The following is a 144,179-nucleotide window of genomic DNA, read 5'->3' as shown; positions in this document are numbered from 1 at the left end:
CGCTGCTGCGCTGAAAAGCATCTGAACGCACAAGAATTCACCGAGGGCGGCTGAGTGAAGGTAAGCGCAAGCTTCGCGACACATTTTCGGTTTTTAAATGCAGCGGTTTTTCCGAATCCGTCGGGTTTTCGTTCGGCCACGCTCCACGATTTCCGTTGCGCGCATGACGGCGCCGATGCGCCACAATCGGATCGCGTGCGGCAAAATCCCGGGGCAATACAGGGAAAATCGTTGCAAATCGGAAATATTCAGGTAACGCGTCGGGAAAACGCGAATCGGGTCTTTAGTAAATGACCCCCATTGTCACATTTATATTGTCTATGGAACAATGGAACGAAGGAAACGAATAGGACATGCAACGGAGCTCAGATGACCTCGGAGAAAGAAAGGCCACCAGGACCAAATGGCTTCCAGGTGAAGAGGTGAGCACCGGCAATGTTCATGACCCGATGGGTAACACATGGGTGCAGCTGTAGTGGGTACTAAAATCACTCAGGGTCCCATGGGCTCCTCTGCCACATAAGATGGTAACACCACCACACATGGAGCATTGGTCCTGATGTAGAGTTGGATTTGGGGTCAAGAAGCTACTTTTTAGGAAACTTAAGACTTTAATGGATTATACTGTTGACCAAACAACTTCTCATCCATGGGAACCACAAAGGAGACTTCTATGGACTATCCGACCATTGGTGGTGGAAGAACCTGGAGGAGACACCAGCATCAGATATCTGGACTCATGGATGGACTCATGGATGGACTCATGGATGGACTCATGGATGGACTCATGGATGGACTCATGGATGGACTTCTGAGGAGTCTTGTTAGTGGAAGATCCGTCTTATCTCATGCAGGGACCCTGGACAGTTCTGTATTTTACCCTCTTGGATAGCCCATAATGGCGGCCATATTGGTTTTCCGTATCTTGCCTAGAAGTGACTTGAGATAAGAGAAAACTTCAATAACTTGGAAGGAGAAGACAACGCCAGGAATACAGATTTCTGATAAAAGACCAGTTCTGTTTATTTTCAAACAAAAATATCATCGTCTATTTACACGTTAACAAAAACTCCCAGAATCCTTTCTGCTGAAGAAAGTCAATGTTTATTGATCAGTTGGGGTGGGGGTCCTTAGTGCTGTAATGGTGGGCCAGGAGCGTCCATATAATCAGCAGCAGGTGCTCAGCGTCTTGAGGAATTTATCGTTGTTCTGATTTTCTCATCATCGCTGTAATGTAGATGCATCAACCTGGACAGAAGAGAAATGTCCTGTTACTCCAGTAATATCACATCTATCCACATCTACTCCACCATTACTGATGTACTGTGCCCACCTACCTATCTACTCTCCAGCACAGCGACTCCTCACATACTGTGCGCCCTCTGCTGGCTGCTCACAGGAGGAGCATCATACCTGCTGCCGTCTATGGGAACAGCACAGTACTACTACTCCTATCCTGTATATATGGACACAGCACAGTACTACTCCTATCCTGTATATATGGGCACTGTACTACTACTCCTATCCTGTATATATGGGCACAGCACAGTACTACTACTCCTATCCTGTATATATGGGCACAGCTCAGTACTACTACTCCTATCCTGTATATATGGCCACAGCACAGTACTACTACTCCTATCCTGTATATATGGCCACAGCACAGTACTACTACTCCTATCCTGTATATATGGCCACAGCACAGTACTACTACTCCTATCCTGTATATATGGGCACAGCACAGTACTACTACTCCTATCCTGTATATATGGGCAGTGCACAGTACTACTACCCCTATCCTGTATATATGGACAAAGCACAGTACTACTACTTCTATCCTGTATATATGGACATAGCACAGTACTACTACTCCTATCCTGTATATATGAGCACAGCACAGTACTACTACTTCTATCCTGTATATATGGACATAGCACAGTACTACTACCCCTATCCTGTATATATGGGCACAGCACAGTACTACTACTCCTATCCTGTATATATGGGCACAGCACAGTACTACTACTCCTATCCTGTATATATGGGCACAGCACAGTACTACTACTCCTATCCTGTATATATGGGCACAGCACAGTACTACTACCATTATCCTGTATATATGGACACAGCACAGTACTACTACTCCTATCCTGTATATATGGGCACAGCACAGTACTACTACTCCTACCCTGTATATATGGGCACACCACAGTACTACTACTCCTATCCTGTATATATGGGCACAGCTCAGAACTACTACCCCTATCCTGTATATATGGACACAGCACAGTACTACTACTCCTATCCTGTATATATGGGCACAGCACAGTACTACTACTACTCCTATCCTGTATATATGGGCACAGCACTACTACTCCTATCCTGTATATATGGGCACAGCACAGTACTACTACTCCTATCCTGTATATATGGGCACAGCACAGTACTACTACCCCTATCCTGTATATATGGGCACAGCACAGTACTACTACTCCTATCCTGTATATATGGGCACAGCACTACTACTCCTATCCTGTATATATGGGCACAGCACAGTACTACTACTCCTATCCTGTATATATGGGCACAGCACAGTACTATCCTGTATATATGGGCACAGCACAGTACTACTACCACTATCCTGTATATATGGACACAGCACAGTATTACTACTCCTATCCTGTATATATGGGCACAGCACAGTACTATCCTGTATATATGGGCACAGCACAGTACTACTACTCCTATCCTGTATATATGGGCACAGCACAGTACTACTACTCCTATCCTGTATATATGGGCACAGCACAGTACTACTACTCCTATCCTGTATATATGGGCACAGCACAGTACTATCCTGTATATATGGGCACAGCACAGTACTACTACTCCTATCCTGTATATATGGGCACAGCTCAGTACTACTACTACTCCTATCCTGTATATATGGGCACAGCTCAGTACTACTACTCCTATCCTGTATATATGGGCACAGCACAGTACTACTACCCCTATCCTGTATATATGGGCACAGCACAGTACTACTACTCCTATCCTGTATATATGGGCACAGCACAGTACTACTACTCCTATCCTGTATATATGGGCACAGCACAGTACTACTACCCCAATCCTGTATATATGGACACAGCACAGTACTACTACTCCTATCCTGTATATATGGGCACAGCACAGTACTACTACTCCTATCCTGTATATATGGGCACAGCACAGTACTACTACTCCTATCCTGTATATATGGGCACAGCACAGTACTACTACTCCTATCCTGTATATATGGGCACAGCACAGTACTACTACTCCTATCCTGTATATATGGGCACAGCACAGTACTACTACTCCTATCCTGTATATATGGACACAGCACAGTACTACTACTCCTATCCTGTATATATGGGCACAGCACAGTACTACTACTCCTATCCTGTATATATGGGCACAGCACAGTACTACTACTCCTATCCTGTATATATGGACACAGCACAGTACTACTACTCCTATCCTGTATATATGGACACAGCACAGTACTACTACTCCTATCCTGTATATATGGGCACAGCACAGTACTATTACTGCTATCCTGTATATATGGGCACAGTACAGTACTACCACTCCTATCCTGTATATATGGGCACAACACAGTACTACTACTCCTAACCTGTATATATGAGCACAGCACAGTACTGCTACTCCTATCCTGTATATATGGGCACAGCACAGTACTACTACTCCTATCCTGTATATATGAGCACAGCACAGTACTACTACTCCTATCCTGTATATATGGGCACAGCACAGTACTACTACTCCTATCCTGTATATATAGACACAGCACAGTACTACTACTCCTATCCTGTATATATGGGCACACCACAGTACTACTACTCCTATCCTGTATATATGGGCACAGCTCAGAACTACTACTCCTATCCTGTATATATGGACACAGCACAGTACTACTACTCCTATCCTGTATATATGGGCACAGCTCAGAACTACTACTCCTATCCTGTATATGTGTCCTCTTTAAATATTAAAATGGATCATGAAATAAGTAGGAATTAACATTTGGTCCAGAAAGTAGATTAATACATAACATTGTCGCCCATTTCCTAATGTTATCTAACATATAAGAGGTGACACAGTTTTTTTCCTTTAGTCTTGCCACTTTAGAAAATAGTCTAAATCTTTGCAGCAGCCGTAATGCGAGATGAGGTGGAGATTGTTTATCTGTTCTGCTGACATCTAGTGGCCAGTGTGGAAACTGCACCTTCCCAATGGATTTATATATATAAAGAGAACCTAGACTGTTGTTCATTGTTACTCACATATGGCCACCTTCTTCTCACAGATAGATGCAGTGTCCTTATCATCATAGACGCTGGAATCTTTATCCATGTCCTTATAATCCATGTCGTCCTTCTTGTTGCAGGTGCCGCAGATGACTCCAAACAAACCATTCAGGAGCTGAATGAAGCACAGGATGACCTCAAAGGAGGAGGAGCCCAACAGGATGGAGAACAGGATCAGGTTGAACTCCACCACATCTTCTGGCTCCACACAAATACTCCAAGTATCTTTATGGTAGATGTAGTTTTGATTGCTGCAGAGTAAGATAAAATTCATTTTAAATGAGAATATAACTACTATAATACTGCCCCCTATGTACAAGAATATAACTACTATAATACTGCCCCTATGTACAGGAATATAACTACTATAATACTGCTCCCTATGTACAAGAATATAACTACTATAATACTGCCACCTATGTACAAGAATATAACTACTATAATACTGCCCCCTATGTACAAGAATATAACTACTATAATACTGCCCCCTATGTACAAGAATATAACTACTATAATACTGCCCCCTATGTACAGGAATATAACTACTATAATACTGCCCCCTATGTACAAGAATATAACTACTATAATACTGCCCCCTATGTACAGGAATATAACTACTATAATACTGCCCCCTATGTACAAGAATATAACTACTATAATACTGCCCCTATGTACAGGAATATAACTACTATAATACTGCCACCTATGTACAAGAATATAACTACTATAATACTGCCCCCTATGTACAAGAATATAACTACTATAATACTGCCCCCTATGTACAAGAATATAACTACTATAATACTGCCCCCTATGTACAGGAATATAACTACTATAATACTGCCCCCTATGTACAAGAATATAACTACTATAATACTGCCCCTATGTACAAGAATATAACTACTATAATACTGCCCCCTATGTTCAATAATATAACTACTATAATACTGCCCCCTATGTACAAGAATATAACTACTATAATACTGCCCCCTATGTACAAGAATATAACTACTATAATACTGCCCCCTATGTACAGGAATATAACTACTATAATACTGCCCCCTATGTACAAGAATATAACCACTATAATACTGCCCCCTATGTACAAGAATATAACTACTATAATACTGCCCCTATGTACAAGAATATAACTACTATAATACTGCCCCCTATGTTCAATAATATAACTACTATAATACTGCCCCTATGTACAAGAATATAACTACTATAATACTGCCCCCTATGTTCAATAATATAACTACTATAATACTGCCCCCTATGTACAGGAATATAACTACTATAATACTGCCCCCTATGTACAAGAATATAACTACTATAATACTGCCCCCTATGTACAAGAATATAACTACTATAATACTGCTCCCTATGTACAGAAAAATAACTACTATAATACTGCCCCCTATGTACAGGAATATAACTACTATAATACTGCCCCCTATGTACAGGAATATAACTACTATAATACTGCCCCCTATGTACAAGAATATAACTACTATAATACTGCCCCCTATGTACAGGAATATAACTACTATAATACTGCCCACTATGTACAAGAATATATCTACTATAATACTGCCCCTATGTACAAGAATATAACTACTATAATACTGCCCCCTATGTACAAGAATATAACTACTATAATACTGCCCCCTATGTACAGGAATATAACTACTATAATACTGCTCCCTATGTACAAGAATATAACTACTATAATACTGCTCCCTATGTACAAGAATATAACTACTATAATACTGCCCCCTATGTACAGGAATATAACTACTATAATACTGCCCACTATGTACAAGAATATATCTACTATAATACTGCCCCTATGTACAAGAATATAACTACTATAATACTGCCCCCTATGTACAAGAATATAACTACTATAATACTGCCCCCTATGTACAAGAATATAACTACTATAATACTGCCCCCTATGTACAAGAATATAACTACTATAATACTGCCCCCTATGTACAAGAATATAACTACTATAATACTGCCCCCTATGTACAAGAATATAACTACTATAATACTGCCCCCTATGTACAGGAATATAACTACTATAATACTGCCCCCTATGTACAGGAATATAACTACTATAATACTGCCCCCTATGTACAAGAATATAACTACTATAATACTGCCCCCTATGTACAGGAATATAACTACTATAATACTGCCCCCTATGTACAAGAATATAACTACTATAATACTGCCCCCTATGTACAGGAATATAACTACTATAATACTGCCCCCTATGTACAAGAATATAACTACTATAATACTGCCCCCTATGTACAGGAATATAACTACTATAATACTGCCCCCTATGTACAAGAATATAACTACTATAATACTGCCCCCTATGTACAAGAATATAACTACTATAATACTGCCCCCTATGTACAGGAATATAACTACTATAATACTGCCCCCTATGTACAGGAATATAACTACTATAATACTGCCCCCTATGTACAGGGATATAACTACTATAATATTGCCTCCTAAGTACAAGAATATAACTACTATAATACTGCCCCCTATGTACAGGAATATAACTACTATAATACTGCCCCCTATGTACAAGAATATAACTACTATAATACTGCACCCTATGTACAGGAATATAACTACTATAATACTGCCCCCTATGTACAAGAATATAACTACTATAATACTGTCATCTATGTACAGGAATATAACTACTATAATACTGCCCCCTATGTACAGGAATATAACTACTATAATACTGCCCCCTATGTACAGGAATATAACTACTATAATACTGCCCCCTATGTACAAGAATATAACTACTATAATACTGCCCCCTATGTACAGGAATATAACTACTATAATACTGCCCCCTATGTACAGGAATATAACTACTATAATACTGCCCCCTATGTACAAGAATATAACTACTATAATACTGCCCCCTATGTACAGGAATATAACTACTATAATACTGCCCCCTAGGTCCTTACTTGTACTGTGGCAGTGGATCTTGGAGGGGGCGCCCCCATATTAGGGTGTCGTTCCCAGTAGTAGACAGGGTGGTGTTGGTATTGTAATAACCACAGACCGGTCCCCGGTGTATCGCTACGACGCTCATGCACAGGCAAAACAGTGATCCAGTGAGTCCAATGGCCGCGCATAGGATGGACAGGAACATCTGAGAATGGAAATATTGGGGTAATGAGAAAACCTCTTATGGGGGGGGGGGGGGGTCTTTGCATTTCATAAGTGAAGATTCTGTAAATGTTGTAGTAGAATTTATACTTATTATCAAACACTGTCAGTTAAAGGGAATGTCGAGAACTAGATAGGATCATCAATTAGAAACACGGGGGTCTATTTCCCCCACCCCATGGACAAGATGTTACCCCCAGATCAGGTATAAGAGGTGGGAAAGTGAAGGGGAACACAATATAAATATCTTCTCACCCCACATCTGTTCCCGCAGAATCCTTTCCTTCCAGTTGTGTGAATCTGAATCGCCGGAATGAGGACCTAAGGAGGAGTCAATTTAACAAAGTATTAGATCCAGTCAGAGGGCTCTGATTGGCTAGAAAAGTAGATATTTCCCCGATAGTGAGTACTAATGGTCCAAAAAGGTCTTGCTACAGGTCCTAAAAATATCAAAGTTTAGGAATTTCCTCTAAGGATCAACAAAATGTTTTTGTTTTCTTAAAATATTAAGTTTTTTTTAGTGCTCTTGTTAGCAAAATATCTGCCTTTATATATACCTTTACAGTAGCGGGAAAAAGAAGTTGTAATGGAGGTAAAATCTGCTTCCAATCGGTGACAGGTCATGAACCAGTTGTCCAAAAATCAAAGAAAATTCGAAATCTGTAACCAAATTCTAGAAGTCTCTGCAAGTCACTCATGAAAGATCCATTCATATGTTTATCTCCAGCTCCAGTGACTATGATGTCTATCAAAGCCACCAACACCAAAACAATCTATAGATTCTATAGATTATAGGACGTATGATAACGTTTTAACTAACTCAAAACGTCATCGATATATCAACATCTCCACCAGTAACCAACATCTATCTATAGAAGATAACTGAATTTATAGAATATTAACTTTCATGGACGACTCGTTAAGTCATCGACCAGTCCACCACCACCACCACCACCAGTGATCATCTTGTCTATTACGGTGATACCACAGTCATCAAAAAATTCTAGATTCCGAATATCATTTGTAGAAGGATATGACTTTTATCGATAACTTATAAAGCCATCAATACGTCCCTCACGACCACCAAGGATCATCATGACCACCACCATCAAAAACTCTTCTTTTGTAACCTGTCGATTGTAGAAGACTATAACCCTTAACTGCTACAACCGACTTCACGTCCATAAAAATCAAAACTATGTACCCAGTGGTCTTCAGAAGGCAAAAACTCTACACTTTTCTAGACGACTCATAAAGCCATCGACGTATAACACCAAAACTCGGAGACCATCATGCCCATCCAGTAGATACCACCACCAACAAAAACATCAAACATTCTCAGTATGTCACCATAAAATCATCGACATATCTACCACCACCATCAGTGACCATCACTGTCTATAATGGGACGCTACTTACATATATAAGTTGGTCATGAGTTAAAAAAATTTTAAAATCTAAAAAATTTGTATATAGAGTTTTATAGACAGTGATGGTCATTGATGGTGGTGGACATGTCCATAATTTTATGATGACATATTGAGAACGTTTGATATTTTTGATGTTGGTGGTATCTCTTTGATGGATACCAGGATGGTCACTGCTGGTGGTGTTGGAATATCATGTAACCTTACTTTATTGATATGCCGACGCCACTAGCTGTGACCATCATGTCCATCGATGAGATGCCTTCAACATCAAAAATATCTAACATTCTCGGTAGGCAACCGTAGGTTTATTGATATGTCCACCACCATTAGTGACCACCACTGTCTACTAGACTGTATAGACACATTTTTAACATCTAACTTATCTCGTAACTCATGACCAACTTTTAGATATTGGTAATATCTAGAGATGAGCGAACACTAAAATGCTCGGGTACTCGTTATTCGAGACGAACTTTTCCCGATGCTCGAGTGCTCGTCTCGAATAACGAGCCCCATTGAAGTCAATGGGAGACTCGAGCATTTTTCAAGGGGACCAAGGCTCTGCACAGGGAAGCTTGGCCAAACACCTGGGAACCTCAGAAAAGGATGGAAACACCACGGAAATGGACAGGAAACAGCAGGGGCAGCATGCATGGATGCCTCTGAGGCTGCATAATCGCACCATTATGCCAAAATTATGGGCAACAGCATGGCCATGACAGAGTGACAGAATGAAGCTAGATAGCATCTAAAACATCCAATAATTGACCCTGACACTATAGGGGACGGCATGCAGAGGCAGCGGCAGCAGGCTAGAGAGTGTCATGGCGACATACCCTAATTGGACTCAGGCTTCAAACCAATGGGTGTCAGAGAGGAACCAAAGGAGGTGAGCAAGAAGCGCTCAAATAATATCGGTACATGATAAAAGTTTGCCAGTATATTTTGTGGATTACACAGCAGGGTGGCGACAAAGTTAACATGGAAGCCATGAAAACAACCCAAAATTCTGCCTGACACAGCTCGTTTGATAAGGGGACCATGTATGCTTACAGTTCATGCCAGTCGCTGCACTGGCTGCCAGTCTCCTTTCGAATACAGTTTAAAATAATAATAACCCTCATCCATAAAGCTCTGTATAATGCTGCACCCCCCTACCTCTCCTCTCTTATCTCAGTCTATCGCCCAACCCGTGCTCTTAGATCTGCCAGTGATCTTAGATTAACCTCTACCCTAGTGCGGACCTCCCACTCGCGTCTCCAAGACTTCTCTAGAGCTGCACCAATTCTATGGAATGCTCTGCCCCGGACTATCAGACTAATACCTAACCTCCAAAGTTTCAAACGTGCTCTTAAAACCCATTTCTTTAGGCAAGCCTATAACACTCATTAACTGCATGAAGTTTTAACTCTTCTACTAACCCGTCCTGTGTCGTCCTCCCATCTGTTATCCAGCAACCAACAGGCACCAGACTTCTCTGCAGTCCCATTCACCCTGGACCTGGTATATAAGATGACGGCTGAGTGGTTCAAGCGACAGCAATTCCATTTATTATATTTTTTTCTATTCCCTAAGAAGAATGGCTTGACCATTAAATATTCTTTTACCTCGTGTTACCCCATCATCTTCATAAACCGTAAGCTCTGGCGAGCAGGGACCTCACTCCTGTTGTTCCATACAAATGTTGTGCTCTGTTACATTACATTTGTATTTGTTTCCTATGATTTGTAAAGCGCTACGGAATATGATGGCGCTATATAAATAAAGATTATTATTATTATTATTATGGAGGCAGTGAACTAGTAGTAGATTAAAGGTGCTGCAACTATGTTAGTTGGATCTTGGGATGGAGCTGGCGCTCTGCAGCCAGGCGAGCTTTCGCCAATCCAAGCCCCTGTCTCTAGGCTACTCCCCAAACAGCACTTCTAAGAACCTTTTGTATAAGATCAAGTGTAGTAGCGTTCTTATAAGTTTGGGATATGGCGGGTGAGGGGAATGTAAACAGATGCGCAAGAAGCGCTGAAATAATATCGGTTAATCATAAAAGTTTGCCAGTATATTTTGTGGATAACACAGCAGGGTGGCGACAAAGTTAACAACTTTGATGTGGAATCCATGAAAACAACCCAAATTTCTGCCTGACACACCTCGTTTGATAAAGGGACGATGTATGGAGGCAGCTATATGGACGACTTTTGGAGGTAGCAATGGAGACAACGTGTGGAGGCTGCTATGGAGACAATTTAATTTGGATAGTGCCTGTATGTGGCAGTCCCAAACATTTTTCAAACCAGAGGAGCAGGTAGGTGGCCCTCCAGTAAAATGGGATAGATTGAGTGCCTGTATGTGGCAGTCCCAAAAATGTTTCAAACCAGAGGAGCAGGTAGGTGGCCCTCCAGTAAAATGGAATAGATTGAGTGCCTGTATGTGGCAGTCCCAAAAATGTTTCAAACCAGAGGAGCGGGTAGGTGGCCCTGCAGTAAAATGGAATAGATTGAGTGCCTGTATGTGGCAGTCCCAAACATTTTTCAAACCAGAGGAGCAGGTAGGTGGCCCTCCAGTAAAATGGAATAGATTGAGTGCCTGTATGTGGCAGTCCCAAAAATTTTTTAAAACAGAGGACCGGGTAGGTGGCCCTCCAGAAAAATGGAATAGATTGAGTGCCTGTATGTGGCACTCACAAAAATTGTTTCAAACAGAGGACCGGGTAGGTGGCCCTCCAGAAAAATTAAATGCATGAAGTACTATAGCAAGAGCCAGTGGGCCCTGTCAAAAAATAGCCAGTTTCCTCTGCTTTACTGTACAAAGAGGAGGAGAAGGAGGAAAATGAGGAGGAGGAGGAGTGGATCAATTATTCAGGTTGAGCTTCCTTCACCTGGTGGAGATTGGAAATTCTGAGAAATCCAGGCTTTATTCATTTTAATAAGCGTCAGCCTGTCAGCGCTGTCAGTCGACAGGCGTGTACGCTTATCGGTGATGATGCCACCAGCTGCACTGAAAACCCGCTCGGACAAGACGCTAGCGGCAGGGCAGGCAAGAACCTCCAAGGCGTACAGCGCCAGTTCGTGCCACATGTCCGGCTTTGAAACCCAGTAGTTGTAGGGAGCTGTGTGATCATTTAGGACGATGGTATGGTCAGCTACGTACTCCCTCACCATCTTTCTGTAAAGATCAGCCCTACTCTGCCGAGACTGGGGACAGGTGACAGTGTCTTGCTGGGGTGACATAAAGCTGGCAAAAGCCTTGTAAAGCGTACCCTTGCCAGTGCTGGACAAGCTGCCTGCTCGCCTACTCTCCCTCGCTACTTGTCCCGCAGAACTACGCACTCTGCCGCTAGCGCTGTCAGAAGGGAAATACTGTTTCAGCTTGTGCACCAGGGCCTGCTGGTATTCATGCATTCTCACACTCCTTTCCTCTGCAGGGATGAGAGTGGGAAGATTTTGCTTGTACCGTGGGTCCAGGAGAGTGAACACCCAGTAATTGGTGCTGGAATAAATTCTTTGAACGCGAGGGTCACGGGATAGGCAGCCTAGCATGAAATCTGCCATATGCGCCAGAGTACCAACGCGTAAGAATTCACTCCCCTCACTGGCCTGACTGTCCATTTCCTCCTCCTCCAACTCCTCCAACTCCTCTTCTTCTGCCCATACACGCTGAACAGTGAAGGACTCAACAATGGTCCCCTCTTGTGTCTCGCCAACATTCTCCTCCTCATCCTCCTCCACCTCCACCTCCACCTCCTCCGATATGCGCTGAGAAACAGACCTGAGGGTGCTTTGGCTATCAACAAGGGAATCTTCTTCCCCCGTCTCTTGTGACGAGCGCAAAGCTTCCGACTTCATGCTGACCAGAGAGTTTTTCAACAGGCCAAGCAGCGGGATGGTGAGGCTGATGATGGCGGCATCGCCACTGACCATCTGTGTTGACTCCTCAAAGTTACTCAGCACCTGACAGATATCAGACATCCACGTCCACTCCTCATTGTAGACTTGAGGAAGCTGACTGACCTGACTACCAGTTCTGGTGGAAGTTGACATCTGGCAGTCTACAATCGCTCTGCGCTGCTGGTAAACTCTGGATAACATGGTCAGTGTTGAATTCCACCTCGTGGGCACGTCGCACAACAGTCGGTGAGCGGGCAGTTGGAGGCGGCGCTGCGCTGCCCTGAGAGTGGCAGCATCTGGGCTGGACTTCCTGAAATGCGCACAGATGCGGCGCACCTTCGTGAGCAAATCAGACAGATTGGGGTATGTCTTGAGGAAACGCTGAACTATCAGATTTAACACATGGGCCAGGCATGGCACATGTGTCAGTCTGCCGAGTTGCAGAGCCGCCACCAGGTTACGGCCGTTGTCACACACAACCATTCCCGGCTTGAGGTTCAGCGGTGCCAGCCACAGATCAGTCTGCGCCGTGATGCCCTGTAATAGCTCTTGGGCGGTGTGCCTTTTGTCGCCTAGGCTCAGCAGTTTGAGCACCGCCTGCTGTCGCTTAGCGACGGCACTGCTGCTGTGCCTAGAGCTACCGACTGATGGCGCCGTGCCCACGGATGGTAGTTCGGAGGAGGGGTGGGAGGAGGAGGAGGCATAGTAGGCCTGAAACACCTGGACCGAGGTAGGCCCCGCAATCCTCGGCGTCGGCAGTATATGAGCAGCCCCAGGGTCAGACTCGGTCCCAGCCTCCACCAAGTTAACCCAATGTGCCGTCAGCGATATATAGTGGCCCTGCCCGGCAGCACTCGTCCACGTGTCCGTGGTCAGGTGGACCTTGTCAGAAACGGCGTTGGTCAGGGCACGGATGATGTTGTCTGACACGTGCTGGTGCAGGGCTGGGACGGCACATCGGGAAAAGTAGTGGCGGCTGGGGACCGAATACCGAGGGGCGGCCGCCGCCATGAGGTTGCGAAAGGCCTCGGTCTCTACTAGCCTATAGGGCAGCATCTCCAGGCTAAGCAATCTGGAGATGTGCACATTAAGGGCTTGGGCGTGCGGGTGGGTTGCACTATATTTGCATTTCCGCTCCAGCGTCTGGGGTATGGAGAGCTGAACGCTGGTGGATGCTGTGGAGGATCGTGGAGGCGACGATGGGGTTTTTGTGGCAGGGTCCTGGGCAGGGGGCTGACTAGCAGCTGACACAGGGGAAGGAGCAGTGGTGTGCACGGCCGGAGGTGAACGGGCTTGTTGCCACTGAGTGGGGTGTTTAGCATTCATATGCCTGCGCATACTGGTGGTAGTTAAGCTAGTAGTGGTGGAACCCCTGCTGAGCCTGGTTTGGCAAATGTTGCACACCACAGTCCGTCGGTCATCCGGTGTTTCCTTAAAGAACCTCCAGACTTCTGAAGATCTAGCCCTCGCCGCAAGAGCCCTCGCCACGGGAGCTTCACTAGTTGACACATTTGGCGCTGATGCACCAGCTCTGGCCCTGCCTCTCCGTCTGGCCCCACCACTGCCTCTTCCAACCTGTTCTGGTCGAGGACTCTCCTCCGTCTCAGAAGCACTGTGTTCACCCGGCCTCTCAACCCAGCTTGGGTCTGTCACCTCATCATCCTCCGAGCCCTCAGTCTGCTCCCCCCTCGGACTTCCTGCCCTGACAACAACTTCACCACTGTCTGACAACCGTGTCTCCTCATCGTCGGACACCTCTTTACACACTTCCACTACGTCAAGAAGGTCATCATCACCCACAGACTGTGACTGGTGGAAAACCTGGGCATCGGAAAATTGCTCAGCAGCAACCGGACAAGTGGTTTGTGACTGTGGGAAGGGTCCAGAAAACAGTTCCTCAGAGTATGCCGGTTCAAATGCCAAATTTTCCTGGGAGGGGGCAGACTGGGGGGAAGGAGGCTGAAGTGCAGGAGCTGGAGGAGTGGCGATTTCGGTGACATGGGTGGACTGCGTGGAAGACTGACTGGTGGTGGACAAATTGCTCGAAGCATTGTCAGCAATCCACGACATCACCTGTTCGCACTGTTCTGGCCTCAACAGTGCTCTACCACGAGTCCCAGTAACTTCAGACATGAACCTAGGGAGTGTAGCTCTGCGGCGTTCCCCTGCTCCCTCATAAGCAGGTGGTGTCTCACCCCGCCCAGGACCACGGCCTCTGACCCCTGCAGTAGTTGGACGCCCACGTCCCCGCCCTCGTCCTCTACCCCTAGCCCTCGGGTTAAACATTTTTAAAATGAGAGTTATAACTTTTTTTTTTTTTTAACTTTTTTTGGGTTTTTTTTGTGTTTTTTGTTTTTTTTTTGTGTTTTTTGTTTTTTTTTGTGTTTTTTGTTTTTTTTTGAGTTTTTAAAACCAAACAATGCTATCCTATTGCTATGGCTATTTTCTAGCCAAGTATCAAAGCACACTACTATGCCAGATGAGATGACACTGAGTTAGTGCCTAATTGAAATCCAACCCCTACTAAATTTTCCCACTTCGGTCTTTGCTATGGATATGTGCGTCACTAAGCGCAGAACACAGCGGTCGCAAGTCTCACTACAAATTGCTCAGAATTGGCTAGTACATGCACTGCAGAAAGTACAGCCACCAGCAGATCAACCAGAAATCAAATATATAGAACGCTACTGTAGGCGTAAGTAAGCTCTTTGTATTCTCCTATGGCTATTTTCTAGCCAAGTATCAAAGCACACTACTATGCCAGATGAGATGACACTGAGTTAGTGCCTAATTGAAATCCAACCCCTACTAAATTTTCCCACTTCGGTCTTTGCTATGGATATGTGTGCCACTAAGAGCTAAACACAACGGTAGCAAGTCCCCCTGCTAATTCCTCACAAAATGGTAAAAGATGCAAATTAAAATAAAAAAAGTAGAACGTTATTGTAGCCCTAAGAAGGGCTGTTGGGTTCTTTGAGAATCACTCCTGCCTAACAGTAAGCTAATAGAACACCCTAACGCTTTCCCTGACCAGCAGCAGCTCTCTCCCTAGCGGCATCCAGACACAGAATGATCCGAGCAGCGGATCTCATGACCAACTTTTAGATGTTGGTAATATCCCATTACTGGATATCCTTGATGAATATGATGGTCACTGCTGGTGGTATTGGCACACAACTCTACACCGGAGGAACCTGTTCGCATATCAGTGACTTGTATACATATTGTAATCAAGTCACCTTACTCATACCTCAACTTATTGATAGGTCAACACCACCAACAGTGATCATCATCATGTCCATCAAGGAGATACCACGCACATCCAAAATGCTCATAAAATATAGGCATTCTCAGTAGATCACCATAAGTTTAACGACATGTCCACCACCATCACTGACCACCGCTGTCTATGAAATTGTGTATACAAACTTCTTAGTACTATCTTATAACTCATGATTGAGAGTTCTTGATAGTGTTCCATCAAAGATGGTGATGGTCACTGATGGTGGTGGTGAATAGATTAGATGTTAAAAATTTGTATATACATTTTCATAGACAATGGTGGTCAGTGATGGTGGTGGTCGTGGTGGATATGTTGATAATCTTATACACTTTACATACTGAGAAGATTTGATGTTTCTGTGGTTGGTGGTATCTCCTTAATGGACATGATGGTCACTGCTGGTGGCGTTGGTATATCAATGATATGAGTTATAAGGATGGTACATGTTTAAAATTTGTATATTTTTAAATCATTGAGATGCCAAGACCACTAGAAGGGACCAACGAGTCTATGCAGAAGATACCAGCACAGATATATTAACCTCAATATCAACAATTTTAAGAACTTCCTAAAAGGGTCAAAGAAATAAAAAACTTTTTTCCATCCTCTTGATAAAATTAGCATCTACTTAGGTTGGGTTTGTAGGGATGAAATTTTGAACTCAAGGGAAAAAAATTATAAAAAACTCACCAATATTCCACCTCCCACGATGCCTAAGAGAGTGGTCACTTCAGTGGTCAGCTTCTCCCCTGCCAGTTCTGCGTATTCCACGCTCCATCCCGGGAAATACAGGAAGGCGTTGGCCAACATACAGATGACGGAGAAGGGGTAGAGGGCGATGCCGATGAATTTGGAGCACTTGCCGGTGCACATGGTGGCAGAGCAATTCCACGGTGTAGAGCAGGTGTAGGACGTGGGAGCTTTTATGTATAGTCACAGCCTCGGAAATTGCAGTCACGAGTGGAGCCGGAGCCTTGACTGCAGTCAGTGAGGTTAGAGCATGGAGTTTGGACGCCATATCTCACTGATTACTGGGATGCAGACTGATCCGAGCGCTGATACCGAGTCACAAGATGCAGTTATGTCATGTCATAGTGATGGGAATGCAGGACATACAATGTATACAGTAAAGTTACTACTGACCTAATATACTAAGAAAATGCTATTCCACCTTCTGTGACACGGGATCTCTGTAATTTGTGGCTAATCCCAGGGGTCCTATTCAATGGATCCTGTTGGTTTTACCCCTAAACTCCTGTACGAGGAGCTTGACTCAGACGGAGACTCGCTGGTCAGTGAATCATTGCTAAATATAGTGGGGAAACCTTATAACAAAATTAAGTTGATGGATCTGAGTATCACAAAACAGGGAATCTGACTACAGGGAGGGTTTTTTTTAGTCCATAAGATAAGAAGACCCTCTACAACCTCCCCATATGGGATATGAGGCCGTCACTGTGCAGGGATCATTGCCGTCTGGGCTCCAGGATATCCATACGTACATAAAATGGATGTCCTGGAGCTGGAGAGGGTTCAAATTGTATCAAAAGACGAGGGGGCACTGTCTCCGTCTGGAGAAAACAAGGTTTAATCACCGGAGGCGACAGGGATTTTTTTACTATGAGAACTGTCAATTTGTGGAATAGCCGAGCTCAGGCGTTGGTCACAGCAGGGACAGCAGAGAGCTTCAAAAAGAGTCTAGATGCCTTTTTATACCTAAATTATATTGACGGTTATGTTATATAGAATAGTTTTCCCTAAATCTCTTCCATTCCTTTCCCTTCCTTGGCTGAACTTGATGGACATGTGTCTTTTTTCAGCCGTATAAACTAAGATACTATAAAGAAGAGAAGAGAATCATCCAGCACCATGTTAAACGTTTTCACAGTTTTTTTCACCGAACATGAAAAACTTCCATATAACATGGTAGCGCGTATAGCTGACGCGTTTCAAGCCTTCCAATGCCCTTAGTCGTAGCATAACTAGCAATACACAAACATTATATATATATGTAAACATCCAATAGAAACACAGCAAACAATCCACATGACGGATATTTCCCGATCACGCTACAGGCGTGCCTACTACATCATTCAAAGAGAATTACGAACCGCGGTCAGGTTCTAGCACTTGTGCACCTGATCCTTGTGTATAGATCACATAATATACCAGAAGAAACCACGCATCATCGGGAAAAGTTCGCCCAACATATAAACATTAAAAATTAACATGTGGCTGAATTGGTCGTCAAAGAATTTGTCATTGACCAAATATGTATTTTATTCCTACATTTGTTATAACCCCCTTTTAATTTAAACACATTTCTTACAATTTTATAACATTTCCTCGTAAAATTAACGTAGGTAAACATAAAAACACCTTAAAGGGAACCTGTCATCAGAATTTAGCCTAATAAACTGTTACCAGTATGTTGTCAAGCAGTTGAGCAGCTTCTAGATCATGTTTCTTTCCTGACCCAGGATGGTGACATCACCCAGAAAATCAAGTTTGAAGTTATATGTATAAAGTCAGGTAGGCGGAGAGTTTAACACTGAAGTCAAGCTCTCCCTGTCTCTGGACACCTCCTCCCATGTGATTGACATCATGCATCGGACTTGAGGAGATCTGATCAATGATGTCCCTGGATGATGTTGCAGGATTGTGGAGGGGGAACAGTGATAGGGGTGCTCTGAGGCAGGGAAAGCTTGACTTCAGTGTTAAACTCTCCGCCTCCTTGACTTCATAAAACCAATTTACATCCCAACTTCAAAGTTGATTTTCTGGATGATGACACCAGACTGGACCATGAGAGAAACATCCTCTAGAAGCTGCTCAGCTGTTTGACAACATACTGCTAGTGGTTTATTAGGACAATTTCTGATGACAGGTTCCCTTTATAGTGTTTTTACGTTTACCTATGTTATGTTTACGAGGCAATGGTATGAAATCGTAAGAAATGTGTTTAAATTGAAAGCGGATTATAACAAATGTAGGAATAAAATTCATTTTTGGTCAACTACAAATTCTTTGACGACCATTGCAACCACATGACATTTTTAATATTTATAGGTTTACATAAGATGTAAGAATTTTTCCCGATGATGTGCGGCTTCTTCTGGTAATATTCTGTGATCTATACACATGGATCGGGTGCACAAGTGCTAGTAACTGAACGTGGTTCGTAATTCTTTTTGAATGACGTAGTAGGTTCGCCTGTCATGTGATCAGGAAATATGTTTCTTGTTTGCTGTGTTGCTATTGGATGTTCCCGTGGTGTAACTTCACAGGCTCTTACACTATTCCTCCTCCCCGTGCTTCATGAGGACTGCACAGTGTAACAGCTTGTGAAGCTACTGCATGGTGTGGCTTTGGTAATACCCCCCAGAGCTCTTTAGGCTTATTAGCATAATTTTAAAAGTTGATTCAAGAACGAAGGAGACAATGGATAACACATATGAGGAGATTACCACAGTCACGGTTACTTAATGTATAAGTGATCTTATATTTTTATCTATGGCAAGGGGAGGGGGAGACAGTGTAACACACCTGTGAAGCTACAGCACAGAGGTGTTCTGGTAATGCCCCTTAAGCCCTTCCTGCTTATAAGAGACAATTTTTTGCCTATTCCAACAAGGGGGATGACTACAGATGTGTTAATGATCTCCAATGACAACATTTTCCCCCAAAATAAGAGATAATGAAGTCTGCATCTCATCCTGAGACATGATTGGATAGAGGCTAAGAAGTTTGCATACTGTTGAAGCCACTTTTTATGAAGTGCTTTTAGAAATGTAGATATGAAGCAATTTTGCAAGGATTTCATTCATTCAAAATATCACGTATCATGTATTTAAAGGAAATCTGTCACCAGGATGAAGGATTGTAAACCAAGCACTCTGATATACTGGTGTGCGCCCCCTCTGGCAGGATCTGCTCTTGTTTTACCTTCTTATTTCCTGGTTTTAAAGAAAAAGGGTTTTAAAAAATATGCAGATGAGCCTTAGGGGCTCTGGGCTCCATAGGTGTTAATGGAGCCTGGAACCCCTCATGCTCATTTGCATAATTTTAAAAGCCTTCTTTTGTAAAAACATAGACATTAGAAGCTAAGTGAAGAGCAGATCCTGCCAGAGGGGGCGCATGCCTGTATGTCAGTGTGCTTGGTTTACAATCCCTAATCCTGGGGGTAGATATTCTTTAAAGTTACTATGGAAAGTCGTGTGTTTCCGTAGTAACAGACTACAAGCATACACTGTGTAGTCACACTGTTCTCTTTTAGGCATTTCTTATATCGTAAGGATAGAATATCACTCATTTCTCTCTGTGTTGTCAATGTGCTTATAGGGGGTGTCCAACTGTACCCACAATCCTCAGAATATTACAGGTTCTTAAACTATTACTGCAATACACATTTAGTATAAGGGTATAACGTCAGCGGCATTACCTCAGGGTGCAGAAGGCTTTTCTGATATCAGTTGTCCTACGGGTCACACATGTGACATCCTGATAACGGGAAGGAAGCTGAATTCCATCACCTGATATACAATCAATAACTATCAGAGAGAGTCCTCCCTATAGAGCGCGAGTCATGTGGTGGCTTCTTCTTATCATTGTCTCGGGTCTAACGTCAGGGCTTCACGTGGGGCAAATACCCTTCATACTAACTACTCATGCCCTCTATCAATTATGTTTCATTGTTTTCCATTTGGGGGGACCATCACTAGGGACTTTGTCCGGAACCACAGGACTGTCAAGGATTTACGACACCATTGAGTCAACGAGGAAGAACCACCACTGAAGCGTTGTCAATCCCTGCTGTAGGACCTCAACCCAGATGCCCTCAAGAGGTATTATTCACCACAGTTCCAATAACACCATGTACAGGGTCTGTCAATACTGCACTGGTGACCAGTGATGGAGGTCAGTAGGAGATCAGCAGCAGAACATTTCACCAATAGGTCAAGAGCCAAAGATGGACACCAGGGGCAGGACATTCAGTGACGAACATTCAAGGATTGACACAAAATTACTGGGACACCAGGGTCATTATGGTTCAGCTGCTTGACCCATAACCAGAGCTGGACACCACATCGTTGGGACATCAAGGACAAGATATTTTATCGACAGACTTATGACCATGAATGGACATACATCACTAGACCGCCACTGGTCCAGTAACATCAAGGACAGGATGTTTCATTCATGTATTGGTCATCAGAGGTGGATAATTCATCAGTAGAAGATCATGGGCAGGACATTTTAATGTGGACCAATCACCATTGATGGATACTACATGACTGAGACACCTAGGATAGATCATTTCTGTTTATTGGACCCATAAAAAGGGCCGGACTTCATCACATATTAGGAATCAGACATCTTGCCTATCGCTGTTGGAAGGACAAACATTCTTAATGACTTTTGTCAACTGCAGTCAGGTTTACAGGTGTAAACATTTTTGTTGGCAGTGGGCGCTCTCTTCCAGGAGACACGAAGTCTCAGAGGTGTAGCCCAAAGCCGTTGAGCTTTAGTGTAAGAACTATATCTTGGTGGTTGGCTTGATTCCTGGTAATTGGTAATTTGGCCTATTAAATTTTATGAAGGTCACTGGACCTTCTTAAGAAGTTCTAGGTTAGAAATTAAGAGACCTTGAGGGAAGTGGTGACTGTCATCAAGGCCTTTTTGTTCTGAGCCAAGGCTATGTCAATGGGGACTAAGGGTCCGAATCGCGCACTTTCGTCGGGTTTCCCGACGATTTCAGATTTGCGCCGAATTGCCCCAGGATTTTGGTGCGCGCGATCGGATTTTGGTGCATCGGCGCCGGCTTTCACACAACAGAAATCGGGGGGTGTGGCCGACAGACAACCTGATGGATTCGGAAAAAATTCTTAAAAAAGAATTTGTGTCGCAAGATCAAGAACTCACATGCATCGGGAAGAAGCAGGTGAACTCCGGCGGACCTCAGCGCGGCAGCGACACCGGGTGGATACCAGGTATTATCGTCAGGCAGGATCTAAGGAGTCTATCCATGGCCTATCTAAGCGAGCACACAGGCGAGCAGCACTCCATGGCGTGGAATATTTATTCACAAGTGGAAAGCTAACTCAATGTAGCCATTCTCAGTGCTACAAGGCGGGTCTAAATCCCCCGCAGGATGTGACATCATCAGCAGTGAATAATCAGATGACAAGGTATTTATCATATTAACAAACAATATATGTGCAGGGAATACATTAAAATGTCTTAGTCATAACATATGCAAAACGACGATCTTAGTGAATATGTGGTCTACGTGAATCACGACAATCACCACACTGTGCCTATTGTTTGTAAACATATCCAAACGGTAACACTAAACGCAATTATACACGGGTCTACTTCCGTGGTGGCTAAGATTCAGCACGTAGTCCCATATAACCGACTTTACACTGGATGGCACCATGAGAGTATCTGGATTAACCCCTTAATGACTGCCCTATCGGCATATTACGGTGGTCATTAAGGGTACTTCTTCTGATGCAACGCCTTTCTAGAAGAAGATTTAGGGACATCGGGTCAATCTGGTGCCGGGGTCGGCTGTGATATCAAACATGTAAGTGTCCTCACTGTGGATCGAAAACCCCCCCCCCCGGTGTACTTACCGGGGGATCTGATCCCTCCTGCTGCAGCCTCGGGGTCTGATGAGTGCCCCGAGGCTGTCGGCTCCTCTTCCGCCTCTTGGCAGGTCCCGGCTGTATGTAACTGAGCATGCGCAGCATTACTTACACTGTACACTGCAATACAAGTGTATTGCAGTGTAAAGGCTTGAACAAGCGATCGGATGAATGTAGAAAATGTAAAAAAGTGAAAAAAAAAGAGAATGGGTCTCATTTACTTACCCGGTCCAGTCGCGATCCTGCGGCGCGTTGTCCAACATGGATTCAGGTTCTGCCGGGATTCACTAAGGTCGTGCGCCCGATATCCAGCAGGTGTTGCTGCTGTGCCGAGGTCCGCCGGAGTTCACCTTCTTCTTCCCGATGCATGCGAGTTCTTGATCTTGCGACACATTTTGTTTTTTAAATTCCGCGGTTTTTCCAAATCCGTCGGGTTGTCCAGAGGACACGCCCCCCGATTTCTGTTGCATGAAAGCCGGCGCAAGTGTGCCAAAATCCGATCTCGTGCGCCAAAATCCCGTCGGCATTCGGAGCAAAATGGAAAAATTTGGGAAACCCGACGAAAGTGCGGCCACGGAACCCTTAGTAAATGAGCCCCCATTAAGTCATTTTATAATATGATTAAATAAAAAAATAAAATAAAAGTCCCCAGTTACACATATAATGCAAATAAAGTATATAAAACACAAAAAAACACGTACATATCTGGTATCACCGCGTCCGAATGAATCTGTACAATAAATCTAAAGTAAAATTGAACCCGCTCGAGGAACGATGTTAAAAAAAAAAACACAAAAACTTCCCGTAATATACAATTTTTCATCAAACACCATCACAAAAAATGTTCTAAAAAGTGATCAAAAATGATACGACTGAAAACTCTTTACGCAAAAAGTAAGCCCTCAACCAGATCGGACAACAGAAGTTATGGCCCTGAAAAGTTGTCGATAGTAAAAACAATGCGATTTTCTCCAATATTGGTTTTGCTCAGTAAAATTGAGCAAAGATAAGAAAAACTATATAAATGAGGAATCACCGCAATCGTAGTGACCAGAGAATAAAGATAAAATATTATTTTTATGTTACGGTGAGCGGGGGAAAAAATGTGCTAAAAATCCAAAATAAAAATTGATGATATTGTTTGTGTCCCCCTTGAAATAGTTAATAAAATCTCATGAATAAGCTATAGACCCCCCAAAAATAATTATCTATACATTGTATCTCATCCCGTACATAATAAGCCTCATATGTTCGGATTGCCAAAAAAATTAAAATTTTATAGCTTGTACAATGTGACAATACAAATCCGCTGTGAATGGCGCTGCTTTGATCCTATGCCCGGCCGTGCGCCCATACAGCAGTTTACCACCACATATGGGGTATCGGTACTCAGGAGGAATTCGGCATTAAACGTTGCAGAGCGTTTCATCATTGAATTTATTATGAAAATGTCAGTTTTGGCCTAAATTAATGTATTTTCCCCAAAAAATTCAAAAGTTTCTAAATCGCCGGTCCATATTGTTTTAACCCATGTGAAACACTTAAAGGTGGTAGCGTAAGCTGATGATGTCACCCACACTTAAAGCAGACCTGTCATTTGGGGGGCGCACAGTGAAAGCCGAAAAATTCAAACGCCGACGATGCATTTTTTTTTTGCCATTTTCCCAGCATACGGAATTTTTTTCCCGCTTCCCGGTACAAAGCATGGAATATTAAATACCGTCACTATAAAGTGCAATTAGTTACGCAGAAAACAAGCCGTCACACAGCTCATTATGTGTAAAAATAAAAAAGTTATATCTTTTTGAAGGTGGGGGGGGGGGGGGGGGGTAAAAAATGGAAATGAAAAAACAAAAAAGGACCAAGTCGTTAAGGGGTTAAAAATGCATAAATAATATAAAAACAAATATTAATATACGGTGGCAATATAACGACTTCATACCGTCGTGCGGCACCTCAATAACACCAACATATTTTTGGTCAATTTCTAGAATAGATACAACATCACCCAGCAGGGGGCGACAGTGAGCGGCCGAGAAACACTCAGGACTCAGGATGGAAAATCACCTGGAGATGCAAATCCTTGGATGTGGGGGGGGGGGGGATGAGATAAGGAAAGGAGAAGCTCGTATAACTGATAGCAGATGGCGAGCGCTGAATATCACACCGGACGTCGGGGGGGCAGCTGCTATTTGTGACGGATCGGGGACTTTGAACCGTTTTGTGATGAAATCGAGAGGGAGACAACTCCCCGGGCACCATCATTTCTCTAACCTATGATACTGACCTTAAAAAACACGAAACGCGACACCAGGTCTTACTCTACCGCCAGCTAGGAGGGAAAAAATTCCAAAAGAAATTGCTAAAATTTTTCCCAAAAAAATTTTTGCAAAAATTTTCATTCCCCACCTTATGTGTACTGTGTTTAGTTTCTGATTGGGCTAAAAAAAATCCAAAAAAGAAAAAAAAATGTTGTTAAAAGTTATAACCTCTGGTGTCACTTTAGGAATTTTTTTCAATGTAGTTTTACAAGGGGGTGGGGTTTAGCAGGAACAAGGCTGGCCTTGAAATGTGCCACCATGTCCCCAAATGAACCTGTGAACTTTTAGACTCCTGATTACACTCAACTCAGTTAAAGGGAATCTCTTCTGTAGACCATCCCCTAGACTATAATCTGATCACACAATTTCCAACTACTTAGACCTCCAACAATCATCTGCAATCAGTGAGGAAACCTGGAAGTAAGTGCTCACCTTACCTACACTGCCCCCGCAGGGGAACTGAAGCATTACACTGAGCTAGATCACATCAATGGGATGTCTATGTAACACCTCCCGAACGAGAGAGATGATCTTTATGGCCTTTGTTCATTCTTGAGGAGGCCAAACTGAAAATCCCTTTAAGATCCTATGGCTAGGCAATGTAAATGAATCCTTATGGAAGCTTTCTTAAAGGGGAGTAAGAGGCAAAAACGTTGTCATGCTAGGGCAAGGATTAAGGGGTGTTAGTGTTCCTTGAATGCTTGTGTCATGTTTTCCCTCCCTAGGACCCTGTGAATCAAGAGTGTTCCTTAAAGGGGTTGTCCAAAATGTTTTATTGATGACCTCAATAACTGATAGGTGGGGGAGGGGTGACTCTCAATCCCGACACTGATCCGTTCTTTGGGTCTGGAGCTGACACCGCACAACTGATAGCTCCGTGCCCTGTGTAGTGGTCATGCACTATTACCCTGTAGAGCTGAATGACCACATGGTCATGTGACCGTAAAAATTCTGAAAATATCCGACACTTGAAACCTCATGTAGCAAATTGTCAACTTTAATCATAAACAAGACATAGAAAAATAAAACCGCTATATACATGTCACGTGATGAGGCAGTCGGGGTGGCGCCACCCTTCATACCGCCCTCTGCATTCAAGTCACTGCTTCCTCCTGTCTTCCGTGACCACAAGGGGTTAGTTATGTGCTCCATTGGGTGCCAGGTAGAAGCTAGTAAGGGGTCCAGCCTTCGGTGTTGGGGTGATGGGGGGGGGCAGTATTGAGTCAACCTAGAGAAGAAACGAGTGAATAATTAGCCGTATAATTAGGTAATAATAATAATAAACAACCTCGATTGGGATTTGAACCCATGACCTCATGACCTCGGTGTAATTAGGTGGCAGTGCCAAGCACTATAATGTTGAGTAAGCAGATTGCCTGTAAATCTAATCAGTAGGACTTTAAATACTATCAGATCTACACCGCTGGCACATGATTGGCCACGTCCCCACCCTGGACCTTACCATGAGATGATTGAATATCTTAATCTTTATTAACAACAAATTACAAATCTGAAACAAACTGGGAACACCCATAGTTGCAAAAGTACTAACACCCGGAGGTAAACTTTCCGCCTGAGTCCAGCCATGAACATGAATGTTTCTCCTACATTTTATATCGGACACAGTTTTTTTGTAAATAATTTCCAAATCAACAAGAATTTGCCCGTATACCCACCATTTATTCCTTGTCTTTTCGACAGGTTCCACAAAGGCATCCAAACAGGCCGTTGAGCATCTGGATGGTGCACAGGATGAGGGATATACCGGTGGAGGCAAGGACGATGGAGAAGAGGATGATGTTGAACTCCACCACATCTTGGGGATACTTACAAGTGCTCCACAAATCTTTATTGAACAGGTAGTTGTCCTCACTGCAGGAGACATATGGAAGTGGTAGTTAGTCATGTCCGGCAGGTATCGGACAGAGGTTATGCTGTGAGATGTGTAAGAGCCTAACCCAGGACTATTACATACTGACAAGTGTGTCACATGGTGTCAACTAATGGACACCAAAGAGAAGGCCTCAAACATTGGCCAAAGTAAGTGATGGACTAAGGTCTGAAATGGTCAACATGGACTGGGGTAAAGTCATGAAATTAAGTTTTTATGGGACTTCTACCCCCAGCCACCTAGGCAATAGACCATGGCCCCTACCAGATTTGTATTATCGTATATACTTGGGTATAAGCCGACCCAAGTATAAGCCGAGACCCCTAATTTTACCACATAAACCTGGGAAAACCCATTGACTGGAGTATAAGCCGAGGGTGGGAAATGCATTGGTCACAGCCTCCCCATTATATAGCCTGCCGGACCCTGCCCCATAGTATATAGCCAGCACCTGCCCCCCAGTATATAGCCTGCCAGACCATATCCCCCAGTATATAGGCAGCCCCCTGCCCCAGTATACAGGCAGCCCCCTGCCCCAGTATACAGGCAGCCCCCTGCCACAGTATATAGGCAGCCCCCTTCACCAGTATAAAGGCAGCCCCCTGCCACAGTATATAGGCAGCCCCCTTCCCCAGTATATAGCCAGCCCCCTGCCCCAGTATATAGCCATTCCCCTGCCCCAGTATATAGCCATTCCCCTGCCCCAGTATATAGCCATTCCCCTGCCCCAGTATATAGCCATTCCCCTGCCCCAGTATATAGGCAGCCCCCTGCCCCAGTATATAGGCAGCCCCCTGCCCCAGTATATAGGCAGCCCCCTGCCACAGTATATAGGCAGCCCCCTTCCCCAGTATATAGCCAGCCCCCTGCCCCAGTATATAGCCATTCCCCTGCCCCAGTATATAGCCAGCCCCCTGCCCCAGTATACAGCCAGCAGTGGAGGAAGCCAGAAAGGTGAGTTTTGATATATTTTTTTACTTGAGTATAAGCCAAGTTTGGGTTTTCAGCACAATTTTTTTGTGCTGAAAAACTAGGCTTATACTCGAGTATATAGGTATATAAAATAATCAAGATCCATATGTATTCATGTTAATTGAAGGCACACAAGAAAGTCTAAGAACTGTTATTCTTACTTGAAATTTTCCAGTTCTGAATTAAAAGGTCTCCCCCAGACGAGATCAGTCAAATTTTTTAGTGGACGATATTGGCACTGAGGTCCTTTCACCATTCCCACCACAGATAGCACAAAACCATAAAGAGATCCTACGACTCCGATAGCAGCGAAGATGATGGACAGGAACATCTGCAGGGAAAAAGGGGAGAGAATTTACCAAAATTTTTTGAGAACGATGTACAAACAGATGCGCGAGTACCATCTAACGAAAACCTCATTGAGGATGTTGGCTCAATGTTCCCTTAAACTTTTGTAGGATTCCACCTTCTACAATCCATAAATAAAGCGTAATCCACCCTTATTCCTTCAGATGGTATGCAACGGCAAGGGGTGTCTTGTCCAATCATGGCTGGTTGACTACGATGAAATAAGACTACGTCCACCTATGGGTGTTCTCCATTACGGAAAAGGAAGCTCCCGAATAATGGACACTAACAATTCTCCGATGACTCTTTTGACTATAATGGAGTCGTTAGTCTTCTATTGCGTTGTCGAGCTTTAGACCAAAAAGTTCTACAGGCAGAAGATGTGACAGAGAGTCCCTCAACTTAGTCTAAATTCTAAGACTGAGACATTGTTTTCCTTTGCTTAAGACAAGCCGAAATTGGACTCATTTAGGAAATCTTTTGAAGAACCTCAATATTCAAAAATTTCCCACCTCATGGAAAACATTTAGTGGTTGGTTGATGATGATGAATGACCATTTTTGGATTCTAGTTTAGATGTTCCTCAAGCAGTCACCTCCTCTGCCCTCCTTCCCCTCTGCCTTCAGGGGGCCAGACACGTACAGCATGCCCAAAGTATCAGTAGAATAGGGTCAATGTCTACTCACCCCACATCGGTTGTTGCAGCAGCCTTCTCGACCGGTGGCTTGGATATGAATCGCTGGAATGAGCACCTGGGACCAGAGAACAATGGTTTCAGTTTTGGATATAAATGGAGAACACTTTGGTTTCCAATACTATGTTCCCTCTTCCCCAAAGAGTAACCCAAAAATATAAGTTTGATGGTCTCACCAATATTCCTCCTCCGATAATTCCTCCGAGGTAGAGAACCTCTGGAGTCATCTGCTCTCCGGGCTTTGTCACTGGCTCAGTCTGCCATCCTGGAAAGAACAGGATCACATTGGCGATCACGGACACCACACACAACGGGTACAAGGAGATCCCGATAAATTTTGCACATTTCCCGGTACACATGGTGGCGAGAGATGGATGTTCTGCAGGCTGAGAGCAGGTGGTGGAGGCTGGGACTGTGGTGAAGATGGAGATCCAGGTCCTTTATATCTCCAGGCCCAGCCCCATTGATAACAGGTCACAAGACCGTGGAGTTTGAACTTCATGTGACACGGGGAGATAGAGGGACAGAGCTGTCATTATTTCCACTGAATAATCCTAGATTACCTCAGGACAGAACCAAGGGTCATGCAGATTTTTTGGGAATTTCAAGGATGGTCATTCAATGCCTAAAATGTAGTCTTCAAAACCTTCAAGAGCCGGATTTAGGGAACTATAGTGACAACCAAGGGGGGCACAATCAAAATTTCTCCACGTCTAAGCTGGAGCTACATGGGTAGATCCTAACAAAGAGACTGTTTATTGTGGATATTTAAGGAATCTACTTCTTTAACCCCTTCAACTGCAAGACATTTTTTTTTTTGCATTTCCGATTTTCACTCTGCTCATTCCACAACCCATAACTTTTAGATTTTTTTTTGGTTTATCTGCAAAACCATCTAATATTCTGGACAAAAAACTGGAAAAGTCCAACTGTGGTATTGGCAAAAATAAAATGAAAGTTGTGAAATATTCTGGGTTTTTATTTTTACGGCTTTTAATGTGCGGTCAAAGTTACAACTCCCCTAAAAGCTGGTGGGCCCCAGTGCAAAGTCTGTTCCAGGACCCCCGACTATAATATATGGTTTATAGTAACAGTCTTCTCATATGGGAAAGTGACACTTTATGGGCCCCCTTAGCCTCTTGGGCCCGGTTGCGACCGCACTCTCTTCACCCCCTTCAGTTATGCCCCGGCTCACCTTTATTGTTTGGATCAGTGTGATCACAGCGATACCACATTTATATAATTTAGTAATATCTTAATACCTGAAAAAAAAGTAAAAAAACTTGCATGAAAAATAAAATTCCTAGAGTCGCAATATTCCGACACCTATATCCTATTCATGCTGCAGTGTATGGAGCTGTGTACGGTGACATTGGCTGCGGGGTGGGATGATGTTTTCGTTGATACTATTTTGATAATCATACAACCTTTTGATCACTTTTTATGCACCTTTTTTTGGCGACACAATGGCTAAAAAGTGGCGATTCGGACATGTTTGGACTCCCAGCTGGCAAGTCGGCCAACCAAGCATCACCATCTCCAACATTCTCTTTCCACCAGCTGTGACTTGGTAAAATACAAACAGTAGAACAATATCATAAAAACACATCATAGGAACAAAACAAAAAAGAGGAGGGCAGGTTTGCTTGAGTGCCGAGCTGAAGAGAGCTAGGAAAACTGAAGCCCCGCCTTAAATCATGCCACAACCAGGAGCAGTAACGCAATGAGGTAATAACAGGGAGGGGCAGGTTAGAGCTTAAGTGCCTGCCCACTCCCCTTATTAAAATACCACACAGCCCCTTTCAAAATAACCCATTATTGACTAAACTGCAGCCACCAGTCCAGGTTTTTCCGGTAAAAGCGACTTTAGAATATTCCAACAATGGGATTGTGGGGGAGACATAGAACAGGTTCTTGTTTCTCCGATATGTTGCGGGGCTGACACCATATAGTCAGTTCCACAGCATATCAGGGAAACAAGACCAACATGCATAGTGATCAGTCCGTGGCACGGTACTTTTCACTGGTTTTTAAGGAAAAAAAAGTTTTCAAAATTATGCAAATGAACCGGAGGGGCTCCATAGATGTCAGTGGAGCCTGGAGCCCCTCAGTCTGATCTGCATAATTTTTAAAACCTTCTTTATTAAAAACTACTAGGGCATAAGAAGCTAAAAAAAAGCAGATCATCGCCAGTATGTCCGTGCTTGGTTAATTATCCTTCATCCTGGTGGTAGATGTCCTTTACACTTTGACAAGAGTTACACGAAATATCACACTTGGATTTAAGAAGGAGGTGGTGTAAATGAAGGGTTAACTGTACTGTAATAATTAAGTATAATGTCTCTCATTAGTGTTATCTGTATCAGTGTCGGGAGTTCACAATGACGACAACTGAAATGTTATTAATTTTTAACCACCATGGACGCTGGCGTGTCCGAGACTCCAGTTTTGTGGGTGACACAGTCAGTTGTCGTCATTGCTCAGTACACAATATCCCCACCGATCCCTACATTCATCACCGGGAACTGGGGGGCTTCCTTATCACTGGTCTGGTGTCACAGGGTTAGAGGCTAGCCCATTCCCATCTACTGGTCCTGTTCTCCAGCCTCTTGTTCACCGGCGGTATGGTGCTCCTGGTGTCTGGTGGTTTGGTGCTCCTGATGTCTGGTGGTTTGGTGCTCCTGGTGTCTGGTGGTTTGGTGCTCCTGGTGTCTGGTGGTTTGGTGCTCCTGATGTCTGGTGGTTTGGTGCTCCTGGTGTCTGGTGGTTTGGTGCTCCTGATGTCCGGTGGTTTGGTGCCCCTGGTGTCTGGTGGTTTGGTGCCCCTGGTGTCTGGTGGTTTGGAGCCCCTGGTATCTGGTACTTTGGTGCTCCTGGTGTCTGGTGGTTTGGTGCTCCTGGTGTCTGGTGTTTTGGAGTCCCTGGTGTCTGGTGGTTTGGAGCCCCTGGTGTCCGGTGGTTTGGTGCTCCTGGTGTCTGGTGATTTGGTGCTCCTGGTGCCTGGTGGTTTGGTGCCCCTGGTGTCTGGTGATTTGGAGCCCCTGGTGTCTGGTACTTAGGTGCTCCTGGTGTCTGGTGGTTTGGTGCTCCTGGTGTCTGGTGGTTTGGTGCTCCTGGTGTCTTGTGATTTGGAGCCCCTGGTGTCTGGTACTTAGGTGCTCCTGGTGTCTGGTGGTTTGGTGCTCCTGGTGTCTGGTACTTAGGTGCTCCTGGTGTCTGGTGGTTTGGTGCTCCTGGTGTCTGGTGGTTTGGTGTTCATGGTGTCCAGTGTTTGGTGCCCCTGGTGTCCGGTGGTTTGGTGCCCCTGGTGTCCGGTGGTTTGGTGCCCCTGGTGTCCGGTGTCCGGTGGTTTGGTGCCCCTGGTGTCCGGTGGTTTGGTGCCCCTGGTGTCTGGTGGTTTGGTGCTCCTGGTGTCCGGTGTCCGGTGGTTTGGTGCCCCTGGTGTCTGGTGGTTTGGTGCTCCTGGTGTCCAGTGTTTGGTGCTCCTGGTGTCTGGTGGTTTGGTGCTCCTGGTGTCTGGTGGTTTGGTGCTCCTGGTGTCCAGTGTTTGGTGCTCCTGGTGTCTGGTGGTTTGGTGCTCCTGGTGTCTGGTGGTTTGGTGTTCATGGTGTCCAGTGTTTGGTGCTCCTGGTGTCCAGTGGTTTAGTGCCCCAGCCCCTCCAGTACTACAGAACTCCCATGTCTGTAGGGTAGATCATCACTATAAAAATGGAGTAGGGGAACTAGAATACCCCCAATAGTGATGTCTGATTGATATGCGCCTTTCCTTCACTGGGGCTCACAATCTAATCAAGCTTCCACTATGTTTTGGAGTGTTTGAGGAAACCGGAGGACCCCACACAAACACGGAGAGAACATACAAACTCTTTGCAAATCTTGACACTGGGACTTGAACACAGGTCCCCAGTGCTGCAAGGCTATAGTGCTAACCACTGAGCCACCATGCTGCAAGGCTGTAATGCTAACCTCTGAGCCACCGTGCTGCCCATATTATGAGAAGCTGTCACTATTGCGTCACAGGGGATGATTTGAGAAAATGTTACTGCCGTGTCACAGGGGCAGGTATGAGATGCTGTGAGCAGGGAGCAGGCGGCCATGGCTCCTAATTTTATGAAAATGGTGCAAAACTTTAACTGAATATATATATGTGTAAGTTACTAAATATCATACCCCCCATATATATTAAGAAAAAATGAGTCAGGATTGGGATTAGATTGAGGATAAACCAGATGATGTCACTGAAGAAAGACGTCAGATCTTATGTCATGGTCCAAGTATTTATCACACCAGCGGGCGGAGAGATTGTCTACTATTCCTGAGGTCACATCTGATAATCCCAGTAATGAGATAAGAAGGATCTTCTATGCAACCTGCAACACGTCATCGGAGAAAAATGTGTTTCAGCTAAATGTGTATTATACAGTACAGGCGGTCCTAAGCCTCAGTCTAACACTGACCCCAAACTGAAAGCTCATTCTCAACCCTACACTGATTCTGTACCCAATCCTCAATCTAATCCTAATCCTGAATTTAATCCTTAACCCAATCATAGACCTAAATCTAAGCCTTAACTGAAACATTTCTCCAATCATAGACTAAATACTTATCACAAGCCTAACCCTAATCATAAACATAACCCTAATCATAAATATAACAGTAACCCTAAGCCTAACCCTAATCCTAATCATAAACATGACAGTAACCCTAAACCTAACCCTAATCATAGACATAACAGTAAGCCAAAGCCTAACCCTAATCATAGACATAACAGTAACCCAAAGCCTAACCCTAATCATAACCATAACCCTAACCCTAATCATAAATATAACAGTAACCCTAAGCCTAACCCTAATCCTAATCATAAACATGACAGTAACCCTAAACCTAACCCTAATCATAGACATAACAGTAACCGAAAGCCTAACCCTAATCATAGACATAACAGTAACCCAAAGCCTAACCCTAATCATAAACATAACCCTAACCCTAATCATAAATATAACAGTAACCCTAAGCCTAACCCTAAACCTAATCATAAACATAACAGTAACCCTAAACCTAACCCTAATCATAAACATAACAGTAACCCAAAGCCTAACCCTAATCATAAACATAACCCTAACCCTAATCATAAATATAACAGTAACCCTAAGCCTAACCCTAATCCTAATCATAAACATGACAGTAACCCTAAGCCTAACCCTAATCATAGACATAACAGTAACCCAAAGCCTAACCCTAATCATAGACATAACAGTAACCCAAAGCCTAACCTTAATCATAAACATAACCCTAATCATAAATATAACAGTAACCCTAAGCCTAACCCTAATCATAAACATAACAGTAACCCTAAACCTAACCCCAATCATAAACATAACAGTAACCCTAAGCCTAACCCTAATCATAAACATGACAGTAACCCTAAGCCTAACCCTAATCATTAACATGACAGTAACCCTAAACCTAACCCTAATCATAAACATAACAGTAACCCTAAACCTAACCCTAATCATAAACATAACAGTAACCCTAAACCTAACCCCAATCATAAACATAACAGTAACCCTAAACCTAACCCTAATCATAAACATAACAGTAACCCTAAACCTAACCCTAATCATAAACATAACAGTAACCCTAAACCTAACCCCAATCATAAACATAACAGTAACCCTAAACCTAACCCCAATCATAAACATAACAGTAACCCTAAACCTAACCCTAATCATAAACATAACAGTAACCCTAAACCTAACCCCAATCATAAACATAACAGTAACCCTAAGCCTAACCCTAATCATAAACATGACAGTAACCCTAAGCCTAACCCTAATCATTAACATGACAGTAACCCTAAACCTAACCCCAATCATAAACATGACAGTAACCCTAAACCTAACCCTAATCATAAACATAACAGTAACCCTAAACCTAACCCTAAACATAACAGTAACCCTAAACCTAACCCTAATCATAAACATATCAGTAACCCTAAACCTAACCCTAATCATAAACATAACAGTAACCCTAATCCTAACCCTAATCATAAACATAACAGTAACCCTAAGCCTAACCCTAATCATAAACATGACAGTAACCCTAAGCCTAACCCTAATCATAAACATGACAGTAACCCTAAGCCTAACCCTAATCATAAAGATAACAGTAACCCTAAGCCTAACCCTAATCATAAAGATAACAGTAACCCTAAGCCTAACCCTAATCATAAACATAACAGTAACCCTAAACCTAACCCTAATCATAAACATAACAGTAACCCTAAACCTAACCCTAATCATAAACATAACAGTAACCCTAAGCCTAACCCTAATCATAAACATGACAGTAACCCTAAGCCTAACCCTAATCATAAACATAACAGTAACCCTAAACCTAACCCTAATCATAAACATGACAGTAACCCTAAGCCTAACCCTAATCATAAACATGACGGTAACCCTAAGTCTAACCCTAATCATAAACATAACAGTAATCCTAAGCCTAACCCTAATCATAAACATGACAGTAACCCTAAGCCTAACCCTAATCATAAACATGACGGTAACCCTAAGTCTAACCCTAATCATAAACATAACAGTAATCCTAAGCCTAACCCTAATCATAAACATGACAGTAACCCTAAGACTAACCCTAATCATAAACATGACAGTAATCCTAAGCCTAACCCTAATCATAAACATAACAGTAACCCTAAACATAAACATAACAGTAATCCTAAGCCTAACCCTAATCATAGACATACCAGTAACCCTAAGCCTAACCCTAATCATAAACATGACAGTAACCCTAAACCTAACCCTAATCATAAACATAACAGTAACCCTAAACCTAACCCTAATCATAAACATAACAGTAACCCTAAGCCTAACCCTAATCATAAACATAACAGTAACCCTAAACCTAACCCTGATCATAAACATAACAGTAACCCTAAGCCTAACCCCAACCATAAACATAACAGTAACCCTAAACCTAACCCTAATCATAAACATGACAGTAACCCTAAGCCTAACCCTAATCATAAACATAACAGTAACCCTAAACCTAACCCTAAACATAACAGTAATCCTAAGCCTAACCCTAATCATAAACATAACAGTAATCTTAAACCTAACCCTAAACATAAACATAACAGTAACCCTAAGCCTAACCCTAATCATAAACATAACAGTAACCCTAAACCTAACCCTAATCATAAACATAACAGTAATCCTAAGCCTAACCCTAATCATAAACATGACAGTAACCCTAAACCTAACCCTAATCATAAACATGACAGTAACCCTAACCCTAACCCTAATCATAAACATGACAGTAACCCTAAGTCTAACCCTAATCATAAACATAACAGTAATCCTAAGCCTAACCCTAATCATAGACATAACAGTAACCCTAAGCCTAACCCTAATCATAAACATGACAGTAACCCTAAGCCTAACCCTAATCATAAACATGACAGTAACCCTAACCCTAACCCTCATCATAGACATAACAGTAACCCTAAACCTAACCCTAATCATATACATAACAGTAATCCTAAGCCTAACCCTAATCATAAACATGACAGTAATCCTAAACCTAACCCTAATCATAAACATGACAGTAACCCTAAGCCTAACCCTAATCATTAACATGACAGTAACCTTAAGCCTAACCCTAATCATAAACATAACAGTAACCTTAAGCCTAACCCTAATCATAAACATAACAGTAACCCTAAGCCTAACCCTAATCATAAAGATAACAGTAACCCTAAGCCTAACCCTAATCATAAACATGACAGTAACCCTAAGCCTAACCCTAATCATAAACATGACAGTAACCCTAAGCCTAACCCTAATCATTAACATGACAGTAACCCTAAGCCTAACCCTAATCATAAACATGACAGTAACCCTAAGCCTAACCCTAATCATTAACATGACAGTAACCTTAAGCCTAACCCTAATCATAAACATAACAGTAACCTTAAGCCTAACCCTAATCATAAACATAACAGTAACCCTAAGCCTAACCCTAATCATAAAGATGACAGTAACCCTAAGCCTAACCCTAATCATAAAGATAACAGTAACCCTAAGCCTAACCCTAATCATAAACATAACAGTAACCCTAAGCCTAACCCTAATCATAAACATGACAGTAACCCTAAACCTAACCCTAATCATAAACATGAATGAGCTTTCAGTTAAGGGTCAGTGTTAGACTTAGGATATTTTGTATATAATACACATTTAGCTGAAACACATTTTTCCCCGATGACGTGTTGCAGGTTGCATAGAAGATCCTTCTTATCTCATTACTGGGATTATCAGATGTGACCTCAGGAGTAGTAGACAATCTCTCCGCCCGCTGGTGTGATAAATACTTGGACCATGACATAAGATCTGACGTCTTTCTTCAGTGACATCTTCTGGTTTGCTCACCTTAGGTTTCCTCCTATAGATATTACCCTGGTGGAGAGGTTGTCATGTGGGAGCTGATCTCTTACCTGGTGGCCACCCCATGGTGGTAACATAACGGAACATCAGGATTTTGTGTTTTCAAGACGGACCAACAGTGGTAGGGGAAGGTACTAGGAAGCTGAGACATGAGATATTTGGTGTATGAGAGTTCCTGGTTACCATATCCCTTTGGTGTGAGAACTCAAGTCTAGGATGATTACCTGGAAGACTTCATCCATCTCTTCTCAAATCTATCTCCACTGGGTCTTTGTTTGGCTTTGAGTTAGGGATCAGAGTTTTGCATGCTGTAGTTTTCATACTAAAAGTGGTATTCTACCTTCTAGCACCAAGCAGTGATAAAGATCATAACACTAGAGTTATGTATCTGGTGAATGCCCCATCATCAGGAGGACATGATCAGGAGCACATGATCAGGAGGACATGATCAGGAGCACATGATCAGGAGGACATGATCAGGAGGACATCACCAGGAGGACATCACCAGGAGTACATGATCAGGAGGACATGATCAGGAGGACATGATCAGGAGGACATGATCAGGAGGACATCACCAGGAGGACATCACCAGGAGTACATGATCAGGAGGACATCACCAGGAGCACATCACCAGGAGCACATCATCAGGAGGACATGATCAGGAGGACATGATCAGGAGGACATCACCAGGAGGACAACATCAGGAGGACATGATCAGGAGGACATCACCAGGAGGACATCACCAGGAGGACATGATCAGGAGGACATCACCAGGAGGACATGATCAGGAGGACATCACTAGGAGGACATGATCAGGAGGACATGATCAGGAGGACAACACCAGGAGATTATCACCAGGAGAACATCACCAGGAGGACATCATCAGGAGGACATCATCAAGAGGACATGATCAAGAGGACATGATCAAGAGGACATCACCGGGAGGACATCACCAGGAGCACATCACCAGGAGCACATCATCAGGAGGACATGATCAGGAGGACATGATCAGGAGGACATCACCAGGAGTACATGATCAGGAGTACATGATCAGGAGGACATCACCAGGAGCACATCACCAGGAGCACATGATCAGGAGGACATGATCAGGAGGACATCACCAGGAGGACAACATCAGGAGGACATGATCAGGAGCACATGATCAGGAGGACATGATCAGGAGGACATCACCAGGAGGACATGATCAGGAGGACATCACTAGGAGGACATGATCAGGAGGACATCACCAGGAGATTATCACCAGGAGAACGTCACCAGGAGAACATCACCAGGAGGACATCATCAGGAGGACATGATCAAGAGGACATGATCAAGAGGACATGATCAAGAGGACATCACCAGGAGCACATCATCAGGAGGACATGATCAGGAGGACATGATCAGGAGGACATCACCAGGAGCACATCATCAGGAGGACATGATCAGGAGGACATCACCAGGAGTACATGATCAGGAGGACATCACCAGGAGCACATCACCAGGAGCACATCATCAGGAGGACATCATCAGGAGGACATGATCAGGAGGACATCACCAGGAAGACAACATCAGGAGGACATCACCAGGAGTACATCACCAGGAGCACATCACCAGGAGCACATCACCAGGAGCACATCATCAGGAGGACATGATCAGGAGGACATCACCAGGAAGACAACATCAGGAGGACATGATCAGGAGGACATCACCAGGAGCACATCACCAGGAGGACATCATCAGGAGGACATGATCAGGAGGACATCACCAGGAAGACAACATCAGGAGGACATGATCAGGAGGACATCACCAGGAGGACATCACCAGGAGGACATCATCAGGAGGAAATCATCAGGAGGACATCATCAGGAGGACATGATCATGGACTACACATTGTATGTTAATATGGTAGGTAGGGGATAAGAAGCAAATAAGTAGTGGCCATAGAATATTTATATCATGGGATGTCATCAATAATCAGACTTGAAGCTTTATGAAGCTGCAGTAGGTATAGAAAATGTGACTTTGCAATAAAATTAGGACAACCTAAGATATAGAAGAAATAAACCCAATGACATCGTCTATTTACAGTGTCCCAATAATAGGTACACCCACAGCCCCCCCATAACACCGACACCCACAACCCCCATAACAACAACACCCACAGCCTCCATAACACTGACACCCACAGCCCCCCATAACACTGACACCCACAGCCCCCCATAACACTGACACCCACAGCCCCCCATAACACTGACACCCACAGCCCCCATAACACTGACACCCACAGCCCCCATAACACCGACACCCACAGCCCCCCATAACACCGACACCCACAGCCCCCCATAACACTGACACCCACAGCCCCCCCATAACACCGGCACCCACAGCCCCCATAACAGTGACACCCACAGCCCCCCATAACACTGACACCCACAGCCCCCCATAGCCCTGACACTCACAGCCCCCCATAGCCCTGACACTCACAGCCCCCCCATAACACTGACATCCACAGCCCCCCCATAACACTGACACCCACAGCCCCCCAATAACACTGACACCCACAGCCCCCCATAGCCCTGACATTCACAGCCCCCATAACACTGACACCCACAGCCCCATAACACTGACACCCACAGCCCCCATAACACTGACACCCACAGCCCCCATAACACTGACACCCACAGCCCACCATAACACTGACACCCACAGCCCCCATAACACTAACACCCACAGCCCCCCATAACACTGACACCCACAGCCCCCCCATAACACTGACACCCACAGCCCCCCCATAACACTGACACCCACAGCCCCCATAACACTGACACCCACAGCCCCCATAACACTAACACCCACAGCCCCCCATAACACTGACACCCACAGCCCCTCATAACACTGACACCCACAGCCCCCCATAACATCGACACCCACATCCCCCCATAACACTGACACCCACAGCCCCCCATAACACTGACACCCACAGCCCCCCATAACACTGACAGCCACAGCCCCCAATAACAACCCACAGCCCCCATAACACCGATACCCATAACCCCACCATAACACTGACACCCACAGCCCCCCATAGCCCTGACACCCACAGCCCCCCATAGCCCTGACACTCACAGCCCCCCCATAACACCGACACCCATAGCCCCCCCATAACACTGACACCCACAGCCCCCCATAACACTGACACCCACAGCCCCCCATAAGTACACAGCGGTAAGGTGGTAGAAGTTATTGGAATATATTGTGACCTTAAGTAACCCTGAGCCTCACCGAAACAGTCCCCAGAAGGACGTTATAATCATCTGATGCCAAATCACAAGGGTTAAATAGCATTTGTATAACAATGACCGTAGTTTCTCTAAAAACAGCGCCTCTCCTGCACTCAGGTTGTTTGCAGTATTGCAATTTCTCTCCAAATAAAAAAAATGGAGCAAGACTGCAATACCACGCACAGCCAGCGGACAGAGGAGGCGCTGTTTTATAAAAGGATGTGACCGGGTGATGTTTTTGTAAATCTGCATGACCCCTTTTGATCCTATGATCACAGCGGTGCTCAGTGCTGCCCCCTTCTGTATAGTGATGGTACTGCATTATTAAATATAAGACCACAGGGGGCAGAGCTGCCGTCATTGATCAAATCATAGGGTGGTCATTTATTAACATCAATTTAGCCTAGAAAAAGGTGCAAATCTCCGTTCCGTTCACCCACTCTTGTTACCTACCGAAAAAGGGGCGTGGCTTGGCTTAGAAAGGCGGGGTCATCGGGTTCTCTTCTGGGGTGAAAGCTACAATTGGTGAGAAAACAGTCCAAGATTTAAAGGGTAACTCCACCCTAAATCCAGGAGGACACTTTTAGATTATTATGTCCAAAACATGGGCGCCAACGCGAAGGCCGCCATATTGGATCAGGGGCAGTTTTTTTGTTTCAGTTGGGAAGGAGGTCATGTGACATATCAAACAGGACCAGAATCATCTCAGCAATCCATTGCCACGATCGGATCTGTAATATCTCATGTGGTTCAGAAGTTATCACCCCCCAATTCTCATGCGACATAAGAAAAATTGGATCCACCTCCTTCAGCTCTGCATCACAGAGCTTTTCACCCGCAAGAGATTTTTCACAATTTTTTCACAAAAAAAACAACCCAGAAAAGACACAAGTATCCAAATCTCAGTTTATTCACAAATTCCTATCAATATAAATCATAAATATAAATATGACTGATACATTTATATATATACATTTACACATCAGAAGAACCTTCCAAAATCCATAGTGCAAAAAAGAGTCCCTCAGGGTTAAAGGTTCCCTTCATTTGGACTCTTGCTTGGCCAAGGGGGCAGCTCCTAGGGGTTATCAAAGGAACCAGCCTTTGAGGTAAGAATAAGGGAGGCGGTGGTGTCCTGGCGGGAGGCGAGTAGTGGTGGTCATCAAAAAGATGTAATCTGTAAAGCAAAATATGAAATATTATTGGAACTATATAGTATATCCACTCTGTGTCCTGACTGCTACTGTAGCACCTCTTCTCTCCTCTCTCCTAGCAGGAAATCCCAGCAGAATTTATTGAGATAATATTAATTTATTAATATAACTGAGCCTCTCTGTGTCCTGAATGTGATTGTGGCACCTCTTTTTCCCCCTCTCCTAGCGGGAAATCCCAGCAACATTTTTTTTGTTAATACTCATTATTACTGCCCTGACTGTGACTGTCGCATCAGCAAAATCAATTTGACAATATAGAGAATACCTATAAATCCAAAATTATAACTAAAAAGATCAGTTTCCTCTTTGTTTCTCTCTCCTAGCAGGAAATCCCAGCAAAATGTATTGAGTTACAATATTTCCATTAATATAACTGAGCCTCTCCATGTCCTGACTGATTGTCATTACTCTTTTTCTTCTCTCCTAGCAGGAAATCCCAGCAAAATTTATTGAGTTAACATTAATCCATTAATATAACTGAGCCTCTCTGTGTCCTGACTGACTGTCGCACCTCTTTTTCCCCTCTCCTAGCAGGAAATCCCAGCAAAATTTATTGGGTTAATATTAATCCATTAATATAACTGAGCCTCTCTGTGTCCTAAATGTGATTGTAGCACCTCCTTTTCCCCTCTCCTAGCAGGAAATCCCAGCAAAATATATCTTAGGATATAGTGAGTTAATATTCATCAAGTATTGCAACTGAGCCACTCTGTGCCCTAACTCTGAATTAAGCACCTCTTTTCCCCCTCTCCTAGCAGGAAATCTCAGCATCCTATCCTTATCCTACAATAAAGAGTTACCTATATTCAATGGAAGCAGCTACACTGGACAGAATGTAGGTTTGATGTTATGTATAATAGTAGATGGAAAATTCTGACAAATGCTATATAAATTCTGGGAAGCCCCTCCTACTTGTCACTTCATTAGTTACATATAGGAAGTATACACTCACCCTGTACTACTTTTTCCCGCAGGTTCCACAGATGGTACCAATGAGGCCGTTCACCACCTGGATAGTGCAGAGGATCAGAGAGATGCCGGAGGAGGCCAGGATCATAGAAAACAGGGTGATGTTAAACACCACCACGTCCTTGGGGCTCACACACTGAACCCACAACTCCTTCTCAAATAGGTAATTCTTATCACTGCAAAGGAGACAGAAAGGGTTAACTGGGCCCAAATGGAGCAGAGTGGTGACATGTGTGTGCTGCCAGACCTCGTCTTCTACACTAGTCACATCCGGAGCTGCATTTTGGTTCTCTGTGAGCCATATTACTACATCTGGGTTATGACTATTACTAATAGTTATCTTAATGACCCCCCCAGATGCCCAGGTACCCCAATGATCTATACTTCCTGGTCCATCCAAATATATGGGACATAACCTCTTAGCCAATCAGTGGCCAGACAGGTGACCCGCCCCCAACCAGTGATTGGCTGAGTTGTACTTCCTGGGTGTGTTGGGAGTGACCAGGAAGTAGAGACCATCAAGGGATTGGGCAGTTTCCAAATCGGAACCAAAGATTGAAAGATCAGTGATGCGAGTATTACTAACCAATTCTGAGACAGTTCTATAATAATGGTTAAAGGGTAACTCCATCCAAAAGAATCCCCCTATACAGACATGGTGCATCCCTTAAAATGGTCCATTCCAAGTCTTTGGTTTTATGGGACCTGTAAGTCACATTTTACAGTGACTTCCCTTACAAGGGGTGACAACCAGATTCCTTTTAATAGTAATGAAAGAACAGTAGTCATAGCTCCGCCCCCTCTCAGAAATATTCACATATTTGTGAATATATGATGAAGTCTGATGAAACTTACTCAAACTCTGTGAGGTTGGTGTAAAAGGGGCGGCCCCATGCGCCGGATAGGGTCAGGCAGGTAGGTCCCCGTATCATCGCGAAAATGGCCACTATAAAACCGTAGCCCGATCCAACCAGACCGATAGCCGCAAACAGGATGGACAGGAACATCTGCGGGAGGGAAGGGGTTAAATACTGAGTTCATGATGACATGACCTTACAGTATCACACACGAGAGGCTTAGATACACAAGACAGTATCCTACAAGATAGTATTAGATACACAAGAAAGTATCACACATGATAGGATTAGATACACAACATAGTATCAGCATGATAGGATTAGATACAACAGACAGTATCACACATGATAGGATTAGATACACAAGAGAGTATCCTACAAGATAGGCTTAGATACAACAACAGACAGTATCACACATGAGAGGCTTACATACACAAGACAGTATCACACATGATAGGATTAGATACACAAGACAGTATCACACATGATAGGATTAGATACACAAGACAGTATCACACATGATAGGATTAGATACACAAGACAGCATCACACATGATAGGATTAGATACACAAGACAGTATCACACATGATTGGATTAGATACAACAGAGTATCACACATGATACGATTAGATACACAAGACAGTATTCTATAACATAGGATTAGATACAACAGACAGTATCACAGTATCACACATGAGAGGCTTAGATACACAGGACAGTATCACACACAAGAGGCTTAGATACACAGGACAGTATCAAACATGATAGGATAAGATAAAGAAGAGAGTACACTTTGAAGCAATGGACAAACAGCATCACAACATCTAGTTGGCTTAGATACAGAATGCAGTATCACACATGATAGGCTTAGATACGGAACACAGTATTCTACAAGATGGTATTAGATACAGTACAAAGTATTGCACATGGAAAGATTAGCAACGACAAAGACTACACAATAGGATTAGATACAGCATCTTACAATGATTGACTAGATACGGTATCACACATGCTACGCTTAGATACTGAAGAAAGTATCCTACAAATTAGGATTGGATACAACAGACAGTATCGTACGTAATAAGATTAGATACAGAAGATCACAAGTGACAGGCTTAGATATAGCAGGCAACGTACCACAAGATAGGATTAGATACAAAAGACAGTATCACACATGATACGACAGATTGTATAACTCATAATAGTAGAAAATAAAAGGTAGTATCACCTATAGTATACTTAGATACAGTATGCTGTATGATTGGATTAGATACAAGATTAGACACGGTATACTTAGATACAAGAGAGTACCACAGTATGCTCGGCTTAGATACACTGGCTTAGTACAGTAATTGCTAGAACGAAGGAGTTGAAGCTACTAGTCCCCTAGAACAGTCCTTAGAGGAGCTGAGGGTCTATATTTCGGGTCCGGGTACTTACCCCACATCGGTTGTTACAGCAGCCCTTTCGCCCGGTGGCTTGGATGTGAATGGCCGGGACAAGAACCTGGGACAAGAAAATAGATCAAGGTTATCAGGACTCTGGGCCCAGGAGAAGACACAATGAAGAGATGAAGCTTCAGGGTTCTAGGTGCTGCCTGGGTGCGGAGATCTTCTGACGGACCTATACTCAATACACAAGCAGCACCCAATGCTCCGACCCTTCCCAAGCAGTGGCAGCACCCAATGCTCCGACCCTTCCCAAGCAGTGGCAGCACCCAATGCTCCGACCCTTCCCAAGCAGTGGCAGCACCCAATGCTCCGACCCTTCCCAAGCAGTGGCAGCACCCAATGCTCCGACCCTTCCCAAGCAGTGGCAGCACCCAATGCTCCGACCCTTCCCAAGCAGTGGCAGCACCCAATGCTCCGACCCTTCCCAAGCAGTGGCAGCACCCAATGCTCCGACCCTTCCCAAGCAGAACCCAATGGACTTGTACACTACCGATAACCTTACCAATATTCCGCCTCCTATGACTCCCCCCAAATACAGAACTTCTGGAGTCAACTGCTCCGCCGCGTTCTCCACCGCTTCAAGTTCCCATCCTGGGAAAAGCAGGAACAAATTGGCGATGATGGAGATGATGGAAAAGGGGAACAGAGAGAACCCGATACATTTGGCACATTTCCCGGTACACATGGTGACGAGATGGAGGAGCTGAAGGCTGCGAGCAGATGGAGGAGGCTGAGATTGTGGTGAGGACGCAGATCCTGGTCCTTTATATCTCCATACTAAAACATATAGATCCAGAGATAACAAAATCTGAGTCATCGTGGAATTTGTACTACCACTGATATAGAGTGACAGACACCGGGGGGTAGAGGAGGGGGGTCATCTCTCAACCATTGACGTCATGAGTAAAATACCAATAAAAAAAATTATGACAGACCTGACACTTTCTGGTCCTGTTGGTCTAAATTTAGATTAGTAGAACATTTTAAGCTTGATAGAACATTATAATGAATCTGAACACCAAGGAGCTAAAAAAAATCTGGGGCCAAGGAACAGGTATGAAAAACTACCTCATCCTCATCGGTATAGTTCTTCAAGAGGCAAAATGTATAAACATGGTAGAAAAACCTAGGCCATGGCTTCTCTACATATGGTCCCGGAAGCATAACATAGACCACCTCCAATGCTGGTCCTCGTAGACCACCTCCAATGCTGGTCCTCGTAGACCACCTCCAATGCTGGTCCTCATAGACCACCTCCAATGCTGGTCCTCATAGACCACCTCCAATGCTGGTCCTTGTAGACCACCTCCAATGCTGGACTCTGTTTTGGTTGGTAAAATATTCTATTATAAAATAATAATAATAATAGTGTCCACTGAAAACAGGTCCAGTATCAGTATGCCTAACTCTGGTCGCTGGACCATAACATCAAATTACTAGATGATAAAGACCGGAACTAGTAAGGAATGTACATCATATCAAGGGATCACCAAAGATTGACCATCAAACCAATGTAACAGCTAGAATGTGTTCTAGAAAAACCGAAAGGACCATCAAATCAATGTGACACCGAGAATGTGTTCTAGAAAACTGAAAGGACCATCAAGCCAATGTAACAGCTAGAATGTGTTCTAGAAAAACTGAAAGGACCGCCGAACCAATGTAACAGCTAGAATGTGTTCTAGAAAAACTGAAAGGACCGCCGAACCAATGTAACAGCTAGAATGTGTTCTAGAAAACCCGAAAGGACCATCAAACCAATGTAACACCTAGAATGTGTTCTAGAAAAAACCGAAAGGACCATCAAACCAATGTAACAGCAAGAATGTGTTCTAGAAAAACCGAAAGGACCATCAAATCAATGTGACACCTAGAATGTGTTCTAGAAAACTGAAAGGACCATCAAGCCAATGTAACAACTAGAACGTGTTCTAGAAAAACTGAAAGGACGGTCAAACCAATGTAACAGCTGGAATCTGTTCTAGATAAACTTAAAGGACCATCAAGCCAATGTAAGGCTACATTCACACACATGTATGGGGGACGTATATACGGCCGACGTATATACGGCCGATATACGTCCCCCATACACTTCTATGGGCTCACGGCATCGTACGGGAGCGGTACGGTGCCGCACACGTGAGGCACCGTAGCCCGGGAAAAGATAGGACATGTCCTATCTTTTCCCGTGATACGGCGCCGTGCGCTGTATCTTTCTATGGAGAGAGGCGGGGGTGAGCAGCGCTCATCCCCTGCTCCTCTCCGCAGCGCCGATGTATGCCCGCCGTACTATGGTACGGCGGGCATACATCGTGTGAATGTAGCTTTTCTCGAGACAACAAGGGTGGGCTTTAGAATAAACTATTACAAAAATGAAGACTCTAAAAAGGAATAAACATGAACCCACCAGATCAACAAAGAAGGGCTATAGACCAACACCAACCATTAGATCACAACATGTGGATCTAGAATATGAATATGAAATCATCAGTAAAATAGACAAGGATGTATATTACATCAAAGATCACCAAGAATAGGAACCAAAACAACAGGAATGAACAAGTAGAAACTGTAGAATAAGATCTATGGATGTAATCTGGAGCATGAAAGCTAGAATCCGGAACATCAGGAACGTATGATGAAGGTAACACCAAGGATGGCCTTTAGAACAACAGGGATAACCATGAAATCTTGTAAGAACATGAAATCACTGAAATACCAAGGATGGACTCTAGAACATAACTGAACTACTGGGTGACCAAGGGATGAAGCACGGATACTGGACAACCAGGAATGTTTCTAAATTACTTGACACACAGGAAAGCATTAAACTACTACTAGGCCTAAACTACTAGGCCCGGACAACTATTATGACTTTACACTTTAAGGGTGTTCTCAGTAGATACAGTTATCCCTTCTATATAGGGCAGAGAATAGGTTTCTATTCCAGGAACATAATGAGATACCGGAGAGAAGGTAAAACCTGAAGATAACTTCATAGTGGGAGGTCAAGAGGTTTCTGGGACTAGAACACTTATGGTCGAGGCTTAGGATGCTAAACCTGTGGGTGTTCATACTAATCTGCATAATGATTTGTCCAGTTCTTCATCTGTTCCCATTGACTTAAAAGGTCGACCCTCACCGGAGAATCAATGATGGTCCATGCTAAACATAAGTCATGGAGGTCAAAGTTCTGGAAAAGGCTGTAAAATACATTCTTCCAGCTTCCCTAAGGACTCTCTCCCGTAGGTTGTCTGCTATCTCTTATTACTTAGATATTAATAGAGGAGGGTAAAGGACACATGGACTGGGTAACTCCATAAAATCTACAGACCTTGCACATGGGAGCAATGGTGCTCTCAGATAATGAGCAGAAGATGCTGAAGGTGACAGATAACGTGTAGTTACACATTTTCTAGACTTTTTGAATGGATATTATTTCCGTCCTTCCTTATAAGAGTAATCTCTTCATAAGGCAGGAGGATATCTTGTTCTGATCTTTGGTTGGTAGGTCCTCATCATATCTGAGGATATGGGCAGCATAGCTACAATATAATTTTGGCCATTGTTCACGTGTGTAACCAGAAAACATGTGATAGGCCGGTAACATCAGGTCCACAGGTATTCATATCCTGAATTCAACGAGGTCTCAGTGGTGGGATGGTAGCACCGATCCCATGAAAATAGTCACACATTTTGCCATCAGATGACTCTCTAAAAAGTACCCATTGATCCAGTTGTGTATGAGGTGACACAACGGCACTGTACCAGAAGGATGAACTCTCATAGTCCTCAAAGAAAGACTTTGTATGACGTAAATTGGTTTGGGTTGGCCACATCTCTGTCTAATCCATTCCCTCTTTTGGGGTTTATCATCCCAATGAAGATGGGAGATGGCCCCTTTATTAGACTGTGGCTGGTCAATGTAAGCTACAAAACAAAAAAAAGGTTCTTCAGATGTGGGAGCACTTAGTGTTTATCTGGGACTGCAGGAGGTTCCCGCTTTTTCCGGGGCCCTCTGAAAGTTCTGGACAATTGATAAGTATGGTAAAGGCCAAAGTATGGTAATTTAGTCCCTACTCTATTGTGGTCATGGGGTACTGGATCCTCCACTGGTCATCCGGTGACCTGGTGTCCATTTGTAGTTTCTCCACATTTGTTGATCCTGCATTATTAGTGATCCAGTGTTTTTGTTTCTATATATAGATATCCAGAGTTCTTCCTCCAGAGTGATTTAGGGATATTACTTTCATTTGTATTGGTTATAAAGGGTATTCCCAAGAAAACAGGAAGCCCAAATTATAGGGCGTCTCCAGGACATTGAAGTTAATAACTCACCAGAAGTAGAAGCCATCCGTGCCTTATCGGTAGTGGTCGAACTTCAAGTGAATTGCATGTTCTGTAGAACCATTAAAAACCACTTACATAGACAAGAAGACGTACCTGTGGAAAACAATATAGCATGGTCCTCCGATTAAGGGTACACCACCAATATAATAGTTTAAGAGAGCCCCTGAGCATCACCATGATCTCCTTTTTTCAGTGATCAATTGGAAATCTTCAATTTGAGGTATGGTCAATATGCTTTGTGTTGCCAGGTGGTGGCCCATGGGTTTCACAATATAGGTGTCAGGGCTCGGGGTCAGCGAACCCCCTGGACCACCGTGGATGAAGACACAAGTTGACACCTGGGACCAGAATCTAAGTGGCACCCATTCTTCACCAGAGCCCGCGGTAAAGCAGGATGGTCTTGTTGCAGCGTGGTGCCACCAGGTCTTTTCAGACTCGGCATCACAATGGGAGATCAGAGCAGGAACAAGGAACACAGGAGGAAGCTTTCTCATAGGCTAGGAGCACTAAGATCCGACGGGGTTGCTGGGAGCGGCCGGCTTTTGTTGGCGCACTGGCCCTTTAAATCAGCGAGTGTCGGCGCACGCACCGGCTGAGCAGGGACGAGGTGAGTTCAGCGGTAACTGAGCGCCACCATGGAGAAGGGCTCGGGTGTGCCTGTATTTGTGTGATCCTCCCAACTACGCCAAGTAAGGGAAGTCCTACAAGAACATACAGATGTTGAAGTTGAAAGGGGTTGCTGCATTGACAACTATTATCTCTACATGAACAGCGTCATATTTCTCCAGGTCTAGCTATGGGACTCCAGGTGACCATAAATCCACTTTCCATAAAGATTCACTGCACATGCATGACCGGTTCTTCATGTACTTCTACAGGACTTCTGGGACGGTGAGCTCACACAATACTATAGAAGTGATTGTAGTGAAGACGACCTGATGTTTATTTCCTATCTTATGGACAGGAGATAAGTGTCTATGATAGGACAAGCCAGTGTCGGACTGGGGTACCTGGGGCCCACCAGTGAAATTGATTTTGGGGGCCCACCTACTACTACATAGATATATTCTGGGATAAGGGAAGCACTAGTGTTGGGGCAGTGCCCGGCTCTTGGTTTGTGTACAGGGGCTGCAGGGGTGATGTTATCTCAGGGCATTAATGTTAGGAATAGTATAAGAGTTACCCCTGGTGTCCAGGGCTTCCTGCTGGTGGCTGGGCTGTGGTTAGGGATAGTATAAGAGTTACCCCTGGTATCCTCGGCTTCCTGCTGGTGGCTGGGCTGTGGTTAGGGATGTAAGTGTTCGCACTGCACCAACCTGATGACAATAACACTACTTTGGCGTCCCGCACCACATAAACCAGTCACACCTGGCTCTCTGACTCTATAGATATAACAGTACATAAGCTGAGGACTCTCTCACACTAGAACAGTGGTGGCGAACCTATGGCACGGGTGCCGGAGGTGGCACTCGGAGCCCTTTCTGTGGGCACCCAGGCCATCATCAGAGATTACTCCAGGTATCTTCCTACAGTCCCAGACAGTCCAGGACTTGCTGTGCACAGAGCTATTTTAAAGTGACAGCTCTACCTGGGACTACTGGAGGAGTGGGAAGGTATTGTGACTGAGCAGGGAGTATAAATCACAAATAAAATTTCTGTGTTGGCACTTTGCCAAGTGGGTCTTGGTTGTAGTTTGGGCACTCGGTCTCTAAAAGGTTCGCCATCACTGCACTAGAAGAAGGTTAGTCAGTGACTACAATACTGATCTGACACAGGCAGAAGTAGCATCAGAATCATTGTAAAATCTGGTTGCAGAATTTTCTGGCAGATGTGTTCAGCTCTGGGAAGCAGATCCCCCTCACTGCACCCCTAAAATTACAACAGTTACTTACAGTATAATGTCACCTGGATAAAACAATGTCCCAAACTGTACTTCTAAAGAATCTACACCCCTCTGTGCCCCCAGCATATCAAAATTTACATTGTTACCCCCAAATGTATTACTAAACTATGTGAATAAATAATACTGTGCCATTATAGCCAGCCAGCCTGTTAGGATCAGTGGATCCTCTGGACCACCGCGGGAGATGTAACTAGCCAACACCCGGAACCGGAGCCTAGCGGCACCTGGTTTTCACCAGAGCCCGCCGCAAAGCGGGTTGGACTTGCTGCGGCAGGATACCATTAGGTCGTTCCCAGGTGTGACTAGCCCACAGTGGCAGCCGAGGTCGAGGTACCTTAGCGGATGACGAACTCGTAGTCGGGTCCAGGCACAGGGTCAGGGCAGGCGGCAGAGATGCAACGTCAGGTTCAAGTCCGGGGTCAGCAACAGGAGGTCCAGGCAGGTGGGAACGGGAACACAGGCACACAGCAACAGGGAGGAACACAGGTAACACGGCAACACAGGACTCAGGAACGGGAACACACAGGAATACACTGGAACGCAGGAATACAGGAATACGCAGGAATACAGGAATACGCAGGAACACAGCAATACTCGCTAGGAAGCTTTCTCTAAGGCTAAGAGGCACAAAGATCCGGCAGGGAATGATGGGAAACAAAGGGTTATATACAAAACAGGAAATGACCAATACTAATCACGTGTGCGCTGGCCCTTTAATTCTTGAGACAGTGCCGCGCGCGCGCCCTAGGGAGCGGGGCCGCGCGCGAGACCTAGTCCGGACGGGAGCGGAAGCCAGGAGAGGTGAGTGCACCGGAGCGGGACCAGGGCAGCGGAGGGAGGCACGGGTGCACCCGCGATCCGCGATATGGATCGCGGGGGTGCCCGCAACGGAGGCACGGGTGCACCCGCGATCCGTGGTATGGATCGCGGGGGTGCCCGTGACACAGCCACATGTAGTATAAAGCCAAACAGCCCCCATTAGTATATAGCCAGCCAGCCCCATGTGGTATATAGCCTGCCAGCCCCCTGTAGTATATAGCCTGCCAGCCCCACCCATTTTCCTCTCCCTCCCCCTCTCCCTACACACTCTTTTGCCAATAGTCAAAAAAAAATTTACTCACCTCATCGCTTTCGCCATGGGACAGGGAGAGCTGCCCGGCCGCGGGGTGATGTCATCACGAGGCTGCGAATCTTACAGTGTGATGTGCGCCGGAAAGCACCCGTCCGTGTCGCACTGACAGATGTGGCTACAGTGATAGTACACGAGCGCCCATTGCGACAGCATCGAGTACTATTGTAGTCCCTGGCGGGGGCTTCCCATGGATACGAATGGAGGCCCCCGCCATAGTGCCAGGTGTCAGGGCCCACCGGGGGATTCACCGGCACCCCAGCGGGCCAGACCGACCCTGGGACAAGCCCTTTTAGTACAAGGGGCACGACCACACAGAGCAATCTTTAAACCAGGGTCTGGGATCAAACAAGAAGACTTCAGGTTCTCTCTTCCAATTTAATAATGGGTTTGAAGGGGGTAACCTCTACCCTATAGCATCGTAAAAGACTAAGGTATATCGAAGAAAACTCAAAATAACTACAGTTGCCATAATATCATCACAATGATGGTTCACAGATAACGATTCCTTATGAGGTTCACTCATCCAACATCTACATAGAAGGAGAAGGGTTACTCCTGGTTGTAGTCTTTGACCCATTGTCCCACTCCCCGGCTGAGGAGCACAGGCTTTGAAGTCTGTTTCTTCCAGAACAAAGATTCTATTTGCTCCAGTTCACAGTCTCAATGGTCTCTCTTGCCCAGTGGGTATCATGCAGGACCCTTTCAGTAACTGACTCCTCACTCCCTGCAATGTGGTGTAGTAGTAGTATAAATGTAAGACTATCACAGGTTCTGGGCTGTAAAGATAACACAGACCTTGGCAATTGGGTAGAGTTTTAACATGATATTATGTGTAGTATATAAGAACCGTAATATAAAGATACAGCACCTAAACCAAACTACATAGATGCAGCACCAAAACCAAGCTACTATATAGATACAGTACCAAAATCAAACTACATGCGGCTTTCATGTGACACGATCCGATCCGACTGATTGCGACTGAGCGCAGTATTTAACATTTAAATTGTGTCGCAAGACATGCAGTTACATACACAGGGAAGAAGATGGTGAATGCCGGCGGACTTGAGCGGGGAAGCGACACATGCAGGATATCGGGTGTACGATGTAAATGAATGGGAACGCATAGGGACGGATAAGTAAATGTGCCCCAGTGTCTAATGCAGATGATAAATATGTCTCCATGTAGCTCCCCCTCGTAGGAGAAGATAACAGAGGGGAGATGCATCCAATTCATGGGTTAATGGGTAACAAAAGTACTTAATGTAATAATAAATCTGGTCACCTATAGATAACATCTTTGACCAGAGAAGTCTCTACATTTTCTTCTTCTACCTGACCGTCATGTCAGCTTCTTCCAGCCACAATTCATCACTGCAGATTTAGCATTACTTTTTATCACCTTCTTATCACAGGAGCCCTGCATATCCCAGCAATCACTGACCGGAGAGGGCACATGCAGTCAGTAATTAGTGCACAACCCCACCATCCGCCAGAAGCAAAGAGGACACGGGGTGTCACAGGAAGTCCCAAGTCCTGGGAGTCATATAATCTGTGGCTCCTGTTGGTGAAATCCAAAATATAATAGAGTAAGTACGATACAGTTCTTATACAGTACATACCCTGTTAAAATTTGTGGCCAACCCCTTTAAAGACATTTGATCTATTGACCAGTGGGAGAAGTAATGCTGGGCCTTTCATTATACTGTCTGGGCACTTGATCCGAGTCTCTCTATTCACCACATTATGGCAGCCCTGTGGGTTACCCTCAGCTCTTACACTCTGGTTCTTTATGCAGCCATGGATAACCATGTAACTCTCCCACGTCTATGGCCATTCTTCTGTCTTCGACAAGCTGTTTGCCTTGAGGCCTGCTTCTCACTATCAGTCTTTCTTTAGAGGAACAGATTTGGCAGTAACCAGGTCTTGAATGCCTTTATTTAACAGCCAAAGCAAGTGTGAACCAGACCATTTTAGGCTTCTGGGTTAGTGAACCCCCTGGAACACCGCGGACGATGACACAAGCCGACACCTGGGACCGAAATCTAAGTGGCACCCGATCTTCACCAGTGCCCGCCACAAAGCGGGTTGGCCTTGCTGCGGCAGGGTGCAACCAAGTCGTTCCACAGATGCGACTTTTCCGCGGTGGCAGCCAAGGTCAAGGTACAAAGTCAATAGGCAATCTCGTGGTCGGGGACAGGCAGGAGGTCAAGACAGGCAGCAAAGATTCAAGGTCAAAGACGGAGCAGGAGGTCAAGGCTGGCAGCGGAGGATCGGAATCTGGAACAGGACCGGGGTCACAACGGGAGGTCAGTACACGGGAATAACTCAGCTTTCTTTGTGACATTGAGAGCAAAGATCCGGTGGGGAATACTGGGAATGCTGGGAAGAGTCGGGTAGTGGGCAGCGCCAATTAGCGGTGTGGTGGCCCTTTACATCTGCGCATGCTCTACGAGCCGGGAACACACACGATGGGAAGCCGGGACGGAAGCAGGAGTGTGGAGAGGTGAGTGAGGATGGGGGATCGGGAGCCGTGGAGAGGAGCACGGGTGCGCCTGCGACCCGAGATGTGGGTCGCAGGAGCACACGTGACAACCATCAACCTCTATAACACCATACATCTTGGAGTATTTGTAAATACAAGGGTTGGCTTACTTTTTCTTCCAACATTGATGGATTTTTACTCAATGTTTATATCGTATTGTGTGTTTTTAGTTTATTGATACAGTATTTGTCTCTGGGTAATAAATGCAATAACAAAGTGATTTCCCTCTTAGACTTCTTGGAACGTATAATCTCTCCTCCCTTGGGTTGTCCTAGACTTGCGGTCTTCCTTGATTCCTGAATGGCGAATACAAATACAGCTTGTGATATATGTCTATTGGAGAGTCTTCTCCGTAATCCCTAGATGTAAGGGATAGCCCGGAAATATTCCCTATAGTTTACTGCCCGTATGAGACATATATGATGTTGGTGCCTGTCACTGCCTGCGACCGTTGCGCTTATCTAAGCCATAAAAAGATCAAACAAGCCATAAACCTCTGGACTCCTCTAATCCATGAGCCACTCACTGCGATACTCACACTACATCCCGCACACTACGCCAGGATCTCTCACCTATACAACCTGTTTGTTTCCTTTTCGCACTTGTTTTTCCATTACATCTGCTTCAGAGAAAGCTGGGTGACAACCAACTGGAGAAAGCTCCGCCCACACGAAAAAAAAATATAAAATCTATCCTCTGTCCTGATGCATGATGGGAAGGATGGAAAGAATGGAAATGTAATGATTTACCAAACTTCAAACTACACAATCTGTTTATGTAAAAACTCAGGAAGTATTCCGGCATTGGGGAGGTTGTGTTGATAGTGGATGGAACTGCCTTTTAAGTTTGTATTTATAAAGGTTGTCTACATATCTCTCTACACATTCAGACAATTAGAGAGTTTTTGCTGATGGCTATGATTAGCACAGTTGATAAGACAGTGTAATGGTTGATAAAAGACACCCAGTGATAAACGCCCCCGCCCGGACTCTGCTCGCTAAGACATGTTCCGAAGACCGTACAATAAGAGGAAACTTCTCCAGCCCAGATCAATAGTCATGACGTCACCCGTCACACATTCCAGCAGACACGGATCCATGTTATATTGATCTCTACCAAAACATGAAATAAAATTTCCATGACGCTATTTCCTGAGAAAGTCAAGATGAGACTTTGGGATCTGGACCAACGTCCCCTATGGAGAGCCTAAAGGCGCTTATCTACTGTGCCTTGTAAAAGTATTCGGCCCCCTTGAACTTTTGTACCTTTTGCCACATTTCAGGCCTCAAAAATAAAGATATAAAATTGTAATTTTTTTGGTGAAGAATAAACAACATCGGGTCAAACTTGTGCAATGGAACAAAATTTATTGGATGTTTTAAACTTTTGTAAAAAAAAAAAAAATAAAATGAGAAAAGGGGCGTGTGACAGTGGGGATTGTGCTCCCACCTTGTGTGACAGTGGGTTTGGTGCCACCACCATGTGTGACATTGGGGATTATGTGTTCAGGTGAATGAGCTGTGTTGCTTTTACACCAAACATATTGGGGGTTATTTACTAAGGGCCCGATTCGCGTTTTCCCCACGTGTTACCCGAATATTTCCGATTTGCGCCGATTTTCCCTGAATTGCCCCGGGATTTTGGCGCACGTGATTGGATTGTGGCGCATCGGCGCTGGCATGCACGCAACGGAAATCGGGGGGCGTGGCCGAACGAAAACCCGACGGATTCGGAAAAAACGCCGCATTTAAAACGGAAAATCTGTCGCGGAGCTTGCACTTACCTTCACTCAGCCCGAGCCGGTGAACTCCAGCGCGTTCTGATGCTTTTCAGCGCAGCAGCGCCACCTGGTGGACGGCGGAGGAACTACCTTAGTGAATCCCGGCCGGACCCGAATCCACCGCAGAGAAGGCGTCGCTGGATCGCGAATGGGCCGGGTAAGTAAATCTGCCCCATTGTTTAGCATTGAGGCCAAAAAATAGAATTTTGGTTTTATCTGAGCAGAGCACCTTCTTCCATGTGTTTGGTGTCTCTCAGGGGGCTTTTAGCAAACTTTAAATGAGACTTTTATGGATATCTTTGAGGAATGGCTTCTTCTTGCTGCTTTTCCATACAGGGCAGTGACTGATTTTTGTCCTATGAACAGTGTCCCTCTCCTTTCTGCGACGCCCCACTGGCCCTCACTTACCTCTCCACGATCCTGCTCCCATCCTTGAAAGGCCGCGTGCGCGTTCCCGCTCACGGCACTTGAAAATTTAAGGGGCCAGCGCACCGCTGATTGGCGCTTGCCACCTACGGGTTTCCATAAAGACCGGCGGCTCACATCATTCCCTGCTGGATCTTTGCACTCATTAGCCCTAGAGAAAGCTTCCCAGTGTGTTCCTCTGACTTTCCTTGTTCCCGCTCCATGCCTCTGCGTTGATCTCTCGTTGTGACCTCAGACCTGACCTGTGACCTTGCATCTCTGCCGCCAGCCCTGACTACATGCCTGTACCTGACCTCAATCATGGACGCCGATTCTGTACCTCGACCTTGGCTGCCACCGCGGGCTAGTTGCACCTGTGGAACGACCTGGTGACAGCCTGCCGCAGCAAGTCTATCCCGCTTTGCGGCGGGCTCTGGTGAAGACCAGGTGCCACTTAGATTTCAGGGGTCCAGTGGGTTCACTGACCCTGAGTCCTGACAGTCCTGATCTGGTCATGGACCCCACCAAGGTGCCACTTCCGATTCTGGCTAATCTTACCAACGTTGTCGCCCAGCAGATTGCATCGCAAGGAGAACTGCTTGGTCAAGTCACCGCCACGCTGCAACAGATGCTTGCCACGCTTCATCTGCATCAGGCTCCAGCGACTACTCTAGCGTCAGTTCCTGCGACTTCTCCAGTCACACCCGTTTGTCTACCAGCGGCTGAACCAAGGCTCAGACTCTCCATGCCTGATAAGTATGATGGGGATCCCAAGCTCTGCAGAGGCTTTATTACCCAGTGCTCATTGCATATTCAACTGATGCCCTCCCAGTTTGTCACTGAACGCTAAAAGTTCTCTCCGGCAAAGCCCTGGCCTGGGCTACCCCTCTATGGGACAGAGGCGATTCAGTCAGGGCTACACATACTGCATTCCTGGCTGAATTCCGGTCCGTGTTCGAGGAACCCGCACGAGCCTCCTTGGCTGAAACAGCGCTGCTGAACTTACGCCAAGGGGACTCGTCCGTAGGAGAGTATGCTGTCATGTTATGCACCCTGGCTTCCGAGTTCTCTTGGAATGATGTGGCACTGTCCACACCATTTAAAAAGGACTGTCATCTCAGGACAAAGACACATTGGCCACCCATGACCTGCTGGCTACTCTGAGTGGTCTCATCACCCTGGCCACTTGGATAGACGTGCGGTTCATGGAACGCGCTGAAGAGTTGCGTAACGAGCAACCACAGGCTTGGCTTCCATTTCTACCTCGCTTGGCTCCGGTTTTCCAAAAGCTGCCCTAGCCTCCGGCCGCAGTCTGCAGAGGAGCCTATGCAAGTGGACAAGGTCCGTCTCTCCGGCAAGTAACATTCCAGACATTGCAAGGAGAATCTGTGCCTGTACTGTGCCAGTCCCGAGCACTTCATTGGGGCTTGTCCTGTCTGCCCCCAGCGTTTAACACCCGTGATGGACACTTTGAATATTTAGTGATGCCATTCGGACTCTTTAATGCTCCTGCTGTCTTTCAGGAGTTTAGTAATGACATTTTCAGGGATCTTTTGTATACTGTGGGGCAGATTTACTTACAGGTCCATTCGCGATCCAGCGGCGCGTTCTCTGCGCTGGATTCGGGTCCGGCTGGGATTTATTAAGGTAGTTCCTCCGTCGTCCACCAGGTGGCGCTGCTGCGCTGAAAAGCATCGGAACGCGCTGGAGTTCACCGGCTCGGGCTAGGTGAAGGTAAGTGCAAGCTCCGTGACAGATTTTTTGTTTTAAATGCGGCGGTTTTTCCGAATCCGTCGGGTTTTCGTTCGGCCACGCCCCCCCGATTTCCATCGCTTGCATGCCGGCGCCGATGCGCCCCAATCCAATCCGTGCGCCAAAATCCTGGGGCAATTCAGGGGAAATCGGCGCAAATCGGAAATATTCGGGTAACACGTTGGGAAAACGCGAATCGGGCCCTTAGTAAATGACCCCCTGTATGTGTGTGGTGGTCAACTTGGACGACATCTTGGTGTATTCTCCAGACCTCGAGACCCATCAATCACATGTACATCAACTTCTTAGCTGGCTACGGGCTAATCATCTCTACGTCAAGCTTGAAAATTGTCAGTTTCATCAACACAGCCTACCTTTCCTCGGCTACATAATCTCCAACAGAGGCCCCCAGATGGATCCTGCTAAAGTGCCTGCAGTTCTTCAGTGGCCACGCCCAGATCTATGGGCCATACAGAGGTTCCTGGGTTTTGCAAACTATTATCGGCAGTTTATTCCGTATGTTTCCACTCTGGTGTCTCCCATCGTGGCACTTACCAAGAAAGGTGCCAATCCCCGTTCCTGGCCCTCTGTGGCTGAAGAAGCTTTCTCCAGGTTGAAGTCCACCTTTGCCTCGGCTCCTGTTCTCACTAGGCCTGACACAGAGAAACCCTTTCATCTTGAGGTGAATGTATCCTCCATAGCAGCTGGAACAGTGCTCACCCAGAAAGGGCATAAGAAACCACATTTGGTTTCTTTTCCAGGACTTTCTGGAAATTACGCTATTGGTGACAGAGAACTGTTAGCAGTCAAACTTGCTACTGGAGGGAGCTCTCCATTCCGTTTGTGTGTACAGAGACCACAAGAACCTACTATACCTCCAGACAGCCGAGAGCCTGAATCCCAGGCAATCCCGTTGGTCGTTGCTCTTCTTAGGCTTCAACCTGTTAATCCATTTACGTCCTGCAGAGTAGAATGTCAAGGTCGATGCCCTGTCCCGTGCTTCGGATGTTGTTGGAGAAGAGCCAGTTCCTCGGCATATCATCTCTCCTGAACAGCTTGTTGTTGGCAGCTACCTCCCGGCAAGACGTATGTCAGACCTGCCCTCCGGAAGAGAATTCTGTCTTGGGGACATTATTCGCGATTGGCTGGGCACCCAGGAATGCAACATTCCGTGGCCCTCATCTCCCGCTACTACTGGTGGCCAGATCTGGTCAAAGATGCCCAAATTCGTGGTATCCTACTCCTCCTGTGCCCGTAACAAAGCCTCTCGTCTCAAACTGGCTGGACTGTTACTTCCGTTGCTGATACCCAGTTGCCCGTGGTCTCACGTGGCTATGTACGTTGTCAAAATTCCTCTCTCCTCTGGCAATACTGTCATCTGGGTGGTGACGGACTGGTTTTCCAAGATGTCCCATTTTGTTCCCCTTCCGGGTCTTCCGTCTTCTCCACGCCTTGCCAGTTTGTTCTTCCAGCATATCTTCCAGCTGCATGGACTTACGCTTTACTTCATGTCCGACCAAGGGGTCCAGTTTGTGTCCAAGTTAAGGTGCTCCTTGTGTAACCAGCTGCAAGATAATCTGGACTTCTTCTGCCTACCACCCTCAGTCGAATGGGCAAGTAGAAAGGGTGAATCCGACTTTGCGCTGTTACCTCCGCCACTTCGTCTCAGCCCGTCAAGATAACTGGGCTGATCTGCTACCATGGGCTGAGTTTTCCTATAACTCTCTGGCGCAGCTCCGTTCTTTGTGGATGAATCCCTCATCCTCGTCTTCCGCTACCCACTTCCTCCGATGTCTCTGCAGAAGACACTCTGGTCTAAGACCTCAAATCCATTTGGGAACAAACCCGTTAGTCTCTCCTCTGAGCCACTGATCGGACTCAGGCTGAAAAGAAGCTTAGGACTCCTCCTGTCTTCTCTCCAGGTGACAATGTGTGGTTTTCTTCCAGATACGTCTGGCTGAAGATACCTAGCTACAAGCTTGGTCCCTTTGAGGTGATTAAGCGCATCAATCTATTGCTCTCCTACTCCACCTTCCACCATCTATGCGCATCCCAAACTGAAGCCTGTCATCTTGAACTGCTTCTTTCAACATTCTCCTCCTCCTGCGGCTGACTCCACTGATGTCTACGAAGTCAAGGAGGTGTTGGACATGAAGACCGTGAGGGGTAAGCGGTTCTTCCTTGTAGACTGGAAGGGGTTTGGGCCTGAGGAAAGATCCTGGGAGCCCGAAGAGAATATTTTGGATCAAAGTCTCCTTCAGAGGTTTCTTGTGACTAAGAGGAGGAGGAGGCTGAAGGGTAGGAATACTGTCATGGGTGCCTCCACGATCCATGTCTCGGATCACGGGCACACTTATGCCCTTCTCCGATGCGCGGTGCCCCGGTCCTAACTTACCTCTCCACGATCCTGCTCCCATCCAGGCTAGGCCGTGTACGCACCGGCACTCAAAAATTTAAAGGGCCAGCGCACCGGTGATTGATGCTTGCCACTGGCTCTCATCATTCCCCGCCGGATCTTTGCACTCATTAGCCCTAGAGAAAGCTTCCCAGTGTGTTCCTCTGACTTTCCTTGTTCCCGTTCACTGCCTCTGCGATGATCTCTTGTTGTGACCTGACTTGTGACCTTGCATCTCTGCCGCCAGCCTGATTACGTGCCTTTACCTGACCTCGAGCCTGGGCGCTGATTCTGTACCTCGACCTTGGCTTCCACCGCAGGCTTGTCCCGCCTGTGGAATGACCTGGTGGTAGCAAGACCATCCTGCTTTGCGGCGGGCTCTGGTGAAGACCAGGTGCCAGATAGATTCCGGTCCCAGGTGTCAGGTGGTACCATCTCCTGCTGTGGTCCAGGGGGTTCACTGACCCAGAGTCATGACAGACAGACAGACTCTCCCACCTTGGCTGCATCTCTGATCAGTCTTCTCCTTGTGTGAGATGAACGTTTGAAGGGTGGCCGGGCCGGGTAGGTTTGCAGGGTCTGATGCTCCTTCCATTACAATATGACACTTGCACACGGATTCTTGTTCCTCTTCACAATTTTGTCCCACTTGTTGTTGATTATTCACCAAATAATTACAACTTTATATCTTTAAGTTTGAAGCCTGAAATGTGGCAAAAGGTACAAAAGTTCAAGGGGGCCGAATACTTTCACAAGGTGCTGTATCTTCTAGTACATTGTGGTCATGGTGTTTTCGTGTTGTATCTCAATGGCCAATAGTGGATGGTCCTAACGACCCCAATGAAAAAAATCACTGATTGGTGGGAAAATTGACTCACATATGGTCAACTGTTATAAACGGCAGCAGAGATACCAGTAGAAGGTTATCCAAGAACAAAACTTTCATGTGTTTTTGAGGTCCATATAAATCTAGATCCATACTGAAGCCCCCGTTTCTATGATTTTTTTCACTTCCTGCTTGTACCCGAATCTTTGATGATGAAACGGTGGCATTTCTCATCTTCATTATATCATAAAGGTATTCCCACCTACAATGTTCGATGAAGAACCAAATGGTGGAGCTGTAGGAACTCTGGATGGCACTGGACCTCGAAGGAGTTGTCCCACAACTGATGTTCGCCCTCTACCTACTAGACAGAGAGTAAGCGTCTGTTCGCTGGAAGTCCGATCTCAGGGACCCCTAGTGATCACAAGAACCAATATTCATGACTACCAATATATACAGATCAGAATCACTCATGGCAGTCCTGAAGATTCACAAGGGGGTCCTCAGCTCCTGTGATGGTTGGGGATCCCAGTGATGGGAATGTAGTGGTGGGAATACTTGCACACCACAGGTCAGACCACATGTGGGACTTGACAAACGTAATCATTGGAGATCCTAGTGGTGTAGGCCCAAGTAATCGGATAAGGAATACGTTTGATTTGTAGGACAACTAATTAAATCACAACCAATTGGGTCCTAGTACTAAGCTCCAGATCTACGACCCCCAAGCATTTTGCCTGGGGCCTTAGAAGAATTTGGAATCCAATAGGAAACAATGTTTCATGCACGGAAGTGATGAACAAACCTCAAAGTGTTTCCTGCTTGTAACCTCAATAACATAAAACCGAGACCAAACGTCTCACGATTGTTACAGCTCAGTCTGAATATTGGTCTCAAAATGTCCTCTGAATGTTGGGATTGCTGGAAATAAAAGAGGTTTGGGCGGATTGTGTCGAAGGAATAAAATGAAGTTTCATACATAGAGGAAACTCTGGAAATACGTACTTATAGTGATATCTGTGGCTGACGAGTGATCACGGCCGGTACTGAAGGTTATAAGCTGATAAGGAAATAATATCATTAATAACTCACAGGATTTATAGTGTAAAGGGTGAATGTGAAATTACAGACTCGATCTAGTGACCCTATGCCAACACTTCCTGTACTGTGATGCGGTGACTTAGTGTTATCGTCAATATACACAAATATGTGCAAATACACAAAGCCAAAAGTTCAGGACACTAGCGAGATCTGTGTCGCTTCCTAGATTTTTACATGACAGTGATTTGCCTACACTTGATACATTGTAACAAAACCCCAGCACTGAGAAATATTATAATGTTGTTTCAGGCCTGCCCCTATTCACTGTCAGAAAACAGAGATTGTGAAAAAAGCAAGGATATTCTACACACAGTGAGACAAATTCATAAATTAGACTAAAATTTTCCTGGTGGTCGATAGTAGCGTAGAGGATAGTATACACCCCTCTGGTGGTCTAGGTTGCTGCAACGGTGGTGGAAAATTTTTGCCTAGTTTTCTGGTGGCCAAGGGTACTGAAGAGGTTCATGCAAACTCAACGATGTGATCTGGATAAGTAAAAAGATCAATTCTCGTTTCCCTGGTGGTCTAGAGTTATATAGGAGTCTTAGTTAAGCCCCCCGGTAGTTGAAGGTTTCATACTAAAGTCCCTGGAGATCAAGAACGAAAGAAAATATTCTATCTCCCATTGTGATGCTATAGCTAAAATGAACCAGTTAATTAAATTCCCCCTGGTGGTCTAGTGTAATAAAAGCCTTAATCCCATCTCCCCTGGTGGCCATGGGTAGTATATAAATTATCTTCCTTCTCTGTGGTGGTCTAGGATAATAGAGGAGTTGATTTACTCTCCCTGGGTAGTTCCATCTGCCCTGGTGGTTTAAAGTAATGGTGGAGGTCATTCCATTTTTCTGGTTAGTCTACATGTAACATCTGTGCCCACTCAGGCTTCAACGCCATCATTCTCCAGTAAAGTACAGAAGAAAACTTTCTGTCCTGCTGTAGTCTGAATGCTGCCTAATTTCCACAACCATCTGTCTCCTGCTGACTCTGCTCTGGGCGGCAGACAGTTCATCTAGCTGTGATGGACAGATGCCTTCTCCACTCACATTCCTCCTCTTTTTTGATTAGATGTTTGGGGGACGGGCCTAGTGCTTGCTATGTCTTCTCTGGAACTTTTCTGTTCTTTGCTCATGTACTTACCTTCCATTTTACAATTTATTTTTTCATACATATTTCTACGACCGTCCTCCAGTGTTTTATTCTGTTTTTTTTGTTGTGGGTAGGGAACGTTGCCCAGGTTGTCGTCTACTATCTAGGGTGGGGTAGTAGTTAGAGGCAGCAGGAAGATCTAACATTAGTGCTCACCGTCCACATCTGGAGGAGTGGATTAAAGCTCCCATGGAGTTCTGGTGTGATGAAGGAGTTAATTTCATATTCCCTGGTGGTGTTGGGTAATGGAATGATTCATTCCTGGATTCCATGCGGTACAGGGCAGTAAAATATGTATTCCAAGTTGTTGTTCTTGGGTAATTACCCCTGGTGGTCTAGGATAATGGAGAAGTTAATTACATCTCTCCTGGTGGTCTATGGGAAATATGTGAATTGCATCTTACCTGGTGTTATAGGGCAATAGTGTCACAGTTGCCTGGGCGACCCATGTCTTGGGTTGCAGGCGCACCAGTGTGCCTCTCTTACCTCTACAGGTTCTAGTGGCGTCTCCCATGGCTCGGTGCAGATACTTGCCTCCTAGGCCACGCTTGTTAGCTCTGTAGAACTTAAAGGGCCAGTCCGCCACCGATTGGTGCTGGCTGGCTGCCAATTCTGTTAAATAGCCAGCCCCTTCCTGTGTCCCCTGGCAGATCTTCGTGCCTTGTGCCTTAGAGAAAGCTTCTTCCTATGTACGGTGCGTTTATTGTGATTTCCCATAGCCGACTGTCCTGACCTTCTGCTAGATCCTGACTCTGATCCCATGCTGCCTGTCCTGACCTCCTGCCTGTTCCCGACTCTGCACCTCGCAGTGCCACCACGGACAGAGTATCGCCTGTGGAGCGACCGGGTGGTACCACGCTGCAGCAAGTGCAACCCACTTTGCGACTCCGCTCCCAGGTGTCAGCTTACATCATCGTCCGTGGTGGTCCAGTGGGTCCACTACTGCTGGTGCCTGACAAATAGTAAGTGAACTCTAGATCCCTGGAGGTCTCAGGTATTGGAGGAGCTCATACCAGCCACCCTGATGGACCAGCAAGTCTCCAGTTTAGTGTACATCTCCTGGGTGGTCCAGGGGAGGGGCACCTACCTGTACTTACTCTTCTCAATAACACAGACATGACAGACACACGGTGCATGAGAGATGTTCTTATATTGACCCAATTTCAATATCACATACATATAAATCCTAAAAAGCGACACAATTCTTAAAAAAATAATAATTTCTCCGTGACCACAGCAAAAAAGTGTAAGCGGACCAATCACAGCAGCGCAAGGATGGCAGCCATTTTGTAGGAGGAGCTATAATTCAAGTATGAGGTTAGCACCACAAATGTAATGTTCAGGAGTCTCACTGTCCAATACAGTAAATTCCTTCAATCAGACATTAGATAATCTCAGGCAGGGAGACTGGAGAGAGATAGAAACTCTATGGTAAGTGCAGAAGATCTCGACTACTCTCACTCTTCTTCCAGATTATCTAATGCCGGATTATAGGAATAAGACTGTGTATGGAGTGGCTGAAATCCTAATCCATGATGGTTATGATGTCTCAGGTTCCTGACCAGCACGGATGACTCTGAATGGAGGACCATGTCCGGGCACAATGACATCCGCCACGCCCAGAAGGTTCCTCCGACTCTTCTCCTGAACGTCAGGGTTCTCGCTGAGTTCTCTCCATGTGTCCTCATCCCCTTCTCTCTCAAACACGTCCCCGGCCACAGCCACCGTTCCAAGTGATGTCCCGGGAACCAGAAGGGTGATGTCACTTCCTGTGTGCCCGGGTGTTGGCACCACCTTCAGGCCCTCTCCTGCGGGTAACACGTAGGCTTCTCCACCTCGGAAATTGTGGGAGACATAGGACCCGCCCCGCCACAGGTCGTAAGACACCAGGATCTCTGCGTTAGGGAACAGATTCAGGTTGCCCACGTGGTCAGAATGCCCGTGCGTACAGATCACGTGCGTCACATCTTCAGGAGATACCCCGCGGCTCCTTAGGGAATCAAGGATGAAATCCCGAGACCAGGGGCCGGCAGTGTCCACCAGGACGGTCAGGGGGCCGCGGACAAGGGTGACAGTGCCGTCAGCCTGGAAGCGATCATCCCCCACATCCCTGCAGTAACCTTCCAGCAGGATGTGAACGGAATGAGGGGAGCCGGGAATCTCGTGGGATGAGAGCGGAGATGTCACATACTGCGGAGAGGGGAGCAGAGAGGGGTCATTACATATTAGCCACCTTTATGTAACCTCCTAAAGCTGAACAAACACCTTAAAACAGGCTCCAATTTTTCTTTTGGAAATTCTAATTAATGTTGATGGAGATGCCCTTAAAGAGAGATTGTAGATAACAATCTAATCTGGATTGCAAGGATCCCCACTTTTTATAAGAATGGGGGTCCTGCTCATTGATGTATTGGGGGATCGTGCATGCGTCCTGCAACTCCATTCAATAGTATTGGAGCGTCAGATATCTCCACCACCCTCTTAGATCGTGCCTGGCTCTGCCCGAGATACTGGAACACTGTGCCGGGCAATTAGCAACACTACTGTAGTATGGAACGGAGCGGCAGGACACACACTCGACCCACTGCTCCGGCAATTAGTGAGAACGGACCTCCAATTCTTGTGATTAACGAGGTTCTGCTATCACAAGCCGACAGCTGGGGACCCCCGCGATCAGGTTGTGATGTACAACCCCTTTAAATGAACCTAGTAGGACAGGGGATGTATTTCTGCCAATCAGTGGTGCCCAGAGAGAAAGTGAGGTCACGGGTGGCACCTACTGGCTGAAGAGCAACAATTCTGGACCCCAAGGCAGACCAACACAATGCCAAAATCAGAGCAGGGGAGATATTTTATGTCCTAGTTACCCCTCCATTGGGTTTTTGGTCAATGTTGCAGCCTGTATTTCCTAGCCTCAATCCCGAACAATCCTATGTTCATCAAAAGAAGTATTGAGAACACAAAAGAACTAAAAAAAACACAATTTTCTATAGAAAAATTTGATTATTACTGCAGGCCGAGCCCATGTGAGATATGGCGGATATGATTACAAGAAATCAAATAGAAATCCAATTCTAGGCCTTGTCGGACAATCTGGTAGTTTACCGTAACCAGAAACTGATCGTAGAACACGTAACAGTGTAAATAAGGCCTTAAAGGCTGTTTCCATGGTGAATGGCATCATATACATAGATCACATAATGTGAACAGATACCAAGAAAAGCCGCACACCCATCACCACAGCCCCCCCAGCAGCCTCTCACCTCCATCCTGCCGCTGCACAAGCCTTTTATATGCCACAAAACGCTCTCAGCATTCTGATTGGGTAAAATACATGTCCATCACTCTTCCATCCAGTCTCTCAGCCAATGACAGCGCTTAGGGCGTGTGCAATCAGCTCCTGGGCTACAACTCCCGAAATGCTTCACTGCAATCATAAAATAAAAAAAAATAATGATAATAATGAAAGTCAAAGATATTTTCTGTATAACCCTTTGTTTGTCATTAAATTCGATTTTTACTCAGTATCAGCCGAAAATGACCGCGCACGCGCAAATGCAGCGCGGGCATTTCAATGCATCCTCCGCGCATGCGCCAATTTCGCTCTCCATCTAGTCATACGCATGCGTGCAGCACTTGACGTCACGTCAGGTCCTGGAAGATACGGAGTGACTTTTTTTTGCGGTTCAAGCTAGAGAATGCGTCACAAATTGTGTAACGGGTTATTACGACAGTTTAATGTATTTTCGTGACCGGAAGGCTGGTGTGATACGTGGTGATAGTTCTTGTGTTATACACCATGGTGACGTGTGTACCGGCCTGTCAGGATGTTATTGATATGGAGACAACCGGAAGTTTACCTAAGAACCGGAAGTACTAGAGGAGACCGTACAGGAGAGCGGCGGTGAGTGCTGCGGAGCTCTGGTTGTATCCTGTGACGGGGTTATTATACAGCGCTGACACAGGGGGCGCTGCTGAGGGCTCTGTGGTGTCTATACGGGTCCTGTATAGGGGTGCACGGATGTATATGTAGTGTGTGAGGGCTCCTCTGTATGTATGTAATGACCCCCTGTGACTGATGTCTCCCACAGGCTCTCCTGAGGCGCTCTCCTGTCATGGCGGAGGGGAAGAAGATCGGTAATGCCGTCCTCCCCAGCGAGTCCATGAAAGTCATTGCTGAGTCCATAGGAGTCTCCCAGATATCGGAGGAGACCTGCCAGCTGCTAGCACAGGAAGTCAGCTTCAGGATAAAGGAAGTCTTCCAGGTCAGAGGTCAAGCGGGCAGATATTACTGATTCTCGTATGGTGCTAGAGGATCCGGCGCTCCCCTCCTCTTGTTCCCGGGGCTCTGGGGGTGCCCGGCGCTCCCCTCCTCATGTTCCCGGGGCTCTGGGGGTGCCCGCAGCTCCCCTCCTCATGTGCCCGGGGCTCTGGGGGTGCCCGCAGCTCCCCTCCTCATGTGCCCGGGGACTCTGGGGGTGCCCGCCGCTCCCCTCCTCATGTGCCCGGGGACTCTGGGGGTGCCCGCCGCTCCCCTCCTCATGTGCCCGGGGACTCTGGGGGTGCCCGCCGCTCCCCTCCTCATGTGCCCGGGGCTCTGGGGGTGCCCGCCGCTCCCCTCCTCATGTGCCCGGGGCTCTGGGGGTGCCCGCAGCTCCCCTCCTCATGTGCCCGGGGCTCTGGGGGTGCCCGCAGCTCCCCTCCTCATGTGCCCGGGGCTCTGGGGGTGCCCGCCGCTCCCCTCCTCATGTGCCCGGGGACTCTGGGGGTGCCCGCCGCTCCCCTCCTCACGTGCCCGGGGCTCTGGGGGTGCCCGCCGCTCCCCTCCTCATGTGCCCGGGGCTCTGGGGGTGCCCGCCGCTCCCCTCCTCATGTGCCCGGCGCTCTGGGGGTGCCCGCCGCTCCCCTCCTCATGTGCCCGGGGCTCCTTTACTCTTCCTATTTTTGTTTCTTTTCCCTCCCTGATTTTTGGCTCTTCTTTCCCCTCAGGATGCCATGAAGTTCATGCATGTCGGCAAGAGACAGAAGCTGAACCCCACAGACATTGACGCCGCTCTCAAAGTGAAGAACGTGGAGGTGAGGAGGCGGATGAGTCTCCGTAGATGTCTCCCCCCATTCCTTCATCAGAGGGCTTCTTGATATGCACTCCTATTTATATATGGTCTCTCCCCCACCAGCCTATATATGGCTTTAACGCCAAGGAGTTCCTGCCCTTCCGCTTTGCCAGTGGTGGAGGACGGGAGCTGCACTTCTACGAGGAGAAGGAGGTTGACCTGTGTGACATAATAAGCACCCCCCTGCCTCGTGTGCCCCTCGATGTGTCTCTGAAAGGTGAGAAGATGACTGGATTTTCTTAAATTCTTATGGGCTTGTGTAGCAGGAAGTAGCATTCACCTTATCGGTCGGGGCAGTAAGATCTCTCCTTCTGGAGACTTTGCCCTGCGATGTTTCCCAGCCTAGAAAATGTATTTGGAAGTTTCTCTTTATTTGCGCCTGATCCCATGTCCTTGTTACAGCTCCCTCTAGTGGTGGTGTGTAGGTGTACGTGGTGCACATCTGTGCGCTGTACTGTACACTCATAATATCAGGCGCTGAGATAAGGGCACGGGTGGGCTATGTCTGCCACTTCGGCTGCTTGACAGCTTACCCCACCGCAGCTTATGTGCCCCCCTTGTAAACAAAGGGGGGCACGGATCTGCAGGACAGCGGCGTGTGACACTGGGAGCAACGGAGGAGGTGCATATAGGTTTGGGTTTTAAATCCCTCCCTAGTCCACCTGCAGGATTTTATAAACAATTGGACAACCCCTTTAAGTATCCATTGTCTTATATGACGGGAGGAGAGCCCCAAGTCCTCCACATCCTGTGCTGCATACATTGTATTATTCATATCCCTGTTTGTATCTTGCAGCTCATTGGCTGAGTATAGATGGGGTGCAGCCGGCCATCCCGGAGAACCCTCCACCAGGTAAGACGCCCCGTCCTCCTCCTACGTCTCATCCCTTGTTTCCTCGCGGTTTATACGTCATTGTATTCCATCTCTTTCCATTCAGTCACTAAGGAGCAGCAGAAGGTAGAGGCCACGGAGCCACTGAAGGCCGTGAAACCAGGGCAGGAGGAAGCGGCCGGACTGAAAGGGAAAGGCCAGGGGGCCAATGGTGTGGATGGTAAAGGTGAGCGTCCTCCTGACCCGCCCGATAATCACGGTTATTACGTTAGTCCCATAGATGACGTGTTTCTCTCTTGTATCCAGGTAAGGAGAAGAAGAACTCCATACTGGAGGGCGCTCCGCTCAAGCTGAAGCCTCGCAGCATCCACGAGCTATCGGTGGAGCAGCAGCTGTACTACAAGGAGATCACTGAGGCGTGTGTGGGCTCCTGTGAGGCCAAGAGAGCGGTAAGTAGCCCTATAGGGAGGTGTCAATGTATGGATACATGTGGTGTGCGGAGAGACTGACTCATTCATGCTTCTTCTATAGGAAGCCCTGCAGAGCATCGCCACTGACCCCGGCCTGTACCAGATGCTGCCAAGGTTTAGCACCTTCATTTCAGAAGGGGTGAGTATCAGTACATAGGACAGAAAGCCAATGCCCCCCCTCACCCAGTATACCCCAGAAGAGGGTTTGTTATCATTGTAGCAACATCAACAATGGAAATCTCTCTGCACCCCAGATCGTGTTTGTTACAGTGTATCAGTGCAGCTAGACCTCTGTATGTAAACAAGTTGTTGCCTTCCTGTTATCGGTGAAGTGTTAACCTATTTCTATGTCAGGTTCGCGTCAATGTGGTCCAGAATAACCTGGCCCTGCTCATTTATCTCATGAGGATGGTGAAGGCCCTGATGGACAACCCCACCCTGTACCTGGAGAAATACGTGAGTGTGGATAGTATCCTATGTGTGGTCTGTCCTGTGTCTTGTGTGAAATACGTTATAAATTCTTCCTCATCTCTGGTAGTTGCACGAGCTGATCCCTGCAGTGATGACCTGTATAGTCAGCCGCCAGCTCTGTCTCCGGCCGGACGTGGACAATCACTGGGCCCTCCGAGACTTCGCAGCCAGACTCATAGCACAGATCTGCAAGAACTTCAGCACCACCACCAATAACATCCAGTCCCGATTAACCAAGACCTTCACCAAGGTGAGAGCAATAAGAATAGAACTACTATAATACTGCCCCCTATGTACAGGAATATAACTACTATAATACTGCCCCCTATGTACAGGAATATAACTACTATAATACTGCCCCCCATGTACAAGAATATAACTACTATAATACTGTCTCCTATGTACAAGAATATAACTACTATAATACTGCCCCCTATGTACAGGAATATAACTACTATAATACTGCCCCCTATGTACAGGAATATAACTACTATAATACTGCCCCCTATGTACAGGAATATAACTACTATAATACTGACCCCTATGTACAGGAATATAACTACTATAATACTGCCCCCTAAGTACAAGAATATAATTACTATAATACTGCCCCTATGTACAGGAATATAAGTACTATAATACTGCCCCATATGTACAGGAATATAACTACAATAATACTGCCCCCTATGTACAAGAATATAACTACTATAATACTGCCCCCTATGTACAGGTATATAACTACTATAATACTGCCCCTATGTACAGGAATATAACTACTATAATACTGCCCCCTATGTACAGGTATATAACTACTATAATACTGCCCCCTATGTACAAGAATATAACTACTATAATACTGCCCCCCTATGTACAAGAATATAACTACTATAATACTGCCCCCTATGTACAAGAATATAACTACTATAATACTGCCCCCCTATGTACAAGAATATAACTACTATAATACTGCCCCCTATGTACAGGAATATAACTACTATAATACTGCCCCCTATGTACAAGAATATAACTACTATAATACTGCCCCTATGTACAGGAATATAACTACTATAATACTGCCCCCTATGTACAGGAATATAACTACTATAATACTGCCCCCTATGTACAGGAATATAACTACTATAATACTGCCCCCTATGTACAAGAATATAACTACTATACTACTGCCCCCTATGTACAAGAATATAACTACTATAATACTGCCCCCTATGTACAGGAATATAACTACTATAATACTGCCCCCTATGTACAAGAATATAACTACTATAATACTGCCCCCTATGTACAGGAATATAACTACTATAATACTGCCCCCTATGTACAGGAATATAACTACTATAATACTGCCCCCTATGTACAGGAATATAACTACTATAATACTGCCCCCTATGTACAAGAATATAACTACTATAATACTGCCCCCTATGTACAGGAATATAACTACTATAATACTGCCTCCTATGTACAAGAATATAACTACTATAATACTGCCCCCTATGTACAGGAATATAACTACTATAATACTGCCCCCTATGTACAGGAATATAACTACTATAATACTGCCCCCTATGTACAAGAATATAACTACTATAATACTGCCCCCTATGTACAAGAATATAACTACTATACTACTGCCCCCTATGTACAAGAATATAACTACTATAATACTGCCCCCTATGTACAGGAATATAACTACTATAATACTGCCCCCTATGTACAAGAATATAACTACTATAATACTGCCCCCTATGTACAGGAATATAACTACTATAATACTGCCCCCTATGTACAGGAATATAACTACTATAATACTGCCCCCTATGTACAGGAATATAACTACTATAATACTGCCCCCTATGTACAAGAATATAACTACTATAATACTGCCCCCTATGTACAGGAATATAACTACTATAATACTGCCTCCTATGTACAAGAATATAACTACTATAATACTGCCCCCTATGTACAGGTATATAACTACTATAATACTGCCCCCTATGTACAAGAATATAACTACTATAATACTGCCCCCCTATGTACAAGAATATAACTACTATAATACTGCCCCCTATGTACAAGAATATAACTACTATAATACTGCCCCCTATGTACAAGAATATAACTACTATAATACTGCCCCCTATGTGCAAGAATATACCTACTATAATACTGCCCCCTATGTACAGGAATATAACTACTATAATACTGCCCACTATGTACAAGAATATAACTACTATAATACTGCCCCCTAGGTACAAGAATATAACTACTATAATACTGCCTCCTATGTACAGGAATATAACTACTATAATACTGCCCCTATGTACAGGAATATAACTACTATAATACTGCCCCTATGTACAGGAATATAACTACTATAATACTGCCCCCTATGTACAAGAATATAACTACTATAATACTGCCCCTATGTACAGGAATATAACTACTATAATACTGCCCCTATGTACAGGAATATAACTACTATAATACTGCCCCCTATGTACAGGAATATAACTACTATAATACTGCCCCCTATGTACAAGAATATAACTACTATAATACTGCCCCCTATGTACAAGAATATAACTACTATACTACTGCCCCCTATGTACAAGAATATAACTACTATAATACTGCCCCCTATGTACAGGAATATAACTACTATAATACTGCCCCCTATGTACAAGAATATAACTACTATAATACTGCCCCCTATGTACAAGAATATAACTACTATAATACTGCCCCCTATGTACAGGAATATAACTACTATAATACTGCCCCCTATGTACAGGAATATAACTACTATAATACTGCCTCCTATGTACAAGAATATAACTACTATAATACTGCCCCCTATGTACAAGAATATAACTACTATAATACTGCCCCCTATGTACAGGAATATAACTACTATAATACTGCCCCCTATGTACAAGAATATAACTACTATAATACTGCCCCCTATGTACAAGAATATAACTACTATAATACTGCCCCCTATGTACAAGAATATAACTACTATAATACTGCCTCCTATGTACAAGAATATAACTACTATAATACTGCCCCTATGTACAAGAATATAACTACTATAATACTGCCCCCTATGTACAAGAATATAACTACTATAATACTGCCCCCTATGTACAGGAATATAACTACTATAATACTGCCCCCTATGTACAGGAATATAACTATTATAATACTGCCTCCTATGTACAAGAATATAACTACTATAATACTGCCCCTATGTACAAGAATATAACTACTATAATACTGCCCCCTATGTACAAGAATATAACTACTATAATACTGCCCCCTATGTACAGGAGTATAACTACTATAATACTGCCTCCTATGTACAGGAATATAACTACTATAATACTGCCCCCTATGTACATGAATTCCTCAGTTGTTTCTGTCTCCTGAGTGCAGAGTTTGGTTGATGACCGCACTCCCTGGACCACACGTTACGGGTCTATCGCTGGGCTGGCGGAGCTGGGTGCTGATGTGAGTATTTGGAGGGTGTCACACGTGTGGGTGCTGTATTTGTGGTTATATTGTGAGATTTTTAGATAACTTTTTGCTTCCTTTGTAAAGGTAATTAAAACGCTAATTGTTCCTCGTCTGCAAGTAGAGGGGGAGAGGCTGCGCAGCGTTCTGGAGGGGCCGGTTTTATCCAACATCGATAAGATTGGAGCTGACCATGTGCAGAGCCTCCTGCTGGTAAGGCCCGGGATGACGTTGTGGAGGATACTATGTGATTCCTCGTTCCTCCTTACACTTTCTATTTGTCTTTTAGAAACACACGGCTCCGGTTGTGGTGAAGCTTCGCTCTCCCCCTGACGTTCCTGATGTGTACCGGACAGATTTTGGGTTTTTGGGTCCTTCTCTTTGCTCCCACGTGATGAAGGCCAGAGCACAGAGCGCCTTACAAGGGCCACAGGTCAATCGGACCACCCTGACGGTGACCCAGGTAACACTAAGCATTATGTGTGGGATCTCCTTGGGAATATGATGTGACCCGGGGGCTGTACAATGGACTCTGACCCCTAATGATGTGTTTTTTTGTGTCTCCTCTCGTCCCTTCCTCCGTCTCTTCTCATTCCTTTCTCTCTCAGCCTCGTCCCACGCTCACTCTCTCTCAGCCGCCCTCTGGCTCCATCACACCATCCCCTCGTCCACCAGGAATTATTAAGGTGCCTGGGTCCTTGACTGGGTCCTTGACTTTGCCAGTACAGACCTTAGTGAGTGCCCGTTCTGCAACTCCCACCCAGCCGTCACCACCACCCACCAAGTACATTGTGGTGTCTTCAGCCGGGAGCAGCGGGACCCAGGTAACTCCACATTGTCTCATCTGTGTCTACCTCTCCATCATGGTCTCCTTCTGTGTCATCCCTCTCCCTGCCTTATACTGTAGCCTTCACTTTTCCTGTCTTTGTCAAATGTAATTGGTCCATTCATCTTCTCCTTTGTTCTTCTCCCACTTAGCCATGTCTACTACTCTGCTCCCCTTCTTAGCCCGAGCTCTGGCTTGCTATTCTATCATTCTATCTGCTATGACTGCTTCACTCCAGGGCTTAATATTTCTTCTCATTCCACTCCATCATATATACGCTGTACTACAGAGTGTCCTCTCGTGTCACCCTCCCTCACCGCTGGTCCTCACATCTCGCCTTCCATCCTCACGTCTCACCCTCCCTCGCCACCGGTCCTCTTGCCTCGCTCTGAGCCCTCCACTCGCCACCGGTCCTCATGCCTCGCTCTGCGCCCTTCCCTCGCCCCCCGTCCTTATGCCTCGCTCTGCGCCCTCCCTCGCCCCCCGTCCTTATCCCTCGCTCTGCGCCCTCCCTCGCCCCCCCTGTCCTCATGCCTCGCTCTGCACCCTCCCTCGCCCCCCGTCCTTATCCCTCGCTCTGCGCCCTCCCTCGCCCCCCCTGTCCTCATGCCTCGCTCTGCACCCTCCCTCGCCCCCCGTCCTTATCCCTCGCTCTGCGCCCTCCCTCGCCCCCCGTCCTTATCCCTCGCTCTGCACCCTCCCTCGCCCCCCCTGTCCTCATGCCTCGCTCTGCACCCTCCCTCGCCCCCCGTCCTTATGCCTCGCTCTGCGCCCTCCCTCGCCCCCCGTCCTTATCCCTCGCTCTGCGCCCTCCCTCGCCCCCCCTGTCCTCATGCCTCGCTCTGCACCCTCCCTCGCCCCCCGTCCTCATGCCTCGCTCTGCGCCCTTCCCTCGCCGCCCGTCCTCATGCCTCGCTCTGCGCCCTTCCCTCGCCGCCCGTCCTCATGCCTCGCTCTGCGCCCTTCCCTCGCCGCCCGTCCTCATGCCTCGCTCTGCGCCCTTCCCTCGCCGCCCGTCCTCATGCCTCGCTCTGCGCCCTTCCCTCGCCGCCCGTCCTCATGCCTCGCTCTGCGCCCTTCCCTCGCCGCCCGTCCTCATGCCTCGCTCTGCGCCCTTCCCTCGCCGCCCGTCCTCATGCCTCGCTCTGCGCCCTTCCCTCGCCGCCCGTCCTCATGCCTCGCTCTGCGCCCTTCCCTCGCCTCGCTCTGCGCCCTCCCTCGCCGCCCGTCCTTATCCCTCGCCCTAATACACCTACTCTTAAATTCGCTGCCAGCCCATAAGCTCTTGCGCGGTGTGCTACTCCTTGTGGCGCTCTCCAGCGTTTTGTCTCGCTCTTCCATTCTCTGTCCGCACCTTTCAGCGCCTTTTTCTCTCTTGCCACTTTTTGGCTCTGTGTTCCCTCTTGGCTCCTTCCCTCAGCCCACTCTGCATTTTCTCTCTGTTCCTCTTATCTGCACAGGCCGCCATGTTTACCCGCTCCTCTCGCAGTCTCTGGTTCCTTCTCCTCCTCTCGGATCTTCACTTATTTGCTTCCTCACGATTTCTTATTTATTTTTCAGGTTCTCACATCATCCAGCGGCCCCTCCCCCTCCACCCCCTGCCCCCCAGGGGTCCAGCCTATTGTGAAGCTGGTGTCAGGGGGTCAGAACACTGGTGTCGTTGGTTCCACCACCGGGGGCAGTAGTGGAATGCAGAAATACATAGTTGTGTCTCTTCCACCTACCGGAGAAAGCAAGACCCCACAACCGTCCCCTCCCCCGTCTACAGAGACCCCCGGCTTGTGACAGAGACTTCATTTTGTGTGTATCTGGTGTATGACTGCAGGCGTGAGCGGCAGAGCGAGTGTCGTGTTCACTGTGTCCGTACATTACAACTTGTTTATTTTGTGTAAAACCAATAGATATAAACATTTTGTTAATAAATTTTTTTTAAATAAAGGGATTGTTTTTTTGTTTTTTGTCTCGTGTCCAAATCTCACAAAATTTTAACCAACCCAGGCTTGAAAAAAAATGTATCAAATGCAATTTAAAAAAACGTTTTGTGCCGACAAAAACTTCAGGTCTTTATGCAAAAAATAAGCCTTCACACGGCCACAGTGTCCAAACATTATAAAAATGAGGTCTTCAAGAAGGTAATGATGCTAAGTTTTTGGGGGTTTTTTTGTCCAAACAACCCCCCCCCCCCCCCCTCCCCCCTTCAAACAGGTTTCATTATGCAAATGCAAGTCATTTAAGAAAAAAAAAATCAAAACTTGGTATTGCCGTTTGCATATTGACCCAGAGAAAAATGTTTAATGTAGAAAATTTTTATTTAAAAATAATAACCGTTCATCAGTGGGACACATGAAACCCAAAATTTTGCTGTTCAAAACTACATTTTGTCACATAAAAAAACAAGTCCTCCTACAGCTACGGTGACCAGATAATAAAAATAGTTATAGCTTGTAGAAGGCGAGAAATGCCCCGAATGTAAACATGGAAAATCGGTGCGTAGACGAGGGGTTGCCACAATGGAAGCCGGGAGGTCACATTACTACCCATGAGGGTTTACCTTGGAGACAAAAGCTTTGACTCCTTTTATATCACAAGTCTCGGGAAGGAATGAGCTCTGTTGGGGGCAGGAATCGTCACCAGGACTCGGCACAATGGTCCTCGGTGCCCCTATACGTCGGCCTTTGGTTAGCGCCGCCGCCTCTTCGTCGTCTTCTTCTCGTTCTTGTCGTATTGGAAGATGCTTCGTTCATACCCTTGTGTGCTGTTGGTTTTTTGTCAAGAAGACCCACACACTTCTTAGATGGTCACCCGCTTCTTCTCGTGCTCTCCTGTAGTATATTGGAGTAGCATCGTTAGATGTTTAGTAGGAAGATGCTGCAATTATTGAGGACTAGTGTATAATTGGCATCTCGTAGACGTGCGTCCTCCAGGGAGGTGAATCATAGTTGGGTGTAGTCTCCGCCTAGACCTGCTTCTTCTACCTGACACCTCCTTGCTCCTGTCACTTGTCTTCATGATGGTTGTATCACAAATATCTGTGTAGGCTTTGCTTCCCAGGATGACCTCTCATGTCTTCACTTACCTGGGCTGTCTTCCTGTGGGACATTACTGCTTGCAGACCATATGGGGTTGATGTAAGTCACTTTTTGATGTCCATCTCTTGTCCTCAACGTGTTTTCTTCCTCTCTCTTTATACCTTATGTAATGAATACCCATAGGACTCTGTGTAACCGTATTGTAACCTTTGTCCTGGTCTCGATCCGCCCTTCCTTCACAAAAACAAATAGAAACGCTGTAAAAATCTCGTGAGCACGAACTCCACGAGGCTAGCGCTACTATTTACTACAGGCCTGCTTCCCTGACTCCTCAGCTGTCTTTCCATATCTAAGTGGACTTCTTTCTGGCCTTCTTTACATTTCTCCACCTCTCTATGTACTCATCAGTTTTAGGTGCATCATTGGGCGAACAAGTCATCTGTTTATCAGGACAGTCGACGGGTCTTTGGATTGACTTCTCACTGGTCTCCATATCTGGTGTAGACTTGTTTTGGCCTCCAGTGGTCTTCTATCTTGGTGTCTGTCTTTCTTTGGTGGACTTCTCCACCTGCCGATGTTGAATGGTCTACGCATCTTTAATTGGACTTCTCGACTGTCTATCTGTTTGGATGGACTTAACATTTGCCTATTTTAGAGTGGTCTACCAGTCTGTCTTCTGGTGGACTACTAGTCTTTGTATCACTTGTCTTGAATGATGGACTCATCTACCTTTTGGTGAACTACTCATCTAACTTTCCTATGTCCAAGTAGATGACTCTTCTGTCTATCTTTTAGTGGACCAAACTCTGGTCCAATCTCTTTGGACTAACCTCAGTCAGTCTTTAGGTGGGACACTGTCTTTCTACTTTTAGGTGGGACTACTCCTCTGTCTAACTTTGGTTGCATTGCTCAAATTGTCTTTATCTCCTCGAGCGGGCTATCCTTTGATCTTTGTATCCTTTGAGTAGACTACTTCCCCAGACTAAACTCTCTTTCCTCGGTTTCCTGAGTACTTATTGGTCTTTCCATCTATGAGTTGACCACTCTTCTGGACTAAACCTTGACTATTTCTATGTCAGATACTTATTTGCCTTATATCTTTGAGTAGACTACTTGTCTGTCTTTGGGTGGTGCTGCTATCCATAAAACTAGCTTAGCAAGTTTTACCATCACACCCTCTTATAACTCCAGGAGGAACGCAAAGTATCAACATCGGATATTTTTGGAACGCAAATGGAGAAACTTTGATGGTCAAGATGATCTTCATCAAATCGTGGTGGTGACTATTACAATGTGTTCTTGACATCTTCGCGAGAAGACAAGGGATTGAGGTCATCTCAGGACTTGGCCTCACTTGACCTGATGCAGGAAAGTTCATGGTAGAACATTTCTCATAACCTTGTGTTGGTGGATTATCTTCATAATGGTTGTCCATTTCCAAGATCAACATTATGACCGCCTCAAAAAACAATGCCGTCAGTGAGGAAATCTCTTCGAGGACCCAAACTTCCCGGCAAATGAACGTTCTTTATATTACAGCCAGAGTCCGCCCAGAGTTATCGTGTGGAAACGCCCTCAGGTAATGATGACTCTAGTTTATAGATATTGTATGACACTGCTCTAGGGTTCCGTGTTTATGGTCTACTACATATGGTCTACTCCTCCCCCCCCCCCCCCCATGAAACTAAACCAGAAGCTAGAAGGGGAATCGGAAAAGCCATGTCAAAATTCCATCTACCACTAATGTCTACTCTCCATCTCCTTTGCAGGACCTTGTTCGGTCTCCTCGTCTGTTTTCTGAAGGTGGCATCAGTCCTCGGGACTTGCAGCAGGGCAGTCTGGGTAATTGCTGGTTTGTAGCAGCCGTTTCTTGCCTGGCTGGTGATCCATCGATTTGGAAGAAGGTAAGAGAACTTATCTGGACCTAAACAAAACCCAGGAAGAGACATTTCTGGTCCTGTCCTTTTCCCACATCTTCATTGTTCCAGAAATGATCTCTCGTGGTTTTGGTAGGACTGAACCGATGCATCTGAGCGATGATCTACAACCTCCATGCTGCTCTGTGCTTCTGGACTTCATGAAGGTCACATCTTGCTGTGACCCATGATTAGATCCAGCAGGGGGGAGGAGGAATGTTGAGGGTTGAATGTTAGTTCTAGTGCCACACTTGGAATGGGTAATGTTGAGTAATGTTACTTGGCTGTAATACCAGACACAACCAGTAGGGATATGTGGCGCTGTTCTTTATTGTAAGCAGCCATGATTCTCAGCATATGTGACTGCTAGAAAGTGAGTATGAGTGCCCGGTATAACTGGTTACTCTGGTTGTATTTCACATAGTGACTCAGTACTTGTGCTCTTGTGGGGTGGAAATTATCATTTTAAAACTGTGAACCCGGCCCATATTCCTGAAAGACTGCACAGGACTAATTACATTACTGGAAATCCCTTGTATATAATGTGAGCATGCCGGTATAACCTGGGGATCTCCTGTATATAATGATATATGTACAGCCGGTATAACCTGGGGATCTCCTGTATATAATGATATATGTACAGCCAGTATAACCTGGGGATCTCCTGTATATAATGATATATGTACAGCCAGTATAACCTGGGGATCTCCTGTATATAATGATATATGTACAGCTGGTATAACCTGGGGATATCCTGTATATAATGATATATGTACAGCTGGTATAACCTGGGGATCTCCTGTATATAATGATATATGTACAGCCGGTATAACCTGGGGATCTCCTGTATATAATGATATATGTACAGCCGGTATAACCTGGGGATCTCCTGTATATAATGATATATGTACAGCCGGTATAACCTGGGGATCTCCTGTATATAATGATATATGTACAGCCGGTATAACCTGGGGATCTCCTGTATATAATGATATATGTACAGCCGGTATAACCTGGGGATCTCCTGTATATAATGATATATGTACAGCCGCTATAACCTGGGAATCTCCTGTATATAATGATATATGTACAGCTGGTATAACCTGGGGATCTTCTGTATATAATGATATATGTACAGCTGGTATAACCTGGGGATCTCCTGTATATAATGATATATGTACAGCTGGTATAACCTGAGGATCTCCTGTATATAATGATATATGTACAGCCGGTATAACCTGGGGATCTCCTGTATATAATGATATATGTATAGCCGGTATAACCTGGGGATCTCCTGTATATAGTGATATATGTACAGCCGGTATAACCTGGGGATCTCCTGTATATAATGATATATGTACAGCCGGTATAACCTGGGGATCTCCTGTATATAATGATATATGTACAGCCGGTATAACCTGGGGATCTCCTGTATATAATGATATATGTACAGCCGGTATAACCTGGGAATCTCCTGTATATAATGATATATGTACAGCTGGTATAACCTGGAGATCTCCTGTATATAGTGATATATGTACAGCTGGTATAACCTGGGGATCTCCTGCATATAATGATATATGTACAGCCGGTATAACCTGGGGGTCTCCTGTATATAATGATATATGTACAGCCGGTATAACCTGGGGATCTCCTGTATATAATGATATATGTACAGCTGGCATAACCTGGGGATCTCCTGTATATAATGATATATGTACAGCCGGTATAACCTGGGGATCTCCTGTATATAATGGTATATGTACAGCCGGTATAACCTGGGGATCTCCTGTATATAATGATATATGTACAGCTGGTATAACCTGGGGATCCCCTGTATATAATGATATATGTACAGCTGGTATACCCTGGGGATCTCCTGTATATAATGATATATGTACAGCTGGTATAACCTGGGGATCTCCGGTATATAATGATATATGTACAGCTGGTATAACCTGGGGGTCTCCTGTGTATAATTATTTACCACTACAGCTGCCATGGGACCCTATGTCTTAAAGGTCCTCACATCTCAAACTGGATGGAACACAAAAGCGATGAATAAAAGGTATACAATACTAATGGGTAAAGACTTTCTTACCTGCCGTCCTTTTACCACAGGTGATCCCTTCCCCTGAGGAGCAGGACTGGCCCCAATCTGGTGGAGATGTCCCACATTCAGGCATCTTCAGGTTCCGATTTTGGCGCTTTGGCCGTTGGGTAGAGATCGTCATTGATGACAGTCTTCCTACTTTTGGAGGGGAGTTAATATTCTGTCGACCAGGTCAGAAGGGAAATGTCTTCTGGTGTTCTCTCCTTGAGAAGGCTTATGCTAAGTAAGTGTTTCACTCCTCTATACCTCCATCCATCATCGGCAATATTCTTCTAAGTTATGTTGTGTCCTATCACAGACTCATTGGAAATTATGAAGCCCTGGATGGAGGCAGCACGGCTGAAGCCCTCATCGATTTTACTGGTGGTGTTTCCGAGGCCATTAGTCTTTCTGAAGAAAGTTATCGGACAGATGAGGAGAAAAAGAAGTTGTTCAAGTCTTTGATGAAAGCCCACTCTCGGGCTTCTCTCATTTCTTCTGCCATTAGGGTAAAGATACTAGCAATTTTTTGCTAGAATCCTTCCAACCTTGCCACCTGATACAGCTGTTTGGCCAAATATGGACCTTCCTAGGAGGAGATGATGGGTACTTTCAACGATGAGTCCAGTTTTGGGCCAAGTTGATGGATTTGGAGAGTAGAACGAAATGTACTTTGGGGTCACCATCATCCATCAGCTCTAAGACTGTAGACTCCTATAGCCTCTAAAATGGGTTGTCTTCTTTTGTTCTTCTGTGGTCCAGTATTAGGTTACAGCCTGAGTCCTTCTAAGAATCTTCTCGTAACCTGGTTTGTTCCATCACTAGTTGAAAGGATAATAAATGAAGACTTCCAATGGTTGGGTTGAGTATTGAGAAGCCAAAGAAAAAGTGATAGATGATGGGACTGAAAACTGATCTGTCGTAGTAGAACTGAAGTTGTTTTGATGTTGTGGCTATCTAGGGGGGGATGTTTCACTTTGGGGTACATGGGAGATCTTTCATAACAAACCAGAAAAACACAATGTTAGACGGGAGGTTGCCAGATGTTGGGTAAGAATTGGACTATTTAGAGAAGAAATGCCTTGTATAACACAGAACAGAGCATGGTATGTAGATGTAGTTCCAATTATTGGGCCACATTTGGTTTGGAAGGGGAACATATATGTGGGAGATTGTTGAGGTTTCCAAGAATCCGAAAGAAGAAGGTTTCTCGTTTGGTTAAAATAGGCTTCTCTTTTCAGCCAAGTCAAGCGATTGAAGAGGTCCTTTCCAGCGGCCTCGTTACAGGTCATGCCTACAGTGTTACCGCAATTAGGAATATTAACCTTCACTCTGGACTGTTATCCCTTTTCCGAACACATAAATTACGACTCATTCGTTTACGAAATCCCTGGGGAAGTGGAGAGTGGAATGGGGCCTGGAGTGATAAGTAAGAGCTTTATTCAGCCACAAGTGAAAGACGGGGGGTTGTAGGTGAAACCACCAAATGTAGATGACTTTATTATTAATTTTTTTTGTAGGTCAGAAGAATGGAAGAAAGTGAGTCGAAGAGAGAGGGAAAAGCTGGGGGTCACTGTTAATGATGATGGAGAATTTTGGTAAATGTTGACACATTGTCCTTCTGTTGCATTCTTATATTAGTAATCTATCTCCTTGAAGGTGAGGACCAGATTATAGGAATGGAAAGGAATATCCCCCCCATGGTCTCTACTGCGTGAGGACCTCCACAACTCTTCCTTCCAGCCCATGCTCCTCTTTTCGATCATTCAACTCTCAACCCTACCATTCACTATCTCCACTTTGTAGTCCCCATTTTTATGAGTAGTATTTCCCCTGCTCTCCTCACGGAACCCAACCTTAAAGCATATTTCATTTCACGATCCAGCATAGAATTGGTGATAAGGTAGCCCTCTCTCAAGGAGTCATTGGTTTGGCTCTCTTTACTAGGATGAGTTGGGATGACTTCTGCTCTCACTTCACCGACATAACGCTCTGTCGACGAGTCAACACTCACCTTCTCAGTACTCAAAAGACATGGAAAGAAGAATCCGCTTTTTCAGCTTGGATGCAGCATTCCAATCCCGTGAAGGACAGGAGTGGGGGCTGTCCAAATAACAAAGCCACCTACCTACACAACCCACAGGTATAAAGACACATCCTACCTGACAAATTCATTGCCAGAAAAGCCCCTGACACAGCCATGGAGAGAGTCCATTGAGCCGAAACAGATGCTTTAAATTAGTCTCTTGTGTTGCAGTTCTGCTTTGATGTCACTTTGGACCAAGACAATGTTCTAATTTCTCTAGAACAGGAGGACCGAAGAACCCAACGGACAGCAGGGGGCGGCGAAAATCTGCCCATTGGATTCTTCGTCTTTAAGGTGCCTAACAGTGAAATTGGTGATTATTTTTGTGCCGTGTCTAGGGCTTTTGGCCTTTATCTTCCATTATTACTTTTTCCATCAGGTGGAGATGAATCGCAAATACCGACTACACTGCACTCCCATGAGAGTCACTTCTTCAACTTATATTAACTCCCGCAGTGTCTTAGTTCACACCGAGCTGTCAAAGGGACGCTATGTCATCTTACCGACTACTTTCCATCCAGGGCTGACTGGTTCCTTCCTCCTGCGCGTCTACACCGATCGGGCAAGTCATCTTAGGTACACAGTTTAGCAGCAGATTTCTCAGGAGTTCCCATCATGGCGAACTGGGACGCTTCATGTCTACGAAGGGATTTTACTTTACCGATCTGTGTAAATCTCAATAGATCACCCATAACGGGAACTAAATATGTCCTTAACAATTTAACATAGTTAACGAGAACAAATATGTCAGGTCTGATGAATTTCTGCTCATAGGGAACTGACTCAAGATGCTCCTCAGCCGTCCTGTATGTCCTTCATGGTGGGTTCTCCAAGAGTGGTCACTACTATCACAGTGCATGCAGCATCCGGACTCTCTATCCCAGGAGGTAGCAGAGGTATAACAATACTTCAGTAATAAAGTTTTTTGACTTTTTAAACGATTCTGACCAATGTTGCTTTGTCTAGATCCCGCTGTCTATGCCACCATTCATTGTGAAGGCAAAAAAGTGACCTCAAGGACAGTAAAGGGCCAGAACCCAGAGTTTGATCTCAAGGCAGTGTTTTACCGCAAGCGTGAGAAGCGACCTATAATTGCCCAGGTTTGTAGAATTATTTTTCCTAATTTTGATTTATTTCTTTTTGCTCCTGTCCTTCGAACTTGGTTTAATAGACGATGTCCAGATTGGCAAACGTCATAATGGAAGTAGTGATGGTGGAGGATTGTCATTTTTTTTGTTTTTCTCTTGACTATGTTGGTCCTTGTAAAATATGTGTCCATTGGGGTCCAAAATTTTACTTCATCACCATAAAACAGTATGGCAGCCTCTTTCTAATCTCAACCCAAGTTTGGACAACGGAATGGTCCACCTTTTAGTCAAGGTCCATCTAGGAACAAAAATTTGAAGGCCTGAGTCAGTAGAGGGGATTTGATTCTCCTACGTTCTATAAAACTAGGGCTGCATGATGGCTTGTGGCCACACAACACAACACAAGATCGCAGTGTCGCACCACAACTTCACCCCTAATGATTGTGAAGGTGGTTGTGTAGCAAGATGCCACCGCACGCAATTGTGCAACGTTCCAACCTTGCTGGAGGTCTGTCACATTCCTTTATAATATTTCAGGTTTGGCTGTCTCGCTGGACCAGGGACACTCTACTGGGTACTGTGTCCGTTCCCTGTGCTACTGGAGAGTCCAACCAAACCTCAGTCCTGAGACTGCAGAGGAAAGATGTGACATCTGCTGGATACATCATGGTCGAGACATCAAGCAGCTCAGACCTGATGGCACTCTGACTCTTTCATGTCTTGTTCTCCTGTCTCTTTTTTACACCTATCTCTCTCACTATCGCTTCGTCTTTGTCTCCCCCTCTTTCCTGTTGTAATATATTGTCCCTCAGCACTTCCCTTCTAGATCTCACTGCGTCTTTTCTACTGCTTCTGAAGATGAAGAGGCTGCTCTTTATGGTCCTCTACTATCTAGGTGGAGCAGGTTCAGGTAAGATAGATTTTTTTTTCTGCTGAGCCATGGAAGGTCCAAAATTGTACTTTATGATGTGTTGGACCTCTTGATGGTCAATGAGAGATCCCACCGATGGACTAGATATTGCTGTAGGGAGGATCATATCCACCTCATAAGAGGGCAACAATTATAAAGATGATGAATTATAGTTTGGGGCCTAGTAAAATTTTTGTCACCATGTTTGAGGAGCTTCTGAATTGTCGGAGATCTTACATGGCTTCAAACTCCTGTTTTTGGCCTAAGCCGAATTTCAACTTTGTTTCTAGCCCTGTATGTTAAATATATTATTCAGATTTAGATCAAATTGTTGTATTTCCATGATGTTAGCTACATGGACTTTCCATTTTGGCCATGTTTCCAGCCATAATATCCCTCCGATGCCAGTCTGAATGAGACCCTCAGTGTAGTTGTATACTATTCTGAAGACAGACTTTGGGTGAAAGATCTAAGCTGTCCTCTTTCTTTATTGACCAGAATCATCTCCTCTTCTTGATCTAAATATTACTCCAAGACCACCCGATTCCCACCTGGTCAGCTGCACCCCTAACATCCCCGAGGAGCGGGTGAGCCAGGTGCACTGGAAGGAGAAGCACGCCAATGGGACGTACAGTGTCATAGCGGTGGTGAACCCTCACATGGGGAATTGCACCACGTTTTCTTACCAAGACAAGGTGACGTTACATAAAAAGGATGACACAACCTACATGATGGAGATAACGGCCTCACCGATAGATGTGTGCTGTGAAGTTGTCACCTACCCATCGGGGAGGACACATGTGGACTGCATTACCATCAATGAAGACTCAGGTAACATGTATACAATGACGTTCATGAGCGGCCAAATATCTTACTCATATGGAAAATCTCAGCCTATCATATGGTTTGAGGAGTCATCTATGAAAGGACCAGGTCATTAATATAATATAATACTGCCCCTATGTACAAGAATATAACTACTATAATACTGTCCCCTATGTACAGGAATATAACTACTATAATACTGCCCCCTATGTACAGGAATATAACTACTATAATACTGCCCCCTATGTACAGGAATATAACTACTATAATACTGCCCCCTATGTACAGGAATATAACTACTATAATACTGCCCCCTATGTACAAGAATATAACTGCTATAATACTGCCCCTATGTACAGGAATATAACTACTATAATACTGCCCCCTATGTACAGGAATATAACTACTATAATACTGCCCCCTATGTACAGGAATATAACTACTATAATACTGCCCCCTATGTACAAGAATATAACTACTATAATACTGCCCCCTATGTACAAGAATATAACTACTATAATACTGCCCCCTATGTACAGGAATATAACTACTATAATACTGCCCCCTATGTACAGGAATATAACTACTATAATACTGCCCCCTATGTACAGGAATATAACTACTATAATACTGCCCCCTATGTACAGGAATATAACTACTATAATACTGCCCCCTATGTACAGGAATATAACTACTATAATACTGGCCCCTATGTACAAGAATATAACTACTATAATACTGCCCCCTATGTACAAGAATATAACTACTATAATACTGCCCCCTATGTACAAGAATATAACTACTATAATACTGCCCCCTATGTACAGGAATATAACTACTATAATACTGCCCCCTATGTACAGGAATATAACTACTATAATACTGCCCCCTATGTACAGGAATATAACTACTATAATACTGCCTCCTATGTACAAGAATAGAACTACTATAATACTGCCCCCTATGTACAGGAATATAACTACCATAATACTGCTCCCTATGTACAGGAATATAACTACTATAATACTGCCCCCTATGTACAAGAATATAACTACTATAATACTGCCCCCTATGTACAGGAATATAACTACTATAATACTGCCCCTATGTACAAGAATATAACTACTATAATACTGTCCCCTATGTACAAGAATATAACTACTATAATACTGCCCCCTATGTACAGGAATATAACTACTATAATACTGCCCCCTATGTACAAGAATATAACTACTATAATACTGCCCCCTATGTACAAGAATATAACTACTATAATACTGCCCCCTATGTACAAGAATATAACTACTATAATACTGCCCCCTATGTACAAGAATATAACTACTATAATACTGCCCCCTATGTACAGGAATATAACTACTATAATACTGCCCCCTATGTACAGGAATATAACTACTATAATACTGCTCCCTATGTACAAGAATATAACTACTATAATACTGCCCCCTATGTACAAGAATATAACTACTATAATACTGCCCCCTATGTACAAGAATATAACTGCTATAATACTGCCCCCTATGTACAAGAATATAACTACTATAATACTGCCCCCTATGTACAAGAATATAACTACTATAATACTGCCCCCTATGTACAGGAATATAACTACTATAATACTGCCCCCTATGTACAAGAATATAACTACTATAATACTGCCTCCTATGTACAAGAATATAACTACTATAATACTGCCCCCTATGTACAGGAATATAACTATTATAATACTGCCCCCTATGCACAGGAATATAACTACTATAATACTGTCCCTATGTACAGGAATATAACTACTATAATACTGCCCTCTATGTACAGAAATATAACTACTATAATACTGCCCCCTATGCACAAGAATATAACTACTATAATACTGCCCCCTATGTACAAGAATATAACTACTATAATACTGCCCCCTATGTACAAGAATATAACTACTATAATACTGCCCCCTATGTACAAGAATATAACTACTATATTACTGCTCCTATATACAGGAATATAACTACTATAATACTGCCCCCTATGTACAAGAATATAACTACTATAATACTGCCCCCTATGTACAGGAATATAACTACTATAATACTGCCCGCTATGTACAAGAATATAACTACTATAATACTGCTCTCTATGTACAAGAAAATAACTACTATAATACTGCCCCCTATGTACAAGAATATAACTACTATAATACTGTCCCCATGTACAAGAATATAACTACTATAATACTGCCCCCTATGTATAAGAATATAACTACTATAATACTGCCCCCTATGTACAAGAATATAACTACTATAATACTGCCCCCTATGTACAAGAATATAACTACTATAATACTGTCCCCTATGTACAAGAATATAACTACTATAATACTGCCCCCTATGTATAAGAATATAACTACTATAATACTGCCCCCTATGTACAAGAATATAACTACTATAATACTGCCCCCTATGTACAAGAATATAACTACTATAATACTGCCCCCTATGTATAAGAATATAACCACTATAAAACTGCTCTCTATGTACAAGAAAATAACTACTATAATACTGCCCATATGTACAAGAATATAACTACTATAATACTGTCCCCTATGTACAAGAATATAACTACTATAATACCGCCCCCTATGTACAAGAATATAACTACTATAATACTGCCCTCTATGTACAAGAATATAACTACTATAATACTGCCCCTATGTACAAGAATATAACTACTATAATACTGCCCCCTATGTACAGGAATATAACTACTATAATACTGCCCCCTATGTACAGGAATATAACTACTATAATACTGCCCCCTATGTACAGGAATATAACTACTATAATACTGCCCCCTATGTACAGGAATATAACTACTATAATACTGCCCCCTATGTACAGGAATATAACTATTATAATACTGCCCCCTATGTACAAAACTATAACTACTATAATACTGCCCACTATGTACAGGAATATAACTACTATAATACTGCCCCCTATGTACAGGAATATAACTACTATAATACTGCCCCTATGTACAAGAATATAACTACTATAATACTTCCCCCTATGTACAAGAATATAACTACTATAATACTGCCCCCTATGTACAAGAATATAACTACTATAATACTGCCCCCTATGTACAAGAATATAACTACTATAATACTGCTCCTATGTACAAGAATATAACTACTATAATACTGCCCCCTATGTACAGGAATATAACTACTATAATACTGTCCCCTATGTACAGGAATATAACTACTATAATACCCCCCCCTATGTACAAGAATATAACTACTATAATACTGCCCCTTATGTACAGGAATATAACTACTATAATACTGCCCCTTATGTACAGGAATATAACTACTATAATACTGCCCCCTATGTATAAGAATATAACTACTATAATACTGCCCCTATGTACAAGAATATAACTACTATAATACTGCCCCCTATGTACAGGAATATAACTACTATAATACTGCCCCCTATGTACAGGAATATAACTACTATAATACTGCCCCCTATGTACAAGAATATAACTACTATAATACTGCCCCCTATGTACAGGAATATAACTACTATAATACTGCCCCCTATGTACAAGAATATAACTACTATAATACTGACCCCTATGTACAAGAATATAACTACTATAATACTCCCCCTATGTATAAGAATATAACTACTATAATACTGCCCCTATGTACAAGAATATAACTACTATAATACTGCCCCCTATGTACAGGAATATAACTACTATAATACTGCCCCCTATGTACAGGAATATAACTACTATAATACTGCCCCCTATGTACAGGAATATAACTATTATAATACTGCCCCCTATGTACAAAACTATAACTACTATAATACTGCCCACTATGTACAAGAATATAACTACTATAATACTGCCCCTATGTACAAGAATATAACTACTATAATACTGCCCCCTATGTACAGGAATATAACTACTATAATACCGTCCCCTATGTACAGGAATATAACTACTATAATACCCCCCCCTATGTACAAGAATATAACTACTATAATACTGCCCCTTATGTACAGGAATATAACTACTATAATACTGCCCCTTATGTACAGGAATATAACTACTATAATACTGCCCCCTATGTATAAGAATATAACTACTATAATACTGCCCCTATGTACAAGAATATAACTACTATAATACTGCCCCCTATGTACAGGAATATAACTACTATAATACTGCCCCCTATGTACAGGAATATAACTACTATAATACTTCCCCCTATGTACAAGAATATAACTACTATAATACTGCCCCCTATGTACAGGAATATAACTACTATAATACTTCCCCCTATGTACAAGAATATAACTACTATAATACTGACCCCTATGTACAAGAATATAACTACTATAATACTCCCCCTATGTATAAGAATATAACTACTATAATACTGCCCCTATGTACAAGAATATAACTACTATAATACTGCCCCCTATGTACAGGAATATAACTACTATAATACTGCCCCCTATGTACAAGAATATAACTACTATAATACTGCCCCCTGTGTACAAGAATATAACTACTATAATACTGCGCCCTATGTACAAGAATATAACTACTATAATACTGCCCCCTATGTACAAGAATATAACTACTATAATACTGCCCCCTGTGTACAAGAATATAACTACTATAATACTGCGCCCTATGTACAAGAATATAACTACTATAATACTGCCCCCTATGTACAAGAATATAACTACTATAATACTGCCCCCTATGTACAGGAATATAACTACTATAATACTGCCCCCTATGTACAAGAATATAACTACTATAATACTGCCCCCTATGTACAGGAATATAACTACTATAATACTGCCCCTATGTACAAGAATATAACTACTATAATACTGTCCCCTATGTACAAGAATATAACTACTATAATCCTGCCTCCTAGAGGTGAGGTTGTGTGTGGTGTGAGCTCTTGACCCTCCTCATGTCTGGAGCTAGCCCAGGGCGGGGCCACCCTGGGTGGGGAGATTCCCCAGGCAAGGCCCAGGCTTCCAGGCCTACACCGGGAGTGAACTCCCAAATACTTTCTACCAGGGATGCAAATCCCAAAGTCATGAAGAGTGAAGATTGTGGACGTGATGTCGCTTTATTGAAGAAAGAGAAAGATTTGAACGTGAATACTGCAGTGAAAGCAGCAAGTCCCATGACCAGCCAGCGTGGAGGAGCACAGGTGATGCAGCAGAGTGAGAGATCAGCAGCAGGTGCACAGCCCCCCACTCCTGCACCCAGACAGAGGAGAACGTCTCTGGAGAGACAGACCCTGCGAGAGAACCTGCAGCAGAGGGATGTGGTGTCCAGCATGGCCTGCACAGGCCGCACCAGGTCAGCAGTAAAGCCGCAGACTGTTACCATGAGCACTGCACAGTGTGAACAGGCCCCTGCAAGTGCAAGCCACAAGCCTGGGAAGGAGACAGGTGCACCCAAACCATCTGGAGCTGCACCCCGACCAGCACAGCAGGGGAAGCAGACCGCACGGGCACCGGAGCTGCAGATGGCGGAGGAGATACCGACCCTGGTAAGGAGGATGGGGGAGCTGACTAACCATAAGAAAATGCTGCAGATGCAAATTGACTGTATGTATTCACTTAGAACTGCGCACCCTGAAAGCAGCACCCTGTATAACTCCAAGCTGCAGGGACTAGGCATAGAGCTGGCACAGGTGGTCAGGGATATGGACTGTGTCCTGGAGAGGATGGGACCCCTGGCTGAGTCTTACAGAAACCAGGAGCGCTTCTCCCAGCAGAGGCAGAGCTGTGACTCTGGGCCCCGGGCCCCTACAGCACAAGCGGGACCTGTTCCCCCAGATGTCTCCCCACGTGTGACACAGATTCTCAGGCCTGCAAGCTTTTCATTCCAGAAGGGTCAGACACCAGATCAGCCGCAGAGCTCTGCAGCGGTCCCAGAGCAGGAGCATGGACCTGTAGTACCACAAGTCCCAGCAGTGTCTGTTGATGGTGAACTTTCATCTATGGGTCAAGGTGATGCGGTGACCCAGGAGAACTCTAACGTGCTCGAGACTGGGGACACTGTTGGACATTCTGCTGTACCTGAGGGGTCGGGGGATGGAGGAGACCCTCAGTCTATCTGGGAGGTGCAGTCACCGGGGGATAACATAGAGGTAGATGGGGGGCAGGGGGTGGTACAAGATAATGTGTGTGACTTCCCCCCTTTAACATCGAGCCCCCTAGTAGAGTCAGGTCCCTCTAGTTCAGACCCTCCCCCCAATAGTGAGCCACGCCAGGAACCTCCTAAAAACGCCTGGAGCCGCGGCGCTCCCTCCTTCACCTCCGGCGCACACTACTCCGGGCAGGCGTTTAAGAGGAGGAACGTGGTGCGCTTTAAGATTAGAGGCGCAAAGGAAGATCTCCCAGATAGGAGGTTTGTGGTGCGGGATCTCCTGTGCCGCCAGATGGGGTTCTCCCCAGATGATATCCTGGCGGTCATCAACCTTCCAGACAGACAGGGCTATGATGTCAGCTTTAAGCTTATGTCCAGTCTGGATAGGTTTTGGGATAAATTACCCCGGCTTGGGGACAAGGACGGCTGGAATAAGTTTATTTTTGTCCCCATATCCAGGCCAGATACTGTGGTGGTAAATATAATCTTCTGGAACGAGTCGGTTCCTCCCCAGGATGTTCTAGTGTGGCTCAGGCGCCATTGTGATCTGCTGTCTGACCTCACTAAGAACAGAGACAGTGATGGCATCTGGACTGGAGGGTGGAAGGTGCTAGTGAAACTGCGCCAATATAACAATATCACCCTGCACCTCCCCAACTCCTTCTATATAGGTAGAGAAAAGGGCGTCTGCTTCTATCCCGGGCAGCCACGTAAGTGCTTTAGGTGCGGGAAGATCGGTCACGTGGCCAAAGTATGCACAGTGGCAAAATGTAACCTGTGTGGGGAGGTCGGTCATCTCAGTGCCACCTGTGAGACGGTCCGATGTAACCTCTGCGGAGAGATTGGCCACCCACACAAGGACTGCCCGGAGGCCTGGCATAACATCGCCAGGGACTTCTCAGATGATGAAATGGTGCAGGAGGCAGACGCCTTAGAGGAGGAGGCCTTGGTGTCGGGGCAAATTCTGACCAGGCGGGGGGTACAGCAGGGGTCAGGTAAGACAGTACCAGAACCCCAGCAGTCAGACAGCAATCAGGGGAATATGGAGATGGTCACTCGGGGCCAGCCTCAGGCAGCCACCTCTGTAAAAACATCAGAATTTGAGGAGTCAAAAAAGAACAAGAGGAAAAAAAAAGATAAATCCTCTCGTAAACCTGAGGAAGATTGTAATTTAGGCCCAAAAACCAGGAGAAAGTCCAGTGGTGATGCCGGGGTCATGGTCCTATCTAACAGATATGATGCTCTGTCAGAGTCGGATGGGGATTATGAGAGAGAGTTACAGCGCATTCAAAATGAGTGTGAAGCGGATACAGGGGATCCTCCAACTAAGAAGAAGCCCCCTCCTGTAGATACCGCGGAAGAGTCACACATGGAGACAGGTGGAAGACAGGGGGAGGATGACTCTGACATATGATGATGGGGGTCGCTGCTCTGCTCTTTATCATTGTGATGGCTGGATTCTCTCTAAAAGTTGCTTCCAGCAACGTCAACAGCATTAAAGTAAGAAGGACCAGACACGCCGTGTATGACCACCTGAGATATCTGGACACTGATGTCATCTTCCTGCAGGAGACCCGTCTGACCACCTTGGGGCATCTCCGTGAGGCTGAGCGTGAGTGGCGGTCTGGTCCTTCTTACTGGTCACTGGCTGTGGAGCCGTACGCCGGGGTCGCCATACTGTTTAACACCACAGACGTGATGGTGCACAGGCTGACGGAGGTCGCTATGGGGAGGTGCCTGGTGCTAGAGGTGACCATCCATGGTAGGCGGCTCCGGCTGATCAACATCTATGGCCCACAGACAGTGACAGAGAGAATCCAGCCGTTCCATGAGGTACAGCAGTATCTATTTACCTCAATCCCTGTGATAATGGCGGGCGACTTTAATGTTACCATGACATCGGGTGACAGGTCCTCAGGCAGAGCAGTGGTCAGAGACTCCAGGGTCCTACAGAGCATAATATCACAGGCAAACCTACGTGATGTATTTACCTTGGACGGGAGGAAACCTAGGTACACCTATACGTGTGCCGACAGGCACAGCAGGATCGATATGGCTTTTGTGAGTCCCTCAGAGACTGTTTGTGGGATGAGCGAGAGAGTCGTCCCATATTCTGACCATCTTGTCTTATTATTTTGTATGGGAGCCTCTAACCGCTCGGATATTGGTCGGGGGTTATGGAGGCTCAATTCCAGCATCCTGGATGATGCCTATGTCCAGAATTGTATCCACTCCCTTTTTCAGGACCAGCTCCAGAGACAGGACTTCTATGAAAACATATCTGACTGGTGGGAGAACGTCAAGGAGGAGATCAGGTCCCTCTTAAAGAGACTGTCAGTGAAGAAGGGTAAGAGTAAGTACAGCCAGTATCTCAAGCTGCGGAAAGAATTGGAGTCACTGTATTCGGCGGGTGGGGATGACAAACAAAAGATTGACCGACTGAAATCTGAAATAAAGCAGTATCAGTACAGCCGCTACACGTCCCTGGTGATCGAGAGAGATTACGGAAAATTGGGCGTTCCTGATCCGTATGAAAATTGCCGGGAACGTGTGGCCAAGAAATCGATCACAGGTCTCACTGACTCCCAGGGAGTTTTGCAGGAATCTCGGGAGGGTATCCTGGGGGTGGTGAGATCCTACTATGCTGAATTATTTCAGAAGAAGGTTTTGGATAAAGAGAAAATGGCTCAATTCTTGGAGGCAACTCCAGGTCCTGACACTAAAGATCTGGATTTTTCTCCTTTGACAGCAGGAATAACAGAGGAGGAGGTTAAAGAGGCCATTGATAAGTTACATCTGAAGAAGGCACCAGGTCCTGATGGTATTACAGCTGAATTCTATAAAAAGTTCAGAGACCTCTTAGCCCCGATCCTTGTGGATGTGTTTACTAATTGTCTAGAAAATCACCTGATGCCTCCATCCATGAGAGTGTCCTCCCTTATTCTGCTGTCTAAAGGTAAAGAGCCTAGTGACATCAAGAACTGGAGGCCGATCGCCCTCTTGAATGTCGACAGGAAGATTTTGGCAAAAATTCTGTTCTCTAGATTAGTCTGTTTGTCCCCGGCACTGTTGGCAGGCTCTCAGTACGGCACAGTAAGAGGGCGGAACATCTCTGGAGCAGTCATCTCGATAAGGGAGATGTTTGAGAGATGTAAAGCTCTGAGGTGTGGGAGATATGTTGTAGGTCTGGACCAGGCTAAAGCCTTTGACAGGGTTGATCACGATTATCTATGGGCCACTTTGTCAAAGTACGGTATTCCGGGACAATTTATAGATTGGCTCAGGACTTTGTATAGAGAGGCTGAGAGCTTTCCTCTGATCAATGGTTGGCAGGGGGACACTTTTGAAGTAGAGGCAGGGGTGCGACAAGGCTGCCCCCTGAGTCCACTGCTGTATGTGTTTGCCATAGATTTGTTTCTGCGATCACTGCAGCGGTGTGATTTTCAGGGGGTGCCTGTCCCCCATTGCTTGCCTTTGAAGGTAGTCGCCTACGCGGATGATGTGACTGTGGTGATATCTAAACCTCATGAGGTGGAGATGTTATCTGCAGCCATCAGAAGTTACTCAGGGGCCTCCGGGTCTCTGGTCAACCTTGAGAAGAGTCAGGCTTTCTGGACATTGGATACTGCTCCTGGCTTTGATCTGCCACAGTTCGCCAAGGCCTCCACCCATATTAAAATCCTTGGGGTGAAATTTGGGAGGGAAGATAATGCCAAACTAAATTGGGAGGAGAAGTTGGAAGCCGGAAATGTAAAGGTTCAGCGATGGAAGAACTGGAGGCTGACCTATAGAGAAAGGGTTACTCTGATGAAGACTTACCTGGTCCCTGTCTTCCTCTACGTCTCTGTCGTCTTTCCTTTGCCAGAATCTTTCTCCGCTCGGCTCTTTAGCCTGTTCTTCCAGCTTTTATGGGGGAACAGGTTGAACCCAGTAAAAAGAGGGATCACCTACCTGCAGAGGAGAGAGGGGGGGCTGGATATGTTAAATCCAAGGGTTTTCTTTGACTCCATGTTTCTAAAAGTCAATTTTGGTTGCCTGGACTCAAATGATGGTCTCCTGTGGGTAAGTAGTGTCAGGGACTGGATATTGCCTTTTGCAGAGTCTTGGATGCGAGGCGGCAGTCTCAAGAGGGGCCGATGGACTCCTGGCTTCCTCCCCCAGTATCTGGAGTATGGTCTCAGGTGCATGAAAAAGTGGAGGCTAGACAAGACATTATTGGAGAGTAGGACCAGGAAGGACCTTTATACCAATATCTGTAGGACCTTCTATACAGTACAGCCAGCTCTGAGGGACTGCACAACGGCCATCCTGCAGGAGAGTCTGAGGTTCCTCAATAGTCCGAGGCTTCCCGCAAAGCTCTATGATATCGCCTGGTTGTCCTTGCATGGGAGGCTCTTTGTCAGGGGAAATTTAAAATTCTTGAGTCTCTCTGAGCGTTTGTGCCCCTTGGGATGTCAGCAGGAGGAGACCATGGAGCATTTTATCACTGAGTGCCCGGGAGGGAGGCAGATATGGCAGGAGGTGTCCCACAGACTCGGAATATCAAGACTGCAGTCTCTGACCTACCCGGACATAATCTATGGGGTGACACCACAGGTAGCCGGCATCGACAGAGGGACCATGTACCTGATCATCAGTACAATCAAATACTATCACTGGCACACCAGGACCAGAGTGTCTGCACACAGCGAGTCCTTCCAACCCATGACCGCAGTAACCCAAATACTCTCAGAGCTGAGGTGGATACGATCCATAGAGGTTAGAAAGAAGAGTAATAATGTTAAGTTATGGAGGAACATATGTCTGGGGTAATTGATCAAGTAATTATATTAATTTCCACATTTTTCTTCTTACCAGTGATGGACTTTTTGAGTTAAGATTATTATGAATTTATTATTTTCTGATATGTATGATATGTGTTAAATAATTGTCTGTTCATTCTGATGAGAATGTATTGTAATATTTTCTGTTTGTTTATACTAATAAAAATTGCCCCCTATGTACAGGAATATAACTACTATAATACTGCCCCCTATGTACAAGAATATAACTACTATAATACTGCCCCCTATGTACAGGAATATAACTACTATAATACTGCCCCCTATGTACAGGAATATAACTACTATAATACTGCCCCCTATGTACAAGAATATAACTACTATAATACTGCCCCCTATGTACAAGAATATAACTACTATAATACTGCCCCTATGTACAAGAATATAACTACTATAATATTGCCCCTATGTACAAGAATATAACTACTATAATACTGCCCCCTATGTACAAGAATATAACTACTATAATACTGCCCCCTATGTACAAGAATATAACTACTATAATACTGACCCCTATGTACAAGAATATAACTACTATAATACTGCCCCTATGTACAAGAATATAACTACTATAATATTGCCCCCTATGTACAGGAATATAACTACTATAATACTGCCCCCTATGTACAAGAATATAACTACTATAATACTGCTCCCTATGTACAAGAATATAACTACTATAATACTGCCCCTTATGTACAGGAATATAACTACTATAATACTGCCCCTATGTACAAGAATATAACTACTATAATACTGCCCCCTATGTACAAGAATATAACTACTATAATACTGCCCCTATGTACAAGAATATAACTACTATAATACTGCCCCCTATGTACCGGAATATAACTACTATAATACTGCCCCCTATGTACAAGAATATAACTACTATAATACTGCCCCCTATGTACAAGAATATAACTACTATAATACTGCCCCCTATGTACCGGAATATAACTACTGTAATACTGCACCCTATGTACAGGAATATAACTACTATAATACTGCCCCCTATGTACAAGAATATAACTACTATAATACTGCCCCCTATGTACAAGAATATAACTACTATAATACTGCCCCTATGTACAAGAATATAACTACTATAATACTGCCCCCTATGTACCGGAATATAACTACTATAATACTGCCCCCTATGTACAAGAATATAACTACTATAATACTGCTCCCTATGTACAAGAATATAACTACTATAATACTACCCCCTATGTACAGGAATATAACTACTATAATACTGCCCCCTATGTACAGGAATATAACTACTATAATACTGCCCCCTATGTACAAGAATATAACTACTATAATACTGCTCCCTATGTACAAGAATATAACTACTATAATACTACCCCCTATGTACAGGAATATAACTACTATAATACTGCCCCCTATGTACAGGAATATAACTACTATAATACTGCCCCCTATGTACAAGAATATAACTACTATAATACTGCCCCCTATGTACAAGAATATAACTACTGTAATACTGCCCCCTATGTACAAGAATATAACTACTATAATACTGCCTCCTATGTACAAGAATATAACTACTATAATACTGCCCCCTATGTACAAGAATATAACTACTATAATACTGCCCCCTATGTACAGGAATATAACTACTATAATACTGCCCCTATGTACAAGAATATAACTACTATAATACTGCCCCCTATGTACAAGAATATAACTACTATAATACTGCCCCTATGTACAAGAATATAACTACTATAATACTGCCCCCTATGTACCGGAATATAACTACTATAATACTGCCCCCTATGTACAAGAATATAACTACTATAATACTGCCCCCTATGTACAAGAATATAACTACTATAATACTGCCCCCTATGTACCGGAATATAACTACTATAATACTGCCCCCTATGTACAAGAATATAACTACTATAATACTGCCTCCTATTTTGGAGTATCTCTGCCATTGTATTGGTTTTCAGATGCATTTTGTAACCTTTCCCGCAGATATATACGGCTTCCATAGTGCTGTGCTGGGGATATCGCTGGTGGGAGGATTCTTCGTTTTGGCCTCCTTTGCCCTCATATGTCATATCTTCTGGATGAGGAAAAGTTCCAGGTAATATCTGCTACCAAAACTGAGAGCTATAATATAGATGTACACACGGTGATCTACTTAAGACCCAATACACACTGTTATATAACTATAAACTGTGATACACATACCAAAACAAATCATTACACTGTGATACTGTAGTGCTGCTCTTAGGCAATGGACAAGAAGATGGAAAGGAAGGACCAATGCAGATAGTAAGCCCTACAGCTAGATCCACCCAGCTTCCCTTACCTACTTCCTGATCCTACCCTAAACAGTAGGTGCCAACTGGTTGACATTTCCTCACTGCACCAAAGTGAGACAAAAACAGCACAACCAACCACAGAAGAATGGTCATACAAATACTGGTAAAAAAGCAAGAGGATAATGCAGTACAGAATCTAAAGACAAATGGATAGTCAGAAGATGAAAAATATGGAAGCCCATAAAAGTCTAGCAAACTCCAAAGAAGATTTATAGCAAGCACTGGGGGCCGGTGGACAATCCTCTTATATCAGAGATATCAGAGTTCCCATCCAGAGACTGATAGGAGCTTCTTACATCCAGACAAACCTGACCAGCAGGGGAGGAATGTGAGTGGAGGAGGCATCTGTCCATAGACTGCTAGCTTAACTGTCTGCAGCCCAGAACAGAGTAAGCAGGAGACAGACAGTTGTGGTTAAAACCATTTAAAAATAAGTCAGGAGTGAAATAAGGCGGTGTTCAGACTAGTGCAGGACTGAATGCAAACTAGTTACAAAATCGCATCAGCAGCACATCCTCTGCTGTACATTATGGGAAGAGAATGGGGCTAAAGCCCAAACAGGCACGGGCGTTACAGATACACATAAAAACTCGGATACACACACTGTGATACACACATAAACCAAAATAATCGGTTATGTACATGTACCCTCTGTTATTCATACAAAATCATGTATGCGCACTGTGATATACATAAAACACACACTGTATATAAAGTATGATGCAGACATATGCATATACACACTATGATACATGTATAGACATATACACACTATGATACATGTATAGACATATACACACTGTGATACATGTATAGACACATATGCGCACTATGATACATGTATAGACACATATACACACTATGATACATGTATAGACACATATACACACTATGATACATGTATAGACATATACACACTGTGATACATGTATAGACACATATGCGCACTATGATACATGTATAGACACATATACACACTATGATACATGTATAGACACATATACACACTATGATACATGTATAGACATATACACACTGTGATACATGTATAGACATATACACACTATGATACATGTATAGACATATACACACTATGATACATGTATAGACATATACACACTATGATACATGTATAGACACATATACACACTATGATACATGTATAGACATATACACACTATGATACATGTATAGACACATATGCGCACTATGATACATGCATAGACACATATACACACTATGATACATGCATAGACACATATACACACTATGATACATGTATAGACACATATACACACTATGATACATGTATAGACACATATACACACTATGATACATGTATAGACACATATACACACTATGATACATGTATAGACACATATACACACTATGATACATGTATAGACATATACACACTGTGATACATGTATAGACACATATGCGCACTATGATACATGTATAGACACATATACACACTATGATACATGTATAGACATATACACACTATGATACATGTATAGACACATATACACACTATGATACATGTATAGACACATATACACACTATGATACATGTATAGACACATATACACACTATGATACATGTATAGACATATACACACTATGATACATGTATAGACACATATGCGCACTATGATACATGCATAGACACATATACACACTATGATACATGCATAGACACATATACACACTATGATACATGTATAGACACATATACACACTATGATACATGTATAGACACATATACACACTATGATACATGTATAGACACATATACACACTATGATACATGTATAGACACATATACACACTATGATACATGTATAGACATATACACACTGTGATACATGTATAGACACATATACACACTATGATACATGTATAGACATATACACACTATGATACATGTATAGACACATATACACACTATGATACATGTATAGACACATATACACACTATGATACATGTATAGACACATATACACACTATGATACATGTATAGACACATATACACACTATGATACATGTATAGACACATATACACACTATGATACATGTATAGACACATATACACACTATGATACATGTATAGACACATATACACACTATGATACATGTATAGACATATACACACTGTGATACATGTATAGACACATATACACACTATGATACATGTATAGACACATATACACACTATGATACATGTATAGACACATATACACACTATGATACATGTATAGACACATATACACACTATGATACATGTATAGACACATATACACACTATGATACATGTATAGACACATATACACACTATGATACATGTATAGACACATATACGCACTGTGATACATGTATAGACACATATACACACTATGATACATGTATAGACACATATACACACTATGATACATGTATAGACATATACACACTGTGATACATGTATAGACACATATGCGCACTATGATACATGTATAGACACATATACGCACTATGATACATGCATAGACACATATACGCACTATGATACATGTATAGACACATATACGCACTATGATACATGCATAGACACATATACACACTATGATACATGTATAGACACATATACGCACTATGATACATGCATAGACACATATACGCACTATGATACACAGAGCCAATTCTAGCATATTTGCTGCCTGAGGCGAATATTAAAATGCTGCCCCCCCCCCACTCCCTGTTCAGTAAATGCTGAAAACTTTACTAACAAGTAACATCCCCACAGGCAGCTCCCTGACACTGTGTGACTGACTACAGGTTCTGGGAGTCATTAGTGGCATCTAGTACCTTATAGATGACAATCTCTTCCATCAGGACTTTATTCCGGGTTCTCCAATCCATGACGTATCACGGCTGAGTTCATGGCCGGATATCTTCAGCTCCGTGCAGCATCTCCACCCGGCGCCCCTAAAAATACCACAGTCACTTACAGTATAAAGTCTCCTGGATAACAACACTGCGCTCCTAAATAATATATACCCCTCACAACGCAATGGACGTCACTCTCCCCACATATAAAACATCCCTTCACTATAATATATATATATATTCTACTGGAATTATAGCATGCACAGCACATCAATATACAACACCCCCTATTTATTAATACAGACCCCTAACATTTGGTTTACATGATGCAAAGTAATCCTAAGTATGGTATCCTATAACTAATATATCCCACCCTGTTATTATGTTACATGTGAATTTATATAGAGTGCTACCCTGATTAATGTAAATATATAGCACCCCCTAATGAATATATATATATATTTTATTTTTATAGCCCCCCCCCCCCCCAGTATAAACAGTATCCGGCCCCATATAAATATATACAGCCCCCCAGAATAAACAGAGTATGGTCCCCCATATAAATATATGCAGCCCTCCCCCAGAATAAACAGAATACGCCCCCCCCCCATATAAATATATACAGCTCCACAGAATAAACAGAATACGCCCCCCCCTATAAATATATACAGCCCCCCCAGAATAAACAGAATACGGCCCCCCATATAAATATATACAGCCCCCCCCCAAGAATAAACAGCATCTGGCCCCCAATATAAATATATACAGCCCCCCCCCCCAGTGTAATAAGAATTTGGCCCCTCATAAATATATACAGCCCCCCCAGAATAAACGGAATCTGGCCCCCCATATAAATATATACAGCAGCCCCCCTCCGCCCCCCCCCCCCAGGAAAAATTGGATCTGGCCCTCATATAAGCATATACAGAAGATATACTAGTACCACTACAAACCCAAACGTTACAGGAGTAATCGCCCCCTAATATATATATGGCCACATTTAATTGATTGGACAGTAAAAATAATAAAACTTCTACTTACCCCCGGGCAGGGTGGTCCCACGGCGCGCAGCTCCCGTCTTCAGGCGCCTCTTCTGGCAGCCGCGGCTCCGTTGAGTGACACAGGCGGCGTTACATCATCATCAGCCGCCTGTGTCACTGCACTGTACGGAGCGACGCCAGCAGCCGGAAAGGCGCTGTGTCGCTCCGCATGTAAATCGCACCTGTTTCTTAAAGAGACAGGTGCGATTTACGTGGAGGGCGATTCGGGCGCCCGAATCGTCCGCATTGGAGCGGCAAAATGCCGCTTTTAAAGAGGTCCGCATTCTGCCGCCCGAGGCGAGATTTTCATCTCGCCTCATGGCAGATGCGGCCCTGATGATACATGTATAGACACATATACACACTATGATACATGTATAGACACATATACACACTATGATACATGTATAGACACATATACACACTATGATACATGTATAGACACATATACGCACTGTGATACATGTATAGACACATATACGCACTATGATACATGTATAGACACATATACGCACTATGATTCATGTATAGACACATATACGCACTATGATACATGTATAGACACATATACACACTATGATACATGTATAGACACATATACACACTATGATACATGTATAGACACATATACACACTATGATACATGTATAGACACATATACACACTATGATACATGTATAGACACATATACACACTATGATACATGTATAGACACATATACACACTATGATACATGTATAGACACATATACACACTATGATACATGTATAGACACATATACACACTATGATACATGTATAGATACATATACACACTATGATACATGTATAGACACATATACACACTATGATACATGTATAGACATATACGCACTGTGATACATGTATAGACACATATACACACTATGATACATGTATAGACATATACGCACTGTGATACATGTATAGACACATATACACACTATGATACATGTATAGACACATATACGCACTGTGATATATGTATAGACACATATACGCACTATGATACATGTATAGACACATATACGCACTATGATACATGTATAGACACATATACACACTATGATACATGTATAGACACATATACGCACTGTGATACATGTATAGACACATATACACACTATGATACATGTATAGACACATATACACACTATGATACATGTATAGACACATATACACACTATGATACATGTATAGACACATATACACACTATGATACATGTATAGACACATATACACACTATGATACATGTATAGACACATATACACACTATGATACATGTATAGACACATATACACACTATGATACATGTATAGACATATACACACTATGATACATGTATAGACATATACACACTATGATACATGTATAGACACATATACACACTATGATACATGTATAGACACATATACACACTATGATACATGTATAGACACATATACACACTATGATACATGTATAGACATATACACACTATGATACATGTATAGACATATACACACTATGATACATGTATAGACACATATACACACTATGATACATGTATAGACACATATACACACTATGATACATGTATAGACACATATACGCACTGTGATACATGTATAGACACATATACGCACTGTGATACATGTATAGACACATATACACACTATGATACATGTATAGACACATATACACACTATGATACATGTATAGACACATATACACACTATGATACATGTATAGACACATATACACACTATGATACATGTATAGACACATATACACACTATGATACATGTATAGACACATATACACACTATGATACATGTATAGACACATATACACACTATGATACATGTATAGACACATATACACACTATGATACATGTATAGACACATATACACACTATGATACATGTATAGACACATATACACACTATGATACATGTATAGACACATATACACACTATGATACATGTATAGACACATATACACACTATGATACATGTATAGACACATATACACACTATGATACATGTATAGACACATATACACACTATGATACATGTATAGACATATACACACTATGATACATGTATAGACATATACACACTATGATACATGTATAGACATATACACACTATGATACATGTATAGACATATACACACTATGATACATGTATAGACACATATACACACTATGATACATGTATAGACACATATACACACTATGATACATGTATAGACACATATACGCACTGTGATACATGTATAGACACATATACGCACTGTGATACATGTATAGACACATATACGCACTGTGATACATGTATAGACACATATACACACTGTGATACATGTATAGACACATATACGCACTATGACACACATGAACATACAGTTTCTATCTCTCTTATCTTTTTATCTTAATCTGTGGCAAAAAAATAGAAATCTCGCTGCAGGTGAAGTTTCCCCGATATATTTTCTTGTCAGGCCGCTCTGTGGTTTCCATCTTCCTTCCTCCGCTGCAGCTTTAGTCACACGTTACACTCACATTTCTGTAGTGCGGAAACCACCGTGCGCCCGACTGTATTCACTTACACATCACAGGTAAGTCATGCTTCACATCAGAGAGTTTAGAATCAGAAATTTTTTTTTTTTATACAGGCTGAAGAACCCAAACTCGGCTTATACTCGAATCAAAAGTCCAAACCCACCTTTCTGACGCCCCCCCCCCCCTCGAGGTCTTCTCCTCCATCTGTCCGGCAGGTCCATGTTACAGTCCGGCAGACAAGCATAATATTCAAGTCAGTTTTTCCCAGTTTTTGGTGGTAAAAGTAGGAGTCTCGGCTTATATTGGAGTCGGCTTATGCTAGAGTATATATGGTATTAAAATTTTTTTTTTTTTTTGACCGATGCAATATTTTTTTCCATTTTCCGCTGTCACAAAAGTTCCCCATTCCAACACATCAAACATTCACACTTACCAGCAACAATTCCACACAAAACTTCTACAGAGATTTTAAAATAATTAACTGTTACCATATATACTCGAGTATAAGCCGACCCGAATACATAATTTTAGCACAAAAAACTGTGAAAACCTATCGACTTGAGTATAAGCCTAGGGTGCATTGGTCACAGCCTTCAGCCGTTATATAGCCAGCTAGTCCTCTTCCGCCAGTATATAGACAGCCAGCCCTGCATTCAGTATATAGCCAGCCACCACATGTCCATGCCCCATGTATATAGCCAGCACCACATGTCTATGCCCTCATTATATAGCCAGCCCCCTGTCCCCCAGTATATAGCCATCCAGCCCATGCCCTCTAGTTTATAGCTGGCCAGCCCCTGCCCCCGCCTCCCAGTAAATAGCCAGCCCCCAGTCCCCCCACTATATAGCCATCCAGCGTCCTGCACCGCCAATATATAGCCAGCCAGCCCATACCCCCAGTATACAGCCAGTCAGTTGATGCCCCCAGTATACAGCCAGCCCCTGCTCTCAGTATATAGCCAGCCCCTGCTCTCAGTATATAGCCAGCCCCTGCTCTCAGTATATAGCCAGCCCCTGCTCTCAGTATATAGCCAGCCAGCACATGTTCCCCAGTATACAGCTAGCCAGCCCGACCATACCCCCAGTATATGGCCAGCCAGCCCCCTATGCCCCTCAGTATATAGCAAGCAGCCCCCCCATGCCCCTCAGTATATAGCAAGCATAATAAAACAGTGCTCATAGGGTGATATTATCCAGAGACAGATGTATAATGTGGTTGGTGCTAACCTGGCGGATTTGGTCCGCATAAGCCACAACTCTAGTTTAGGCGTGTAGGGTATTGGTCGAAGGTGCAGCTGTTGTCTTTGTGTTCTCCACACTCGGGGTGCTGTACCGGTTAGAGTAGATCATAGGTTCAAAGGGGGTGGGGGGGGGTTGAAGGACGAGGGGCGCACAGCTAGACCGATAATTCTCCAAAAGTTTTATTAGTATAAAAAGACCGTAACAGGTAGTCACAGCCCAGGATAGGAATTATATTTTCACTTAAAAAGGCGGCCCCGAAACGCGTTGTGACTACCCGTTACAGTCTTTTTATACTAATAAAACTTTTGGAGAATTATCAGTCTAGCTGTGCGCCCCTCGTACTTCAACCCACCCCTCCTCGTATATAGCTTGCCAGTCATGACCCCTAGTATATAGCCTGCCAGCTCATGCCCACTAGTATATAGCTGGTAACCCCTTGCCCCCAGTATATAGACAGCCAGCCAGTCCATTCCCCCTAATATAAAGCCAGCCAGCCCATGCCCCCTTAGTATATAGCTAGCCAGTCCATTCCCCCTAATATAAAGCCAGCCAGCCCATGCCCCCTTAGTATATAGCTAGCCAGTCCATTCCCCCTAATATAAAGCCAGCCAGCCCATGCCCCCTTAGTATATAGCTAGCCAGTCCATTCCCCCTAATATAAAGCCAGCCAGCCCATGCCCCCCTCGTATATAGCCTGCCAGCCTATGTCCCCCAGTATACAGCCAGCCCATGCCCCCTAGTATATAGCCAGCCAGCCCATGCCCCCTAGTATATAGCCAGCCAGCCCATGCCCCCTAGTATATAGCCTGCCAGTCCATGCCCCCTAGTATATAGCCTGCCAGCCCATGCCCCCTAGTATATAGCCTGCCAGCCCATGCCCCCCTAGTATATAGCCTGCCAGCCCATGCCCCCTAGTATAAAGCCAGCCAGCCCATGCCCCCCTAGTATATAGCTGGTAACCCCTTGCCCCCAGTATATAGACAGCCAGCCAGTCCATTCCCCCTACTATAAAGCCAGCCAGCCCATGCCCCCTTAGTATATAGCTAGCCAGTCCATTCCCCCTAATATAAAGCCAGCCAGCCCATGCCCCCCTCGTATATAGCCTGCCAGTCCATGCCCCCTAGTATAAAGCCAGCCAGCCCATGCCCCCTAGTATAAAGCCAGCCAGCCCATGCCCCCCTAGTATATAGCCTGCCAGCCTATGTCCCCCAGTATACAGCCAGCCCATGCCCCCTAGTATATAGCCAGCCAGCCATGCCCCCTAGTATATAGTCTGCCAGTCCATGCCCCCTAGTATATAGCCTGCCAGTCTATGCCCCCTTGTATGTAACTTGCCAGCCCATGCCCCCTAGTATGTAACTTGCCAGCCCATGCCCCCTTGTATGTAACTTGCCAGCCCATGCCCCCTAGTATATAGCCTGCCAGCCAGCCCATGCCCCCTAGTATATAGCCTGCCAGCCAGCCCATGCCCCCTAGTATATAGCCTGCCAGTCCATGAACCCTAGTATGTAGCCTGCCAGCTCATGCCCCCTAGTATATAGCCTGCCAGCCCATGCCCCCTAATATATAGCCTGCCAGCCCATGTCCCCTCGTATATATAGCCTGCCAGTCCATGCCCCCTACTATGTGACTTGCCAGCCCATGCCTCCTAGTATATAGCCTGTCAGCCCATGCCCCCTAGTATATAGCCTGCCAGCCCATGCCCCCTAGTATATAGCCTGCCAGTCTATGCCCCCTTGTATGTAACTTGCCAGCCCATGCCCCCTAGTATAAAGCCAGCCAGCCCATGCCCCCTTGTATGTAGCCTGCCAGCTCATGCCCCCTAGTATATAGCCTGTCAGCCCATGCCCCCTAATATATAGCCTTCCAGCCCATGTCCCCTCGTATATATAGCCTGCCAGTCCATGCCCCCTACTATGTGACTTGCCAGCCCATGCCCCCTAGTATATAGCCTGCCAGCCCATGCCCCCTAGTATATAGCCTGCCAGCCCATGCCCCCTAGTATATAGCCTGCCAGCCCATGCCCCCTAGTATATAGCCTGCCAGCCCATGCCCCCTAGTATATAGCCTGCCAGCCCATGCCCCCTAGTATATAGCCTGCCAGCCCATACCCCCTAGTATGTAACTTGCCAGCTTATGCCCACTAGTATATAGCCTGCCAGTCTATGCCCCCAGTATGTAACTTGCCAGCCCATGCCCTCTAGTATATAGCCTGCCAGCTCATGCCCCCTAGTATATTGCCTGCCAGCTCATGCCCACTAGTATATAGCCTGCCAGCCCATACCCCCTAGTATGTAACTTGCCAGCCCATGCCCCCTATAATGTAACTTGCCAGCCCATGCCCCCTAGTATATAGCCTGCCAGCTCATGCCCCCTAGTATATAGCCTGCCAGCTCATGCCCCCTAGTATATAGCCTGCCAGCTCATGCCCCCTAGTATGTAACTTGCCAGCCCATGCCCTCTAGTATATAGCCTGCCAGCCAGCCCATGCCCCCTAGTATATAGCCTGCCAGTCCATGCCCCCTACTATGTGACTTGCCAGCCCTTGCCCCCTAGTATATAGCCTGCCAGCCCATGCCCCCTAGTATATAGCCTGCCAGCCCATGCCCCCTAGTATATAGCCTGCCAGCCCATGCCCCCTAGTATGTAACTTGCCAGCCCATGCCCTCTAGTATATAGCCTGCCAGCTCATGCCCCCTAGTATATAGCCTGCCAGCTCATGCCCACTAGTATATAGCCTGCCAGCCCATACCCCCTAGTATGTAACTTGCCAGCCCATGCCCCCTAGTATGTAACTTGCCAGCCCATGCCCCCTAGTATATAGCCTGCCAGCTCATGCCCCCTAGTATATAGCCTGCCAGCTCATGCCCCCTAGTATATAGCCTGCCAGCTCATGCCCACTAGTATATTGCCTGCCAGCTCATGCCCACTAGTATATAGCCTGCCAGCCCATACCCCCTAGTATGTAACTTGCCAGCCCATGCCCCCTAGTATGTAACTTGCCAGCCCATGCCCCCTAGTATATAGCCTGCCAGCTCATGCCCCCTAGTATGTAGCCTGTCAGCCCATGCCCCCTAGTATATTGCCTGCCAGCTCATGCCCACTAGTATATAGCCTGCCAGCTCATGCCCCCTAGTATATAGCCTGCCAGCTCATGCCCACTAGTATATTGCCTGCCAGCTCATGCCCACTAGTATATAGCCTGCCAGCCCATACCCCCTAGTATATAGCCTGCCAGCCCATGCCCCCTAGTATATAGCCTGCCAGCCCATGCCCCCTAGTATGTAACTTGCCAGCCCATGCCCTCTAGTATATAGCCTGCCAGCCAGCCCATGCCCCCTAGTATGTAGCCTGCCAGTCCATGCCCCCTACTATGTGACTTGCCAGCCCTTGCCCCTAGTATATAGCCTGCCAACCCATGCCCCCTAGTATATAGCCTGCCAGCCCATGCCCCCTAGTATATAGCCTGCCAGCCCATGCCCCCTAGTATGTAACTTGCCAGCCCATGCCCTCTAGTATATAGCCTGCCAGCTCATGTCCTCTAGTATATAGCCTGCCAGCTCATGCCCACTAGTATATAGCCTGCCAGCCCATACCCCCTAGTATGTAACTTGCCAGCCCATGCCCCCTAGTATGTAACTTGCCAGCCCATGCCCCCTAGTATATAGCCTGCCAGCTCATTCCCCCTAGTATATAGCCTGCCAGCCCATGCCCCCTAGTATATAGCCTGCCAGCCCATGCCCCCTAGTATATAGCCTGCCAGCCCATGCCCCCTAGTATGTAACTTGCCAGCCCATGCCCCCTAGTATATAGCCTGCCAGTCCATGCCCCCTACTATGTGACTTGCCAGCCCATGCCCCCTAGTATATAGCCTGCCAGCCCATGCCCCCTAGTATATAGCCTGCCAGCCCATGCCCCCTAGTATATAGTCTGCCAGCCCATGCCCCCTAGTATAAAGCCAGCCAGCCCATGCCCCCTAGTATGTAACTTGCCAGCCCATGCCCCCTAGTATAAAGCCAGCCAGCCCATGCCCCCTAGTATGTAACTTGCCAGCCCATGCCCCCTAGTATGTAACTTGCAAGCCCATACCATCTAGTATGTAGGGGGCGGGGGCGTCGATAGTTGAGTACAGAGTGTATTTTTTTTATAGACTCGAGTATATACAGCAATTTAGATATTATTTAAAAAACTTTTTAAAATGTGTTTTTTTTTCTATTACAGTATTTTTAAGATCTAACGAAGAATTTGTTAACAATGTTGTGCCATTTTTTTTTTTAAAAATTGAACATTTATAAAAATGTACAAATATCCAGGAGGGAAGTATTACAAAAACTGGATATGCTGTAATAGATACAACCACTACCTATTGGGAAACGGGGGAACCCAAAGCAGCTTTATCCATGAGAGGAGAACAAATAAGTCTACATACATTTAGCTCCGCCCTTGCTGTAGCGGCAGATAGCTTCATCTGCTATGTGGTAAAATATTTCCCACCTACCTCCTTACCTAGACTTTTGGCTATCATCTTTGAAGGAGACCACTGTATAGATCTGAATAATGATGTGATAACCTTGACCTAGAGTATATTTATTTCCATTGAAGGGTCTTTGACTTTAGAGGAGAAAGACAGGAAGTGTGGACCAGACGTCAAAGATCACAAGTTCCTTACAGAAGAACCTTACCCTCCATTAACCACGCCTACGAGCCTCCTCATGACATTGAGCCTCCACAGAGTGATCCTCCACCACCCATAAGGGCTCATCTCCTCCATCCACGTCCAACAAACCAACTACCTTCTGATGACCTACCATCAAGAAACCCAACTATGAACAGTCATTGGTCTTCTGAAGAACGTTCTCAAACAAATCCTATACCCCATAGTGTCCCACCATGGAGGAACCATACTATACATGAAGTCTTGCCAGAACCACACCAACTCTACAGTAATATTCCACATCTCAACAAGAAATATCCAAAGGTTCGGCATGCCAAACGCCCGCAGCTCGAACCGAGCATACGCCAACATCAGCCGGAGGTGTTCTCCTATGAAGATTCTCCATCATCAGTACCATATTTCCATACAAGATCGTACCCCCACTTATACCAAGGTGCATCAGGTGCCTCAGGAGACAATGATTCTGCACATTCTAGAGTTAATGTTCCGAGGACACCAGAATCTCCATTCACGACCATCAACCCCACGTATCATAGTGGAACGGGCTGGACTCTCCATCCCAACAATAACCATCTAAAGTATGAACATTCCAGGATCTCGTGAACACGACCTGTCTATAGGAATTCTGTACATATAACATTGGCTTCATAAAACAAGTCCACCCGTATATTGTACTGTGAGATGTGGAGTCCTGTCTTTATAGCCTTAGTGGTGGACATCTTATGGATACTATTACATTACCCCAACGTATGATTCCCAATTTGTAGCAGTCAAGTTCTTCGAGGTCTCATTGCCAATTCTGGTCTAAATTGGGAGAGTTCGACCTAGAGATCATAATAAACACCTTCTGGACTGATGTTTTGGTCTTGGACAGTCTAGATTGACTATTAAAAGTGGGAGATGGACTTCCAACCCCAAGAGGATCCCAAATAAAGGCTTAATACCAGTAGTGGTCCTCATAGGTTCTTAAAGTTTTGTACCGTGTTAACCAGTTGGAGTTCTGCTCATACTTTGTATCAGAAGTCCTGTTGGAAGCATGACCCCTCTAGAACCTCTAGAACGCCATAAGTAGAAGAAGATAATCCATCTAGTCCTTAAATTCAGGGAGATAAAGTTTACACCTCTTGATGGATCTTGGATTGCTTCTAAATGTTCTGGGGTTTAAAGAAATAGAGGATGGATGGAATGGGCAGAAGAGAACTTTCTTCTTCTCAGTTGGGGTATGACCACCATACACTGTGGTATAAATTGGGAACATTTTTTGTGCACGATGGTGCACCAAAAGACCAATTCCTGGTTGTGTTAACTTGTGTTCTAACTAAATAATAATTTTTTATTTTTTTTTTAAATTAACATAAATCAAATTTTTTTATCCTCAAGAATACATCAAAAAAGCTTTGGACCCCAGACCATATCCTCAATTAAATTCAGACTCCTCCCCTTCCTGGGTATAGCTTCCTTCCTTACTATGAGCCTTTTCCAGATTTAGGAGCAGACAGCAGATGGATGTGGTCCTTGTCACCAAACCTACCTATACGTTATATGGAACCAGCGTAATAAGGATATAAGGGGGTGAGTATTAGGAGATCATATCTCAGCCTTCCTGACTGTATACTTATGGTATGGAGAATCTCCCCATAGTACATCACACGTCAGCTGCGGGTGTATGGAGAAAGCTCACGGGCTTAGTTCTCTCCATACAAGATGGGTAACATCCGTAATCGATGCTGGCACCTCCGGTAAAAAGCCGATCCCGCCATATTGATTAAGATTGCAGTTTAACCCTGTAACAGAAAATAGCGCACAAAGTGCAAAAATGCCACTTTTTGCAACATATTACAAAAATCGAATAAAATGTGATCAAAAAGCTGCACAGTCCTCAAAATGGTAGCAATGAAAACATCATCTCATCTCGTAAAAAGTGACACATCCCAGAGCTCCGGACAACAAAGTATGAAAAAGTTATTAGCGCCAGAAAATGGCAAAATGAAAAAAAAAATTAGGAAAATTAAGGTTTTAATTTTTGTAAATGTATGAAAACATTATAAAACCTTTACAAATGTAGTATCCCCGTGATAGCACGGCCCAAAGAACATAGCAGACATGTCATTGGGGGTGCACAGTGAAAGCCGTAAAAACCAACCCCACCAGAAAATGGCGCAAATGCATGTTTTCACCGCATTTCACTGCATTTGGAATTTTTTTTTTTTTGCTGCCCAGTACATTCTATGTTAAAGTGTTTTTTCCAACCACGCATTCAGAAATCTCTGCCAGCTCCATAGAGATGAATGGAGTAGAATGGAATGGAGCAGATGGCCGCTCATGACATCTCGGAGAGTGACGAGGGGTCCGATAGTGGTACCTCAGACCCAACCGAACCCCTCTTACTAGTGATCTGTGGGGAGTGAAAAAAGGAAATGCAAAAACATTAAAGGGCCTGGTCAGGGGTAAAATTCATGGTGCAGTTGTATCAGATTTTGGTTTTAGGTCTCATTCCACCACGAAAACTGATGCTGTTCAGTGTCCCAATACAACCCACAAAGGGTTAATCCCCCAACATCTTAAACATAAACGAGAATATGGCGTTTCAGGCTCCTGATGCAATAGATTTTGCGCCCCGGGATTCTTCCTACAAGGTTAGGGAATGGTTAATAGCTGCCTGCCTGCCCCCTAGTGGTGTTTATGTGTATAGCTGGAGCAGTGACTACCACCCCCAGACATCCTGTGCTCCGCAGACCCTACAAATAACTCTTGTTTACATGCACCGCGCGACCACAAAACTCGTTTCATCAGAAACTGTTAACACAAACCCCGGATCCTCTGCACCTCACACTCAGCAATATACTTGTAATGTTATGTGAATGTCAAGAGCCCTGCACAGCATCCCCCACCGGGGCCGAGCCTTCTCTTGGGGCCTGGAGGCAGCCGGGGCCCAGAATACCGGAGTGGCAGGCGGTTGCGGCCTGGGCACGCTATGGTCACGGTGCTTGGTATGGGGACCGGAGGGAAGTCCTACAGCCTGGCAGCTCTCCAGCAGGTGGTGTGTGCAAAAAATATGGAGGGAGAGGCTGAACTACCGGTTCTCTCTGGGGCAGCCCCTTAGTGTCTGTAAGGTATGTCCATGGATAATGGATGGGGAGCCCGTGGTGGTAACAGCCGTATACAGGGATCAGATGGAGGCAAACATTGTGCAAATCAACTTACGGTTCTTTATTGAACAACAGGTCACAGGCAACGGGCCTAAATGGTTAACAGAAGATCTGGTACTGGAGTGGTCATGGAGAGGGTCCTCAGGATAAGGCACCTGCCAGATGGTATATGCAGGCTGGAAGAGAGTGGTCCGTAGGAATGGTGCATTAAAGGGGTTTTCGCACAAAGCAAAGTTAGGCCCTATCCACAGGACTTGCTGATCAGTTGGGCTGAGACCCCCGCAGATCGCAAAAACAAGGTGTCCGTGGGACCCCTTTGCCAAACTTCTAATACTCCAGACCAGACTTCTAAATAAATTTGGACCGGATCGGACCGGATCCCTTAGGACATGTATTGGTTCCTCCGGATACTTCTTACCATCTTATTCTCCAGCTTTGGGCACTGTCAGCACATGGATGAGGCCCACATCTCCCTGGCATCAGGACCCAATGTGACCCAGAGATCGGGAGGAGCTCAGGAAAGAAGGAGGTAAGTGGTGTCAGATTTTGGGATCATATGATTCCCCCTGGATCTGGTTTATTGTCCCAGCACATGGGGTTAAGCCTCAAGTATCATAAACATAGAGAATGTGGTTTCTCGGGGTCCTGCACCTTCTTAGTTCATGATGCTGTAGATAATGTAGTGTCCATCTCCATCACATCATTATATACTGCACCCATGTTACATATCTGCACCCAATCAGCTCCCTGCAAGGTTACTTAAAGGTTAATATCCTGCCTGCCACCTAGTGGTGCTGGTGTGAATAGCAGGAGTTGTTTGCTGCCATCCTGCCGCCCCCAGACATCCTGTCCTCTGCAAACCCTAAAAATATCTCTGCAGGTCCACAAACGTCATTGCTACCAGTGCCCCAGAATCCTCTGCACCCTGCGCTCAGGACAGAGCCCTACATACAGCTCTGACATTGTACATTGGCTGTGGGTGCACCTGCAGCCCCATGTAAGGACCAGATTGTGAGCAGTAGTGCAGCTGCAGATCAGGACGTCACCCACGCGCTCTGCTAGATTCTGCTGCATAGCTTCCTCCACTTCTAACCCTTTTTAACTCTACTCTCACCCCCTCCCCAGTACCATGCCCCCCTCCATGCCCTCTTCCTCCATGCTCTATGACCCCCTCCATGCTCCATGCCCCCTCCATGCTCCATGACCCTCTCCATGTTCTATGCCCCCCTCCCCTTTATCAAGTTCATTATTTCCCCATCACTTAGTCTCGGTGATGATGTGTTGTAATATATAATTCCCAGACACAAGACGTGAGAAACAGGAGGGGGAGGACATGGATGTGTAATACCCAGGAGAATGCGAGCTTCATACAGACACATCCACACTGTACTGCACTGCACACAGTGGGGCACGGGTATCTCATTTTTGGCTTTTTCTTCTTTATTTCTCCATGATCTAATTTTCTGCATTTTTCCCCAAGTTAAAAGGTTGCAAAAAGAAGTTGATAACTTTATAGCTCCAAATCGTCCTGGATTCGTTGGGACAGTCCCTTCACGTGCCCTCCGTTATGGATGCCCACACTATAGACTGATTCCTTCACATGTCCTCTTTCACGGATCCCTACACTATATGCTGCTCCCTTCATGTGCCCTCCTTTATTAATGCCCACACTATAGGTCTCTCTCTTAATGCGCCCTCCATTGTACTCCCCCACACTATAATTTACTCCTTTCTGTGGCCCCCACTATATAATGCCCCAGATTGTGACCCTAAGATGTATTGTCCTTCTATTGGGACTCCCTACATTTATGTTCCCCCTGAAGAAAGTATTACCTCCTGTACACCCCACCTACCGGGCCTCTCTTTACTTAAGCCCCAACCTATGTGTCCCCCCACACCCACTTCCCTTACGCTCCCCACTAGTAATGTTGTCTTTCTGTTCCCCTCCTCTTGTGGTGCCAGACGTAATGTGATTCCATGAAGGTCCCAATAATTCCAGGACGGTCGGGCACCAGGGCGATTTGCTTGCCCAAGCGCTTCCATCCTGACACAACGTTCCGCAGAGACCAGTGGTCACCACGTGTGGCACATCCAGGCCTGGAAGCTCCGGTCCTCCTCCAGCCTCCACCAGGATATTTCACTATTATCATCATTCCAAGATCCATCCTGTGATTTCCAGAATTCCATGACTTTTCCTTCTTGTTGTTGCAGTGTAAACGCTGAAGATACATAAACTCCCCTAGTATCACATAATAGCGCACACGTAGCACCGCTCAGCGGACATGGCCCTGGCACAGCCCGGCATCGATCCTAAAGTGCTCTGTGTGTCTGGTGATTATCCCCGGGGCAGGAGCTGATGGACGCCGCATCATATGAGGGATTATCATGGATCTGACACATCATAATGCAGATGATCTTCCACTGACCCTGACAACACAGCAGCTGAACCGCTATACATGACCCACCCACAGGACCTAGAGGAACGGGAGACCCAGAAATAGCGCCACACACTGGTGATAATGTGCAAAAATCAGAGACATGTGCAAATGATGGAAAGCATAAAATTCTGATGGAAAATGCAACAGCTTTCAGCACATTGGGCAGTATTATAGCAGTTCCGATATCCTGCATTCCCCGCTCCGGTCCGACAGAGTTCACCATCTTTTTAGTGGTGCATGTAAGAGCTTGGGCTTGCGCCACAATTTAAAAGTTAAAATACGGCGCTCGGTTCTAATCAGTCCATCGTCTGACGGCACGTCCCCTAAATTGTGTCGCATGGAAACAGCGCAGCTGCGCCACAAAACGGGTCTTGTGCACCACAATCTCAGCGCAGACACTTCTTATACCTGTACAAGCCGCGCAATCCCCAAACACGGTGCGCAGTCCGACAAAAGTGCAGCGCCACCCTTCAATGAGCCGGTGGGAGTTTTGGCCCGGTAGAGACTCAGGTAGTGGAGATTTGTGATGCAGTTCAAGACACCAAAGCTCAGTCCAAGACAGGTATCGCCTGTGTTTATTCCAGCAGCATCAAACACAAACAAAAATCCTCCCCATCTGGACGTAAAGTCACCTGCCAGGACGTCGCCGCTCCAGGCATGAAGTCAGGGCTGTAGTCCTCAGGCAGCTCTGCTCAGCAGCTCTATGCAGCATGATTAGGCTGCTGCCACCACCTGTGTCTGACGTGCTGAACACCACAAAACCAGACCCAGCCCAAAAGGAATGTGGAATGGACCGGACCACTACCGGCCTGCGGATCCATTCCATAGAACAACTGCTCCAACAATAACTTGTTCAAGCTGAACAACCTCGCATGATAGGAAAACCCAAGGAAACATTCACATTTAACCCCTTCAGTGTCTCACAGAGCCCCATTGGGGCACATTTACTTACTCGGTCCTGTCGCGATCCAGCGGTGCGTTGTCCGATGAGGATTCGGGTCTGCCGCAATTCACTAAGATCGTGTGCCCAAGTTCCTGCATCCGTCACTTCTGCTCCGAGGTCCGCCGGAGTTCACCTGCTTCTTCCTGTTGCACCTAAGTGCTGATCTTGTGACACAATTCCGTTTTTAAATTCCGCGGTTTGTCCGAATCCGTCGGGTTGCCTGACGGCCACACCCAAAATTTCTGCCGCATGCAATCCGGCGCCGATCCGCCACAATCCAATCGCGTGCACCAACAAAACGCAAAACGGAAATAATCGCGAAACCCGACGAAAGTGCGATGTTCGGATCCTTAGTAAATGTGCCCCACTATGTTGCATTATATAATGTGGTGCTGTATAGGACAAATGCAGCAAAACTGTCAGAACTGTTTATAATGAGGAGTTAGATCGGCCACATATAGAGTTATTTGCTCATGTGACAGCAGGAACCACCATAACTCTCACTGCAGCTCTGTATATACCACAGACTATGGGGCACATTTACTAAGAGTCGCGCTGCTCACTTTCGTCAGACTGTTGGCCTTTTTCAGGGATTACACGGCTTGTATAGGTATTTAACAGGGTTCTGCGCTGGGATTGTGTCGCACACGATCGGTTTTTGGCGTGGCTGTGCTGCTTCCATGCAATTTAGGGGGCGTATGATCAGACTGATTCGGACTGAGCGCTGGATTTAACTTTTAAATTGTGTTGCACACCCCAAGCACTTACATGCACTGGGAAGAAGAGGGTGAACCCCGGTGGACCTGAGCGGTGAAGCGACACATGCAGGATATCTGGCGCATGATCTTAGTGACTCCCCGCACAGCACATTATACATGGACAATGCACTTACATGCACCAGGAAGAAGAAGGTGAACTCCTGGGACCTGAGCGGGGAAGCGACACATGCAGGATATCAGGCGCAGGATCTTAGTGACTCCCCGCACAGCGCATTATACACGGACAATGCACTTACATGCACCAGGAAGAAGAAGGTGAACTCCGGGGACCTGAGCGGGGAAGCGACACATGCAGGATATCTGGCGCACGATCTTAGTGAATTGCGGCACAGTGCATTATACACGGACAATGCACTTACATGCACCAGGAAGAAGAAGGTGAACTCCGGGGACCTGAGCGGGGAAGCGACACATGCAGGATATCTGGCGCACGATCTTAGTGAATTGCGGCACAGGGCATTATACACGGACAATGCACTTTCCGTGAACTCCGCGGACCGGGTAAGTAAATGTGCCCCAATGTGTGAGGTCGGGTAAACTACTCCAGGTCACTTTTTTTTACATTTTTTGCTCTTAAGGAACAGAACGGCTTTTACTCCTGTAATAACTAACGCAACATGCTCAATGTGTTACTCTGTACAATACAATGGTGTCTCCTTCTCTGTCATCTAAAAATAATAGTGCCACACTTTATCTCTGACTATAACAGTGTCCCACACTGCGCACCAAAGAAACTGTGACATACACTGTCGATAAATACTATAGTCTGACTCTGTGCTCCTTAAAAAATTGTGACACACTTTGTCCATAAATACAATGGTCTTACACTGTGCTCCTAAATATATTGTGACACACTTTGTCCATAAATACAATGGTCTTACACTGTGCACCTAAACATATTGGGGCAGATTTACAGGGTCCATTCGCGATCCAGCGGCGCGTTCTGTGCGGTGGATTCAGGTCTTCCGGCGATTCATTAAGGCAGTTCCTCCCAAGTCCACCAGGTGTCGCTGCTGTGCTGAAGTCCGCCGAGGTCCGCCGGAGTTTACGATCCATTGCCGGGTGCAGGTAAGCGTGTGTCCAGCGACACTTTTTTATTTGAAATGCGGCGGTTTTTCCGAATCCGTAGGGTTTTTGTTCGGCCACTCTCCCTCGATTTCCGTCGAGTGCATGCTGGCGCCGATGCGCCACAATCCGATCGCGTGCGGCAAAATCCCGGGGCAATTCAGGAAAAATCCCCGCAAATCGGAAATATTGGGGTAACACGTCGGGAAAACGCGAATCGGGCCCTTAGTAAATGACCCCCATTGTGACACACTTTGTCCATATATACAATGGTCTTACACTGTGCTCCTAAAAATATTGTGCCACACTTTGTCCCTGAATACAATGGTCTTACACTGTGCTCCTAAAAATATTGTGACACACTTTGTCCCTGAATACAATAATGTCCCACACTGTGCTCCCAAAAACAATAGTGTCACCATGTGTCCCAGAAAATGATAACCTCCATCACCTGCATATTTCACACTATTTTGAAAAATGTAATGGAGTCCCATCCTCTTTCCCCTCAAAATAATAGTGCCACCATCTGTGCCACCCAAATATATACATAGTGCCAAATACATACTGCCACCCAAATACAATATCTCACACTTGGCTCCTGAAAATAATAGCACCACACTAGTTATAGGAGGACAGCCTGGAAATCTGACACCATCAATCACAGATCAATGTGAGGCAAAGGGAGATTAAGGCCCCTTCCACACTAGCGAGTGTGATGCGATGAACTCGCATCACACTCGCAACGCAAGCTGCCGGGAACGCACGGCCCGAACGCTGCACCGCGGGAGTGAACTCAGCATGTCAGTTCACTCCCGCGGTGCAGCGTTCGGGCCGTGCGTTCCCGGCAGCTTGCGTTGCGAGTGTGATGCGAGTTCATCGCATCACACTCGCTAGTGTGGAAGGGGCCTAAGATTGGGCAAGAAATGTGGCACCTGACCATGTGGTCATGACCCTAGTGCACCCTAATGCTCATTTGCATACAAATACAAATTATAATTTGTACATTCTCCAATTAGGCCATGGATTGTCTCCAGAAGGGGGTCACCTACAGCATCACCTACAAGGTCCTATGTGAGGTTTCTATGTGACCCCAGACCCTGGCAGAGGTTGACCACTTGGATCTTTTTGGCCATTGAGTCAAGATGAACAATTGAGGTCAAAGTTCTAAGATCCATCAAGGGTGAAGTTCTTGGACCGTTCTAAAATTCTTCTAATTCTTGATAGTTTTTCGGCATATTCCTGGTCTCTTGGTTCTTCCTACAGAATTAGATAAAAACGAAGAGAAGGAGATGATAGGACCACATGGAAGGAGACAACATAAGCAGTATGAGAAGGACCTATGTAGTCATCACTTCTGGACCAAGAGGTCCATCTACAGAATTCCATTGTTGTGGGTCGTGGTCTGGCAGAACACAGAGAAATACTAGGCAAGAAAGTGAGACTGCGAATGGCCGGAACATGAAGAAGGCGGAAACCTGGGCTGAGAGTCAGACAAGGAAGACGGACCAAAGATCCAACGCTGGTGATGAAACCAAGTCCACCGGCCAGAAGACATGACGAAACCTGATCTATCACACAAATATTAGGAGACATTTGTCTGGAGTCATCATAAATTATAATATTGTTACTACATGAGGAGGAGGAGCTAGCGAGTGCTATAACATAGGCCAAAACCCAACCACAAGAGTATTACATAATAATACAAGCTGAGCTAGAATCAGCAAGAGCCGGCAGCAGGGGGGAGGGTGATAATACTGGGCAATGGACCAATGGTGGAGGGGGAACTGATCTCATTGTACTGTGGTGAGACAAATATCTGTGCAGCCGGTATAACCTGGGGATCTCCTGTATATAATGATATATGTACAGCCGGTATAACCTGGGGATCTCCTGTATATAATGGTATATGTACAGCCGCTATAACCTGGGGATCTCCTGTATATAATGATATATGTACAGCCGGTATAACCTGGGGATCTCCTGTATATAATGATATATGTACAGCCGGTATAACCTGGGGATCTCCTGTATATAATGATATATGTACAGCCGGTATAACCTGGGGATCTCCTGTATATAATGATATATGTACAGCTGATATAACCTGGAGATCTCCTGTATATAATGATATATGTACAGCCGGTATAACCTGGGGATCTCCTGTATATAATGATATAGGTACAGCTGGTATAACCTGGGGATCTCCTGTATATAATGATATATGTACAGCTGGTATATCCTGGGGATCTCCTATATATAATGATATATGTACAGCCGGTATATCCTGGGGATCTCCTGTATATAATGATATATGTACAGCTGGTATAACCTGGGGATCTCCTGTATATAATGATATATGTACAGCCGGTATAACCTGGGGATCTCCTGTATATAATGATATATGTACAGCCGGTATAACCTGGGGATCTCCTGTATATAATGGTATATGTACAGCCGCTATAACCTGGGGATCTCCTGTATATAATGATATATGTACAGCCGGTATAACCTGGGGATCTCCTGTATATAATGATATATGTACAGCCGGTATAACCTGGGGATCTCCTGTATATAATGATATATGTACAGCCGGTATAACCTGGGGATCTCCTGTATATAATGATATATGTACAGCTGATATAACCTGGAGATCTCCTGTATATAATGATATATGTACAGCCGGTATAACCTGGGGATCTCCTGTATATAATGATATAGGTACAGCTGGTATAACCTGGGGATCTCCTGTATATAATGATATATGTACAGCTGGTATATCCTGGGGATCTCCTATATATAATGATATATGTACAGCCGGTATATCCTGGGGATCTCCTGTATATAATGATATATGTACAGCTGGTATAACCTGGGGATCTCCTGTATATAATGATATATGTACAGCCGGTATAACCTGGGGATCTCCTGTATATAATGATATATGTACAGCCGGTATAACCTGGGGATCTCCTGTATATAATGATATATGTACAGCTGGTATAACCTGGGGATCTCCTGTATATAATGATATATGTACAGCTGGTATAACCTGGGGATCTCCTGTATATAATGATATATGTACAGCTGTTATAACCTGGGGATCTCCTGTATATAATGATATATGTACAGCTGTTATAACCTGGAGATCTCCTGTATATAATGATATATGTACAGCCGGTATAACCTGGGGATCTCCTGTATATAATGATATATGTACAGCTGGTATAACCTGGGGATCTCCTGTATATAATGATATATGTACAGCTGGTATAACCTGGGGATCTCCTGTATATAGTGATATATGTACAGCTGGTATAAACTGGGGATCTCCTGTATATAATGATATATGTACAGCCGGTATAACCTGGGGATCTCCTGTATATAATGATATATGTACAGCCGGTATAACCTGGGGATCTCCTGTATATAATGATATATGTACAGCCGGTATAACCTGGGGATCTCCTGTATATAATGATATATGTACAGCCGGTATAACCTGGGGATCTCCTGTATATAATGATATATGTACAGCTGCTATAACCTGGGGATCTCCTGTATATAATGATATATGTACAGCCGGTATAACCTGGGGATCTCCTGTATATAATGATATATGTACAGCCGGTATAACCTGGGGATCTCCTGTATATAATGATATATGTACAGCCGCTATAACCTGGGGATCTCCTGTATATAATGATATATGTACAGCTGGTATAACCTGGGGATCTCCTGTATATAATGATATATGTACAGCTGCTATAACCTGGGGATCTCCTGTATATAATGATATATGTACAGCCGGTATAACCTGGGGATCTCCTGTATATAATGATATATGTACAGCCGGTATAACCTGGGGATCTCCTGTATATAATGATATATGTACAGCTGGTATAACCTGGGGATCTCCTGTATATAATGATATATGTACAGCTGGTATAACCTGGGGATCTCCTGTATATAATGATATATGTACAGCTGGTATAACCTGGGGATCTCCTGTATATAATGATATATGTACAGCCGGTATAACCTGGGGATCTCCTGTATATAATGATATATGTACAGCCGGTATAACCTGGGGATCTCCTGTATATAATGATATATGTACAGCCGGTATAACCTGGGGATCTCCTGTATATAATGATATACAGGAGCCAGATCTTGTGTAGTGAGATCTTGTGCAGTGAGCTCTGCAGATTTTTGTGGCAGATAACTTTTAAAAAAGCATTAGCAAAGCGAGTGTGTGAGCTTGGCGGCGAGTGTGCATTGATCTGAAGTGTGTGCAGTGTCTTAAGTGTGACTTACGTTTAAGGGAAGGAGTACTTTTTGGATCCAGCAACAAATAGATAAGTGCATCTACATTTTTTATTTCCTGATATTCATTGTGTGATTTTTATTGCAACCAAGTAGATCTAAAGGTATTTTACTTGCATAATCTGTATATTGTGTGGGGGGTATAGGGAGGCAGTCACCTTGCTTATCTAGACAGTATAGTCACAGGTGCTGCCTAATTAATAGTGGGGTGTGGCTATCTAATTAGCAGCCTTTATATACTTCTGTGGTCAGTTTGTTTGGTGGTTTGCAGCCAGATCTTGTGCAGTGAGCTCTGCAGATTTTTGTGGCAGATAACTTTTAAAAAAGCATTAGCAAAGCGAGTGTGTGAGCTTGGCGGCGAGTGTGCATTGATCTGAAGTGTGTGCAGTGTCTTAAGTGTGACTTACGTTTAAGGGACTTAAGTTTGAGGGGCTTTAGCAGGTAACTGCTGTGTTTTGTGTTACTTTGACTGTAGATTCTTCTTTCTGTGCATATTTCTATTGTAATCCCCATTAGAATAATGGACTCCATAAGTGGCATTGCTACACGGTGTACATCCTGTGCCATGTATGCTTTCCTTGAACAGCCGTTCAAGGGGGAATACTGCTGTGTGGGGTGTGTGAAAATTGCTCACCTGGAAGCCCAGATTCTGGATCTAAATGAGCAAGTTTCAAGGCTGCGGGCAATTGATAATATGGAACGAAGTTTGCTGCTCCTGGAGCACAAACTCTCTGGGGAAGATGGTTGTGGGGAGGGAAGTATGGAGGTGCAGAGTGAAGGGGCAGCTAGTTGGGTAACATGTAGAAGGCGGGGTAGAGGGAAGAGTTGTAGAGAGTCTAGTCCTGATCTGGTGCACCCCAATAAGTTTGCCAGGCTGGCGGATGAGGGGGATATCAGCTCTGGGGTAGCAATGCTGCAGAAAGATGTGGCCACTAGCAACCAGGGGAATGTGTGCTCCAGTAAGAAGGGTAATGGGAGCAGAGGCAAGGTCAGACAGGTGCTGGTAGTGGGAGATTCGATTATTAGGGGAACACACAGGGCAATCTGTCACAAAGACCGTGCATACCGAACAGTGTGTTGTTTGCCGGGTGCTCGGGTTCGGCATGTTGCGGATCGGGTTGATGGATTACTGGGAGGGGCTGGTGAGGAACCAGCGGTCATGGTCCACATTGGCACTAATGACAAAGTAACAGGTAGGTGGAAGGTCCTTAAAAATGATTTCAGAGATTTAGGCCATAAGCTCAGGGCAAGGACCTCAAAGGTAATTTTCTCCGAGATACTGCCTGTACCACGTGCCACACCAGAAAGGCAGCGGGAGATCAAGGAGGTAAATAAGTGGCTCAAAAGTTGGTGTAGGAAGGAGGGGTTTGGGTTCATGGAGAACTGGGCTGACTTTTCTGTGGCCTACAGGCTCTACAGTAGGGATGGGCTGCACCTCAATGGGGAGGGGGCTGCTGTTTTAGGGGAAAAAATGGCTAGAAGGTTGGAGGAGTGTTTAAACTAGAGACCTGGGGGGAGGGCAACTACACTTGTGCAGGGCAAATAGACGGTGTACATAGAGAGCTGGGAAGAGTCATAGTCCATGGGGGAGGAAGGGGGGCTGGAATGAGATTGGGGAATAAGGACAAAAGGAATACGGACAGGGAAAACCATATAAAGTGTATGTACACAAATGCCAGAAGCCTCACAAACAAAATGGAGGAACTGGAACTCTTGATGTTGGAACGGAAATATGATATAGTGGGTATCAGCGAGACATGGCTGGACAGTAGCTATGACTGGGCTGTTACTATAGATGGTTATAGTCTTTTTAGAAAGGATCGTATAAATAAAAAAGGGGGAGGGGTTTGTTTATATGTGAATTCTTGCCTCAAGCCCGTCCTGCGAGATGACATCAGTAACGCAAATGTGGAGTCCCTATGGGTGGAGATAAGAGGAGGGAAAAATAAAAATAAAATATTACTAGGGGTTTGCTATAAGGCTCCAAATATAATGGAGGCAGCAGAGGAAATGCTGATAAGTGAAATGGATGCGGCTTCAAAGCATGGTGAAGTACTTATCATGGGGGACTTCAATTACCCAGATATTGACTGGGGGGCAGAAACCTGCAGGTCCTTCAAAGGTAGCAGGTTCTTGTCAACAACAAAAGACAATTACCTGTCGCAACTAGTCCTGGAGCCAACAAGAGGGGGGGCACTGCTGGACCTTATCCTTACCAACAGACCTGATAGGGTATCAAAACTACAGGTTGGGGGGAACCTGGGGAATAGTGATCATAATATCATTGATTTTGTATTACGCTTTACTAAGCACGTTAGTGAAGGGGCAACCAACACTCTAAACTTCAGGAGGGCAAATTTTCATCAACTAAGGGAAGACCTTAAAGGCATAGACTGGGATAATGCTCTCAAAGACAAAAGCCCCCCCCAAAAATGGGACTTTTTCTCATATATTCTGAAAAAGTCCTGTGAGAAACACATACCTTATGGGAAAAAGCATAAAAGGAACAAGAAAAAGCCAATGTGGCTAACTAGTCTTGTAAGGAAAGCAATAAGCGAGAAAGATAAAGCGTTTAAGGTGCTAAAACGTGAAGGTAGCGATGAGGCATTACAGGATTATAGAGAGAAAAATAAATCCTGTAAAAAGCAGATAAAGGCCGCAAAAAAAGAGACTGAGAGAAATATTGCCAGGGAGAGCAAAAATAATCCCAAATTATTTTTCAAGTATATAAATGATAAGAAACTAAAAACAGAGAGTGTGGGTCCCCTTAGAAATAACATGGGGGTCATGGTGGAAGGAGATGAGGAAAGGGCCAATCTACTGAATGTCGCCTTCTCAACTGTTTTTACCCAGGAAAATCCCCTGGTGGAAGACACAATGAGGAATAATGTAAATTCTTTTTATAATGTCAACAGTTTAACCCAGGAAGAGGTACGGCGCCGCCTCGCAACCACTAAGATAGATAAATCACCTGGGCCAGATGGCATACACCCCCGGGTTCTGCATGAATTATGTACGGTGATAGAGAGACCGTTATTTTTAATATTTGAAGATTCAATGAGGACTGGTTATGTTCCACAGGAATGGCGCATAGCAAATGTGGTACCAATATACAAAAAAGGATCAAATAGCGATCCTGGAAACTACAGACCTGTAAGTCTAACTGCTGTGGTGGGGAAAATATTTGAGGGGTTTATTAGAGATGCTATCCTGGAGTATCTCACTGTGCACAACCTTATAACCCAGCGTCAGCATGGGTTTATGAGAGATCGGTCCTGTCAGACTAATCTGATTGGTTTCTACGAGGAGGTAAGTTCAAGACTGGATCTGGGGGACGCTGTGGATGTTGTATATCTGGACTTTTCAAAGGCATTTGACACCGTGCCACATAAAAGGTTGGTATATAAAATGAGACTGCTGGGAGTAGGAGAAAATCTGTGTATCTGGGTAAGTAATTGGCTTAGTGATAGAAAACAGAGGGTGGTCATTAATGGCACATTCTCAGATTGGGTTGATGTTACCAGTGGAGTGCCACAGGGGTCAGTATTGGGGCCACTTCTTTTTAATATTTTTATTAATGACCTTGTAGTGGGTTTACACAGTCAAGTTTCAATATTTGCAGATGATACTAAGCTGTGTAAAGTAATAAATACTGAGGTCGATAGTTTAGCATTACAGAGGGATTTGTGGAAGCTTGAGGAGTGGGCAGAGAAATGGTTGATGAGGTTTAATGTAGATAAATGTAAAGTTATGCACTTGGGCCATGGAAACAAAAAGTATAATTATGTTCTAAACGGTCAATTACTTAGTAAAACTGAAGCTGAAAAGGACTTGGGCGTATTGGTGGATGGTAAACTTAATTTTAGTGACCAGAGCCAGGCGGCTGCTGCTAAAGCAAATAAAATAATGGGATGTATCAAGAGAGGAATAGATTCTCATGATAAAGACATAGTTCTGCCCTTATACAAATCCCTGGTCAGACCACACATGGACTATTGTGTACAGTTTTGGGCACCAGTATATAAAAAGGATATAGTAGAGCTGGAACGGGTGCAGAGGAGAGCAACCAGGATTATTAGGGGAATGGGGGGACTAGAATACAATGACAGATTACAAAATTTGGGATTATTCAGTTTAGAAAAAAGACGACTGAGGGGAGACCTCATTACAATGTACAAATACCTGAACGGACAGTACAAGGATCTCTCCAAAGATCTTTTTATACCTAGGCCTGTGACCAGAACAAGGGGGCATCCTCTACGCCTAGAGGAGAGGAGGTTCTACCATCACCATAGACAAAGGTTCTTTACTGTAAGAGCAGTGAGACTGTGGAACTCTCTGCCGCAGGAGGTTGTTATGGCGGACTCTATGTACATGTTCAAGAGAGGCCTGGATGACTTTCTGGAGAGAAAAAATATCACGGGTTATGGGGATAAAACATTTATTTAATTCTTGAAGGTTGGACTTGATGGACTTGCGTCTCCTTCCAGCCTTATATACTATGATACTATGATACTATGATATATGTACAGCCGGTATAACCTGGGGATCTCCTGTATATAATGATATATGTACAGCTGGTATAACCTGGGGATCTCCTGTATATAATGATATATGTACAGCTCGTATAACCTGGGGATCTCCTGTATATAATGATATATGTACAGCCGGTATAACCTGGGGATCTCCTGTATATAATGATATATGTACAGCCGGTATAACCTGGGGATCTCCTGTATATAATGATATATGTACAGCCGGTATAACCTGGGGATCTCCTGTATATAATGATATATGTACAGCCGGTATACCCTGGGGATCTCCTGTATATAATGATATATGTACAGCCGGTATACCCTGGGGATCTCCTGTATATAATGATACATGTACAGCCGGTATAACCTGGGGATCTCCTGTATATAATGATATATGTACAGCTGCTTTAACCTGGGGATCTCCTGTATATAATGATATATGTACAGCCGGTATACCCTGGGGATCTCCTGTATATAATGATATATGTACAGCCGGTATACCCTGGGGATCTCCTTTATATAATGATATATGTACAGCCGGTATAACCTGGGGATCTCCTGTATATAATGATATATGTACAGCTGGTATAACCTGGGGATCTCCTGTATATAATGATACATGTACAGCTGGTATAACCTGGGGATCTCCTGTATATAATGATATATGTACAGCTGCTTTAACCTGGGGATCTCCTGTATGTAATGATATATGTACAGCCGGTATAACCTGGGGATCTCCTGTATATAATGATATATGTACAGCCGGTATAACCTGGGGATCTCCTGTATATAATGATATATGTACAGCCGGTATAACCTGGGGATCTCCTGTATATAATGATATATGTACAGCTGGTATAACCTGGGGATCTCCTGTATATAATGATATATGTACAGCCGGTATAACCTGGGGATCTCCTGTATATAATGATATATGTACAGCCGGTATAACCTGGGGATCTCCTGTATATAATGATATATGTACAGCTGGTATAACCTGGGGATCTCCTGTATATAATGATATATGTACAGCCGGTATAACCTGGGGATCTCCTGTATATAATGATATATGTACAGCCGCTATAACCTGGGGATCTCCTGTATATAATGATATATGTACAGCTGGTATAACCTTGGGATCTCCTGTATATAATGATATATGTACAGCTGGTATAACCTGGTGATCACCTGTATATAATGATATATGTACAGCTGGTATAACCTGGGGATCTCCTGTATATAATGATATATGTACAGCCGGTATAACCTGGGGATCTCCTGTATATAATGATATATGTACAGCTGGTATAACCTGGGGATCTCCTGTATATAATGATATATGTACAGCCGGTATAACCTGGCGATCTCCTGTATATAATGATATATGTACAGCTGGTATAACCTGGGGATCTCCTGTATATAATGATATATGTACAGCCGGTATAACCTGGGGATCTCCTGTATATGGTGATATATGTACAGCCGGTATAACCTGGGGATCTCCTGTATATAATGATATATGTACAGCTGGTATAACCTGGGGATCTCCTGTATATAATGATATATGTACAGCCGGTATAACCTGGGGATCTCCTGTATATAGTGATATATGTACAGCCGGTATAACCTGGGGATCTCCTGTATATAATGATATATGTACAGCCTGTATAACCTGGGGATCTCCTGTATATAATGATATATGTACAGCTGGTATAACCTGGGGGTCTTCTGTATATAATGATATATGTACAGCCGGTATAACCTGGGGATCTCCTGTATGTAATGATATATGTACAGCCGGTATAACCTGGGGATCTCCTGTATATAGTGATATATGTACAGCTGGTATAACCTGGGGATCTCCTGTATATAATGATATATGTACAGCCGGTATAACCTGGGGATCTCCTGTATATAGTGATATATGTACAGCTGGTATACCCTGGGGATCTCCTGTATATAATGATATATGTACAGCTGGTATAACCTGGGGATCTCCTGTATATAATGATATATGTACAGCCGGTATAACCTGGGGATCTCCTGTATATAATGATATATGTACAGCTGGTATACCCTGGGGATCTCCTGTATATAATGATATATGTACAGCTGGTATAACCTGGGGATCTCCTGTATATAATGATATATGTACAGCCGGTATAACCTGGGGATCTCCTGTATATAATGATATATGTACAGCCGGTATAACCTGGGGATCTCCTGTATATAATGATATATGTACAGCTGGTATAACCTGGCTATGACCTGTATATGATGATATATGTACAGCTGGTATAACCTGGGGATCTCCTGTATATAATGATATATGTACAGCCGATATAACCTGGGGATCTCCTGTATATAATGATATATGTACAGCCGGTATAACCTGGCTATGACCTGTATATAATGATATATGTACAGCTGGTATAACCTGGGGATCTCCTGTATATAATGATATATGTATAGCCGGTATAACCTGGGGATCTCCTGTATATAATGATATATGTACAGCCGGTATAACTTGGTGATCACCTGTATATAATGATATATGTACAGCCGGTATAACCTGGGGATCTCCTGTATATAATGATATATGTACAGCCGGTATAACCTGGAGATCTCCTGTATATAATGATATATGTACAGCCGGTATAACCTGGGGATCTCCTGTATATAATGATATATGTACAGCCGGTATAACCTGGGGATCTCCTGTATATAATGATATATGTACAGCCGCTATAACCTTGGGATCTCCTTTATATAATGATATATGTACAGCTGGTATAACCTGGGGATCTCCTGTATACAATGATATATGTACAGCCGGTGTAACCTTGGGATCTCCTTTATATAATGATATATGTATAGCTGGTATAACCTGGGGATCTCCTGTATATAATGATATATGTACAGCCGGTATAACCTGGGGATCTCCTGTATATAATGATATATGTACAGCTGGTATAACCTGGGGATCTCCTGTATATAATGATATATGTACAGCCGGTATAACCTGGGGATCTTCGGTACAGATTCTGCAGATAGTTTAGTAAATAGAGGGTCATTACTTGTATATAGAGTCTGCAGTGTCTGTATTCGGGTTCATTCACATGGCCGTCTGCGGGAACGTGCATGCGGCCGCATATACGTCCCAATAGACGGCAATGGAGGAACAGTGGTGGTACGGTGCCACACACATCTTCTGAGCTCTGCTGCTGTACAGTACAGAGGCTGCAGGTAGTGTCTGTAGTGTCTGTATTGTCTGTACTAGTGTCTACTGAGCTCTGCTTCTTGGGATGAGCTGCTCTGCACAGGGGCTAAGCGTCTGCAGTGTCTGTATTATCTGTATTAGTATCTGCAGAGCTCTGCTGCTGGGAATGAGCTGCTCTGCACAGGGGCTCAGTGTCTGCAGTGTATCTAATGTCTGTATTATCTGTACTAGTGTCTGCAGAGCATCTAATGTCTGTATTATCTGTACTAGTGTCTGCAGTGTATGTAGTGTCTGTATTATCTGTACTAGTGTCTGCAGAGCATCTAATGTCTGTATTATCTGTACTAGTGTCTGCAGTGTATGTAATGTCTGTATTATCTGTACTAGTGTCTGCAGTGTATGTAATGTCTGTATTATCTGTACTAGTGTCTCCAGTGTCTGCAGTGTCTGTATTATCTGTACCAGTGTCTGCAGTGTATGTAGTGCCTGTATTATCTGTACTAGTGTCTGCAGTGTATGTAGTGTCTGTATTATCTGTACCAGTGTCTGCAGTGTATGTAATGTCTGTATTATCTGTACTAGTGTCTGCAGTGTATGTAATGTCTGTATTATATGTACTAGTGTCTGCAGTGTATGTAATGTCTGTATTATCTGTACTAGTGTCTGCAGAGTATCTAATGTCTTTATTATCTGTACTAGTGTCTGCAGTGTATGTAATGTCTGTATTATCTGTACTAGTGTCTGCAGTGTCTGTATTATCTGTACTAGTGTCTGCAGTGTATGTAATGTCTGTATGATCTGTACTAGTGTCTGCAGTGTATGTAATGTCTGTATTATCTGTACTAGTGTCTGCAGTGTCTGTAACGTCTGTATTATCTGTACTAGTGTCTGCAGTGTATGTAATGTCTGTATGATCTGTACTAGTGTCTGCAGTGTATGTAATGTCTGTATGATCTGTACTAGTGTCTGCAGTGTATGTAATGTCTGTATTATCTGTACTAGTGTCTGCAGTGTATGTAATGTCTGTATTATATGTACTAGTGTCTGCAGTGTATGTAATGTCTGTATTATCTGTACTAGTGTCTGCAGTGTATGTAATGTCTGTATTATCTGTACTAGTGTCTGCAGTGTGTGTAATGTCTGTATTATCTGTACTAGTGTCTGCAGTGTATGTAATGTCTGTATTATCTGTACTAGTGTCTGCAGTGTGTGTAATGTCTGTATTATCTGTACTAGTGTCTGCAGTGTCTGTATTATCTGTACTAGTGTCTGCAGTGTGTGTAATGTCTGTATTATCTGTACTAGTGTCTGCAGTGTATGTAATGTCTGTATTATCTGTACTAGTGTCTGCAGTGTATGTAATGTCTGTATTATATGTACTAGTGTCTGCAGTGTATGTAATGTCTGTATTATCTGTACTAGTGTCTGCAGTGTGTGTAATGTCTGTATTATCTGTACTAGTGTCTGCAGTGTATGTAGTGTCTGTATTATCTGTACTAGTGTCTGCAGTGTATGTAATGTCTGTATTATATGTACTAGTGTCTGCAGTGTATGTAATGTCTGTATTATCTGTACTAGTGTCTGCAGTGTGTGTAATGTCTGTATTATCTGTACTAGTGTCTGCAGTGTCTGTATTATCTGTACTAGTGTCTGCAGTGTATGTAATGTCTGTATTATCTGTACTAGTGTCTGCAGTGTGTGTAATGTCTGTATTATCTGTACTAGTGTCTGCAGTGTGTGTAATGTCTGTATTATCTGTACTAGTGTCTGCAGTGTCTGTATTATCTGTACTAGTGTCTGCAGTGTGTGTAATGTCTGTATTATCTGTACTAGTGTCTGCAGTGTATGTAATGTCTGTATTATCTGTACTAGTGTCTGCAGTGTATGTAATGTCTGTATTATCTGTACTAGTGTCTGCAGTGTCTGTATTATCTGTACTAGTGTCTGCAGTGTATGTAATGTCTGTATTATCTGTACTAGTGTCTGCAGTGTATGTAATGTCTGTATTATCTGTACTAGTGTCTGCAGAGTATCTAATGTCTGTATTATCTGTACTAGTGTCTGTAGTGTATGCAGTGTCTGTATTATCTGTACTAGTGTCTGCAGTGTATGTAATGTCTGTATTATCTGTACTAGTGTCTGCAGTGTATGTAATGTCTGTATTATCTGTACTAGTGTCTGCAGTGTATGTATTATCTATACTAGTGTCTGCAGTGTATGTATTATCTATACTAGTGTCTGCAGTGTATGTATTATCTGTACTAGTGTCTGCAGTGTATGTATTATCTGTACTAGTGTCTGTATTATCTGTACTAGTGTCTGCTGAGCTCTGCTGCTGGGGATGAGCTGTTCTGCACAGGGGCTCGGTGTTACTTCTCAGATAACGCCACCTTCGGGCTGGAGTGTTTTTGCACCTGAATGAAACGCTGCAAGTGATGAATAACATTAGGCGCAGCAAAACATCTGGATTGGTAAGATAGATGAGGGAAAGCTGGTTATTTTTGCCGCAAGTTTGGCAAAAACAGTGCGCCAGTATGAGAAGGCGCAAAAATAACAGAAAAAAACGAGTGACACATCTGGCCCTTTGTCCCATAACACAAAAAGGTCACACACTGTGCTCGTGAAGACAATAGTGCCATACTATGTCCCAGGATATAATGGTGTACCCTGCTCCTTCACCTGCAATAATTGTGCCAAAATCTGCCCAAAAATATCAGGTTGTCCCACACTCCATCACGTGTAAATAATAGTTCCGTACTATATACCTAATTACAATGTGTCCCATTCTCTCTTCCTAACATAAGCGTAGGTGACTTCAATCCATTGTTCCATTGTTGGCCGGTGATCACCATTACTGAGGTGGGTCTGTCAGTAGTTGTTGTACAGTCAGGACTGAAAAAAAAAGTCTGTGCAGGTCCAGGGACGGCATTTGTTAATTAAACTGGACACCTGAGATTGTGCACCTGACATCTTAGCCACGCCCATAGTGCACTCAACTGCATATAGATACCAACAAGTTCATTTACTTCAACAATGTGCACGTCTGGATCATGCTGAATACTTTTGATTGATGGGTTTATAAAAAATAGATCCAAGAAATAAAAATCCCTGATTGGATATTTATGCTGTAATTCTGTATTGTGTGTAATTCTTATTAGATAATGTATTCTTAATGTATGTACAATATTTAGCATATAAACTGTATCCATAATGGCTGTAAGTTAGTTCTGGCCTCTTGTATAGAGATCAGGCATATGCATCACTAATAAACTGTTCTTTCCGTCAAGGGAACCTGTCACCAGGAATGTCATTTTTAACTGGTGACAGGTTCCAATAGCCAATGCACATTTGATTCACATTACCTGGCTCCCTGCCAGCAGTGTGTGGTGAGTCCCGGGGAGGGGAAGCTGCAGCCTGTGTTATGGAATGGTTAGAACACAAGGAGACTTATTAAATTAAAGTTTTAATATAAAAAAGGGCAGCGCATACAAACATAGGGATTATACATATACACATTCATATATACCGACATACATGATCAATCTATATGCACTAGGGATTCGCAAAGAATGACAATTTCTACTTGGAAACCTTCATCCAAGTAGAAGTCCACGTCTCCCCATGGCCCCCTTTCTGTGATGACATGAGGAAGGCTCGGAGTATGCAAATGGCCTTTTATGACTCATGCTTTTATGACAAATTTGACCTCCATTACATAGGGCAACACTTATTACTGACCTTAGTAATGGAGGTTCCTAGCGTCCTCTCATTAAGCCATTACATTTTATGATATGTTTCTTTGGATACTAGTTTTATGGCCTCGGCATCCAGGCCTGGTTTTAGGTATGAGTAATTTCAAGCGAGGGGCACCTACTTTTACTTAAAATTTTGATGTTTCCCTATCTTTTTCACCACATTTGGGATAACGGGAGGGTTTGTCGGAGTGGAGGTATTCAAGGAGGATGGAGAATTACTTTGGATAAAACTTCTTTATTTATATCTCAATGACACAACACGTTTCGGGGTGACATAGGACTCCTCCATCAAGTGAGTAGAGACAGAAAAACACATAAACAACATGAGCCCAAATGTGGTAAAGAATGGGAGCTCAGGGTGCTGCATGTGTATTGTATGAGAGACAATAAATGGTTGGTTAAAAAAATGTATATATATATATATATATATATATATATATATATAAATAAATGTATGATCCTCCACTAAGTATATGTACCTACATCTATATGGAAACTGTGGATAATAAAATAAATGATTAAATAAATATAAACATAAACACATCAACAAATCAATAAGTCAAAAAAAACATTAAATAATAAACATACATACACATGCATTGTAATACATTGGGTTTGGCAAATGTACTAGACTAGACGAATATACACTCTCCCACCCAAGTGGACAACATCATTGTCATGTTATTATCAGTATAACATAAAGAAGATTCACTAAGGTAGTTCCCCCGATGTCCACCAGGTGTCGCTGCTGTGCTGAATTCCGGCCACGCCCCCGATTTCCGTCGCGTGCATGCCGGCGCCGATGCGCCACAATCTGATCGCGTGCGCCAATATCCAAGGGCAATTCAGGGAAAAACGGCGCAAATCGGTAAAATTCGGGAAAAACTACGTTAAAACGCGATTCGGGCCCTCAGTAAATGACCCCAATTGTTTTTTGGAAATTATACCTAAAAGAAAAAAGGGGACTAGAGGACTCCGCATACGTATGGAGAGTTGTTTTAAAAACGACCCTCTATTCAAAAAAAAACTGGGACCAATGACATTGCCTCTTTCTTCTTTGGGTAGGTACAACAGGGATACCAAATTTTTAAAAGGTTTTATTATATACTCCCGACGCGCGCCGTACCAGTACGGCGCACGCCGGGTCCCGGTGCATGGAGAGGGCTCGCGGGCCGAGCCCTCTCTATAGCCGGTAAGTCTTTGCTGCATGTTGCAGCAAAGGCTTACCGGTAACACCCGCGATCGGTGCTAGCACCGATCGCGGGTGCTTTCACGGCCATCGCCGCAGGCAATGCTGCCGGAGGCTCCAAAAAGATCTTGCCGCGTATCTCCGCTCCCCGATGACGTCACGGGGAGCGGTGATCCGTTGCCATGACAGCTTCAGGTCTCACGAAGGTCCGAAGCTGTCTCGTTTTAACGCATTCATTACAATGTGCTATCAGCACATTGTAATGAATGAGGAGTAAAATCCCCATATACTGCCATATTGCAGTATGGAAGTATATGGTAGGATCGATCAGACAACCTAGGGTTAAAGTACCCTAGGGAGTCTGAAAAATAGTAAAAGTAAAAGTAAAAAAAAGTTTTTAAAAATAAAATTATAATAAAAAACCTAAAAATTCAAATCACCCCCCTTTCCCTAGAACTGATATTAATATTAATAAACAGTACAAATCATAAACACATTAGGTATCACCGCGTCCGAAAATGTCCGATCTATCAAAATATAACAACGGGTTTTCACTGCGTTTAACCCCGCAACGGAAAATAGCGTCCAAAGTCAAAAATGACATTTTTTTGCCATTTTGGAAAATATAAAAAAATTAATAAAAAGTGATCAAAAGGCCGCACAGTCCTAAAAATAATAGCAATGAAAACGCCATCAAAAGTCGCAAAAAATGACACCACCCACAGCTCCGTACACCAAAGTATGAAAAAGTTATTGCCGCCAGAAGATGGCAAAATAAGGTTTTAATTTTTTTAAATGTATGAAAACATTATAAAACCTATACAAATTCACGTAATCGTAGCAACCCAAAGCAACCCAAAGAATAAAGTAGACATGTCATTTGGGGCGCACAGTGAAAGCCGTAAAATCCAAGCCCACAAGAAAACGTCGCAAATGTGTTTTTTCACCATTTTCACTGCATTTGGAATTTTTTTTCCCGCTTCCCAGTACGCAGCATGGAATATTAAATACCGTCACTACGAAGTGCAATTTGTTACGCAGAAAATAAGCCATAACACAGCTCTTTATGTGGAAAAATAAAAAAGTTATAGATTTTTGAAGGTGGGGAGTGAAAAATGAAAGTGAAAAATCTAAAAAAGGCCAAGTCGTTAAGGGGTTAAGTAGCTTTGAAAAAAAAAAAAATCTTTTGTGCTAAAAAACATGCCATTGTGCCAATAACATTTTCATACATCTGTGTGCGGACCTGTGGTACACGCTGATGAAAAAATGGCAAAAAAGTGGTGAATCAGACATTTAGGGGCTATTTTCCGTTCACTCTGTTCATGGTCGCAGAATATTTTTTTTACATTTTGATAGTACGAGTATTTTGGGACATGGCGATACCTGACATACTTAAAATGTTTACTCTTTACTTCTGGATGTGTTTTAGGGAATTTTAAAAAAAAAAAATTATTACAGGCCCCCTAGGGTACTTGAACCCTGAGGAGTCTGATCGCTCATACAATGGGGGTCATTTACTAAGGGCCCGATTAGCGTTTTCCCGACGTGTTACCCGAATATTTCCGATTTGCGCCGATTGTACCTGAATTGCCCCGGGATTGTGGCGCACGCGATCGGATTGTGGCGCATCGGCGCCGGCATGCGCGCGACGGAAATCGGGGGGCGTGGCCGAACGAAAGCCCGACGTATTCGGAAAAACTGCCGCATTTAAAAACCGAAAAAGTGTCGCTTGGGGAGCGCTTACCTTCACCTGGTCCGAGGTGGTGCATTCCGGCGCAATGAGATGACTTTCAGCGCAGCAGCGCCACCTGGTGGACGGCAGAAGAACCACATTCATAAATCCCGGCCGGACCCGAATCCTGTGCAGAGAATGCGCCGCTGGATCGCGACTGGGCCGGGTAAGTAAATGTGCCCCAATATATTATATATTGTATTTCTACTGCTGATCTGTCATTGGCAGGCTATTAGAGATAAGTATCCATGACAGGCCTACAAATCTGTCAAGACTGTAGGTTTTCACGGCAACTAATTGGCACCCTCTGATGACATAACGGGGGGCAGCAGCACCGATCAGCCATCCAAGATAACCCTATCCACCGGCAGCGCTGTTAGGTGCCACTGTCAGGTCAACCGCAGCACTTAACAAGTTAACTGCCATGACAGCTAGTACCGACCGCGACAGTTAGAGATAGGTGTCAGCAGTTTTATACTTCACGTATGGAGAGGGCTCTGCCCCCGAGCTCTGTCCATACATCCCCCGCAGCATAGTACATTGTGGTGTGCGAAGAGCATAAGACCTGTCTGGTGAATTCTGTGCTGGGGCAACAGCCTGAGTGTCCACTGGGAGGGCTCTGAGTACCTCCTCTAGCTTCTGTGCCATGGGTTCACCATCACCAGGTTTCATGCTAGGGTCTTAAACCTATGCGCGATTCTTCTTCCCAAAAATGGGACTTTTTCTCATATATTCTGAAAAAACACATACCATTTGAGCAAAAGCATAAGAGGAACAAGAAAAAGCCAATGTGGCTAACTTGTCTTGTAAGGAAAGCAATAAAAAGATAAGGCGTTTAAGGTGCTAAAATGTGAAGGTAGCGATGAGGCATTACAGGATTATAAAGAGAAAAATAAATCCTGTAAAAAGCAGATAAAGGCCGCAAAAATAGAGACTGAGAGAAATATTGCCAAGTATATAAATGATAAGAAACTAAAAACAGAGAGTGTGGGTCCCCTTAGGAATAACATGGGGGTCATGGTGGAAGGAGATGAGGAAAGGGCCAATCTACTGAATGTCGCCTTCTCAACTGTCATTACCCAGGAAAATCCCCTGGTGGAAGACACAATGAGAAATAATGTAAATTCTCTTTGGAATGTCAACAGTTTAACCGAGGAAGAGGTACAGCGCCGCCTCGCAACCACTAAGATAGATAAATCACCGGGGCCAGATGGCATACACCCCCGGGTTCTGCATGAACTATGTACCATGATAGACAGACCGTTATTTTTAATATTTGAAGATTCCCTAAGGACTGGTTATGTTCCACAGGAATGGCGCATAGCAAATGTGGTACCAATATACAAAATAGGATCAAAAAGCGATCCTGGAAACTACAGACCTGTGAGTCTAACTTCTGTGGTGGGGAAAATATTTGAGGGCTTTGTTAGAGATGCTATCCTGGAGTATCTCACTGAGCACAACTTTATAACCCAGCGTCAGCATGGGTTTATGAGAGATCGGTCCTGTCAGACTAATCTGATTGGTTTCTACGAGGAGGTAAGTTCAAGACTGGATCTGGGGGACGCTGTGGATGTTGCCACTGTGCCACATAAAAGGTTGGTATATAAAATGAGACTGCTGGGAATAGGAGAGAATCTGTGTATTTGGGTAAGTAATTGGCTTAGTGATAGAAAACAGAGGGTGGTCATTAATGGCACATTCTCAGATTGGGTTGATGTTACCAGTGGAGTGCCACAGGGGTCAGTATTGGGGCCACTTCTTTTTAATATTTTTATTAATGACCTTGTAGTGGGTTTACACAGTCAAGTTTCAATATTTGCAGATGATACTAAGCTGTGTAAAGTAATAAATACTGAGGTCGATAGTTTAGCATTACAGAGGGATTTGTGGAAGCTTGAGGGATGGGCAGAGAAATGGTTGATGAGGTTTAATGTAGATAAATGTAAAGTTATGCACTTGGGCCATGGAAACAAAAAGTATAATTATGTTCTAAACGGTCAATTACTTAGTTAAACTGAAGCTGAAAAGGACTTGGGGGTATTGGTGGATGGTAAACTTAATTTTAGTGACCAGAGCCAGGCGGCTGCTGCTAAAGCAAATAAAATAATGGGATGTATCAAGAGAGGAATAGATTCTCATGATAAAGACATAGTTCTGCCCTTATACAAATCCCTGGTCAGACCTCACATGGAATATTGTGTACAGTTTTGGGCACCAGTGTATAAAAAGGATATAGTAGAGCTGGAACGGGTGCAGAGGAGAGCAACCAGGATTATTAGGGGAATGGGGGGATTAGAATACACTGACAGATTACAAAACTTGGGATTATTCAGTTTAGAAAAAAGACGACTGAGGGGAGACCTCATTACAATGTACAAATACCTGAACGGACAGTACAAGGGCCTCTCCAAAGAACTTTTTATACCTCGGCCTGTGACCAGGACAAGGGGGCATCCTCTACGCCTAGAGGAGAGGCAGTTTTATCATCACCATAGACAGGGGGCATCCTCTACACCTAGAGGAGAGGAGGTTCTACCATCACCATAGACAGGGGCATCCTCTACACCTAGAGGAGAGGAGGTTCTACCATCACCATAAACAGGGGGCATTCACTACACCTAGAGGAGAGGAGGTTCTACCATCACCATAGACAGGGGGCATTCTCTACACCTAGAGGAGAGGAGGTTCTACCATCACCATAGACAGGGGCATCCTCTACACCTAGAGGAGAGGAGGTTCTACCATCACCATAGACAGGGGGCATCCTCTACACCTAGAGGAGAGGAGGTTCTACCATCACCATAGACAGGGGGCATCCTCTACACCTAGAGGAGAGGAGGTTCTAACATCACCATAGACAGGGGGCATCCTCTACACCTAGAGGAGAGGTGGTTCTATCATCACCATAGACAGGGGGCATCCTCTACACCTAGAGGAGAGGAGGTTCTACCATCACCATAGACAGGGGCATCCTCTACACCTAGAGGAGAGGAGGTTCTACCATCACCATAAACAGGGGGCATTCACTACACCTAGAGGAGAGGAGGTTCTACCATCACCATAGACAGGGGGCATCCTCTACACCTAGAGGAGAGGAGGTTCTACCATCACCATAGACAGGGGCATCCTCTACACCTAGAGGAGAGGAGGTTCTACCATCACCATAAACAGGGGGCATTCACTACACCTAGAGGAGAGGAGGTTCTACCATCACCATAGACAGGGGGCACCCTCTACACCTAGAGGAGAGGAGGTTCTACCATCACCATAGACAGGGGCATCCTCTACACCTAGAGGAGAGGAGGTTCTACCATCACCATAAACAGGGGGCATTCACTACACCTAGAGGAGAGGAGGTTCTACCATCACCATAGACAGGGGGCACCCTCTACACCTAGAGGAGAGGAGGTT

The 144,179-nt window shown here is 44.5% G+C and overlaps 7 protein-coding genes across 10 annotated transcripts; 3 read left to right on the top strand and 4 right to left on the bottom strand.

Moving 5' to 3' along the window:
• Window positions 1–4,341: 4,341 nt before the first annotated feature.
• On the bottom strand, window positions 4,342–17,062 carry LOC140128575 (transmembrane 4 L6 family member 5-like). Its single transcript, XM_072150274.1, has 4 exons — window positions 16,880–17,062; window positions 7,848–7,913; window positions 7,388–7,575; window positions 4,342–4,624 (listed from the first exon to the last, which is right to left on the bottom strand). The coding sequence occupies exons 1-4, from the start codon at window positions 17,060–17,062 to the stop codon at window positions 4,342–4,344; spliced, it is 720 nt and encodes a 239-aa protein (XP_072006375.1).
• A 9,077-nt stretch (window positions 17,063–26,139) lies between these two features.
• On the bottom strand, window positions 26,140–29,489 carry LOC140125780 (transmembrane 4 L6 family member 4-like). Its single transcript, XM_072144647.1, has 5 exons — window positions 29,242–29,489; window positions 29,058–29,123; window positions 28,185–28,354; window positions 26,837–27,032; window positions 26,140–26,388 (listed from the first exon to the last, which is right to left on the bottom strand). Exons 1-4 carry the CDS (start codon window positions 29,422–29,424, stop codon window positions 26,840–26,842), a joined length of 612 nt encoding a protein of 203 aa, XP_072000748.1. The 5' UTR covers window positions 29,425–29,489; the 3' UTR covers window positions 26,140–26,388; window positions 26,837–26,839.
• Window positions 29,490–41,703: 12,214 nt separating this feature from the next.
• On the bottom strand, window positions 41,704–46,159 carry LOC140128281 (transmembrane 4 L6 family member 4-like). The gene is made up of 5 exons (XM_072149859.1): window positions 45,806–46,159; window positions 45,293–45,358; window positions 43,850–44,001; window positions 42,978–43,170; window positions 41,704–41,988 (listed from the first exon to the last, which is right to left on the bottom strand). Exons 1-4 carry the CDS (start codon window positions 46,118–46,120, stop codon window positions 42,984–42,986), a joined length of 720 nt encoding a protein of 239 aa, XP_072005960.1. The 5' UTR covers window positions 46,121–46,159; the 3' UTR covers window positions 41,704–41,988; window positions 42,978–42,983.
• Window positions 46,160–65,773: 19,614 nt separating this feature from the next.
• MBLAC1 (metallo-beta-lactamase domain containing 1) lies at window positions 65,774–68,092 on the bottom strand. Of its 3 annotated transcripts, none has more exons than XM_072149862.1 (2): window positions 67,902–68,092; window positions 65,774–66,828 (listed from the first exon to the last, which is right to left on the bottom strand). In XM_072149862.1, exons 1-2 carry the CDS (start codon window positions 67,905–67,907, stop codon window positions 66,178–66,180), a joined length of 657 nt encoding a protein of 218 aa, XP_072005963.1. In that variant the 5' UTR covers window positions 67,908–68,092; the 3' UTR covers window positions 65,774–66,177. The 3 variants fall into 3 exon arrangements, 2 of the variants coding, with proteins under 2 accessions (XP_072005963.1, XP_072005962.1); XM_072149861.1 differs by lacking the exon at window positions 67,902–68,092 and adding an exon at window positions 67,853–67,889; XR_011855132.1 differs by lacking the exon at window positions 67,902–68,092 and adding an exon at window positions 67,744–67,882 and having other exon boundaries at window positions 66,695–66,828.
• Window positions 68,093–68,277: 185 nt separating this feature from the next.
• TAF6 (TATA-box binding protein associated factor 6) lies at window positions 68,278–77,844 on the top strand. The gene is made up of 15 exons (XM_072149858.1): window positions 68,278–68,542; window positions 68,730–68,903; window positions 69,628–69,714; window positions 69,816–69,969; window positions 70,549–70,605; window positions 70,691–70,810; window positions 70,891–71,033; window positions 71,116–71,193; window positions 71,409–71,510; window positions 71,593–71,775; window positions 74,985–75,059; window positions 75,150–75,275; window positions 75,352–75,525; window positions 75,671–75,886; window positions 77,449–77,844. Exons 2-15 carry the CDS (start codon window positions 68,754–68,756, stop codon window positions 77,671–77,673), a joined length of 1,890 nt encoding a protein of 629 aa, XP_072005959.1. The 5' UTR covers window positions 68,278–68,542; window positions 68,730–68,753; the 3' UTR covers window positions 77,674–77,844.
• A 1,023-nt stretch (window positions 77,845–78,867) lies between these two features.
• LOC140128277 (calpain-5-like) lies at window positions 78,868–86,817 on the top strand. Of its 2 annotated transcripts, none has more exons than XM_072149856.1 (13): window positions 78,868–79,016; window positions 80,109–80,496; window positions 80,687–80,821; window positions 82,955–83,169; window positions 83,245–83,434; window positions 84,167–84,354; window positions 84,446–84,523; window positions 84,873–85,068; window positions 85,183–85,305; window positions 85,391–85,587; window positions 85,786–85,898; window positions 85,978–86,111; window positions 86,637–86,817. In XM_072149856.1, the coding sequence occupies exons 5-13, from the start codon at window positions 83,390–83,392 to the stop codon at window positions 86,805–86,807; spliced, it is 1,245 nt and encodes a 414-aa protein (XP_072005957.1). In that variant the 5' UTR covers window positions 78,868–79,016; window positions 80,109–80,496; window positions 80,687–80,821; window positions 82,955–83,169; window positions 83,245–83,389; the 3' UTR covers window positions 86,808–86,817. The 2 variants fall into 2 exon arrangements, with proteins under 2 accessions (XP_072005957.1, XP_072005956.1); XM_072149855.1 differs by having other exon boundaries at window positions 85,786–85,907.
• Window positions 86,818–86,874: 57 nt separating this feature from the next.
• Window positions 86,875–114,493, top strand: LOC140128279 (uncharacterized). The gene is made up of 4 exons (XM_072149857.1): window positions 86,875–87,009; window positions 87,508–87,840; window positions 100,899–101,010; window positions 113,565–114,493. Exons 1-4 carry the CDS (start codon window positions 86,958–86,960, stop codon window positions 114,238–114,240), a joined length of 1,173 nt encoding a protein of 390 aa, XP_072005958.1. The 5' UTR covers window positions 86,875–86,957; the 3' UTR covers window positions 114,241–114,493.
• The last annotated feature ends 29,686 nt before the right edge of the window (window positions 114,494–144,179 follow it).

Source organism: Engystomops pustulosus, chromosome 4 (genome assembly GCF_040894005.1).
Source record: "Engystomops pustulosus chromosome 4, aEngPut4.maternal, whole genome shotgun sequence".
NCBI classification, from domain to species: domain Eukaryota; kingdom Metazoa; phylum Chordata; class Amphibia; order Anura; family Leptodactylidae; genus Engystomops; species Engystomops pustulosus.
Note: the sequence above shows the minus strand (reverse complement) of the source record. Positions and strands in the feature narration are given on the sequence as shown.

What these genes read in the sequence shown, in the direction of transcription:
- TAF6 (XM_072149858.1), top strand. Translation starts at nt 68,754, where the DNA reads ATGGCGGAGGGGAAGAAGATCGGTAATGCCGTCCTCCCCAGCGAGTCC. An exon ending in TCAAAGTGAAGAACGTGGAG is followed by an intron (nt 69,715 to 69,815) that starts GTGAGGAGGCGG and finishes CTCCCCCACCAG; the next exon opens with CCTATATATGGCTTTAACGC. An exon ending in CAATGGTGTGGATGGTAAAG is followed by an intron (nt 70,811 to 70,890) that starts GTGAGCGTCCTC and finishes TCTTGTATCCAG; the next exon opens with GTAAGGAGAAGAAGAACTCC.
- LOC140128575 (XM_072150274.1), bottom strand. Translation starts at nt 17,062, where the DNA reads ATGTGCACCGGCAAGTGCTCCAAATTCATCGGCATCGCCCTCTACCCC. An exon ending in TCGTGGGAGGTGGAATATTG is followed by an intron (nt 7,914 to 16,879) that starts GTGAGTTTTTTA and finishes ACTCCTCCTTAG; the next exon opens with GTCCTCATTCCGGCGATTCA. An exon ending in TCTGCGGGAACAGATGTGGG is followed by an intron (nt 7,576 to 7,847) that starts GTGAGAAGATAT and finishes TTCCATTCTCAG; the next exon opens with ATGTTCCTGTCCATCCTATG.
- LOC140128281 (XM_072149859.1), bottom strand. Translation starts at nt 46,120, where the DNA reads ATGACTCAGATTTTGTTATCTCTGGATCTATATGTTTTAGTATGGAGA. An exon ending in TCATAGGAGGCGGAATATTG is followed by an intron (nt 45,359 to 45,805) that starts GTAAGGTTATCG and finishes TTCTTGTCCCAG; the next exon opens with GTTCTTGTCCCGGCCATTCA. An exon ending in GCTGTAACAACCGATGTGGG is followed by an intron (nt 44,002 to 45,292) that starts GTAAGTACCCGG and finishes TCCCTCCCGCAG; the next exon opens with ATGTTCCTGTCCATCCTGTT.
- LOC140128279 (XM_072149857.1), top strand. Translation starts at nt 86,958, where the DNA reads ATGAAGAGGCTGCTCTTTATGGTCCTCTACTATCTAGGTGGAGCAGGT. An exon ending in TCTAGGTGGAGCAGGTTCAG is followed by an intron (nt 87,010 to 87,507) that starts GTAAGATAGATT and finishes TTTATTGACCAG; the next exon opens with AATCATCTCCTCTTCTTGAT. An exon ending in TGGATGAGGAAAAGTTCCAG is followed by an intron (nt 101,011 to 113,564) that starts GTAATATCTGCT and finishes TTTCCATTGAAG; the next exon opens with GGTCTTTGACTTTAGAGGAG.
- LOC140128277 (XM_072149855.1), top strand. Translation starts at nt 83,390, where the DNA reads ATGAAAGCCCACTCTCGGGCTTCTCTCATTTCTTCTGCCATTAGG. An exon ending in TATCCCAGGAGGTAGCAGAG is followed by an intron (nt 85,908 to 85,977) that starts GTATAACAATAC and finishes TGCTTTGTCTAG; the next exon opens with ATCCCGCTGTCTATGCCACC. An exon ending in AGCGACCTATAATTGCCCAG is followed by an intron (nt 86,112 to 86,636) that starts GTTTGTAGAATT and finishes ATAATATTTCAG; the next exon opens with GTTTGGCTGTCTCGCTGGAC.
- LOC140125780 (XM_072144647.1), bottom strand. Translation starts at nt 29,424, where the DNA reads ATGTGTACCGGGAAATGTGCAAAATTTATCGGGATCTCCTTGTACCCG. An exon ending in GCTGCAACAACCGATGTGGG is followed by an intron (nt 28,355 to 29,057) that starts GTGAGTAGACAT and finishes TTTTCCCTGCAG; the next exon opens with ATGTTCCTGTCCATCATCTT. An exon ending in TCAGAACTGGAAAATTTCAA is followed by an intron (nt 27,033 to 28,184) that starts GTAAGAATAACA and finishes TGTCTCCTGCAG; the next exon opens with TGAGGACAACTACCTGTTCA.
- MBLAC1 (XM_072149861.1), bottom strand. Translation starts at nt 67,873, where the DNA reads ATGGGTGTGCGGCTTTTCTTG. An exon ending in TGGGTGTGCGGCTTTTCTTG is followed by an intron (nt 66,829 to 67,852) that starts GTATCTGTTCAC and finishes CCCTCTCCGCAG; the next exon opens with TATGTGACATCTCCGCTCTC.